This window comes from Rhinatrema bivittatum, chromosome 12 (assembly GCF_901001135.1).
Source record: "Rhinatrema bivittatum chromosome 12, aRhiBiv1.1, whole genome shotgun sequence".
Taxonomy (NCBI): Eukaryota; Metazoa; Chordata; class Amphibia; order Gymnophiona; family Rhinatrematidae; genus Rhinatrema; species Rhinatrema bivittatum.
In genome coordinates this window covers 7,270,910-7,379,104 of record NC_042626.1, presented here as the reverse complement: position 1 = coordinate 7,379,104, position 108,195 = coordinate 7,270,910, and the positions used below count along the sequence as shown (strand labels likewise).

The 108,195-nt window shown below is 47.2% G+C and overlaps 3 protein-coding genes across 14 annotated transcripts; 1 reads left to right on the top strand and 2 right to left on the bottom strand.

The window, feature by feature from the left end:
- Nucleotides 1–5,869: 5,869 nt before the first annotated feature.
- On the bottom strand, nucleotides 5,870–6,829 carry G0S2 (G0/G1 switch 2). Its single transcript, XM_029574090.1, has 2 exons — nucleotides 6,671–6,829; nucleotides 5,870–6,489 (listed from the first exon to the last, which is right to left on the bottom strand). The coding sequence occupies exons 1-2, from the start codon at nucleotides 6,722–6,724 to the stop codon at nucleotides 6,160–6,162; spliced, it is 384 nt and encodes a 127-aa protein (XP_029429950.1). The 5' UTR covers nucleotides 6,725–6,829; the 3' UTR covers nucleotides 5,870–6,159.
- A 142-nt stretch (nucleotides 6,830–6,971) lies between these two features.
- Nucleotides 6,972–77,533, top strand: LAMB3 (laminin subunit beta 3). Of its 8 annotated transcripts, none has more exons than XM_029574083.1 (24): nucleotides 6,972–7,029; nucleotides 10,486–10,699; nucleotides 28,143–28,206; nucleotides 28,946–29,100; nucleotides 50,280–50,394; nucleotides 52,627–52,700; nucleotides 53,323–53,505; nucleotides 54,197–54,260; nucleotides 54,528–54,721; nucleotides 55,017–55,137; nucleotides 57,894–58,082; nucleotides 58,692–58,847; nucleotides 60,630–60,826; nucleotides 62,515–62,611; nucleotides 63,268–63,637; nucleotides 64,060–64,220; nucleotides 65,882–66,087; nucleotides 66,707–66,910; nucleotides 68,337–68,481; nucleotides 71,421–71,628; nucleotides 72,556–72,697; nucleotides 73,759–73,935; nucleotides 74,497–74,650; nucleotides 75,548–77,533. In XM_029574083.1, exons 2-24 carry the CDS (start codon nucleotides 10,649–10,651, stop codon nucleotides 75,682–75,684), a joined length of 3,564 nt encoding a protein of 1,187 aa, XP_029429943.1. In that variant the 5' UTR covers nucleotides 6,972–7,029; nucleotides 10,486–10,648; the 3' UTR covers nucleotides 75,685–77,533. The 8 variants fall into 8 exon arrangements, with proteins under 8 accessions (XP_029429943.1, XP_029429936.1, XP_029429935.1 ...); XM_029574076.1 differs by lacking the exon at nucleotides 6,972–7,029 and adding an exon at nucleotides 7,418–8,225; XM_029574077.1 differs by lacking the exon at nucleotides 6,972–7,029 and adding an exon at nucleotides 7,420–8,225 and having other exon boundaries at nucleotides 10,486–10,613.
- CAMK1G (calcium/calmodulin dependent protein kinase IG) lies at nucleotides 28,197–105,284 on the bottom strand. 5 transcript variants are annotated; one of them, XM_029574089.1, is made up of 14 exons: nucleotides 105,170–105,284; nucleotides 104,356–104,566; nucleotides 97,299–97,416; nucleotides 87,070–87,198; nucleotides 86,360–86,434; nucleotides 85,481–85,619; nucleotides 84,616–84,739; nucleotides 84,312–84,387; nucleotides 82,645–82,757; nucleotides 82,379–82,457; nucleotides 81,136–81,223; nucleotides 79,799–80,580; nucleotides 78,627–78,727; nucleotides 28,197–28,426 (listed from the first exon to the last, which is right to left on the bottom strand). In XM_029574089.1, the coding sequence occupies exons 3-13, from the start codon at nucleotides 97,388–97,390 to the stop codon at nucleotides 78,646–78,648; spliced, it is 1,779 nt and encodes a 592-aa protein (XP_029429949.1). In that variant the 5' UTR covers nucleotides 97,391–97,416; nucleotides 104,356–104,566; nucleotides 105,170–105,284; the 3' UTR covers nucleotides 28,197–28,426; nucleotides 78,627–78,645. The 5 variants fall into 5 exon arrangements, with proteins under 5 accessions (XP_029429949.1, XP_029429944.1, XP_029429947.1 ...); XM_029574084.1 differs by lacking the exon at nucleotides 28,197–28,426 and having other exon boundaries at nucleotides 77,001–78,727; XM_029574087.1 differs by lacking the exons at nucleotides 28,197–28,426; nucleotides 105,170–105,284 and adding an exon at nucleotides 104,910–105,115 and having other exon boundaries at nucleotides 77,001–78,727.
- Nucleotides 105,285–108,195: the final 2,911 nt, after the last annotated feature.

Below are 108,195 nucleotides of genomic sequence, written 5' to 3'. Positions count from 1 at the left end.
TTAATTCCTCCCTCCCCATCCCGCACCACCATTGCTACCTTCCCGAAATACTAAAGGAATGTCATCTGCTTGCTTTGGACTTTCAACTCTTTCTTTCCAACGAGGCTGCAGAACTTGATCGTGGGTGAACTTTGATTGTATCGGAGATGGAAGAGCACGGACAGATAATTTGTCTGAGTGAAAGTTACGTTTGGGGGCCTGGTGCGCGTGAGGAATTCGTTGCAATCTGCGCCCTGCAGATAGGGCTTGTAAGAGACGAGGAAACTCGTTGCACAGGCTGATGGTCAGACTGGTATCCAGAGCACTGGAGTTGTAATACAGCAGCGTTTGAGAGCTTTCTTCCTAGTGAGGTTGCACTGTGAAGCTAAGCTTCGCTGAGCTCAGCTCGGATGGCAGTGTCGCTTCTTTAGAGTCGGATGAATCACTGAATAAAATCTTCTTTAATGGTTATTAGAGCCACTCATATCTGCCAGACCCGAGGAAGATCAAGAGCCCGACACTGCGTGCAGTGATTCAATCAGCATCAGGGGCACAGTGAATAGCAATTAAAAATCTTGTCTGGCAGTTTCTTATGTTCTTATGTAATGGTCAGCTGCAGACTGCTGTCCCATCATCAGTGTATCTAAATTAAACGATGACTTGCTGAAAAGCTGGTGCTGAATATACAGATGTCTTCCTAACGAGGCACATCTGGGGCTACCAGAGACCCCATGGCCCTATACTTTAAGCTAAGGTTTGTAATTGCTGTGCACTGTGCCCCTGATGCTGACTGAATCACTGCACGCGGTGTCAGGCTCTTGATCTTCCTCGGGTCTGGCAGATATGAGTGGCTCTAATAACCGTTAAAGAAGATTTTATTCAGTGATTCATCCGACTCTAAAGAAGCGACACTGCCACCCGAGCTGAGCTGAGCGAAGCTTTTACCTGCATACAAAAAAATTAAACATAAATAGGCAGACTATGATTATACATTTTTAAGCAACTTTTCCAAGTAGCTAATTTGCATACAGTATAATGCGGGATCCACATCAGATAGGATGAGCTGGCATACATTTATTTAAGTGGATTTCCATCCATTTCCTGTGGTGGTATTTTTTTCCGCTCTAAGCAGTTTCTTATTTTTGGACATTAAAATTGCACCAGGAAGGTGCCTTCCTATTTTGTGCTGCTCTATGTTCTGCAGTTTGATAAAAACAAAACAAGATTTTCCCCAGCCTTTCTGCACTGTCTTGGTTTTTTTTCCCCGTAGATCCCATGAGGCTGAGGCCAGGAAACAGTCACTGCTGATAAAGTAACGTTGCAGGCTGCACATGTAACAGGATCCCTTGGATTTGTGCTGTTACTCTTTTCTAAGACTGACACAATAAAATTCCTTTTTTTTTTTTCTGGCGGGCCCAAGCATTTTTCCCAGAGACTCATAATGGGAAATCATTTTAAACACATAGCACCCCTCTCCCCCTGCCCTGAAGTGAAGGTCATGCTGCCTCCTGGGTCTGCCTGTGACTGACTTTGGGATGCCGGAGTCATTCTTGGCAGAGGTGGAGCCCGTGCTGCCTGCTAACCTTCATATCGTTTGCTTTTTATACGGACGGAATTATTCCTTTCACAGTGAGCTTACACTTCGGCCTGCCTACACTTAGCAGGAGGCATTCGGTGAGGTGCAGCCAAAACCATCAAACCGTGAGTTAGGAACCGGAGAAGAGCAGGGGAGAGCTGCTGCTGGCCTCCCGCGACGCACATGCACGTTCCCCTGGGCAGTGACACACGTGTGCTAGGAGAACCTTCACAATCATCGACTTTGCACTTCCCTCCCCAGCAGCTGAGGTTCTGGGAAGAGAGCCCAGTCCTCATGGCGAGCTGGGTAGAATCAAATATTTGCATTTTCTTTTTACACCACATTGTGTGTTCTTTTTAACATTTAAAAGCAAATTAGAACACGGTAAAGGAAACTTGAAAATTCGTTTTCTAAGAATTAAACTATTTAAAGCAAGCTTTTGAAAAAAAAAAGCATTGGTTTTCATTTTAAAGCAGGGAAGATCTTGTCCGTGGCGTCCTGCCTGAGCGTGAGGTCTGCACGCTTTCCACACAACACGTACCAGCCCGTGCATCTACGTGCATACAAGGTCGCAATGCTGCTGCCCCTCTGCCCAGCATTCGGATGTCAGCCCTGAATTTGCAGGTAGCCCATGACCTAATGGCTATCATAGACCACAAAGAGATTTCCTCATAAGTCATCCCCATGACCTGATTATCGCTCCCACCGGAGGTCTGTGGCTTCTGTCAAAGCCTCACCAGCGGTCTGAGTTCTTGACGTCAACATGGATCATTTAGGCATAAGCAGCACCCAAAGAGAGGAAGGGGGCACCCAGATCCTTGTGCCGGTCATGGCTTTGGCACTGGCTTACACAGCAGTAGAATTTGTCCAGATACTTCCTGGAACCAGATCTCTCATCAAGTGAAGCACAGCTGACGAGAGCCCCTTAGTAAGAAACTGGTAGCCCGTCGCTGGTTCAGTGGAGGTGGCCCTGATATCAAGAGACACGACCACGTTGTGGAGATGGCCAAAGGGGTCTGGGTCTAATGGGAGAGAGTTTCTGACTGGGGAGGGGAGTCAAGCCCGCGCGGTTCGATTTTCTGAGCCGCAGGCGAGATGCAGTGAGGATGGAGTCTCCCTCAGCAGTGGCGTCCCACGGCTCGGTGAAAGCTGGTGCCACTTTCAGGCATGGCTGCTGCAGATAAAGACCCAAATGCTCTGTCCAGTCTGCCCAGCAGGTGGTCTGACTGGTAACTGCAGGGACAGTGATGGTGGGACGCTCTCTGCTGCTAACTTCAGATTTATCTGATGTATGCATTGGGCTGGGCCATTTCGATCTCACGGAGAAGCTGTGAGTTCTGTTAGGATTTCATCTTTTCTTTTAAAGATCCCGGTATCTCTACCTAATCCTGTCGGTATTTATAGCCATTCTACAAATGGCTTTCCCCTAAGCTTTTAAACCTTGAATCAGATTGTTTTCTCTGAAAAGGTCACCTTAAAAAAATCTAAATAGCGTGAGCTGTAGCCCCGTGAAGTCACCAAGCTTCCCAGCCAGCATTACAAAAGGCAGTGCAACTTCAGGTTAAAATAAGTACAACCTGATAGTAAAATGCTCACTTTCTAGTCAAAAAAAAGGTATTTCTGAAGAGCAAATTCATGTAGGAAATCCCCCTCCCTGGTCGTTCTGCCACCGTCTCCTAGAGGTTAACAACCCGCTCCCCATCTACTCTGGACAGGACAGGGCGATCGAGGCACAGGATACAAACCAGCAGGGGGAGCTGGCGGAGTGAATGATTGTAATGAGCTGATTCCTAAATCCATTCCCATTTGATTTGCATGAACCCTAGCAAAGTGAATTAATGCCATACCTGGGAAACATGAATGTATATAATATTAACAGCAGTATCCCACCTGAAATGCCCTACAGGATATGTGCAGAGGCAGCAGAGCGTGCTCCTGGTACCTGCATTCCTGATTAACATCTGATGCCCAGGCAGGGGGCGGTAGATATGCATTGCTAGGGGATATTCTGCCTGGAGGCAGAGATTGCACTAGAGGTCACTTCTACTCTGACTTTCTGTGATTCTAGACTAGGTCCTTTCACAGACTACAAAGCACTCTGACTCTACTGGGGCCCCCCGAGATGAGGGGAATAAAAAGGTTTGCTGGAAAGCAGAGAGACTCATTCTTCAGCGAACTCCGGACCCAAGCATTCTGAGGGGGTCTGGGTGAGCCAATAGTGCTGCAAAGAGACCTTCAGGTCAGCTTGGCTTTATGCTACAGTGCTCTGCTCCTGGGCATTGCCCACCTCTGAATTTCACAGGCTAGGGGCATGCCTCCATTTTGTGGCAAGGGATTTTGGGGATCGTGCAAAGGACATGTGCACAGACAGCCACCATGGGACAGGCCTACAGGTGCTTAATCTCCCTGCATAACTGTAGTGCTGACCATACTAGGGCTCAGCTTCTAAACTATGGGCATTCCCTTAGCCTGGAGCAGAGTCAAATTGGATTCCCTTGGGAACTAAAACAGCTTCCAGTCCGGCTCCAGTCATGAAAGATACTTGAGTTCATTCACTTCCTGCTGACTCCCTAGTGCTGTAAACAGATTCTCAAGCTGTCCAGAGAAAGAAAAAAAAGAACCAGGACTCTCATTTCAGCTACCCTGAGCACTGTCATTGTTTTGGAATTGCTCCATGGCCTCTGCTGTCACTGTGGGTGCCTTTGGTCCAATTGTACTGATTTGTGCACGGCTCAGAAACCTCTCTGTGGCTTTGGCAGAGTTGACAAGGTCCATCCTGTTGGCGTCACCCTGAAAAAGTTCTGAATAATTTCTAAGTGAAGTCTTGGCTTGCTTACAAGGAGGATGGGAGAAGTGCACTGGAATGCAGGCTCACTGCAAGCAAAAGCACATTTCCACAGCTCCCACTAGACAAGCTGCAGATGAGCCGGACCGCGGCAGGGACCCATCTCAGAAGCAGCTCCCTTTGGAAATGAGAGCCCTATGTGGCTAAATTGGCCTTTGCATTTCTGGGGATTATTTGCACTTACCCCCCCCTCCCCAGGCTTTCTGGTAAGACCATTTATAGGTCCTGATGCCTTGAACCCAATGATTGGACTCTCAGAAAGCCAATAAAAGGCTCCTGCAGGAGGTTTGTGCGTACAGTGCTTCCCAAACCAGACCCTTGGACCTCCCTGCTGGTCAGTTTTCAAGATATCTGTACTGAATATATTTATGAGGTCTATTTGCATACATCAATGTAGCTCTTAGATCCATTATATGCAAATAGACCGTAGAGATCTCCTGAAAAGCAGAGTGGATAGGGGCTCATGAGACTGCATTTTAGGTTGGGTTCCTAACGCCCATGGCAGCAGGGACCTGCTGAGCTTGTCCTGGCAGGGCAGGACTTAAGATTAGGGATTCCATAGCCAGAGGCCATGGGGCACTGAGTTCTTCCCTGAAACTCAGACAGCAGCAGGCAGGAAGCTCCGTTTCTTTGTTGCCTTCAGAATTGGGCATCCTAGGCACCACCTAAATCCAGCCCTGAGTTCTATGCATTTATGGCACAGGTTCCCACACCTGTCCTGGAGGACCCCCCAGCCAGTCAGGTTATCCACAATGTATATGCATGAGATAAAGTTTCATGCACTGCCTCCATAGCATGCAGATTTTATCCTCCAGGACAGGTGTGGGAATATCTTTAATTATAGAGCGCCAGTGCCACCAGCCATTTGATTGTTCAAGATTTCCCCACTGAATATTCATGAGATGGATTTGCATGCACTGCCTCCATTGCTTGCAAACGCACCTCATGCATATTTATCATGGGTACCCTGAAACCTTGATCGGCTTGCATCATTCAGGGACCACAATTGCCTACCCCTGACTTAGCCAAAAAGGCTGAAAAGAGATTGCTGGTCTGGCTCCCCGCCCCAGTAAAACCTGTTTTGCCTTGTGACTTGGTCTTCTGAAAGTTCCTCCCCTTCCACTCCTGCCTCAGTGCTTTCCTCATCTGTTTGTGTACAAAAAAGTCTTCCCTGCTGGGTACTGGCATGAATTATTCCACCTTACGTCCTCTTGGGCATCACTGCCCTTAACTCCGACAAAAAAAGCAAACAGCTGCTTTCCATCTTCTGCCTGCAGTAAAGGCGTTTTGTGAATAACCGAGTCGCCAGCAGGGGGCCCCACTGGTAGAGCATGGCCACCCTGTCACAATCGTACTTCAGCCCTGGCAGACCTATGTGGCAGCTGCCCTTTGATCTAGCATTGCCAGCATGGGCCTGAAACGCCAGCCTGATGATTGCATCTGATAACAGACATAAAATAAGCAAGAAATGCACATTAAATAAAATATTTATTTGGATGCAAAATATATGTATTTGTATGTGATAATAAAAAACCCCCCAACTTTTCTATCAGCTACTGCGTTTCATCTATTTTTGTACCGCAAAGGGTACATTAAAAAACCGGACTGGTACTGTTTACCTGCTGCACAGCAGCAATAATCGGTCCCCATTTCTATCTGGTCCAGGTCCATATATACAGTCATGGCCACTGCTTCTCTCTCAGTCTGTTCCAGCCAGCAAACAGTTCGGCAGTGGCTCTCCTGCAGGAGGCAGGGGCTCCTAGGAGGCATGGCCCCGCGTGGCCAAGCTGCGGGCCCCCAGAGCTTGGCCTTTGCTTTTCACCAGGCTCAGCATCTCCTGCTGCTGGAGGGGGTGCTCCTGCTCCGGGCTGGGAGATTGGTCCTCCTCTTCCTCCTGGGAGCTGAAGGGGCTGCAGACGCTCTCCACCAGGCCGATGACCACCCCGAAGAAAGCCAGCACGCTGCCCAGCAGGTACATCTTCACCATCTTCCTGTTGGGCTTCTGGCTCAGCATCTCTTTGGCGAAGGGGATCAGCTCGTGCATGGTCTCCATCCTGGAAAGCCGATCGGTTCTGCAGAGAGATGCACCCTGAAGGAAACGGAGAGGGGGGGAAAGCCCTTTACTCAGTTTGCTAGCACGTATGCAAAAGAAAGTAAACGCATATCTTTGCAACACGCATAGATTAGTGCAGTCAGCGAGCGTGCTGCTTTTTTTTTTCTCGGTTGCTGTGCATGGATTCGGTTTGAAATCTGACACTGAAGCCGCTTACCTTTACGACTGAGCAGCTGAAGGCTTGTGCACAGCTGGCAGGCTCCGCTCGCATCGTGCTGTGCCCGGGGCCAGCTGTGCCTTATAAATAGGCGGAGCGGGCGGCCCCGCCCCCGCCCCGTGACGTCACGCGCCTCCGGCAGGCTCAGGGGGGCCGTCCATGCTGCGAGCATGCGGCGGACACGCAGCCCGGCCCGGCCTCCTCCTATCCCAGACATGGGATCCCCCAGCTCGGAGCCTTCCCCCTATAGGCTGAGACGCTGCCCCCCCCCCCCCCCCGAGGAGGGGGCGCCAAGGAGCTCCCTCCCCGCTTTGGCCATTACGGACGGCCGAGCCCTCACGTAGAGCGCCTGCCCCCGGGTAGGGGACTTTGCAGGGTTTTTGGGAGGCAGAGGTTCTGGAGCACAATCAACAGCAGCGAGAATAAAGGCGGGGCCAGGCTTCCCGGGTCCTGTGCCTTGTAAAGGGGGGGTCTCAGGGTTCCGATCTGCCGGTAGAGGCTGGGGTTTGGTTTTTGCAGGACCCTCCTGAATTTTGCAGTTCAGTGAGGAATGTCCGGGGGCCTGGACCAGCCTTGTTTAACCCTTTCAAAACAACAAAAAGGGGGATCGTGGTCCTTACTCCTCTGCCGCAGCGGAGTTAGGCCTGTGAAGTGGAATAACCCCCCCCCCCCCCCTTTTAAGAAGGTGAACCTGCCCTTTCTCCATGTAACGCGACATTTCTGTTTGTAGTCTGGGAGGGCGTTTGCCATTGCCAGATAAGGGCAAGGGGAATTTCCGCCCGCTCGCCCCGACCAGGCCTGCAGCCGCCGCCGGTCCCTGCAAGATTGCATCAGCCGCAGTGCGATGAACCCATTCGCCTCTCCCAGGGACACACGAGCCACACGCCCGCCTTGCAAACAAACATTTCAGCTCTTATCATTATTAATTTGTCACCTGCCTCAAGATGTGGGCAATAAACATAAGCCACTAAAATACAAATAATTACAAAGCATATAAGCGAAGGACCTATGGCTCTTTATGTCCCCTGCTGAGGTTTATTGTTAATTAGAAATTGGAGTGTGGGCAATAGCAATGTTTCTGCATAAACTGACAAGGACGCATGAAAAACAGTTTGTGAGCCAGCATCGCCGCCTTAATAAGGGGGGTGGGGGATCGCCTGATGGCTCTGCAGAACATTTATTTCTCAAGGAAAGAGAGGAGCCTGAAATAAAGTTGCTGGCTCTATAGATTTCACACTATCCTGTGCCTGCCCAAGAAAAGGCGCGGTAACCACATCAATGGTTTCCTAAAACAGGAAGCCTCCGAGAAATAATTGCTGAGCTTCAAATAACAGGAGGAAGCCATGAGATGGTAGAAAGTCAAATCTTTCGGACTCGTCGGCTCCGTGCCTCGGGGCACTCTCGGATGATGACCTTTCCCCTGCATATCTGCCCGACCCGGAGCTATTCAGCCGCACGGAGCACAGCGCAATCCTGCAATATTGCCTGGCGCTGCTTTATGGACTGGAGGGCACGCGCTCCGCCCCGAGCCCCGCAGTCCCCTGAAGGGACAGAGGTGAGCAGTGCACATCCTGCACGTAGGGAGCGACTGCAGCCGAGGCTGCACACCAATTCCTAGACCAGGTGAAACAGAAAGCAAAATGGGCATAGCAGATGAGAGACACACAGCACTGAGTGATCACCAGCTAGAGAAGATGGATTTTATTAGTAGTTTTACTGCTGGAGCTAAAGCCTGTTCCTGGGATGTGAGGAATTAAATAATTCTCTTGCTGGGCTTGGGTACATGCATGGTAGGTACTAAAAGAATCTGAAAGGGTCCTGCATATGGTTTCAAAAGACACCCCCTTCTCCTCCCCAAGGAATTACTGGGTGCACTGGAGTCCCCAGGGCTCACCTATGTGGTTCCTGGTAGGTACAGCCCTGCCTGCAGGGCTGCAGGATACCAGTACCAAATTATCATCTGCCCACTTGGGTTTAGACCTAACACAGTTAATTCAGAACCAGGACAGGCCCTGTTCTTACATCACAGCAAGCAGGTAATCATGCTGACGGGATTGTGTGAGAATCAGCCTCTTATGATGAGTTCATGTAACAGTTCCTGCAAACACAAATGACCACAAATCCCGATAAGTGGAAGAGGAAGAGTCATTCTTTTTTCAGTGGCATGTTATGCTCGTGTTTCTAATTATTAAGGGAATAATTTTGGTTGCTGAGTAGCAGGTTCTAGAAGCAAAGCAATGAAGGATTCTGCTACAGCAGCCCAGGGATGTGGAATAAGGTAATGAGAGGCCTGATGTGGTTTGGGAGAGGGGTATTCCTTACCTGTAGACATGAACCTTTTCTGCTCCCTAGGGAATCCCCCAAGCAATCTGATGTGCACCTGTCAAAGCAAAAGCCAGAAGAGAAGATGGGAGAGGGGAAGGAAAAAGCTGCAGTAAGAAAGACGTAGTGACCTAGTGCAGTAGTGAAACCCATCCTATTCGAGGCGATACTAAGACATAATTATGTTGATCTGTAGCGTCTGAGAGTGGTTTCTAAATATTTCATATGCTCTGAAGCCTGAGTTTCCCAGGATTCGCCGGGCACAAGCCCTGTCAATGTCCAGCCAGTAAAGCAGAGGAAAAGTTATGATATCAAGGGGCAAGGGATCCGAAATAGAAGCAGGGGTAAACTGGCTGGGCAATATTATTTCATCAGTCCAAACCGATGTGCAACTCTGGCAGGCACCGAAGAAACAGAGACATCCTGCAGCAAGTTAGGCTCGACGGGAGCCTCGCAGCTGGAGGGTTTTTCCACTGCCCAAACACGAGACAGGACCGTACTTTTCCTCCCCAGTGCAGTGCTAAAATGAAACTGAATCCCCCCTGTGCTTCCCTGCACGGCTGCCAGTGCCGACCCGTTCCCTTTAGCTGTGATCTTGCTAGAAAACCTGTGGGTCCTTACTAATTAATGACCATAATAATTTATTTACAAAGCAGGAAAGTATACCGGAATGGATTGTCAGCTAGAAATAGCTGTGCGATTTGTTTTCTTTAGGCCCCCTAGCTCTTCTAGACGTTTCCATCAGGGAGCACCAGCATTGGTGCCCGTGGAGTCCCTGGCGTGTGATTTCTGTGGTCTTTGTCTCTTCCAAACGTGGATCAGCTCCTCTCAAGTGCCACGGCCAGGGGCTGGAGGCCACGTGGTCTCTGCTGAGGTAGTCACCCAGCGGCTAACAGCTTTGAGGGCCCCTCTGCTTCCCTCCACACCAGCCAATGATGTCACTGTCGCTTGTCTTCAGCTTAGAAAAGCAAGCTCCCACCTCTCACAAGAGACCTTCAGTGACTTTGCTACATTAGAGCCTGCTTTATAAGGGCTGACAACACCGTGAGGTTATGCATCATGACAAGCTGACGACCCAGTACAAGGCTCCCTTTCTGGAGGAACCACCCGGAACGCGGTTCCAGCAGTTTTAAGAGGCAGGGCTGGGATGTTTTGCTCCTGCAACTTTCCTCCAGGAAGTCTGCAGGGAAGAGAAGGAGAAGGGCTGAGCCTGGAGCAGATAGAGCAGAGAACAGCCACTCTGTTCCCTAATCCATCCCCTCCTCTCCTGCAGGCGGGCAGGGGGTGATCCTGAAACGGACGCAGCAGCGCAAAATACGGACAGGAAAAGGGGACTGAAGGAGCAGAAACGTGGACCTTGTGGGCAGTGGCAGTCCTGGCCTTCATGACTGGCACTACTGCTCACAAGTTTCCAGACCTGCGCTAATTTTCCATCTGTTACCCAGGGCTTACTTTCTGCTGAAATGACCCTTTTTCTACCACCTTTTTTCCAGAACCCATGGTGCTGGCCCAGGATCATTTCTGACTCCTAGGCCCCCAGACGAAGCAGAGCAGAGAAGCAGTGAAGCTGTTTACCCTGTGATAGAAACATCCCCATGGCTCTCAGCCCAGCCGAGGTGGGGTAAGTGCCTGTCAGCCCCGCTGCTTCTGCCGCCGATGGATGTGTCAGCTTCCCAAGCACAGGTGGGACGATGCCCGGGTAAGGAGGTGAGCCCTGGCCTCCATTCCTTCTCCTGCTCTCCCGTTTGTCTTTAATTTGAGCCCTGGCCAAATACAATCAGGTATGGTAAGTCCCTTCCCCAAAGAGCTTACAATCTATCTAATGTAATGGAAGGTAAAGCGACTTGCCCGGGGTCACAGGGAATGTCAGTAGAAGAGGAGTGGGATTTGAGCCCTGGTTTCTAGGCCACTTCTCCTCCTCGGATGAAAGCTCTGCAGGATATGTGCGGTGGCTGTAAGATGGGTAGGGTAGCTCGGCCTCCTCAGGACTACACTCACTTAAGCAGCTTATTGCAGGGAGAATCAGAACTGCAGTTCCCAGAATGCTTTGAGACAGACGTTCACCCCCGTCCCCGCCTCACACACAGACAGACTGGTGCTTTTCCTAGCTGTCATTCCTTGCTGGCGGATGGATCTAGTCTGGGACTTTTCTGCTAGTGACGTTTAAATACAGAAGATTCAGGAAACTTTCTAGGCCTGACCGTTCGTACGTGCATTGCCCAAGTAATACAAAAGTGGAAAAAAAAAGTACAGAATTAAAATAAGAAAGGCAGCTGCATTGTCTCAGCTCAGGATCCCACAGATTTAGCTGCTCTAGGCACCGTCTTTCCTCTTTCCCCCAGGATCAGATGGAGATTCTCCTGCTCAGTCTTTTGTGGGAAATCTTGGATTTTCTCCCTCAGCCCTGAGAAATGTGCCCTTCTTCTCTGTTTGTATTTTGCACAGCACAGGAGGAAATGCCTTCCTGAGAGCCTGATTTCTTGGGGGGATTCCAGCTCAGCCTTTGTCTGCACATTTTGTTTCTGATGTGTGGTTGCTTATTTGGGATTTTGGATGAAGTAGTTTGGCTGCTGTGTTCGTCCACTTGAATGCACAGAGATGATAGGTGAGCAAATGAAAACAATACATCTCTATATACAGTATGTATACGTATCACCATATACGTTTTTATTTCTTAACCTTTAGATTCTGTGTATTTGATATTTGGTGAGGACCTGTCTGTGTTTTGCAGGTTCCTGACAGCGGAATTCACTCATTCTGCCCCTTTTCCTGTCCTCCTGCAATACTGCACAGCCCCTTCCTTAATCTCCAGCTTGCTTACCTGTCCACTAAGCTTTCTTTATCATTGCCTTCAAGCTTTCCTGAATTCTTTTAACCCTTTTGTCCTCACCACCCCCACTGGCAGGCTGTGCCATGGATCCGTGGCTCCTTTACCCTTTCCTCCTGGCCTCACCCATTATGACAGTCGGGAGCCAAACCTCTCCTCGCTGCCTGTTTGTGGTGCTGTGGGGTAGAAGATAAACAATACAAGGTGAAAGATCCGCAGGCAAGGAACCTCACAATTTTAAAACATGCCTGGGTAGGAGGTCACAAGTGCAGATGTTCCAGTTTATAATACTCAGATTGAAACTGGACCAGGCTGTGACTCACAGACAATGGTGCAAGAGTTTGAAGGTAATGGCAAGGGCACAGATTTACACAAGAGAATAAAATGTACCAATGCAGTAGTAAAAAACAAAAAAAAAAGAAGATATATATATATATATAGAAATAACCTTTCACTTTAGCCCCACAGAGCTCGTGCTCCTGGTTTCATAACAAGTGCGGGGTTTACGCATTGTACAGAAATAGCCAAGCTTTCCTTATTAGGCTTAGAGGAAGTGGGGTTAGGGTAGGAAGCAGAACATTTCAATTCAGCGGCAATTTTACAGGAAACTCCTTCAACGTATCATGCAAATATTTCAAAATACAGAGGGGATGACATCTCCGAATAAGGCCAGCCAAGCTCTTGCCTGAATAATGGCCTTCGCTGTACTGCAGTGGTGTTCCCTTCATTCATAAAGACAGCTCCGTGATCTTATCTGGGGCACGTCATGTCCCAACTCCCCTCTCCGCCCCCCCCGGCAAGGGTTGGGTAGAGCTCTCTGGTACAATCCCATCTTTGATAGAAGAATTTCTAATAAGACAAAATCTGGACAGGACACCCGAGATCCTCTGCCTGTGAGAACCTTGCTTTACGGGTTCTGGCCGAGAACGTTACCAGTAAATTACTGAAGACCTTGGGAGCGCTGCGCTAGCGTAGGCCAGTCCTGGACAACCTTTGATTTCAACGGCTGATGACGCTGTGCGCTTTCCACCCTGATACCTTGGATCGTTTCCGGCCCCCGTATGTGCAGGATTGCTGGCTGGGCTCCTTTTCTGCTGATCCAGCCCTGGCTTTACCCTACTGCAAACATGGACTGCCCACCAGGCCCAAATTTAGGCAGAGGCAACTGCCCAGGGTGCCAAATGATGAAGGTAGCACGTATATGAGCCCAATCCGAGCCCGCGTCTGCTTGCTTTTAGGGTTGTGCGCCAGAGCTGCTGCTCTATGATCTCTGGGGGAAAGGTCCTGCCTATGGGCACCAAAATCCTAAATCCAGCACTGGGCCACAGCCAGTCAGGTTTTCAGGATATCCAGAATGAATATGCATGAGATAAATTTGCATGTACTCGTGGTCCCCAGGACAGGTTTGGGAAGCCCTGCACTAGCCCAGGCACCACTCAGAACATCCAGATGGCACTGTGGGGTGACCGTCCATTTCTAGGTCACCCTCGATCTGATCCCCAGACTGCTCTGGCACATGCACATCTGATCTCCTGCTCTTCCTTTCCAGAAATAAGTGTAGTCCGGCCTCCATGAACTGGTTTAGCCTTCCTCTTAAGCATTGAGAGTCGTAAATGGGATTCAGTTCAAACCAGCGATATAAATCATGAGAGGTCTAGAACGGGTAGATGTGAATCGGTTATTTACTCTTTCGGATAGTAGAAGGACTAGGGGGCACTCCATGAAGTTAGCATGGGGCACATTTAAAACTAATCGGAGAAAGTTCTTTTTTACTCAACGCACAATTAAACTCTGGAATTTGTTGCCAGAGGATGTGGTTAGTGCAGTTAGTGTAGCTGTGTTTAAAAAAGGATTGGATAAGTTCTTGGAGGAGAAGTCCATTACCTGCTATTAAGTTCACTTACAGAATAGCCACTGCCATTAGCAATGGTTACATGGAATAGACTTAGTTTTTGGGTACTTGCCAGGTTCTTATGGCTTGGATTGGCCACTGTTGGAAACAGGATGCTGGGCTTGATGGACCCTTGGTCTGACCCAGTATGGCATTTTCTTATGTTCTTAACCTCACCCTGTTAGGGCACCTGGAGCCCCCAGAGCTGAATTTTGGATGCAAATAAACATTTAACAATGGTGCTCCCAGATAAGCACAGCAGTGCTAGGCAGCGATCTGGCCAGTCCTTCAACCAGAGCACTTCAAACCGTCAATGCATGACACAGATCCCCAGAGGGGTTTACTTTGTTATCTTCTGCCATGCTCCAGCTCTCTGGCCGCATCCTGTGTGCCGGAACAGCCATTGACCATGTCACTGGCCTTGACGAGGCAAGGTGCCGCTCTCTTTACTCTGCCGCGATAAGAGCGTCTTCCATCAGTCGCTTTGAGTGCTCCTCCCCAAGGACTCATTCTGCAAACGTGGATGCACACCGTGTCCCAAAGGACCATTTTATTATGGGCGACATTCCGCCTCGTTAATGTTTAACAAGCCTTCTGTTTGCAAACATTTCACTTTTGGTAGTAAGCTGAACATGGTGGGGAAAAGGTCCCTTGTGATTACAGCTTTAGAAATGAATGAATTTCAGCAGCTGGAACAGCAAACGAGCACTACCTAGGATCCCTCGTGCAGGTGAACAGTCGGCTGCCTCTTCCCCCCCCCTCCCCCCCCCAAGATGGTGCTGAAGATGATGATGAAAGGCAAGTGCCTCATACAGCAGGGTAGCTGTCCCCCTACGTGCTTACCTGTTCTGCTGTTGGTAAATCCGTGGTTGCTGCTATCCCGGTGGATTCTCATGTATGGCCCAGTCTCCTGCGCTACATTTCCTTAGGAGGGTAAGATCCTTTTCCATAGGGTCACCTTGAAGAGTACTGGACAGCTCATCCACTCCCTCCCTTGTTTGGTTGTCTGGTGCACGCACCTTTGAAAATTCAATCCCATTGTGTTGCAAAGAGAAGCCGAGCGACTGAGGACATGTTCGGGGCTTCTGTGCCCTTCCTGCCTGACCCTGTGCCAGGACTGGCTCATTTTTGGAAATGCAAAAACGGGGCTGGTTTTATGACCTCTGGGAGAGAGGTTGGCCAGGTCCCTATAAGGCATGATATGACCGACATTCCTCCACCAAGATATTGTATTGTATCTGTGGCAGACTGAGGCTGGTCATCACCGGCACTTCGAGTTCCCTTTCTCCTGCTGCACAGGCAAAAGTCAGATTCCAATGGACTTTGGCTCCAATAAACTCCAATTCAGAGCTAAATAATCTGAGGATTTCTGTGCTAACATCAAAATTGCATAACAAATCGGACCATGCGGGTTATAGAGATACCTAACCACCACATCCTGTCCAACTAAAGTGGATTCGGGATATAGCAACCCATTAAAACATCTCCCTAAGTGATGAACTTTAAAGAGAAGGACTCAGAAAACTATTTTTTTCTGTTTCATATTTATTGGGTAGTATTTGAGGTGGTGACTATCATTTTCAAGGCATTTCTTTCAATGTGTCGTGCCATGTTTGATTGTCTCCTAATTCACGGTATAAAACTCCAGAAGGAACATCAGAAAATATTTCCTTCCAGAAAGGCTGATGAATGCATGGAAAGGAGAGTCAGCAGAGACGAAAACAGTAATGGAATTAAAAAAACACCTGGGATAAGCCAGAGGATCCTTAGCCACGCAGAAGTGATCAACCAGGGTCTGTGGCACTGCATCCGAAATTAAATTGGGCAGAGTGTACTCTCAGTGTATGGCGGCAGTCAAAAAAGCAAAAAGAATGTTAGGAATGATCCAAAAAGGAATGGAGAATAAAATAAAAAATATCCTACCTTTGCATCACTTATTGGTGTGACTGCACCTTGAGTGTTGTGTACAGATCTGGTAGCCTCATCAAAAAATTATATGGTTGCTTTGAGAAGAGACAGCTGAGAGAAGATATGATAGGGGTCTGTAAAATATTGAGTGGGATGGAACAGATAAACTGGTTCTCTTTCCAATAGTACCAGGACTAAGGGACACCCCATGAAGCTAATAGGTAGGACATTTAAAACAAATCAGAGAAGGAATTTTATCATCAGTGCACATTTAAACTGTGCAATTTGTTGCCAAAGGATGTGGTAAAATCAGTTGGTGTAGCTGGGTTTAGATGAGGTCCTGGAGGATAAGTCCATAAACCATTATTAGCCATGTAGACTTGGGGAAAGTCAAAGCTTATAGTAACATAGTATTATCGTCAGAAAAAGACCAAATGGTCCATCCAGTCTGCCCAGCAAGCTTCTTATGGCAGTAACTGCCACTCGGTGCAGGTTACCCTCATGTGTCTGCCAAGGGCAGTAACTGCCGCTCCGTGCAGGTTACCCCCGTGTGTCTGTTAAGGGCAGTAACTGCCGCTCCGTGCAGGTTACCCCCGTGTGTCTGTTAAGGGCAGTAACTGCCGCTCCGTGCAGGTTACCCCCGTGTGTCTGTTAAGGGCAGTAACTGCCGCTCCGTGCAGGTTACCCCCGTGTGTCTGTGAAGGGCAGTAACTGCCGCTCCGTGCAGGTTACCCCCGTGTGTCTGTGAAGGGCAGTAACTGCCGCTCCGTGCAGGTTACCCCCATGTGTCTGTGAAGGGCAGTAACTGCCGCTCCGTGCAGGTTACCCCCGTGGGTCTGTTAAGGGCAGTAACTGCCGCTCCGTGCAGGTTACCCCCGTGGGTCTGTTAAGGGCAGTAACTGCCGCTCCGTGCAGGTTACCCCCGTGGGTCTGTTAAGGGCAGTAACTGCCGCTCCGTGCAGGTTACCCCCGTGTGTCTGTGAAGGGCAGTAACTGCCGCTCCGTGCAGGTTACCCCCGTGTGTCTGTTAAGGGCAGTAACTGCCGCTCCGTGCAGGTTACCCCCATGTGTCTGTGAAGGGCAGTAACTGCCACTCCATGCAGGTTACCCCCATGTGTCTGTTAAGGGCAGTAACTGCCGCTCCGTGCAGGTTACCCCCATGTGTCTGTGAAGGGTAGTGACTGCCGCTCCGTGCAGGCTACCCCCATGTGTCTGTGAAGGGCAGTAACTGCCACTCCATGCAGGTTACCCCCATGTCTCTGTGAAGGGCAGTAACTGCCGCTCCGTGCAGGTTACCCCCGTGGGTCTGTTAAGGGCAGTAACTGCCGCTCCGTGCAGGTTACCCCCGTGGGTCTGTTAAGGGCAGTAACTGCCGCTCCGTGCTCTCATGTACTCTTTTCTTCATTGGCATCCTCAGGCCTTCAGGCAGCCACAGTGTTTATCCCATGCTCTTTTGAATTTGTGCACTGTTTTTGTGCTCACCACCTCCTCCAGAAGGGCGTTCCAGGCTTCCACTGCCTTTTCTGGAAAAAAAATATTTCCTTATGCTGGTTCTGAGTCTTCCTCCCTGGGTTTTCATTTTATGACCTCTAGTTCTACTGTTTCCTTTCCACAATGTCGCGCACAAAGATATTGAACAGAACCAATCTCTGTGGCACTCCACTTAACAAGGCTCTCTCTTCAGAGCAGCTCCTATTTACTATTACACCCTGTCTCCTACTGTTTGTAATCCACACCACCTCCTTGGCACTCACTCCCGAGCTTCTCATTTTATCCACAAGCCTCCTATGTGGGGCCGTATCGAAAGCTTTGCTGAAATCCAAGTAGATCACATTGAGCGCTCTTCCTTGATCCAGTTCTCTAGTCACCCAATCAAAAAAATCAATGGTGAATCCATGCTGCCTCAGGCCCAGCATCCTACCAGATTGTAGATCGTTCGCTATCCTTTCCTTCATCAGAGTTATCCCTGCTATGAGCAAGGAGAATTGGACCTTTGAGATCCTCCCAGGTATTTCTGACCTGGATTGGCCACTGTTGAAGACAGGATGAGGTTAATGGACCTTTGATCTGGCTTTGTATGACAATTCTTATGCTTTTATGTTCAGTACATAGGCCTTATGATCCTTAAGTGCTGTCATATTCTGTCCTGCTTGTCTCCCGTTGTCTCCCAGGGTGTTATTATTATTATTAGTGCTGATAATTAGCTGTCTCCCTTGAAATCACAGTACACAAGGATTAGTGTGTGAAGGAAGGCAGCAGCTGTCATTGCTGTCCCTGACTGCATCAATGTTGAATCTTGCATGATATCACCCAATCTGTTTTCTTTCTCTGTGGGCAGGTGCTGACATCCATTTCCAAACTCTGCTTTTTTTGCATCAATCATTGCACCAGAATTACTTGTCCTTGGCTTATCTTGTGCCTGACATTCGTACAAGTCTTCTCTAGCTCTGTGCAGAGGGGAATCACCTGCAATGCATCATGGGACCCTGAGGCTCTTGGAAACTAAGATGGCTGCCTCCTGCCTCTTATTTCATTGCTTTTGTCATAAATTTTCCCATAAGGGGAAATTTATATAAGGCCCCAAAAACTCATCTCTGTAAAAATACTTTAGAAATAACATATAGACAGTTTGCAATTAAGCTTCCCTTTATTATCAGATATGCAAACATATCTGACAGCCCAAAAATGAGGAAGCAAGTTAAGTGAGTTACATACGCAGGGAAAATTCCTACTTATATGCCTAAGAGTACTTTACACATCTTATTCACCTTATCCAATAGAAGGTGATAACAAGCATTTTGACCAATTATCTTTCTGTATCTATGCTGTGTGAAATTAATATTCTAATACCCATGCATGGTGCACGCATTGCATACATGATATAATGGTCAGCTAAAGCAGTAAACAACTTCTTCATCTAATCCTGGGAATGCTTCTGCTGCTAACCCATGTGTGGCAATGCTGAGCTACATCAAGTTTTCTGGCCTTAAGCAGTTACTGCCATATTGGTTAGCTTCTCTACGCAGCCTCTGCCACTTTGGCAGCTGCTGACAACACTAGAAAACCTTGCAAATCAGAACACTTTTTAAGTATGAGAACGTTTGCCGAATACAGAATAATCAGAATGGTGGCTGAGATCAGGTGCCTTGAACCTTCATTCACAACTACCTCAGATTTTATATCCCCTTCCAGTTTACTTCAGTCCAGTCATCACAGCGACAGCCTTCAGCTGGAGGCTTGCAGTCATGGGCCCTAATTCTGGCCACTAGGAGTCACTGTTGCACAATGATGGGAACGCCCTCTCACCCGGGGACTGCGAATGCTGCTTCTGCAACATCCCCAGCCAGGCTAAGGAGCAAAGTCCTGTCCTGGGAATCTAACGCAAGTCCTCCCGCTGAGTCACTGGGCTGGCCCAGGAGTGTCTGAAGTGCTTCTACACAATACATAGAAACATAGAAACATAGAAACATAGAAATGACGGCAGAAGAAGACCAACCGGTCCATCCAGTCTGCCCAGCAAGCTTCACACATTTGTTCTCATACTTAACTGTTTCTCTTGGCTCTTAGTAACCTTATGTTCTAATTCCCTTTTCACCCCCACCATTAATGTAGAGAGCAGTGCTGGAGCTGCTTCCAAGTGAAATATTAAGTTTGATTAGTTGGGTAAGCGGCAGCATAGCTCTCTGCCATGAAGCAGAGGGCAATGCTGGAAATGTGTGAAGTATCAGTTTTTCTTTTCCCCTGTCATTGAAACAAGGAGTCATGCCGGACATGCACCGAAAGTGAAGAATGCCTTGAAAGTCACATTAACTATCATCAAATATTGAAAAGCCTAATAATTGGTAATACCTATAAGCCCATGAACCCATCCCTGTTTTTTTTTCTTTTTTTCTTTTCTTTTTTTAATTGGGAGATGGATGCCCTTCATCCTTCTACTCTGTGAAGGTGGACACCTACCACCGGCCACTGGCATCCCGCTCCGTTAATGCCTCTGTGGCTACTGCCGCTCCATGCAGTGTTTTACTACCTGCTCTTTATATGCGTCCTCTAGAACTGATGGATCCCATCCCTGGGTTTTTTTATTATTTATTTAATTGGGAGATGACAGCCCTCCATCCTTCCGCTCCGTGAAGGTGGACACCTACCACTGGCCACTGGCATCCCGCTCCGTGAATGCCTCTGTGGCTACTGCCGCTCTGTGCAGTATTTTACTACCTGCTCTTTATATGGACACCTACCACTGGCCACTGGCATCCCGCTCCGTGAATGCCTCTGTGGCTACTGCCGCTCCGTGCAGTATTTTACTACCTGCTCTTTATATGTGTCCTCTAGACCTGATGGATCCCATCCCTGTTTTGTTTTTTGTTTTTGTTTTTTATTTAATTGGGAGATGACAGCCCTACATCCTTCCGCTCCATGAAGGTGGACACCTACCACTGGCCACTGGCATCCCGCTCCGTGAATGCCTCTGTGGCTACTGCCGCTCCGTGCAGTATTTTACTACCTGCTTTGTGGAAACGGGATGCGTGTTCCCGCTCAGTGTCATATCTGCCCTGCAGTCTGTTTGGGGGTCACAGCTGGTTATCATTTGGATATAGAAGAGAAGGTCACAGCTTCACCTTTTCGGTCCTCCTCCGCTGAATATCTCAAAGGACCTTCCAAACCTCATAATCTTATCTAGTGATAATGCAGGAGGTACTTTCATTGTTTGCCATTGGACCATAAACTATCAAAGCTGAGGACTCTTTAGTAAGTCAGTGAGGCTCCACTGGCACCGTATCAATGCAATCAGCCTATTAATAAGCAGCAGAACCACTGCCGATTAGTTAATTAGCAGTGTGAATAATTGCGGTGGATCAGTTTGGAGCAGGTCGGAGCACGCAGGATCTGATGAGCGGTGGTACCAGCACTGCCCGTCTGAGCGGTTTATCCTGTCACAGCATGCACGGATCTATAAAGCAGCTGGAGGGTGCAGCCCAAGGATTTCATCCCAGCTTCACAGCTCCCCAAGTGATTCATCACTTTTCTAGAAGGAGCGGTCATTAAACCCAGGTGAAGCGTGCTAGACCTGGACCCCAAACAGGCGGCACCCAGCCCTCGTCTTTTCTAGGGGCCTAGCTCTACCAGCCGTATTGGTCCTGGAGCCAACCCAGGGGTTTAGTGGAATGATTTCAGGAGCACTTAGGGTCCCTTCTTCAGAGGTCATGAGATCATGTTCGACATCATTCAGCATTGCCCAGGTAATGTCCAGTATCTACCTTTATAATGCCATTACTGAACCAAACCGTTTCCTGGCCTTCTTCCGCTCTCTACTAGGCTTGCTCCTAATTCCCCTATCTTTCTTGTCCAAAGCTGTTCTGTTTTTCTGTTTTTTGCATTTTGGAAAATAAGAAGTCGGTGGTTTTCTATTAGAGTCACACCATCTTGTTTCTTTTTAAATCACTTCCACAAAGGCTGTGCTGCATGCAGAATTCATACCTTGGGTATACTGCATCCGCGTGCTCCTTCCAGCAGCTTCTGGTTGCAAACTGTACAGCGATGCTCATTTACTTAGTGCCATAGAAAATCTGATTCCAGTAATGCTTTATTCTTTCCAGAAATAAAGCATTAATGTTCTGATGCCTTCCTTTATTTTACTGCCAATTAAATTAGTCAAACATCTGTTCCAGTTCCACCACGGATTTAGAAGTCAGAAACACTAATTCCTTATCTGCTTTCATTCAGGCCGATTCAGTAAAAGACGCGGGAGAACGGGCGAGCGCGATTCCGGGAGGAAGGATATGTTAATGAGGGCCTGTGGTAAAAAGAGGCGCTAGGGACACTAGCGCGTCCCTAGCGCCTTCTTTTTGACAGGAGCGGCGGCTGTCAGTGGGCTTAACAGCCGACGCTCAATTTTACCTGCGTCGGTTCTCGAGCCCGCTGACATCCACGGGTTCGGAAAACAGACGCCGGCATAATTGAGCGTCCGTCTTCCGACCCGCAGGCCGCAAGCCAATTTCAAATTTTATTTGTTTTTTAATTTTGGGGCCTCCGACTTAATATCGCCATGATATTAAGTCGGAGGGTGCACAGAAAAGCAGTTTTTACTGCTTTTCTGTGCACTTTCCCGGCGCCGGCAGAAATTAACGCCTACCTTTGGGTAGGCGCTAATTTCTGAAAGTAAAATGTGCGTCTTGGCTGCCCATTTTCATTACTGTATCGCGCGGGAATAACTAATAGGGCCATCAACATGCATTTGCATGTTGCAGGTGCTATTAGTTTCGGGGGGGCAGGGTTGGACACATGTTTACTGTATAAGCGGTAAAGCTAGCGCGTCCAAAACGCGGGCTGTATCGGCCTGAAGGTGAATTATCTGAAGATAAATAAGTGGTTACAGGGCTGTTTACATTGTGCTGAAAAGCACATACAGCAGCTGAGAGTGCAATGCTATACAATATTGTACCAGAGAAGGCTGTGTCCTTCAAAAGCACAAAGTCTAAATTACAACAGAAGCATAGTAGTACAGTAACTAGCAGCCAAGTCTACATCATGCCTCTTCAGTAATCCAAGTCTGAGAAGGAATATCCTGCACAGGTTCACACACACTCAGAATGCAGATCTAGCTTACGCATCTTCATGACAGATATTCTGAAAACCTGTGCCTCCAGGCCAGGGCTAAGTAATAACCGCTGATTTACTCTGTGTGCACTTCAGAAATGGGAATGCCCCTGCCCGTTAGTCAGCTGTGAGCTCTCTTCCTCAGAGTTAGCATGCTTGGCTTGGCCATGAGAAACCATGGCGCTCTTACATCTGGCCGGGGCAGATGTTCTCACCTTTGAATTGGGAAATCTTCCATGAGGTTGAAGCAGGCATTTGCAGCTCCTACTGAAGCCTTGAAGGCAATCATGTCAGTTGCAGAAAGAAATGTCCCCCTCCTCTAATTGAGGCCAGAGTGGCTGTGCTATTGCTTCCAGAGCATGAGATCAAATATGTGTTAAGGAAGCAGCCCAAGCCTTCACTTTCAGAGCTTCAGGTGGGCTATTGACAGTTTGTTTAGTTACGTGCGAGTGTGCTCTTGATCTGACTGATGCAGCCGTCATCCGGCACATTAATCCTCAGCTACCACTGATCAAACCATCGCCTCAGGCTGACCATTAGCCATTTGTAGGCATGAGCTCTTCCCACGCATCATTGCTAATGTCTGAGGAATTACACTTTCTACCCAGCTCCATAAAAAATGAGCTCATAGAAGGAAAAGCTACAAACCAACCAAGCAAAGAGCCTTGTGACGCCCCCTCAAGGAGAAATACTGCTGTTTGTAAGTGATCTTCTAAATCAGAAACCTGACCTGCGATGCAGTGAGAGCCGGGCCTTCCCTAGGCCCTCACATATGCACTATTAAGGGAGAACTGGCCTACTTTACTTCTTAATCCGTTCCCCACTACATAAGCAGCACTTAGCTGGAAAATCTAGCATGGATTTTTTAAACAATAACAGAGTTTCATCATCAGACCACAGAAACCACTGAATGTGTTTTGGTGCTGTACGGGATGGCGTTCCCACTTGGCTTCATGTCATAACATAGTAAGGACAGCAGAAAAAGACCAGATGGTCCATCAGGCCTGACCGGCAACTTTCTTGTGATAGTAAGTGTGGCTGTGTGCAGGCTACCCCCAAGCCTTATGTTAAGGGTAGCAATATTTATAACCTAAACCAAGCAGCTGTCAAACCTATTACAAAATAGTTTTTATAGGGTGAGCAGCCTTCGTGATAATTTGGACACTGCTGCTGCTTGAGCGTGCATTGCTTTTTGGACTTGGCTGTAGATGCAGTCCTGTGCTTTATTCCTTCTGTCTGTATATCGCTATCCCGGACTGTAAAAGTTGAGGCTTAGCATCGCCTGTCATCTCAATCTAAGTCTCCTTTTTTCCCTCTGTCCTCAAAGCAGAGAGCCATGTTGAAGTTGCATCACAAACATCAAAGCTAATTGGTTAAGGGTAGCAATCCCCGTGCCTTCTGTAAGGGTAGTAACTGCCACTCCATGCAGCTTACCCCCATGCCTTCTGTAAGGGTAGTAACTGCTGCTCTGTGCAGGTTACCACCATGTGTCTGCTAAGGGTAGTAACTGCTGCTCCGTGCAGGTTACCCCCATGCTTTCTGTTAAGGGCAGTAACTGCCTCTCCATGCAGGTTACCCCCCATGCTTCTGTTAAGGGTAATAACTGCCACTCCATGCAGGTTACCCCCATGTTTCTGTTAAGGGCAGTAACTGCCGCTCCGTGCAGGTTACCCCCATGTTTCTGTTAAGGGTAGTAACTGCCACTCCATGCAGGTTACCCCCATGTTTCTGTTAAGGGCAGTAACTGCCGCTCTGTGCAGGTTACCCCCATGTTTCTGTTAAGGGTAGTAACTGCCGCTCCGTGCAGGTTACCCCCATGTTTCTGTTAAGGGTAGTAACTGCCACTCCATGCAGGTTACCCCCATGTTTCTGTTAAGGGCAGTAACTGCCGCTCTGTGCAGGTTACCCCCATGTTTCTGTTAAGGGTAGTAACTGCCACTCCATGCAGGTTACCCCCATGTTTCTGTTAAGGGCAGTAACTGCCGCTCTGTGCAGGTTACCCCCATGTTTCTGTTAAGGGCAGTAACTGCCGCTCCGTGCAGGTTACCCCCGTGCCTTCTGTTAAGGGCAGTAACTGCTTCTCTGTGCAGTTTACCCACATGTTTCTGTTAAGGGTAGTAACTGCCACTCCATGCAGGTTACCCCCAAGCATCCAACCTCTAATGTTTAGGGATCCTCAGTGTTTATCCCCTGCCCTTTTGAATTAATTTACTGTTTTCTTCCTCCACACCTCTTCTGGAAGGTCATTCCATGCATCCACTACCCTGATGTGGTATTGAGTTATCCCCCCTGGAGTTTCATTTCGTGACCCCTACTTCTACTGTTTCCTTTCTGATGGAAAAGGTTTGTGCATCATTAGAACCTCTCAGGTGCCTGAAAGTCTGTATCATATCTCCCCTGCACCTCCTCTCTTCCAGGGTTCGCATATTTAGATCCTTCAGCTTTTCCTTATCAATCTTCTGATACAGACCCCCCAACATTTTGGTCTCCCCTCTCTGGACCGCCTCCATCCTGTCTCTGTCCCTTCGGAGATATGGTCTCCAGCACTGAACACAATTCTCCAGGTGAGGCCTCACCAAGGACCTGTACAAGGGGATTCTCATGATGAAGAGGCTGAGCCAGTCCTGACTTTGCCCCACTGCGTGCAGGGACATCCGTGGGATAAATCAGAAGTGCAAGTCCATGAAGGAAAGTGCAGCTTGGCAACCCCAGATGTGACTCAGCTCCTGGACAGGGACTTCTGGATTTTGGGGCCCCGCCGGCTGCGCTGTGATGCTTCTGAGGTGTGGACCACAGAGACCCCAGTGCCCTGGGAAAGCGAGGCGGCGAGTCCTCTTGCTGTTTCTTCATTTCTGTGGCTCAGTGTGTGTACCAGAAGCGGAAGAGGCTGCTGTAGACGCTGAGCCCAGGTCTGTGCCGCCGAGTGATTGAGGCAGCTCATTGGCCTCCATAAACGGCAATCTCCAATCATATTTCCAGGCCTTTTCTGGGGGGTTTTGACATGTTGGTACGAATCTCTCCAGACAAGTTGCAAACTGTTCAGATTGTGAGAAGTCTGTGCAAGGCAGACACACCCTGGGCCCGTCCCCTGCCGGATGAATAATATCTGTCTGTTTACATCAGAGGAAGTCCACCAGCCAGGACTCAGGATTTTCTGGCTTGGGAGAGGGGGGGGGGGGGGCTGTTCTTGCCAGCCAGGTGCTGCTTTTCAGTGCCATAATCCGCCACCACCTTACATCCGGGAGGATTCAGGTTTTCCTTCAGACCCTAAGCTGGACCCGGTAGGTTTGCCTGGCAATCGTTACCAAATTTCTCTTTCCTTGATTAAAGTCGCTGTGTGGAAAAAAAGCAGCGTTTGCATTTGTTGTACTGCGATTTCCCAATGGAACCTGCCCGGCTTTCTGTTGCGGAACTGCTTGTGTAAAAATGTGGCTACTGCAGAGGTGAAACAGAACCCAAAGTGCAGGCTGTGTTCTGAGTTTAGTGGAGGCTGTCAGAGAAGAGGACAATCTAATGAGATCACGATATCTGCTACCGTCATTGCGTTTTTATTCTCCAATAACCGTGCCTAAAGGGGCACAGTAACTAATAAATGGAACAGATATATACTAGGTGGTACATCAAAGCCAGGCATTGCACTTACGCAGCTGCTCTTCTCATGAGAGGAATGTTTTAAGCTGAGTGTAGGGTAGGTCTGGTGAACCTTCCAGTGCGTAGTTGTCAAATAAGTGAGAATTTGCATGGCAGTGAGGTGGTGGGCATTCATGCAAAAAACCCCTTCACTGTTCATTTTTTAAACATTGTTAATTTTTTAAAAGAACAGCTGAAATTTCTCTAATAATTGGATCGCTGTGAGTCTGCATGATAATTACATTTGTTTGGATTTTTTTGTTTTTTGCAGTTCTTCACAAGGTACGTTTTTGTCTAGGGTGCTGGACGGAGAACCCGATATTTTCTGTTCCTCCTGCTGATTGTTGGAGTGCCAGGGCCCTGGAAGCGGGTTAGAATGACTCATGCAGATATGCCTGGAAGGGATGTTTCCTGTGCTTGGGGTACGGTGTTTGGGTGGGTGCGTCTGAGGTTGGTGACACATTCCCTTATCATTATGACACTCAGGCTGACTATCCCAGGTAAGGCTGGGCTTAAAAAGTAGGAAGCGTGGGGTTTGCAGCCAGTAGACTCCAGGTGAGAATCCAGGCAGCCAGAGGAATAGAAAAGACGTCTTAACCCTGAGAAACAGGTATGAAGCTATGGAAGTGCTGAGAGTGTGCGCCTGTGTGTGGAGATGTAGGGGTGAGGTCTGTACAGAGCAGTAACTAGGGCTCCTTGCACTGGAGAAACACATGGAAGGCTTCCCGGGACCTTTCCAGCTTGCAGCTTCCCGTGATCTTGAGCCCTTGTTTCAGACTTACTCAAAACTTAGGCATTAGTGAAATTACTTTCACATTGCTTCCCCTTTTAGGCAAAGCTAGAGACTTGGCTTCAGCCACAGCAGATTTCAGATAAAATTTAGCACTAACTTGTGAAAATGCAGGTGGAGGCTGTGAAGGACGCCGGGGACTGTACAGTGCTGTGCCTGGAAGCCTCTGATGTTGTCACTTGACTTTATTGTCTGAGACAATATCAGAGGCTTCCAGGCACAACAGAAAAACAGTGTCCAGTATTCACATGGAAATACAAACTGGACAATATTCCTAGGATGAATAATCTTGTGATCCCCAAGAGATAGCAGGTATGGTAATCAGGTCTATCAAAATTAGATCCATGGTATTTTCAAAAGTCAAAAAGTAATTTCCCCAGTTTTGCTGCTGACCCTTTCTCGGTGACAATGCGAGGACAGTAAATATTCAGTTTCCACCGGGCTCCAGCCTGGTGACCCGGCTATTATTATTATTATTATTATTTAAAAAAGTGCAAAAAGCGGAATATAAAATCTAAATGATAATAAATAATTACCAGGGCCAGGTTAAGATTCCAGGTTACAGCACCCACTGGCAGGACGAGGAGAAGACTGGAGAGGTGGAGGAGGGTGGAAGAGTTGTCTTGGGTTTTGTGTGCCTTCAAACTTTGGCATCCTAGCCAAATATTGCCTCAGCCTAAATCCAGTGGCCATTGCATGAGAATGGGAATTTGATTTTTAAGGAGGCACAAGACCTGTGTTTAGCATACAGAAAAAGATGTTTCAAGCGACCACACATCAATAGCAACGTCCAAAGAATCCGAGGACATTGCCTGAGGAAAGGATCAATGAATCATCAATCAGCTGTTATTGGGATGAAAGCACTTGTTCGGTTTTCAGACTGTTTCCTTTCTTTTGGGATGAGGTTATCCCTGTTGCTGGCTTTCCAGGGAGCCCTTTGACGTTGTTAAATACAATCCACGAAGTGGAACAAATATTTCAGACCCCACCCGGATTCTCCCCAGTTCTGGTGGGTTCTGGGTGAAGTTATTTATTTGTTTATTTAACATTTTTATATACCATTTGTGGTTTAATGCTTGCCGGGATCTCCTGCTCTCGATCTGGTGAAACATTCACTTGACAACAATGTTCGTATGCACCCAGGAAAAAACAGAATAAGAAAAACATTTTCAGATTCACAAAGTCACTGTTATGAAAAAGTGTACGAGCAGCTGGGAAAATAACGCAAGTGGCTAAGCATACATCTGTTTGGGGTTTTTTTTATTTATTTTGTGTGAACTTCACTCAAGAAACCTCGTCCCTATGGATTTCATGACAATTTGGCACAATACAGAGTGGATTTCACAAACATGTTTTTTGACCTGCTACAGTATGCACAAACCTTCTTCATTCGCTTTGGCTTTGTTTGAGTTTATGCTCCAACCACACTGGGCCCTAGCTGCAGCCGTGGCTCACAGATCTTAGGATTTTTGTAATAAATGTATTTACGCTGCTCATTTTCTCTTAGGGAAGGAATCCCTGCATGGAAACCGCAGGCCTACGAGGAATGAGGCTGTTTATCATATTTCTGGGTAAGTGCTCTTCTTTCAAACTACTTACAAAGGTAACATTCCCAGCACTGATTTCTTCCAGGCCTTTCAGCTGTAGAACTGTCAGGGGTATGCAGACCAAAATATTTTGTGTTCGGTCATTTCGTACCAAATTTCCGGGTCATTTGAATTTTTCCCCAAATTTTCTTGTTGCTTTTTTTAGGTTTCGGAAGTGGTGTGCATTATTTCTAAATAGCGCAATCTAAAAACAATAGAAAGAAAACCACAACATTTGTTTTGTTTGAAAACGGCATGAAATGTCATAAACAATTATCTCTGTCATTTCAAACGAATGCACAACTCAATAACGGTTAGTTTTGTATAAAGCACTGTGCAAGGTAAAGGAAGATACATGAAAAGCAATTTAAAAAAACCAAAACATACATCAACCTAGGAACACAAAAAGCCATTAACACAAGTCATGGAAGCAGAAAAGAGAAAAGAAACAACACAACACACGCACACAAAAAAAAAAAGCTAGAAAGGATTCAACCAAAAAATGACGTCAAAGGGTAGGAAAGAGATACCATCCACACATTATCCATTTCACCAGCACCCACTGTCTCCCACTGTCTTGTGCACAGCTTTTAACATTTGACGCTTCGAGATAGATACGGTTGTAGTAGACACAATGATCAAAAGGAAATGATTGGGCGCATTGGCCTAGTGGTTACAAAGTGGCTACGTTATAGCTCTGAATTTTTAAAAAATTTTTTTTTAGCTTTGCCAAGCCTCCTGCAAGCCCAGAGAGACTGCTCCAGTGGGGCCTGCTATCCGCCCGTTGGCGATCTTCTCATAGGAAGAAGCAGTCACTTGAAGGCTTCATCCACCTGTGGGCTTACCAAGCCTGAGACCTTCTGCGCACCTTACGGCGAAGTAAGTGCCATGGACTCTAACTTTGGTGCATAGAATAACATCAGAGGCACACACAGCACTGGCCCTCGAAGGCCATGAGCAGGCCTAGTTTTCAGGATTTGCACAATGAATATGCCTCAGGCACACATCTTCTCTGAGAACCATAGCTTGGTTACCTGTAAATCCAGAGATGTCTGCACCTCAGCTCTGCATGATGCAGCCAAGCTTCCTAGATTCTTACCAGCACATCCCGTTCACACATGGGCTTCATTCAAGGGGGGGTTGTCGTCAAGATGTTCTCATTTAAAGGAATTATTTCTGTATCTGGGAGCCTGCTAGCACTCTGAGAAGATGTTTCTGTAATTGGCATGAGAATATTTTCTCCATTGTTGGGGATTTTTCTCATCTTTCATTCATTAAACTGTGCAAATCTCTTTCCATATTGACGTTCAACTTTCTGTAGATGTTATTCAGAAATTTTAAAACATAATAAGCAGAAGGATTTTGATTCCAAAATTGTGGGTCCCTGTTCAGCGGTACCTTCTAGATCTCTTGGGCTTTCGTGGCAGGAAGTTTGTCTTTTTTTAAGCAAACCCCTTTTGTTTCTTGAGAAATGTCTTACAAATATGGGTTGAAGGTCTTAGCTGGCCACAGAGGACGTTGGCCCTTTGCACAGAATTACACAGGCTGTCCGGGCTGCTGATGTGACTGAGGCAGAATCTTGTGACCCTCTGACAGCGTTTCCGGCCTCGACTGAGAGCGATGTCTTTAGCGGTGGCATCAGCCTACAGTACAAGTCCAGGATTCAAGTAATATATTTTTAGGGTTGTTGCTGGAAAAAAAGTGCTAGAGATCATCACAGCTGCATCGTACCTGGGCAGAAGGCATTGCCTTTCTTTTCAAATGAACTACTGCGGGAATATATAAAATCCTAGCCTGTTAATTATATTTGTGCATGTTCCGATTTCATGCCTAGGGTTAGCATTGTGGCACATTACTGCTATCAGGAAACCAAGAAGTGTGCCGCAAGAGTTAATCCTGCGCCTGGTAACTTATGCAAAGACCAAAATTTCACAGTTCCTAGTGTAAGTGCAGAAAATTGGATTCTCAGTAAATAGAAGTGCAAGAACCCCAATGATGTGAAGGTCCCCCGACACGAGACCGTGTTTCCCCAAAGCTGCATCGGTCGGAACAATTCTATGAAAATTAAAAAAGAGAAGTTTCAAAAAAATGTTTGGACAGACCAACAGAGTGGCTGTAGCAGAGGAGAAACACAACTATGCATCGCACATGTAGCAGTCGTATGAACAAGAAGCTTAAAATGCAGAGACCTGAGGTAAAAGAATAAAAACAACACAACATAGAAGGAGAGACAGAGAAGAGGCAATGTGCAAAATATACTTCAAAGAAATGTTTGGGATGTGTTACAAACCTGGTTCAGAAGTGTTACAGTCTACGGCTTCGGCACAACTTTTGGTCTTTGCCTAAGGATTAACTCTTTCCTTATGGTGTTAACGCACGCGATAACACGTTAATACTTGCGTTTACATCATAACGCACACGATAATTGTACTATTGCATGGTGCGAAAGCTAATTTTTGGAAGGGGTGGGATTAGAGAGAGGTTTGGGCAGGATTAATGAAAATGAGGGGCAATATCACGTGTAACTACACTTTTTTCCTGGCGTTAAGCTGTGCGATGTGCCCGAAACGGCCATAATGCAATTCATGATAAATTTTGCGAATTGCATTTTCTTATAGAGTCCATCAAGCTAGGGCGAGAGAAGAGAGTAGAAATGTCATCTTTGCGAGACTTTCTCACTCCAAATGACGTGAGACCTTCACCGAGGTGTATTGTGCTGTTCGTATGTCTCACTCTGCACGTTAAACTGGCCCCCAAAACCTAAACCATCCCCACCACCTCACCTTGAGCTATTTGCTGGCCCTGCTGTATTCATATAAATAGTCGAATACTGGGAAGGCCTCTCTCGCTCTCTGTGTGAAATATAAGTATTATGGGGCGGGGTAATTCTAAACGTTACCCTAAACACGCCCCTTTCTCATGGGTATTATAGCATTTTGATGAGTCTAGGGGTTAGTTAGAAACGGAGAGAGCACAACTGTTCAGCCAGACCCTCTGATTTTCAGCCCTTATGTGACTTGCTCCAGCTCACAGAGCTGGTTGATGCGTGGGATTGATAACTAATCAAACCAGCGCTGGCCCTAACTGAATTAATGTTCTAAAGACCGATTTTGTATTATTTTTTTATAGTCTGCCTTCATCCAGAAAGGAGCCCTTCGGAGGGGCTATTTACACGGGTCACCAATTGACCATGCCTTTCAGGTTCAGATCAGTTTTGCAATAGGCACAGAGGTTGCTCTGCCTCCCCTTTCTGCTGGCCTTGATCCACTGTCTGAGTTTTGTGCCAATTCAAAGTGTACCGAAGAGCACTGTTTTGCAATGCTGGAAGGATCTTGTCCTGGCCTACTTTCAATTCCAGCCCTTCCTCTGGGCCCAGTCTCCCAGAGCGATGGGGTTAGCGTTGGCTCACTGGCTGCCATGCAGGAGCGCCATACCTGATTCTGAATCGTGAGCCGGCCACTGATGGGCATCTTCATCCCTGCACAGTGCTGGGACCTACTGACCAGACTCGGGGCGTGCGTACCCAGTTCCAGGTGGAGTCTGTGACCCCTGGCCAGTAGTTGTTAGCGAAGTCAGGTGGTGTTATGATCCCACTTCAGTTGGGTCTGATTGACCTGGAAGCCCAATAGAGCAGGTGGAAGCTGCCAAGCCAGAAGAGAAAGTGACTTTGGACTTTGCAGTCTGGCACCGGACGGTTATGTCCAGCTGCACCCAGCCATGTGTCAGAGATGCTGGGGCAAGTTATATTACAATCTAAGTAGCTTGATGAGATCATATCTGTGATCTCCAGAGTAGATCAGCATTAAAGCACACCTGATGGATTATAATGTAATATAATAACGTGCAACGTCAAGAGATGAGGCCTACGGGATAAGGAACCATGAATACACCTAAATCCCCAGAATTAACACTATGAATCAGATTTAAGACCCCTTGTGGTGATGCCTCTTATCGCCCGAGCTTACGCCTTTCTGTAACATCTGGAAAGGAAACAGTTTCCTGGGATTACTTGTGCACAAGGTCCAGTGGAACATTTGCCCCACTGCTCACTGGGGTTTGCCACAGACCATGGAAATGGCTGAAATGGATCAGGTGCTGGTATCGACAGGGCCTGTTAGCAGTGCAGGCTGCTTTATCAGGAAGGGTCATTGGTTTGATATACTTTCATATTTTTCTGTATTTGATTGGAAGCTAAATGAGTCAAGTCCTCCTCATATATCCCTCTTGGGATTCTGATACTGAGTTTTGTATTATTTATAGGATTATGTAGAAGAGATTTTTAGAAATCTCTTCAATTTCTTGTATTTTGCTTTCTGATTTGTGAATTTAGGATCCTTTTAGAATTAGCTTAGGCTTCTGAAATGTGGATATCTGACTAATAGAAATGCTACTGACAATTTCCTCATTACACACAGGCTACAAATGGTAATGACTTTGTTAGTTTTGACCAGAGACACATTTAAATCCATGGGCTAGAGGTGAATCCTTAATTCCTAGAGGTGAGAGGCTCTGTATCCCTGCGCCCATCCCCTGATCCCTCCAGTCCTAGAGGTGACAGGCTCTGTATCCCTGCTCTCATCCCCTGATCCCTCCTGTCCTAGAGGGTGACAGGCTCTGTATCCCTGCGCCCATCCCCTGATCCCTCCAGTCCTAGAGGTGACAGGCTCTGTATCCCTGCTCTCATCCCCTGATCCCTCCTGTCCTAGAGGTGACAGGCTCTGTATCCCTGCTCCCATCCCCTGCTCCCTCCAGTCCTAGAGGTGACAGGCTCTGTATCCCTGCACCCATCCCCTGATCCCTCCAGTCCTAGAGGTGACAGGCTCTGTATCCCTGCTCCCATCCCCTGATCCCTCCAGTCCTAGAGGTGACAGGCTCTGTATCCCTATTCTCATCCCCTGAGCCCTCCAGTCCTAGAGGTGACAGGCTCTGTATCCCTGCTCCCTCCAGTCCTAGAGGTGACAGGCTCTGTATCCCTGCTCCCATCCCCTGATCCCTCCAGTGCTAGAGGTGACAGGCTCTGTATCCCTGCGCCCATCCCCTGATCCCTCCTGTCCTAGAGGTGACAGGCTCTGTATCCCTGCTCCCATCCCCTGATCCCTCCTGTCCTAGAGGTGACAGGCTCTGTATCCCTGCTCCCATCCCCTGATCCCTCCAGTCCTAGAGGTGACAGGCTCTGTATCCCTATTCTCATCCCCTGAGCCCTCCAGTCCTAGAGGTGACAGGCTCTGTATCCCTGCTCCCTCCAGTCCTAGAGGTGACAGGCTCTGTATCCCTGCTCCCATCCCCTGATCCCTCCAGTGCTAGAGGTGACAGGCTCTGTATCCCTGCGCCCATCCCCTGATCCCTCCTGTCCTAGAGGTGACAGGCTCTGTATCCCTGCTCCCATCCCCTGATCCCTCCTGTCCTAGAGGTGACAGGCTCTGTATCCCTGCTCCCATCCCCTGATCCCTCCAGTCCTAGAGGTGACAGGCTCTGTATCCCTGCTCCCATCCCCTGCTCCCTCCAGTCCTAGAGGTGACAGACTCTGTATCCCTGCTCCCATCCCCTGATCCCTCCAGTCCTAGAGGTGACAGGCTCTGTATCCCTGCTCCCATCCCCTGCTCCCTCCAGTCCTAGAGGTGACAGGCTCTGTATCCCTGCTCCCATCCCCTGATCCCTCCAGTCCTAGAGGTGACAGGCTCTGTATCCCTGCTCCCATCCCCTGATCCCTCCAGTCCTAGAGGTGACAGGCTCTGTATCCCTGCTCCCATCCCCTGATCCCTCCAGTCCTAGAGGTGACAGGCTCTGTATCCCTGCACCCGTCCCCTGATCCCTCCAGTCCTAGAGGTGACAGGCTCTGTATCCCTGCGCCCATCCCCTGAGCCCTCCAGTCCTAGAGGTGACAGGCTCTGTATCCCTGCTCCCATCCCCTGATCCCTCCAGTCCTAGAGGTGACAGGCTCTGTATCCCTGCTCCCATCCCCTGCTCCCTCCAGTCCTAGAGGTGACAGGCTCAGTATCCCTGCTCCCATCCCCTGATCCCTCCAGTCCTAGAGGTAACAGGCTCTGTATCCCTGCTCCCATCCCCTGATCCCTCCAGTCCTAGAGGTGACAGGCTCTGTATCCCTGCTCCCATCCCCTGCTCCCTCCAGTCCTAGAGGTGACAGGCTCTGTATCCCTGCTCCCATCCCTGATCCCTCCAGTCCTAGAAGTAACAGGCTCTATATCCCTGCTCCCATCCCCTGATTCCTCCAGTCCTAGAGGTGACAGGCTCTGTATCCCTGCACCCGTCCCCTGATCCCTCCTGTCCTAGAGGTGACAGGCTCTGTATCCCTGCTCCCATCCCCTGCTCCCTCCAGTCCTAGAGGTGACAGGCGCCAGATGTGCTGAGCAGTAGCTCCTGTTTAGCAGCTCAGGCTCTCAGGGCTCCAGAATAGTTTTTCTTCTTGGACAGATTTCTTTCTGTCTGTGGATCCTAGAGGCAGAATCCTGAACCTGCCTGGGTGTTGTTTTTCTGGGGATTTCTTGCTGATCTTATAGCTGGACCAGTACAGACTTGCTTGAGCTGCTGATGTTTGCAGACAGAAAGCACAGATTGGAGGCCGCTTGGTTATTCCTCAGGAAACTGCCGCTGGGATCGCAGAGGCCCCACCTCTCCAAGGAAAGCATCAAGGAGGCAGTTAGGGGGAGGGGGAAGAAGGGGTTGCAGACTGGGTGAACCCCAATCTCCGGTCTGCCAGAAGCATTGCTTTAGTGGCTGTGTAAGCTCGGCTGCATCCCCGCGTCTGTCAGTTTCGTAGACAGCAGTGACAGAGTCTGACTCGCAGGGCTAAACAGGAAGGAGAACGTTTTAGACCCCCTTTGTCTCCCCCCAGAATAGGGTCGGGAGCACAATGTGTTGTGTCGTGGTTTTGCTGACCAATTCCTGTAAGGTCGGGGCGGGGAACTTAAAGATAAAAGCAGCAGAGCCAGGTGAAACTGACAGCAGCGCCAGGCAGTGAGCCTGTTTGGTAAGAGCTTCATCAGCCGGCTCGGGCAGAAGCCGCCACGCTCGGGCAGAAGCCGCCACGCTCGGGCAGAAGCCGCCACGCACAGGTCCATCTTTGGATTCGTTCAGGGTGCGGAAGGGAATTCCAGAGGGTAGGTCCTCTCCCATTTAAGTGACAATTGGGCAGAGCAAAGAGAGACTGGGAAGCCGATCTGAGAGTTCACACTGGAAGGGGAAGGGGTTACGCGTTATGGTAGCAAGTTTCTATTGAATGCAGTGTTAGATGGGGAAGTACAGGTGTGATATGTTCACGACTATTTGTAGTGTATCAGTGCAGTATAAGGGATACCAGTAATCCAGGATGGAGATTATTGATTGCAGAACGGTCCTGAAAGTCGCCAGATCTAGCAGGGGCTTCAGATGGCGAAGGCCTTATACATCCTTACAGAAATCAGAGCTTTATTGCCGTTTGTATGGTGGGGTAAATCCTGGACTGGATCAATCTGTTCTAGGAAAAAAAAGCAGAGCCGGCTTGAGCCTAGGATTCCATTCTCTGGGTTGGGAGTTGCCAACTCCGGTCCTCAAGGCCTGATTTACATAACGACAATGCGTGAGATTGTATTTATTTATTAGATTTTACAAGGGAGGCAGTGCATGCAGCTCTATCTCCTACACATTCATTGTGGATATCCTGAAAACCAGGCCTGTTCATGGCTCTTGAGGAGCACAGTTGGCCAGCCCTGCTCTAGCCTCTCTTTCTAGGTGCAAGGATTCGTAGATACTCTGGTTTCCAGTGTGTGACCCAAAGACTTGAGGGGAACGGGTGTGCTTACAGCATAGGAAAGTACCAGTGGCTGCAAATGAGAATCCTAAAATACTTGACCCAGTCTGAAAAAGGAACTCGCCTGCTATTGTCCAGTCAGGTCAAAGAACCCATTCTGCTGGACAACAAGTCCCAAATGGCACATGAGTTAGTTAACCTTAAAGCAAGCTCCCCGTTCCTGCAGATGGCATTCGTTTTATGTTGCAGAGGAATCAGTACGGTCAGCACATCCCCTGCTGCCCTAGAGCTCAGGGCCAGTGCAAGGCAGGCACCCTGGTGAAACTTCAGCCATGCGCCCCTATCCTTCCTCTCTTCCCAGCCCCAAGACCCAGAGGGGTAGATATTCAAAGCTGGCCATGTTAGAACTCATCCGGCTAAGTTATGATGTATATTCACGGCACGGCAAAGCCGCCGAGTATATGTGCACACTTCGCCGGATAAGTCTACCCGGCAACTTAGATGTAAACTTATGTGGCTAACTCCGAATATTAATACAAGTTACACGGCTAACTCACTCTGCCCCCGATCCACCCAGTACACGCCTTCGTTTTGTGCCGCATCTGTCCCACTTCTCTGGCTAAATAGCCCAGAACGTGCTTTGAATATCGGACCCAGGGTGTGCTGATAAAGCAGTGGGGAGTGTTTTTGCTGGCTCTCGTTGCCACAGTGAGATCCTGGGAGCACGGCCACTGGTTTCAGCGCTGCCATGAAACCTGGCAGTGAAGCTGGGTTGTGGCACCGCTGAAAGTCGCCTCCATAGGAGAGATCCAGCCGAGCAAGGGAGATAGGGGAAGCGTCAGGGAGCACGCTGGCAAGCTACCACTGCTACAGCAAGGCTCGGGCCCCAGGTGATGCCACCTGGTCCAGTCTGCTGCTGCTGCTGCCACCTCCAAAGCTGATCTAGCTGACCACCTAGTCCTTCCCCTGGCCCTGGATATGTTGACATTACTGACGCAGTACAAAATGGCTGTTCCTAGCAGCAGAAGCGAACCCTGTGCCAAGTAAGCTAGCCTGGGACTCACTTGGATCTAAAAGCTATTGTCCAAGCAAGGCGCTTGCTGGACAGTAAGTTACCTTAATTCTGAGTACTGAACTTCCCTTAGGGGCAGTGTTGGGGACTGGGTCAAGTCCTAGTTTGTTGTAAATGAAGGGAGAAGACTCTAAGGACAAAATAACTATGCTAGAAGGTCATTTCTCGCTTTATCCCTGTAATAAAATATTGATGCAAATGAAAAAAGCTAAAACATGTTGTACCTTAGTCTACTTTTTACTCTTCAAATTATGTTTCGGAGCAGCTGCCAAGCCCTTTAGAATAATAACGATTCTGTCCAGCTGTGACTCCTGCCTAGCTCAGCAAATACTTAAGACACATCCTCACTGTCGGGAAAGAGGCACATGGCTTACGCCAACATTCAACACCATTTCAGACGTTCAGTTTGACCGGCCAACATAATATGCTGTTACTGTCCAGAAGAAAGCCTGTAACTCGCCAACGGCTGTGATTTTCCAGAGGCCTAACCTAGGTATACTGTTGAAATTAAAACATAACCGCTAAGAATGTGGGGAAGCAGGAGAGATTTTGGGAGGGTGAGAGGAGAGAGAACGGGTGCATTGAATTTAAAATAGTACTGGCGACCCCAAGAAACGGTAAATGCCTTTGCATTTCACACCCTTCAGTGGTAGGAGATAGGACCTACAGCCCAGGGTTAGGGCTATCTATTGCTTGGCCAGTAGGAGGCGTTTCTGTTGACTTGGTGGTTAAAGTGCTGTGTTCAGGCGACAAGGTTGCAGGTTCTAAGCTCAGCTGAGATAGATTTTCTCAGATCTAAAGATGTTAAAAAGGGTGTGTTTGTGTATGCATCCATTCTTGCATTTATACCCTTTCTCTGTGGTGCCATCTGACTCTGAGCATGCTCAGTGTGCACCCTCCTCTTGTGTTCCAGTTGTGCATGATGTCATCCAGATGAGAAGCTTATTGAGAAAGGGATGAGGATGGATGGAGAAATTAGGAGGGCGACAATGTGTTATGTGAGGACCATCTTAAAACCCCAGTGCCTTTTAAAAAACAAGATACAAAATATTTTACTTACCATTCCTGGCAAATACTTCTTGCCTTTAGAGTTTGGGAGACTTGAGCCCTAGGATTCTGACGTAGTTGGATTTTGATATTTGTGCTTTGTCTGAATCAGACTTGTTCACTTCATTGCTTTCCCCATTGGCAGCCACAGGTACATTGGCCTCCATAATTCTTGGCTGGGGACTGACGTATGTACCGTAAGTAACGTAATAAGGACAGTAGATGCAGCCGACCTGCCCGTTGGCCCAGCTCGGATACTGTCCAGCCCACATGTTCGCACGTGGCATGTCAGAGAGATTCTCCTGATTAAACAGGGCAAACTTTTCAGAGGAAAGAATACACGCAGATTATTTTAGCTAGGAAATTATTGTAATTCTTTAGAGGCAGCATGGCACAGATTTGGATTTAGGTGATGGGGAGATAGAGGCACCACAGACACCACAAAGATTCTCTCCCCTTTTGGCTGTTAATAAAAGGATGTAACACATTTCTCTGTGAATAATTTAACTGCTCTTTCTGACAAATCTCTAGCGAGGATTTGAATACCAAGTACACTTGTTTCAAGGTTACCCCCATTCTCTCGGGGGGTTCCGAGAATGCTCCCCAATAATAGGAACAACTAAAACTCATTCTGCTTACTGTAGAGCTTTTGGTACTATGGGTGAGACACGTGTTATCCCGCATTACTAGATTTGGCGGTGCGTTACAGGAATATACAGTAGATGTGGCTTGCTGGCCCCTGAAATCCCCGTTGTAAGGTCAGGAAAATATATGGTCCCACTGAACAGAAAGCAGATTGCGGTCTTGTAACTCTAAATTAGTCATTTTCAATTGTTGTAGGGCTCTGGCATGGTTAGCTGCCAGCTCTGTTGGGGGGGTCATGTAAAAAAAAAAGATAATTAACTGTTAAATTGTTTATCTGTTCAATGTAAACCGCCCATCGAGGCGATAGTTAATTTTTTTCCTTGTAAACCGGAGTGATATGTATATTATACAGGAACTTCCGGTATAGAAAAACCCAATAAATAAATAAATAAATAAGTCTGTGTGTGAGGGCAACTATGCCTGAGAGAGCAGGAATTGGCGGTGAACTGTTGCCCCATTGACTTCTACAGAAGTCAGCAGATGACCCTGGCTTGAAATGCTGAGTAAGGGTGCCAAGCTGGCAGACTGCTGAGTCAGTTACGTGACCATAGGAATACATTTATATATTTCTAATTCTCAGAAGGGCTTTTGATAACATTTCATGACAGTGGCCAGGGTAGCTTGCCATCTAAGGAGAGACGAAGAGCTTTACCACCTTTAAACTGATATCCAAGAGGCCTATTCAGCTATTCCTGATATGTGTTTCTAAATTGGTAACTAAAGATATTTAGATCATTTGTGCCAACCTATTAAGCTTTTGTGATAAAAATATCACATCTGTATCTAGTATAGGTCCTAAATAATCTGCAAGGTCAATAGATGAGTGAAATGTTATTCATAGTGTTGATGATACTGATCTTTGGGAGCATCATTTGACCGGGTAAAGATTATTTTAAATAGTCTTCAACCAGGGGCAGTGTAAGAGTATTTGGCGCCCTAGATGAACCTCCCCCCAGTTTACCTCCAGCACAGCGCTCCTTCCTACCAGTGGCAGTGGCTCCAGCACAGGGGCTCCCTTCTGTGGTGTATTGGCCTCTGGGCCTCTCATGCTGGTAGGATTTTGCCAACCCTAAATTTTGGCGCTCTAGGTGACCACCTGCTTTGCCTAATGAAAGCTCTGGCCCTGTCTTCAACTCAACTCAAAAAGAGGTCAGCTCTGCTAAAAGGGGGGTAGGCGTCCCCTTTCTGTAAGTAGCCTGGTTGTAGTTGCCAGGATTTTGAAAAATCTACAAGAGGGAAGTTTAAGAGAGAAATGAGTGCAACCTCTTCAGCCCCTCAGGAACAGTGCCACGATGATTGGAAAATGGGGAAAATGATGAGTTTCTTGGCCAAGAAGGGGGCCATTTGCATCTTAAATATAGTACAGGAAGTAAGAAGTGTATTGTGACGTTCGCAAGCGTTGTTGGAACCTGCAAGCTCAGTGCTCTTCAAGGCCAGAACTCCTTCTGCTTGCAGCACATTAATGCGACCCTTTCTAGGGCCTCGCTATACTATTACTGCGTTTCACAAAAGTGCTCCATTTTCATTTGCAAGCACCACTTCCTCCCTCCTCCCCCCCCCCCCCCCCCCCCCTTCTCCCTTTACATGTTGACATTCAAAGGCTTTTGGAGTTGGCTGGAGAAAACTCCAGATCTGAATGTTTCTCCCTCCCCCCCTTCCCCCCACTGACAGCTAAATTTTATCCAGGAGCTCACTCCCTGCACAAAACCTTGCAGAATAAAAAGAGGCAGCAGTAGGGGCATTCCAGGAGCGTGAGCGCTGATTTTCAACACTAAGCCAGATAGCTGGCTCAGAAAAATGCCTGTCTAAAGTTATCCGGATAATGTCATCCGCATAGCCTTATCCGGGCATATTCAGCAGAACAATGAATATCTCGTCAACTGTACCCAGATAACTTTCCTGCTGAATACTGACCTCACTGGTCAATGGCCAAGGTGATGATTTCTAGGAAGGAGACAGGAAAGTGGGAACAAGGCCATAGGTGCTGTTTATCACCTGGGATCCCCATCTCCTGTGCATAAGAAACCTCGTTCACAATAACTAGTGTGGTCATGAGTGCCAATCCCCCCAAAGAGGGAAGAGAACAGAATGGAACCAGATGAGGAATGATGTCTTGCAGGTGGGTCAAGCTTGTATGGTGACAGCTGGGAGAGATCCTTAGCTAAAACAGTGTAGACAGAAACTCGGTGGGCCAATCTATGTGCTTTCAACTACTATGTTACAGTGTTAATATGTAACTTCTCATAAAGCACCCACAAATGTTACATCCATTTTAGTTTTGGTTTTCCTTAATTAGGGGCACAGGCCTCCTCACCTCATACAGTGGAAGCTTCCACTTCTCCATTTCTTGCAGGCACTGACACTATCCAGGCTTGTGCATTCGTCACTTCTGTTTCAGCGGGTGTGCGCGTACCTCGCTGACTTTCTAGTACACGCGGAGAGTATGCGTGTATCTCATTATTACAAATTTTTATTTATTTACTTAGATTTATATTCTGCTTTCTGCACTTTTTTCAGTGCTTCAAAGTGGATTACATTCAGGTACTGTAAGTGTTTCCCTATCCCCAGAGGGCTTACAATCTAAGTTTGTACCTGAGGCAATAGAGGGTAAAGTGACTTGCGCAAGGTCACGTTTCCCGCGTGTACTAGAAAGTCAGTGAGGTAGGTGCGTATCTGCCGAAACGGATGTGACGAATGCACATCCCTAACACTATCCCACTGATTTTGCTCCCTTCAGACACCTCTGGCTAGATTTCTGCAAACTGATGTAACTTTGATACCCCCCAGGCAGGTACTAATTGTAAAAGCTGATGTTTAAATATAAAATAGCTGAGTTATGTTGTGGCCAAAGCGTAGAGGTGTGGCATATGATGATTCAGATCTTGGAACTATGTAATTAAAATCCAATTAGGGGCCACATGGAAACATGAAAACAGGGAACTCGCTGCTCGTCTTGTTCAGTGCTAGATTTAAAACAACAAAGATATCTGCCTGTAAAGGTTTGAGATGCTCCTTGGGTTCTGTGAAAGTCAAATTCCAGCATTAAACACCCCACAAGAAGAAAATACTTTGAAATAGAAAGCTGCTCTCTCCATGCTTTGGGACTTTATTCTAGATGCACAGCACTTTCTTGACCTTTGGCCTTTCCTTTCACACCTAAGAAGGGTTATGGGATCCCTGTTGGAGTGGAACTAGAAGGTTCTCTTTCATTACAAACTATTTCTTTTCTGGGCTGAATACTATTCCATTGTAGTAGGATTGTGTGATTTCTATTTCGGTTCCTATCCAGATGGCAGTGTCGTGCTGTCCGCTTTATAAGACAGCAGGGTGTTAAGAGCTTTCTATGTCAATGCAAACTATTACTCTTGCAAAGTGATTTTTCTTTCTTACAGGTCGCATGTGTTCTTTACAATTTACACATTTCTAATCTTAAAAGGGCAAGTGTGTAATCCCAGCACAGAAAGTCCCCTGCTAGCCCTTACTATGGGGTCGTCTTGTTTCATCCTCAGGAAGTAAAGTTCTAGGTGCCGCCATCTTTCTTCCATGCCTCGGCGATAAACTCTGGGAACAGAAGTTGGCAAGCAAAACAACCTTTAAAGAAATGCTCGTTAAACTTAGGGAGGGGACATTGTAGCTTTGGGAAAATGAATTATCTCCACACCCTTCATACAAATCTCATGATTTCAGGGTTCTTATACTTCCCTTCCCATAGCCCTTGTGATGGAAGTTTGTGTTAGGAAGGAGCTAAGCAATGGGACCAGGCAGGCAGGATACATCCGCGGGTACTTGGGGAAGTGCTGGCCGACCTTTTCCATGCTTCTTTAGAGTTAGGAAACCGGAGACAGGCGGAGATGTTTCTTCTTTACAAAAGTGGAAGGCGGGAGGAGACTGAGTAGTACAAACTAGTTAGTCTGTCCTCTGAGGTGAGTAAATCAGTGGAATCGCTGCTAAAAGAGAATCCATTGGCTTGCAGGATCTGAGGCAGCAAGCTTTTTACCAGAGCTAAGTCTTGTCAAACCAATCTAATCCATTTGTTTTGACTGCGTGACCAAAGATTTAGATGAAGGGAGAGCACTAGGTGTCGTGGACCTGCTTTTCAGCAAGGCCTTTGACACGGTTCTGCATCGGAGATTTATAAAGTGAGCACTCTATGGGCCTTAAAGTGAGGGACTGCATTAGAAACTGGTTGGGTGGGAGGCGACAGATGGTAGTGGTAAAGTGAGTTCATGCCAGGAAGGGAATTACCAGTGTTGCGCTGTTTAATACTTCGTAAGGGCTATTGGGAAAGGTTTGCTTTTTTTCTGTGGGTGACACCAAAGTCTTCACCAGAGTAGATAAACCCAAGGCAGGATCTAGTGAAGTTTGAGGAATGGTCTAGAGTTTGGTGTTAAGATTTGATGCTAACTAATTCAGGGTAATGTTTATGTGATCCAAATACCCAGGGGAGCAGTACAGCATGGGAAGTGCAGTTCTTCTGATCACAAGCCAGGAGCAGGATCTGGGGCGATGATCATCTCTGATGATCTTAAGGTGGCCAACAGGTAGATAGGGTGACCACATAAGTCAGAAGGATTTTGGGGTGCACAGGGATAGCCAGCAGGAAAGGGGAGTTATATTGCCTCACTATAAGTCTTTGGTGAGTCTTTATTTGGGGAACTGTGTTCAGTTCTGGAGCGTGCACCTTTAAAATGATGTAAACCAAATAGAATTGGTCCAGAGGGCGTTTACGATCTTCATAATAAAGCATATGAGGGCAGACGTAAAGATCTTATCTAATCGTGCATACTCCGGAGGAAAGGGGAGATAGAAAAGAAACCTGTAGATACCCCCAAGCAATAAATGCACAGGAGGCAACCCTCCTCTGACAGAAAGGAGGCTGCGGAATGAGGGATTGTGGGATAAGAGGGAAAGGGGGTAGATGGTGGCTGCGTGGAACGGCCTCCTGGAGATGAGGAGAGGATCAGAATTCAAGAAATCATGGGACAAGCTCCGAGGATTTCTGAGGGGGGTGGGGGGAGGGATCTTAAAGCTGAGCAGGAGATGTGGGGTCTTTATCTGCCGTCATGTTCTAAGTTTCATTCTGGGAATGGAGGAAAGCTGGTGCTGACCAGAAATTTGCTTCCAGGTACAAAACCAAATTCTTTTGCCAAAGAAACCAAGCACAAGAATATTACAGGAAACTGAAGAGCAATGCTGATTTGGGGGAGGGGTAGAGGGGTCCTCTGATTGAGGATAAGGACTGGATTAACATCTAAGATGTTGGTACATTAATTTGGGGCATTTTTTTAAATGTGTGCAAAGCGATTTTTTTGCAGTTCTAGCCCATTGCAACCAAACCTCTCCCTGCCCACCTGCGGATACCATTACTGTACTGAGTGACCTTGGGGTGTTCTCCCATCACGTGGGTAAATGTCCTTCGCTGATATTTAATTTTAGCCACATTCCGAAAGATGTGCTTTTCCAGTCTGCAATTTTATGTAATGCAGTCCCCAGGGTGGGTGCTGGACGTGCTCCCTCAGAGCCTCATGGATTTGGGCCAGAGTGGGCTGGATACTGGCTGGTGCCAAGCATGCAAGACCGCCCTGGGACCGCAGGAGGCGCAGAGATAACCTTTCTGCAGAGAGAGCTATGTTTAGCCATGGCAGGTGGCCTTAATCAGCAGAGGGCATTGTGGGAAGGGATAGCAGAGCATTACCAGCAATTTATGTCCCGAACCAAAGACGAGGAGCATTATTCTTTTAGACAATGCCTTCGGTGTACATAGCACTGTACAGTCACATTGCAATGAGAACCTTCAGTTTAGAAACTCTCGTGCAAACTTCATCCCTGACAATGGGAGTTGGGAGAGATCACACTATACAAACCTAAGGAAATGAGAGATTAAGGAAAGCACAGGAAGCTAAGGCATATCCCCTGCATTATCCGTAGAGCTCAAGGCACACAGGGCGTTGACTGGCGCAGGCTCACAGCCATCATTCGTGTTGCCACACTCCATCCACTTCAGGTGAACTCTGTAGCTGGAAGTTTTGCATGAGTGGCAAGAACCTGCTGCTTAACCAAGTGACAGCACGAAAGGAAAATCACTTTAAAAAAAATCTGATGCACAGAAGGGTGAACCGTGCACAGTTTCCCATCCACGCATTGCCTAAACGCCATGAAGGACTGGGATGCGTCCCTGTGCCGGGCTCTGTGGCCACTGCAGGTCTCGCCATCACTCTCCTGCTTCCTCTTCAGTTTGAGACCATGCGAGCACCCGCCATTTTATTTCATTCATCTGCAAGATGCAGTAAAGAGTGCTCCTGATTTCTGACCGGACACTAGCACAGAGCTGGGGCAGAGGGAAGGAGGAAAATCTGCTCTGTAGTCATTGACCAACTGATCTTCAGCCTTGCCTGCCAGTGCCTCTTATGGGACCACAGATCATCGTAATCCAGTTCTCTCTGTCTCCCCCAGTGTGATACACGACATCTTAAGGACTTACGATACAACCCCATCATTTCCATATTAATTTTGCCTCACTAACAAAGGCAAGAAGGTTGCCACATGCACCAGAGCCGTCCGAGTCCCATTTGCCTACTGGAGTCAGCACTTAATATTGAATGAAATAAAGAGGGAAGGGGATGAGCTGAAACCCTCTCTGTTCATTGGCTGCTCCCATCGAATTTGTGCTAGAACTGTGAGTGGATTGGCTGGAGATGGAGATATTCCATTTTCTCAATGGATTTAGTAGGTCTGGTGTCATGACGTGGAATGGCGAGTCCCTGGACCACTGTTACGTTTGTGCAAGAAAGGCCTTGACAGGTGGCAGCTGACACGCCACGGAACCAGGTCCTTCTGCCTAACCAGTCCCTCCCCTCCCCCTTTGAGTTGAGCCTGCAGGTTCTGGCCCGACTTTCCGGGTCCAGAACCAAGGCTGTAGTGACCTGGAAAGTGGCCCCCAGGATGGCCGAGCTGGGATCTAGGCAGGCGGAACTCAGGGCAAAGTTGAAGCCCAACCTGAGGCCAAGGCAGGCTGAGAGCGAGGCGTAGTCTGGTCCAATCTGAGGCCTAGGAAGGTAGCGAAGCACTGGGTAACCTGCATGGAATGGCAGTTACAACCCTGACAAAACCTGGGCAGGCTGAATGGGCCCTCTGTGTCTCTTCCTACTGTCCTTTGCTATGTTACTGTGTCACTGCAGCAACGTGTGAGAAACGGGATGTGCCCGCTACAACTAAGTGCAGATCCCGCAGATGAGAGAATAATTAGGTGGAGTAGGTGTCTCTCACCATGTCTTGCTGCGTACCTTCACGTGGTAACCCTGCTGCATAATATCTGCACTAAATCTCAGCCAGGCGGGTATTACTATTGAATTCACACCTTCTGCACGTCGCCACCACCAAGGCCAATGATGGTGGTGGCGACCGTGCTGAATGTTCAGAAGATAAAATCCCTGCTGCAGCTGGAGGCCATGGTGAGGCAGCAGGCGAGAAGCCACAGATTATCTACAATAAGAGCAGCCCTGAAGACAGACAGAAGATGAGGCACTGCTAGTTCCAGGCCAGAAATCCCATTTTTACACAAAGAGAGCCCGCCAAAAAAATGGAAGAAAGAGCAATGATATGAAAGGCAACAGATACCAATCTGACAGGCCAATTCTAAAGCGAGCCCGGAGATACACTGGAATTTTAAACCATGCGTACACCTGCATGCATACAATTTAAAATATACCTACACGCATAAGCATGCTCCTAATTTTAAGAGGTTACTCAAGCAGACCTACTTTGCATGTCTTCCATTGGACTTTGCCGGCTTTAACGCACGTATGTAAGCAGATTTTAAAACATGCTCGAGTGAGGGACATTCCCAGTTTTTTCAGTGAATCCATCACTTTGCCCAGTCTTCCTGACTCCCCTGGTTCTTCATCCTGCACATCTCCCATATGACTTGGACCCCTCACCCTGAAATGTAAGCAGTAGTAAAGTTACGCAGCTAACAAGCTGATGCGAGCTGCGGCCTTCGGTTTTAAAATACGGAGTTACGGGTGTCAGTGTTGGCCCCGTACCCAGAAAGACCATGCACACCCCTTTTCCACCCCCTTATTTTTGGCACGTGCCTGGGTACATTCATGCGTAATTTACGGCTTTTATAATCCGCATTGCTCACACGCGTACGTGGCCATTTGAGCGCAAGCAGCTCTTTTAAAATTGACCTATTAGATTTTTAATGGGCCAGATCATGTCACAGATATCCATGTCCACAGAGAGGAAGTGTAAATAAGCACGGCCTAGTCATGGGAAGCTGCTCTTACGCCTGCTATTCAAGTTGTGGAAACAAAATCACACTCACCCTATGTCTGCAGTTTTCGGGTGGGAGGATCTGGGTGAAGCGGTGGCAATTATTGACAAAGTCGTCATTCCAAGTACACGCACAGGTAGTTTGCTCTTCCATCATAAACTGAGGATTATTATACTCACAGGTTACAATAATTTGTTATGTAAAATCTATGGACCAAATTTTAAAATCGTTGCTCACGCTAAAAAGCACATATACGTGAATATGTGAGCCGCGTGCGAGCGACGTGTATTTTAAAAGGCGGAAGTTACGCGAGTATATACACATGCACAAGTGGCAGGAAAGGGGCGGAGTTGGGGGCAGGGCATGGGCGTTCTGGGGCGGCGCCAACTGTTACACACGCAACTCCGTATTTTAAAACTGGAGGCCACAGCGCGCAGCTGCTTGTTAGCCGCGTCCCTTTACTGCTGCTCCTGATGAGGAGCAGATCTGCAGATCTCAGCTTACACGACAGGGTGAGAGGTCCGGGTCAACTGGGGGGGACGTGCAGGATGAAGAACCAGAGGGGTCTGGACGACCTCGAGTTTCACTGAGCAAACTGGTGAACTAACTGGAAAAACTGGGACTGTCTCTCGCTCGAGCGTGTTTTAAAATCCGCTTACGTACGTGCGTTAAAGCCGGCAAAGTCCAATGAAAGATACGCAGAGTAGGTTTGCTCAAGTAACCTCTAAAAATTAGGAGCATGCTTACCCGCGGAAGGCATATTTTAAATTTATACGCACATATGATTTAAAATTCCAGCATGTCTCCACTCGTGCACCCATATGCACGAGTGCACACACACTCATTTGAAAGTTAGCCTGTGTGCGCATGCTTTATATAAAATAGATGCACAAACTACGTGCATCCCTGCATTAAAATAAATGCACACACACAGATGTGTATGCGCCTTCTTTTGGGGTGGAGATGCCGCAGTTTAGAAAACGCAGCCTTAGCTTCAGACGCACTGACTTACGTGCTGAGTGACTTATACACTCCCTGTGTACAGATATACAGAGACCCTCCCCCTCACTTTAATATGCAAATTAACCTTCCAGTGTAAATGTATTTTTTTGCTCTTTCCTTTACCATATGCGGACTAACGTGGGAGCCGTACTTGTTTGTTCAGTGGTCGCCCGTGCATATTAATTCGGGGCTGGGAGTGCAGTAACCGAATCTTGGGGAATGTTTCTCTGCTTCCCTGCAGGGGTGCGGACAGCTGGAAGGGGGAGGCTCTGCACAGCCAGGCTGACTTTCCACCTACTAACCTTTCACCCACTAAGCTTGTTTGCCCTTGCCTGGCGTAGGGAAGAATCTGGGGAAACCAGTGTGTGAATGATTGAACAAATAGCTTTCAGTTTACCCAGGAAAGAGAACCCTCTATTGATGGAGAAAGACCAGGCCCTGAAAGGAGGCCTCCCCCAGGGATAACCAAGACTCTTCCTAGCAAAACAAGGCAAGATCTGTGAATCGCATGAATGTAAGACACAGAGAGGAAGGGTTTTTTAGATCCGGTAACCCCCTCAAAAAAAAAAAATATATCCACCAGAAATATCCTTCTAATGCTCCCTGTGAATGTCCTGGCTGCTGGGTTGGGTTCTTACTTGTATCCTGGGCTTGTCAATAGTATAAAAGGTTATTAATGGTCTGGGAATAGCCAGGAACCCCCTAAGACGTTTCCTGCACCCCAAAAGTCACAAGGCCTGGGAAGGGGTTTAGGCTAGCGATGCTCTCCATGGCACCAGAGTGCTGTTGCCCCCTTAGTAATACTTTATTCTGTAGGCAGGGCCGTCACGTGGCCCGAGGGGCTTACGGCCGGTGATTGAGGCATAGGAGGCTCTCTGGGCAGGGGGTCACGACTCCTGGCCTGCAGCGTCAGCCCCATGCTACAGTACAAGAGCCCGGTTACAGCCAGTACAGGAATGTGTCCATTTATGAAAGCAGAGCACGTCCAGCTTCTGCAGCGTGAGCGTCATCCCAACAGAACGAGGCCTTCTGTGCAGGGAAGGGGGATCTGGGACCCTCCTGCCCCAACAGCTCCCAGCTTGTTTTTGCTGAAAGCTTGCACGTTTTCTGAATTTGAATGATCACTTTTTGTTTCGAGGGTGGTGCCTGCCTGCGCGTCTCACGCTTTCACTGCTTTAGCAGGGGTGGGAATGCACTTTACTCAGACTGCCCTTCTACCTAGTAACCTTTCACCTTTCAGATCTGCTCAGCCTTTCACCTCCAATCGGAAAAGTTTACTTTGATTTTTTTTTTCCCAGTTGATCTGTATTATTCCCAAACTGCCAGCAAAAGCCCTGTGCTTGAGGGAGTTATCGTAGTTTTAAGCCCAGGATTTGGCTGGATTTGTGTGATTAATAGATTTTAAAATTGGAGAAGTCAGCCATTTGGAACAGGTTGGTCTCCAAAAGTGAGTGAATTTGAAAATGGAACCAGCATGTCAGCTAACAAGCTGAGACAGTGAAAGGGCACTAACCAGAGAAGATTTCAGGAGCTTCATAGTGTGAAAGATTACAAAATAATATTATTTACATTTCCAATTCAGTTGTCTAACGTTCTGCTCATTCCTTATCACTGCAAGAATTGACCATGGCTCCATTAGATTACCTGGGGTAGAGGCTCGGATCTGTTGGTACAGACTCCTGTGGGGCTCCCTGCGATCCAGCCAGTCAGGTTGTTTGTAGAAGACCACAGGAGGGACTAATCCTTTTCAGGCTGGGAATCTCCTCTTTATTTTAACATCTGGCTGTGAAAGGAGTAGAGTTTTTACAAAGACTGGACAAGCTTCTGGAGAACAGGCCCAGCATAAGAACATAAGAACATGCCATACTAGGTCAGACCAAGGGTCCATCAAGCCCAGCATCCTGTTTCCAACAGTGGCCAATTCAGGCCATAAGAACCTGGCAAGTACCCAAACATTAAATTACCAAGCTACTAATGCTGGCGATAAGCATTGGCTATTCCCTGTTGATTAATAGCAGTTTATGGACTTCTCCGGGAACTTATCCAATCCATTAACAATTATTAGCCAGCTGAAAGTGAACAATGGATGTCCCCCTAAGGATCTGTAGGCTGCTTCTTCCAGGGCACCTGGACTTGTCATTGTGAGAGACAGAGATGCTGGGCTCGATGGACCATGGATCCAACTCAACATGCTGACTCCTTTTCTTCATAATGTCGATTCAGATCTTTTGCCATAGAATATTTGTCCTAACCTAAGGTTCTCTTCCTAGTGGCAAATGAAATGCTGCCGCTGCGACTCCAGGGAGCCTCTGACGCAGACGAGCCATCGGATCATGAACGTGCTCTCTCCCCTAGGACCACTGCGCTGGTGGCAGTCCCAGAATGGTGAGTTCCCTATGGCTTCAGGCCCAGAGAGAGTTGTATTTATTTTGTACCAAGTGTCAGCCCAGCACCACCTAAAATTATTCAAGGCATCAGCAGCCAACTGTAGACCCTAAAGGTTGTATCTTGAAACCCTCATTCCCCTTCCAAGGCGCTCATCTCTACCCGATCACTTTCCTGGGTTTCCCTTAGCGAAATTTTATAGCGTGCTCTTCCTTAGACACAGAACAGGGACAAAGAATTAAAAACAGGACCAGCAGCAATTGTTAGGGAAGATTATTTACTTATATTCTGACCTTCTGTAGCAGGAAAACAAACGGCCATACCATCCAACCTATCGTTTCCGAGCTCTTTTAAAGTTGTGTTTGGTATTTGAAGACTGGAGGGCTGCCAATGTAACATCAATTTTTAAAAAGGGATTAAGGGAGTGATCCAGGAAACTACAGACCAGTGAGTCTGACGTCTGTGCCAGGTAAAATGGTAGAAGCTATCATAAAGAGCAAAACTGCTGAACAGATAGGCATGGCTGAATGGCACAAAGCCAACATGGATTTAACCAAGGGAAGTCTTGCCTCTCAAATTTGCTACACTTTTTTTGAAGACATAAATAAACTTGTGGGTAAAGGTGAGCCAGTTTATGTAGTGTATCTGGATTTCCAGAAAGCATTTGACAAAGTCATTCACAAGAGACTTCTTAGGAAATTAAAATGTCATAGGATAGAGGGCAATGTCCTATTGTGGATTGCCATCTAGTTAAAAGACAGAAAACAGAGAATGGAGAAAGGTGAATAGAGGAGTGCCCCAAGGATCTGTTCTGGGACCACTGCTTTTTAATATATTTATAAATAACTGGAAATGGGAACAACAAGTGAGGAGATCAAATTTGCCAATGACACAAAATTATTTAAAGTTGTTAAATCACAAGAGGATTGTGAGAAATTGCAAGAGGACCTTGCAAAATTGGGAGACTGGGCATGCAAATGAAATTTAATGTGGACAAGTGCAAAGTGATGCACTTAGGGAGGAGAAACCAAAATTATAGCTACACAATGCAAGGTTTCACATTAGGAGTCATCACTCAGGAAAAGGATCTAGGTATCATCGTTGATAATACGTTGAAATCTTCTGCTAAGTGTGCAGCAGCGGCCAAGAAAGCAAACAGAATGCTAGGGATTATTAGGAAAGGAATGGAGAATAAAACCGAGAATATCCTAATGCCTCTGTATCCCTCCATGGTGTTACCCCATCTTGAGTATTGTGTGCAGTTCTGGTCACCACACAGCTCAAGAAAATATAGCAGAATTAGAAAAGGTACAGAGAAGGGTGACCAAGATGATAAATGGGATGGAACAATTTCCCTATGAAGAAAGGCAAAAGAAGTTAGGACTCTTCAGCTTGGAGAAGAGACGGCTGAGGGGAGATATGGTAAGAGGTCTATAAAATCATGAGTGGAATGGAATGAGTAAATTTTAATCAGTTGTTTACTCCTTAAAAGAGTACAAAGACCAGAGGGGACACAATGAAGTTACTGGGTAATACATTTAAAAATAAGAGAAAACAGTTTTTTACTCAACTCATAACTAAGCCCTGGAATTTGTTGCCAGAGGATGTGGTGAAAGCTGTTAGTGTAGCTGTGTTTAAAAATTGTTTGGACAAGCTCCTGGAGGGAAAAGTCCATTAACCATTATTAAGGTAGAGGGATAAGTAGTTTGGACTCTATCTACCCCCTGGGATCCTGCCAGGTACCACTGTTGGAAAGAGGACTGTGGGCCTGCTGGACCCTCGGTCTGACTCAGCATGACATGGAGAATGGTAACGTTGTGTTTCTAGCAGTGCGATGCTCTAAGTGGCGAGCACAGATAAGGCAGTGGAAGGAAACAGAAAATGAATAGCACAAGCAAGGGCGGTCTGAAGGGGTGCAAACTAGACAGGCCAGCTGGATCCATCTTTACAGGACACTGTAACCCGGTCCTGGTTTTGCCTCTTTTCATACTGCTGCTTCTTTTAGGGAAATCAGAAACCCCAGTCCATAAATAGCCAAGAATAAACCCAGGACTGGATCTGCCTGTCCTGTAAAATGTGGGGCCGGCCGGCAGCGCCAGGATAAGGAGATTAAATAGATACACAGGAACGCTTTGGAGGAGCACGGGGATGATGATGGGAAGGAGGAGAGAGATCTCTGGCCCAGGAGCCACATGCACTGCACGTCTGACACCTGTCTCTTTGTTTAATTAGATGTGGATCAGGTCTCTCTCCACTTTGACCTGGACAGGAAGTTTCAGCTCAGTGACCTCATGTTGGACTTCCGGGTAAGTAAGCTCGCCCCCTCGATGTTCCTTTCTGCTTGCAAACACTTTTTTTCTGGGTAGGTATGAGGAGGAGGAGGAAGGCTTTCATGTTCCCTAGGACCAACTTTTCTAGAGATGGGAGGAAGAAAGGAAACATCAAATGTCCACTAAAATATGGAAAAGTTGGAAATGTGGAGGATTCTGTCGGGAAATGTGACATCTCTAGTCCTGCAGGGATGCTCTGTCATTGTTGTTGTCTAGAATGCACACAAACTCTGCCTTATTTAGACAAGATTATCAATTGCCTTTATTTATATGCTTAAAGTTGAACTCAGTTTTGTTCTTTTACTATTTATTTAGATCAAGTGTTCTGATTTGTTCCAAGTAAACTGCCCCCGGCAGTAGTTCTTACTGTTATTTGTAAACCGGAGTGATATGTATTGTATACAGGAACTCCCGGTATATAAAAACTATAAATAAATAAATAAACCAAAAGACACAAAATGAAGTGAACCCAGTGAAACAAAGCTGAAGCAACGTGTTTTCTGGCACGCATACCCCTATGATCTTTACCATGGCAAGCGTCGGGATGTCCTGCACCGACGAGATCTTAGTTGCTAACATTTCCTGCCACCCCTCGCAGAGTCCAGTGCCTGCGGGAATGGTGATTGAGCGCTCCTCAGACTTCGGAAAGACGTGGAAGGTCTATCAGTTCCTCGCCCACAACTGCGCTGCCTCGTTCCCCCACGTCCGCAGGGGCCACCCCGAAAGACTGGAAGACGTGCGCTGTCAGGAACTGACGTCTGATCCCACACAGGGGGGCAAGGTACAGAGAAAGTGATGCATGTGCTGTAGAGTAAAACCCTGGCTATAGAAATAAGGGCAGTGGATTAAAAAGGAGACTCGCCATCTTGGTTACTCTAATCACTATCAGGGCAACAATCAACATTTTTTACATGGACAAGCTCGGGCTTACCTGCATAAAAATGGGGTCTGATTCCTGCCCGCTCCAGCCTCCCCCTGTGCACGTGGCTGATAGTGTGCGTGCCGGGTGATACCCATGACAGACATGGGCGAGGGTTAGGGTGGGACAGATGCAGAGAGCCGGGGTGTGTTACCCCTGTTTTATATCCCTTTCCCTCTCCCTCCCTTCGGGGATCCCCGAGTCTGGCCACCAGGTGTTGCTGTTGAGCAATGGCCAAGACTTCCCTGGCCTGGGGTCTCCCCAGCATGCCCTGGCTGGCTCAAGGAGTAGGCCCGCTCCGGGAATTGAAGTCCAGATATGTAACTGCCGTTGAACCACCAGAGTGGCCACAGAGAGGGATTTTATGACCCTAGAATATTTTGTACAGCACTGTGTACACGGGCGGTGCTATATAACTAATAAATGTTGCCCTGGAAGAATAAGAACATGATTTTGAAGTGCCAGACTGTGGTTTTAGTTTTTGTTGCCTAAATTCTGTTTCTTAAATTGTAACAGTTTTTTCCTTCTCTCTCCAATGTTTTCTTCCACTTAGATTCGATTCAGCCCCGTGGAGCTAGCATCGGGTGTAATTTCATCTCACAGCCAAAGAACGAACCGTAAGGCCATGTTTATATCCATCCATCTCCCTTGCAATCTGTCTGTTGGCCTATGCATGGACATCTGTCCATCTAATCCAGCTGATCTCTCCCATTGCCCACATTTTGTGTGGGCAATGCATGCAAACTCTCCTTTGGAATGCAGCCGGTTTGCTTCGGTGGAGCTTTTCCTCCTGTCCCTGGGGTGTTGTGCTGAGTTCCCGAGACTGGGCGAGTGTTCTAGCTCCTTTGCAGCCTGCCTACTGTTTTCTGTTCCTTGATTACCAGAACTGGGGGAATTCACAAACTTGAGAGTCAACTTCACCCAGCTGACACGACTCCCGGCCCGCAAATACCACACCCCGAGCGCCTTCTACGCCGTGTCGGAGCTGCACGTGCGGGGAAGCTGCCTCTGCTACGGCCATGCTGAGCGCTGCGTCCCTGGCAGCGGCCCCTCCGGAGACCCACACGCCAACGTACAGGTAACAGTAAGCCTGGGAGAGGAAGTGCTGTGAAACCTTTGATGAATTTTCCAGGCCACTCAGCTCCTTTTTTTGGCAGCAGTTAACATTAATTCACGAAGCTCAGAATTTAGGACATCAAACTCCCGTGGCTTTCTGTGTAAAGTGGTGGCACTTGTTTGTTGAAATGCGAGCTTAAAATCAGAGTTTCCCCTCTAGATCAGCGCATCCGGTTTATGTTGACAAATAAGGACGCTATCTCTGAGCCCTTCCCCCTGTTAAGATGCGAGTAAAACTTCTTCTGTCTGCCTTGCAGATTCACGAGGTCTGTGCTTGCCAGCACAACACCGAGGGACTGAACTGCGAGCGCTGTGCCGACTCCTACAACGATCTGCCCTGGAGGCCTGCGGATGACCAAAATCCGAATGCGTGCAAGAGTGAGTCCATTCTTTGCTTTGGCTCGCCTCGTCTCCTCCACCTTTTCTTCTCCCCTTCCCTTCTTCTTGTTCATTCTCTTCTCGTTTCTAAACATCATTTTTTCTTCCCCTTCTCCCAATTCTTATTCTCTTGCCTGTCAAAAAAACCCAGATTTCTCTGGAGCAGTAGAAATTTCAGATCAGTAAGACTTGCTTTTGCTGAAGGTTTTTTCCCTGTTGATTATTTTAGTGCAGGTCAGGCCCGTGTCCACCAAGTGCAATGTTGAGGTTTATAAAGAGTCTTAGGGCACCATCTAGAGGACAAATGTCAAACCTTCGGACACTGTATTTATTTATTTAGGTGTTTTATATACCCTCGTTCCAAGATAAGATCACAATGGTTTACAAAGTCAACATTCAAATTCTGGATCAGCACTAACAGCAAATACAGAATCTAGGTCCTATTCATGTGTAATCTCGTTTCTTACAGAAGTAATTACATATTCTAGTTATACACATCAGCAGCAAGTGTAAGTTAATTAAGGTGCTATGAAGGAGGATTGTAACCTATAACTATCATTTCATTATCCTACATGCTATACTCAGCACGATGTCTTTCTACACTTTATATCACTCATTCTTGGTCAAATTACAAGTATTATCCTAAGTTCTGACAGTGACAGTGACGCTATCTGCTTACTGACATTTTATGTTAGGATATAAGCTTTTCTAAAAAGCCATGGTTTCAGTTCCCGTTTGAAACTTATCAGTAGTGACTCTGGGAGAGAGTTTCATAACTTGGGGCCCGCTAAGGAAACCATGTGTTCTCTTATTTGCTTTAAGCGTGTGCTCCGTATTGTAGGCATTTTTAGAAGTCCTTTGTCTTGTGATGTTAGGGTTAAGAGTCACTCCTAACAGGCATGGGTTAATGTCGATATTAAAAATTAACATCAGTACTTTATAATGAATTCTGAATTGTATGGGAAGCCAGTGCAGTGCCATCAGCGAGGGGGGTGATATGGTCAAATTTCCTGGTCTCTAGTAGTGGTCTGGCTGAGGCGTTTTAGAGTAGTTGTAAAGGTGTTGTTAGGCCAGAGGCCAGGCCTAGTAACAGGGAGTTGCAGTAACCTGTGTTTGTAAGACAGTGCGGAAGTCCTGTATTGTTAGTAAAGGTGTCAGTCGATGTAAAATTCTAAGCTTGGTGTATCCTGTTTTAATTAATTTGTTTATATGCGTTTTCATTGACAAGTTCTCATTGATCTGTATTCCTAGGTCTCGTACTTGATCAGAGGGAGTAATGTTAAAAGTTACCTAAGGTCTAGGACTGGCGGTTTGATTATTGTGGAACTTCTCCTTAACCATACAATTTCAGGTTTTTTTTGTGTTTAGTGTTAATTTCAGCTGAGTTAGTCTTTGTTGTACTGCCTTCATGGATGTTGACAGAGTCGAGGTAACTTTTTCAAATGATTTCTCGAATGGGTTGTAGAATTGTATGTGGTCTGCACAGAGGAAGAATTTCATTCCTAGCTCTGCTAGTAATGCGCATGGTGGCAGCATGTGAATGTTGAATAGGGTCACCAAGAGTGCTGACCCCTGGTGGACACCTGATTTGATCGGGAAGGTGTCAGATAGGCGATTGTCCAGTTTGACTTGGAATTATCTGTTTGCTAGGAAGGACAAGAACCATTTGATAACAGCTCCATCTATTCCAATTTTTCTCAGCTGATGGTATAGTAGGATGAGGTCTACGGTGTCAAAGGCTGCTGTTAGGTCAGTGAGTCCATGCTATAGGATTCAACATTATCACACCCCTGAAGTGCAGGGTCAGTTAGGGAAATGAGCCATCTTTTCTGAAGCCGAATTGGTTCGGGTATAGAATATTATTGTCCTCTAGGAAGCTTTCTAGTTGTGATAACCCTGCTTTTTGTAGGATTTTGGTGATGAATGCCAGGTTGGATATCGGTCAATAATTGTCCCAGTCATCCCTTCTGCCAGATTTATGTTTTAGGATGGGTTTAATCACAGCTTGTTTGGCCTTATTGGGGACCAGTCCTTCTGATAGTGAATGGGTGATCCTGCTTGTGATTACGCTGTGTATTGTTTTCAGGGAACTTGCGGGGACTGGATCCAGTGGGTGAATAGCTGCTTTAATTTTTGTAATGATTTGGTTAGTTTCCAGTTTAGATACCGTGTCATATGACTTCCATTTTGCTTGCCCGGGTTTTTCTTCAGGTTCTTTTCTTCGTAAGCAGGTGGGGAATTGGGGTTTTAACTTGTTGATTTTATTTAACAAAGAAGTGGCGTATTCATTGCGGGAGTTCTTTGAAACTCCCGCAATGAATACGCAATGGTTATTCGAGATGGAGGATGATGGTCCTTGATTAAGTTTTTAACAGTTTTGAAGAGTAATTTGGAATTAAATATTACACCATGAATCTGTTTGGCCTATTAGTCGTTCTTTGTTCCTGCTTTTTGTTAAAAGGGATTTGTATATTTCTGCCATTGCTTTTCACATTTTCTCAGGGTTTGTTTAGTGAGTCTTAGCTCTTCACAATACCAGGGTTTCTTTCGTTTAGAGGTATTGCGTTCTTTCTGGAATGTTTTTTCCTGTACTGGGCATAGTTTATCAGCTATTTCATTGACGATTGTATCCCAGGAGTCAAATTCTGAGGTGGTGTCATCTTTTTTAAAATCTGTTATTTCAAATGGCCTCTTCAAGTAATTTCAGTTCTATCTGTTTCCTATATGTGAATGATGCACGTTTTGTCTCCTGCCAGGATGCAACTGTAATAATCACTCGGACAAGTGCCATTTCGACCCTGCTGTGTACCAGGCTAGTGGGGGCGTCAGCGGGGGTGTATGTGATGACTGTCGTGATGGTACAACAGGGAACAACTGCGAAAGATGCAAAACCAATTTCTTCCGCCACCCTCAACGGGATATCAGCCACCGGGACGCGTGTATATGTGAGTGTGATCATTTTCATATAGCACAAAGCACTGGGGAAGCCGGGAGGGATATGCATTTTCATACTCGGGAAACAAATTTATATATAGACTTGTTGCTTGTTTATTGGTATTAAGTCAACTCTTCTACAGAGCGCTTACAACAATTATTCAGCAAACGCTTGCCACAGGGATGACAGGAAGAAAGCAAATATAAAAACACAGGATTAAGCACTGGGGAGCTGTTCTGTACCTTCTTGGGGTTGCAGTTAGCAGAATGGAGGTTCGGTATGGGAGGAAAATGTCTGTTGTGCCGTGATGAATATGCAAACTTCAAACTGTCCTGGTTTGACGTTTGACTGCCTGTAGGATCCAGCTTGACTGCCTGGATCCTACAGGCAGTCAAGCTTTACGGCTATCAGCTGGGATAGATCCTTACCAGTCTGGTTGGTCAGAGTGCACGGGTTAGCTGGTCTACTATGTTACAATGCTGCTGTGCTGACACTGCATCAGGTCTCCAAGAAGAAGAGCACAGCCCCACAGCTGGACTGTCGTGATACCTCCGCCCGCCCCGCTTCCTCCACCGATGCTTTATAATGAACGTCTCGTGACCTGCCTTTCTCTCCTTAGCATGCGACTGTGATCCAGAAGGCAGCGTGGATAAGGGCAGCTGTGACCCCATGACTGGACGCTGCACGTGTAAGCAGAACGTGGCCGGGGAGCGTTGCCATCAGTGCAAGGCTGGCTTCTACCAACTGAGTGGGTCCAATCCCCTGGGCTGCAGAAGTAAGTGCCCAGCCCAGGGACAAGATGGGCTAGGAGGGGAGGCTTAGACCACTGGCAGATTGTCTGCAACCATAGGGGCCAGTTCCCTGGGCACTTGAGCACTCCCAATCTTAAGCAGATTTCTTCCCTGTGTCCAGGGAGGGTTCATTTATCTTGAGTTTAGCATCCACAGTTGTTGTGAAAAGTTGGCTCTGCTCCCGTGTCCGCAGCTCTTCATGGAACGATAATTTCAGTTTGTTGAATAAAGGGGGCCAATGCTGTTTTAGGGCACTTGAAAATGTAAAAATAAAGGTCAGCAAATGAGACGAAGGCAGGACCTTTTTAATTCACTAATGTAATAAGTTTGTGACGAGCTTGCGAGAGCTGTGGTTCCTTGCATTGCCCCGATAAAGGTATTAAGCTGGTCAGAGACAAAGGTCCCACCCACTGCTGGTTTGTTGGCCTCTTATTTCTTCAAATTTTACATTTTACCTTTACTAGAAAAGCACCAGCATGTGGGGGTGGAGACTGTCTTTACTCTGCTATAATTCTGTTCGTTACTAATATTTTCTTTTGTCAGAGTGCGCGCTGTAAAAACCCAACAGGTTGGATTTCTTACTACTTGAATAATTTCGTAACATGGTGCTTCATTTCCGCCTTGCTGTGGGGTCTCTCAAGGCGGACTTTAGTACACAACTTTTGGCACAAGAAGTGAGAAACCAATCTGTTTGCATGCAGCTGCTTCCCTGGGCTAAATAATCCGCAGTGCGCAGCCCTGCAGAGTTGCACACGCAAGTTTCCTAACGGCTCAGTTCTCCAGGAGAAAGCAATGCGTAATGTCCCGCGGGTAAAATGTATGCGCAAAACCGGGCCCTTGCCAGGGACTTGCATCCTGGATTGGCCGCTGTTGGAAACAGGACGCCGGACCCTCGGTCTGTCCCAGTGTGGCAGCTTCTTATGTTGTTATGTATCCGTGGCATCAATTTAGAAAGTTCACGTGAGTCCATATGAGAACTGTTCCCACCCGTTTTAGCAGCAGAAGTCGGTCACCCTGAATGTGGCTATAAAGCACAGGCTCCGCTTGCTTTAATGTTGATCGAGTGCTGCCTTGGAGGCACAGCTCAGCCTAAGAAGCAGTATTTAAATATTTAAATGAAATTAAACTTACAAGAGGCGTTGCTGAGGGCGGTGGATAGAACCAACCCACCAACGTTTTGTATTTTCAAAAGTAGGTGGGCGGCGGTGGTGGCCACAAAATGGAGATGCGAGGGTCCGCGGGGACCTCTCTTCATAGTGAAAGTGCAGGCGCGGGTTAACCGTGAAGGCGGGTGTAACGCACCCATGGACTCGGCAGCTCCGTGGCGCTGTGACTATTCCCTGAAAGACCTCTTTCACGTGGGCCACGTTTCTGCTGGCTCTGAACCTCAGTGCATGTTTTTGGGCAGCGCCGTGCATGCAGCCAGCCTACACGTGCTGAAGCCCCCAACTGAGCTATAGAAAAGATGCCCCTTAATGCTCGGCAGCGATGAGCAAACTGGGACTGGTGGAGATTTCTCATGGAAAACTGATTCGTCATTGATCTGTGCCTCTGAATTTGGGATAAAAAAAAAAAAAATGAAATGATTAGGGAATTGTCAGAAATAATTTGCCAGGGATGGAAACTCCAGCTTTCAGTCTTTAAGATGTGAGCGTTTCCTCCCGCCTTTGGCCGAGAGACGATAAGAGGAGGGGGCTGAGTTGGAGGTTCTCCAGTGTCTCTCCGCTCCACGATGGCCGTGAAATTCTCTCTTTCTCTTCTTCCAGACTGTGACTGTAACCCACTGGGCACCCGAAGTGACCAACCCTGCGATGGCGACTCGGGCCAGTGCTTCTGCCTCCCCAACGTCACTGGAGCCAAGTGCGATCAATGCAGCTCCAACCACTGGAATCTGGCGAGCGGCCGCGGCTGCCAGAAGTGTGAGTGTGACCCCCGCTACTCCTACAGCCCCCAGTGCAACCAGGTAAGGAAGAAACGGGGTATACTGTGCCGACTGGGCAATGCAGCTCCTGCAACGACAGAAGGCAAAGTCAACGTTTGCTTTTTGTCTGTCAAACCTTAAACTTTCTGAAAGTTGATTGAGCACCATTCGGGTACTTGGGATGAAACAGGGCTGGAGTCCCACATTACATTTACTGCCCGGCCGGCAACATCCGCCTTTAAAGGGCCCAGTGATACTACAGAAAGAGACTGGAGACAAGTCAGAGTTGGATCCCATGAGGCTGGGTGGGCTTCAGAGAGGAACGTCAGACTTTAGCACAATAAATAACAGAAAGCTAGGAAGAGCACTTAGAACAGCCATGAGGCTGCAGGGTATGAATGCTGAAGGCCTACTTAGATTAGCAGAGAGACACTCAAAGGCCTGCTTGTCAACAAGAAGCATGATAATGTTCCTGGATTTCCATCTCCAGGAGAGAAAGAGGGAGTGATGAATGTGTCATGGAGGGAACACAGAAATTCTGCGAGCTGTCCCAGCGAGAGCTCCTATGAGAAAAATCAGAACAAGAGGCATCTGGGTCATAGTTTTTATCACACTTGTGCACGATGGCACTGGCAGGGCCATTTAAAGAAGGCAGACTGTGAACAGTGGAAGGCTGGGGAGACAATTATCAAAGCAACTCACACGATAAAAAGCACGTGAGCCGTGCTAATCAGCTCTCGGCCTCACTGCGGCTCAGAGTCTGTGTGATTTTCCACAGTTTGTGCACTTTTAGCTGCACGTTTTGGTCAGAGGAGGGAAAGGCCACACATAAACGACATTTTCAAACCTACACCCGAACTTTTCCAGCAAAATTCTACCTGCACACAAAGCAAGTGCAAGTGCACTTGCTCGTTCACTATCAGAACCAGCCCAAAACCCATAGATAAAAAGTACAGGTGCTCGTTCACTATCAGAACCAGTGCAAAGTCTATGAGTGAAAAGTACACGGGCTCTTTCACTATCTGAACCAGTACAAAACCCAAAGATAAAAAGTACAGGTGCTCTTTCACTTTCTGAACTGGTGCAGAGCCCATGGGTAAATAGCACCCGCGCTCTTTCACTTTGAGAAGCCGTGCAAAGCCCCCAGGTAAAAAGCACCCGCGCTTTTTCACCGATCTTCATCAGCTACTTTCACTGTGCAGTTACTGAGAGCATCAAGCAGCTTTTAGTAAGTGAGGTCAATTGCTGATCCTGGAGGGATGATTTCTCTGTTTCTCATATCGTTGATGCTGGCTCAGACCTGAACTTTAGTGGGTCTCTTAATCTCTACTGTAGCCTCCCTCGTGAATCTTTTTTCTTCGCATCGTCTCGCACCTTGAAGGTCCAGGATTCTGTCTGCTGGCCTGGCTGTGAGATTTTGTCCTGGGGGCGGGTGGGTTAGCACCGTCGCATCTCTTCACTGCGGCGCAGAAGGAAGCAGGAGGTGCAGGAACGTGGGGGCTGCCATCACCGTGACGGCGTCTCTTTAAATGTCAGACGTACGGAGCTCATAAGGTCTTTGTGACAAAGAGAAACAGACCAGGTGTCGTCTGCTCATGCTGGCCAACCTGGGCCAGAGATCTTGAAACCTAGAAAAAGAATAATTGTTATGGAAGGCAGTGGAGCCAGTGGGATTTTTGTTTTCTCAGTTCGGTTCAGATATGGAGGTGTCAGTGTGTGTCCTTTTGCAGGTGACAGGACAGTGCTTGTGTCGGGAAGGCTTCGGGGGTCGGCTGTGTACGGAGTGTGCCGATAGATCCTATGGAAGTATCCAGACCGGATGCCGAGGTACGGAGTTGTCTTCTGCAGTGAGGCGTGCCGCTGGTTATTACCCACCCGGGCAGCAGGAAACCCGAGTCAGACATGTTGGGGTTCAGGCAGATGCCCCCCTTCAAGGAGCAGATCTGTCCCCCCCCGGGAGGTCATAGCCTGAGGCTGAGCAGCATGCCAGGACCCCAGCGTTGTCACTCACTCGGCGCCTGCTGTGAGTTATTGCTAGCTGGGGGGGGGGGGGGGGGATAGGAAGGAGGCTGCAATCTCTCTCTGTGACCTTCCTGCTCCCAGGTTCACATTTAAAACACGGCAGGGTCTTCACCTTGCATGACGCTCGTTCCGTAGGCCTCTTGTCTCTATGCTTGGCCTCCTGCACTGAACTCCTCCATCTCGGAGGGAATGTAACCTCGGATATCTGTTATTGGCACAACCTTATATGCTAATAAGATGCAAAGCAAGAGATGAAGGCGATGTGTGATATTTCAGGGGAGAAGCTTGCTGGGACCGTTTCAAGCTAGCATTCTCCATCCCCCCCATCCAGTGCATCTTAGGTATAAGCATGGCCTAATGTCGACACTCTTCCTCCCCAAAATAAAACAAAATAGAAGCAGATTTGTTTGCATTTATATATCCGTATGTTTAATTTGAAACCTCTTCCTCCTCCCCTGTAGCTTGCAGCTGCAACTTTCAGGGCACACAAGGTGCAGGCTGTGACAAGGCCACAGGCAGGTGCTTGTGCCTCCCCGGCTTCTCGGGCTCCCGCTGCGACGAGTGCCAGCGAGGGTACTGCGACGATTACCCCAGCTGCGTGGCCTGCCACCCCTGCTTCCAGTCCCACGACGCTGAGCTCAGCAGGTTCTCGTCTCAGCAGCGCGCCCTGCGGAACGCCAGCTCCGGCCTGGTGTGGCCGCTGGACACCAGCTATGGGCCCCGGGTCAAGGAAGCAGAAGCCAGGCTTCAGCAAATGCAAGCAATCGTCAGCAGCCCCCTGGTAACCGACGGCGAGCTGGAGAAAGCGAAGAACTCCCTGACAGCCATGAGGTAATCCAGGGCTATCATTAACTGAAGCCTGGCCGAGCCACCTCCACTTAAATAAGGACAATCACAAGGGCCAAAGTCCAAATACTACACAGTCTCCCTTTTTCTTCTCGCCCTCCTGCTCTCTCTCTCTCCTTCCCTTCTCTTCCCTCTGCCTCACTCTTTGTCCTCTGGATGTAACTTATCCTCATTCATTCAAACTTTGACTTCTTCTCTGCGTGGCTCCCGAGGGTCTCCCTCCCCTTCCAGTCCAAGTGCAAGCTGTTCTTCTATTAAGGTCCCTACCCCACCTAAGCCTCATCTCTGCTCAAGAAGCTGCTCAGCCCTCCGGTTACCACTGAGCCAAAGAAAACCCCAGGAGGGAAGCTGCTGATTAATTAACCCTTGCTATTACTCATTTGGTTCTCTTCTTTGCTGTTCACCAGAGCCACAGCCCAGCAAATCAGTCCTGACCTGCCCTTTGTGGAGGAAACTCAGACCTTGACAACTGATTTGGAGAGCCTTAACATGCAGCTGACCTCCATTACTATCCAGTACCAGGACAAGAAGGGTCAGTATGAGAACAGCACCATCGTGGACCCTTCAGGTGAGCCGGGCGTGGCTGCTTTCCACGCGCACCCTTTGGGAATCTCCTTTTTTATGTATTTATTTATAATTTTTATATACCGACATTCTTTATAATATACAAATCACACCGGTTTACATTAAAACAGGAGATGCAGGAAAAATGTTTCCTTTGTCTAATACATTGAACATTAACAGCAAAGAAATTGTGAACGAGGGATAACAACTAAGAAAAACGTGGAGAAAGGTAAACAAAAGAGGAAGAGACATAGAAGTTAAAAATGAAAAGGTGATCTTAAGGGGGGTCCTGAGGACCTCTGATGTCAGGAGGGAGCTGGCACCGGCACCACCTGGCACAGCTGGAAGGGCTGCGGACACTGGGCCGCTGTTTTCGGGTCACGGTTTGCTAGGGCGCCGTGGGGCTAGGAGACGGAGCTGAATTTTTGTCACGGTACCTGCTGTGTGCCAGGAAGTAGTGGACTGTCCCAAAAAAAAGGGAGGACGGGGGGAGGGTTCAGGAACATCTGTAAAGAACAGCAAAAAACCCCCCAAAAGACAACCCAACCCCAAAATAATCAAAGCTCAAAAATAAATCCCTATCCCGGGAAGCTGTGCATTTCACACTTAGGGCTGGAGGACCATTTCCTTTCTGTATTCAGAGCTTTCTTTACTGCACGAGAGGGAACTGTTGCCAGCTTGTCGGACGGCAGCCAACTACTGCAGAGCCTGAATTACTCCACAACGCCAACGGCGGGCACTGAGAGTGGGGGGAATTCGTGAACAATTTCTAATTAAGGCCTGTGAGTGACTGCGGGATGGTGCCGGTGGGACATTAGTGCTCTGGCTGATTACCCCTGCTCTGTAATGGCATTTCCTTCTCCTGCCCTGCGTGCATTCACCGGCCGCCTGCCACACATTGCCCCAGGGATTGTTCTTTGCTGTAGAAATAGAACGATTCTCTCCGTCTGGATCAATGAATATAGCAGCGGGGCCACTGAGAGATGAGCAGGAGCGTGGTGTCTGTTCCCCTCCTCAGAACCATTAGGAACGGATAAAGCCGGCTGCGGGGTTCCCAGGTCACCGCCGATCTGGGCCATCGAACTAATGGACTCCACGTTGTCTGGGCAGGCTGAAGCGGTTCTGGCTGTTCCACATGGCACCTACGGACCTTGTGATCTGTAGTGTGTGGTATAACCAGGACCAGCTCAGCCTGCCCATATAAAGCAGGGCCAGATGGTCAGAACTGAGAAACCCGAGTGTGGTCCATGTCTTCACCATTTCAAGGTCAAAAGGTTTAATTTCTACCTCCAGAGACCTTGTCAGATCTCCTCAAGAGTTGAGTGAAAGGTTATATTTCTGTAACAGAAACCCTAAATGTGATCTTTTACCCCACGACATCATCAAAATTAGTGATTATTTAGTGTATGCATAGGAATGTTTCAAGGTAAAATGTACCCTCTGGTGGCAGGAAAAACTAAAAAAAGATAAATATCTCTGGCTGCTTTGAGGCTTCCTGACCGTGCCTGAGTTGCTGGTTAAAGAACCACTTGTACTTGTAGGTTTGCTCAGTTACTGCAGGGGGACAATGCAGTGCAAGCCCAGGATGTGGTTTTCTGCTTTCCTGACGCTGCCAGTTGATGCCGACTGATTCACCGTTGTGTCTGGCTTGTTGCTTTTATAAAGGGGCCTTCAGAACGGTCAGCTCTGCCTACCAGACCTCCATGGACGCCAGCAGCCGTGCAGCCGGCACCTCCAGCTTGCTAGCCCAGTCCCAGGAAAGCCGCAGGGACATAAGAGAGATTGAGAATGAGATCAAAGGTGATCGAGGGAAACTTGAAGCCCTGCAGGGGGAGATGTCCTACCCCAGCCTGAACCCGACTATCAACAGGGTGAGCTCAACAGCTGACAAAAATGTACTCCTGCAGAGCTGAGTTTAATAGACATAGCTCAGTGTGGAAATGCACCAGTGGCTCCAGGTGTTTGGGGCTTGATCCAATCTTGGTTTTTACCCCATTGCATACAAGGAGTTTCTGTTCCATTTTCCTAGTGATTTCCCTAAAGGTGCTTGGGGGATTGACTTGTCGCTTATCAAACTTGTACTACTGTTTCAGTGACTTAAGGGGCAGCTGGTAAGAGCCTGTGATTGAAGAGCAGAAGGTGGACAGATGTCCTCTGCTGCTCTGGTCCATTAGCCCTGGTTTCCACCACTGGGATATAAGGCATTTAGTGCACTGAACAGGCTGCATTCACTGTAACTGTATTAAATGTTCAAGAGTTACGTCTTTGGAAAAACATTCTGCCTGCTTGAAACTACCTATCTTTTTGTAATTGCTTGTGCCCCTAGCAGATGTCATGCTTAAGCGGATTGGCTCTGATTAGCTTTCCAGCGTGGCACTTGTTTATGAAGGACTATTAAAAAAAAAAAAAAAGGCTGGCATTGCATTGATGAACACTGTGCTCATGGGGAGACTGCGTGGCTCAGCCCGTGCCTCTTTTCCCCCTGCCCAGGTCTGCGGCGGCGTCCGATCGGAGCCTTGCACGCCCCAGCACTGCAGCGGCATTCTGTGCCCGCTGGACAATGCCACAGAGTGTGGCATGGGCTCAGCCTGCAAGGGGACCTTCCCGCTGGCAAGAAACGCCCTCAGAACTGCCGAAAGGAGCGCCGGCCAGCTCAAGAACCTTAACGGCCAGTTCCAGCAAACCGCGCAGATGGTATGTATTTATTTATTTATTTAAATGATTTATATACCGGAGGTTCCTGTATAATATACATATCACCCCGGTTCACAAGGAACAGTAACTGTCGCTACATTTAGCGGTTTACATAGAACAGAATAAGAATAAAACAGGAGTTTTTACATTGCACAAAATAAAGTAAACAAGTTTTTTACATTGCACAAATTAATCGAAGTAGGTTACTTTTCTTCGTGTTCTTGGCTCTAGGGGAAAGCTTGTTTGAACAGCCAAGTCTTAAGTTTCCCTTTAAATGTAGAGTGGCATGGTTCCAGACGAAGGTCTGGAGGGAGCGAGTTCCAAAGTGAAGGGCCCGCTGTGGATAATGCACGTTTCCTCAGAACGGATTTCGCCGGTTGTGTGATTAGTCTGTTCTGATAGGCGCTTCTGGTTGGTTTCACGGATGTGTGAAGTTGAATTTGAAATGTTAGGTTGAGAGGTGCGATGTTGTGTAAGGCCTTATGTATCATCATTAAAGACTTGAACTGGATCCTGAATTTAATCGGAAGCCAGTGGAGATGGTGGAGGATTGGGGTGATATGATCTCTTTTTTTGGCATTTGATAAAATTCTTGCAGAGGCGTTGCATGGCCAACCCAGAGAGAGATGGGAGCGTGCCCCCGTGTGCTGTGAGGCAGCAGCTCCCGACTGTGCTCCTTGGGAATTAGCGTTCAGTGCAAGCAGGAAATGCAAATGCTTCTAACTTTGAAGAGAGCTTGGGAGAGGGGGAGCAGTAAAGTGAAGCGTAAAGCTGAAATCACAGCACTGCATGGCACCAGCGCCTACGCCTCAAACCCCTGCAAACATTTCATTTTCCTATTTCTCTTTGAATTCTAAATATTGTTTACATTCTTTCCTCGTGCCTCTGCTTCTAGCTCCACTTGCCAGAAAAACATTTCATAAAAAGCATTTCAGGCACTGAGCTCCTGCTGTACACAGTGATAAGGGCTAACTTCCTGCGAGTCCAGCCCTGCAAACACAGGATGGACGCTGATGACCCTTCCAGTCATACTGAGGGCATTTTGCCAGTACAAAGTCGGAGACGCATCAGCTCCTCACATTTTGTGCTATTATCTGGACTTCCTTATTGGCAGCGCATGCTGTAACGGTCTAATGGCAGATTAAGGGGTACTGTGGGGTGAAACAGAGCCACACACGTTTCATAATCTATAGGCAACGCCAGCTCCTTGTCAAATGCACCACCACAGCACAACTCATTAGCGGCGCTGCTTCTGACGACAGCGTTGTAGCGATCTCTGTGACCCGTCCTGACGGCCACAGGAAGTCGGCTGCGGCTCCTGAGCCTTGACGTGTGGGAGCCGAGGGAGAAAGTAGAGGGGTGGAGGACGTCCGAACTCTGTTGCCCGCCTACATTATTTTCTGTTTCCTTCGTGTTGGTCCTGCAGATCCGGGCAGCCGAGCAGACTGCAAAGCAGATCAAGGACAAGGCGCAGCTTCTAGTGGGCCAGGTGAGCAGTGCCAGGACCCAGATGGAGGAGGACATGCGGCGCACCAGGCAGTTCATCCAGAAGGTCAGAGACTTCCTGGCAGGTAAGGGGAGGCGAGCTGTCCGGCTGCAAGCTTGTGACGCTTCCTGACTCGCTGAGAGCGGAGGAGCGCGCCTCCGTCACCCCCCGAACCTCGCGGCCTTCTCCCTGCTTACAGTCCGGAAAATGTCGGCACATTTATGGACCTGACGGTTTATGGGTAGGGGACCTTCATTTTCAGTTTTTATTTTATTCTCCCTGGAATTAATCATTTATTATAACAAGAACAAAAAATGATATTTACCCACTGATTTCTCCCGTTTTGTCCTTGCAATAAACCCCGATGAATCCCCAGGAAAGAGACCACAGGAACAGAAACTGAAGGCTTCTAGCTAAGGGGGGGAAAGAAAGGAGAAGGAGCCCTGGGGTGGCTCTGCCTCGTGTGCATGTTCTCCGTTTCAGGCTGCAAAGCGTCCTCTGTACCCACTCCGGGACTTCATGGCGTGCGACTCGCTCAGACGCCCACTGCTGCTCTGCTCGTGGCCAAGTGACTCATAACTGTAGCAATTAATCCCACGCAGGGCAAACGTATCTTACGCACAATCTGGCTGCTTGCAGGTTCAGCTTTACAGAATGAGCAGCTCTGCAGAGATCCCAGCAGTTTGCCTGGGGGTAGCGTATGCGGCCCTCAGCCCCACCCAGATTTGCCTTCTGAGATAATGTTTGGAGCCAGTGGAGTTGTTTTACTTGGGTTCAGAGTTCACAACCTCCCCCCCAAGTCTTATCAGGAGGGCTGCAAGCCACTCTCTCCAGCTCCCATTAGGATGCATTTATGCAAATGAGGTAGCTAAGGGGCTGGGGAAAGGCCTTGGTATGACTGATTGCAGAAGGGCCTCCACATCCCCAGCCATTGGCTCTCAAGGTGGGGGGAGAAGGGTGCGAGTTAGTGTAGGAATATCCCATTATCAGGGCGGATGAAACTGGAAGGTAAGAACCGTTGAATGAGAAGTGGCTCCAGGACCGAGGATCTGCATGCACCTGCTTTAGGCAGAGGCGAGAGAAAAAAATGCACCTCCCTGCCCCCATGGGCGTCTTGCCTTGATGGCAGAACAGCCTTGCAGTGCGCACACACAGACAGAAAATCCCCGAGCCAGGGCTGGCACCTAAGAGGCCTGGCGGGCGCTCCCTGCAGCGTAAGCCTCGTGGCTTGTATTTCGTTTTAATTACGGATCAGGCTAATAAGGAATCATCCTGCCTAAGCAAACCAGCGTCAGCTTGCCAGTCTTGATACCGAAATGTCTGCATAATTCACGTCCTCTCTTGAAGGGCTTGTGGAGGTCCCAGGGTATGCATCTTTCCAGTGCTTGGTGGTCGCATGGCTACCTGCTGGAATGCTAGCCTTCATTGGATGGAATGGTTGCCATTTATCCACCTTCCTCATGATCGCACAGTTTAAGTGGGGAGAGTATGCAAGGTGCATGTGCCCAGGGCATCAGAGAATCAGACAGAAATGATCAGGCACATGTTGGCAGAGACCCGGGCAGACTTTGTTAGGGGCTGTGCTGCTGGCAGGCACCGTCTTGTAAGGAACGTGGAAGATTCATAAGACAGAACCGAGGATGAGAGCAAGGTCAGAAGGGAAATCAGTGGCCAGACGGTTATTTCACGTGATCAGACTGGGCACGTGCAGGAAAGTGTGCTGCATGCTGGGCAGTCAGTGGTGCGTAGGCGGCAGCTGGTCTGCTTGTTTGGGGCACTGGAGGGGGGGAGGGTCGGAGAGCAAAGGAGCCTTTCCCCACCGATCTCAGTCTGGAAAGGCTTCTGAGCAGAAAGGCTATACAGATTTAATCCGTAATCAGACTAAACCTGCCTATGGAAAGTGCAGAGGCCAAAGGGTTGGGAGGAGGAAGGGGGGAGGGGGCAGGCAAGTTCAGACAAGGTGGAAACCGTATGGAGATTATTTATGCACCTGGAAGCTTTTGAAACCCATTGTTGGAATCACTCAAGCAAATTGCAGTATCTGGAAATGACAAATAGGACCTGAACGCTTCTCAGAGGCGTGGAGAGAGCACCGCAACAGTAAGATCCATTAAAAAAAAAAAAACCCCAAAAAACCTGCCTCCATATTTTTAGGTTAATTTCATCCACTCATTTTATTTTGGCAGGATTTTGGTTACAAGAACAAAATGCCTTTGAAATGTAGGTTATGTGGAGCCCTGAATACAGAATATAATTTAATAGTAATTAATTCTGGGCTGTGTATGTTTTATTCTTGGCAATGTATTTTGTCCTCCACTGGGAGCAGGAAGGTGGGACTAACTAGTTCCAAAAGTTTATATTTTATTTTATTTATTTGTCAGGGTTTTTTATATCGGTGTTTGGAATATACTGTCACATCAGTTTACAGTTACATTGCATATAAAAAACAGTTCATAAAATAATAAAATAAAATTCAGTACAACTAAAAATTACAAATAACATTTGTGTTAAGAATTAGTTTAACATTAAACAATGAACAATACAATAAACGATAGTTGTCAAAACCAAAAATAAAACAGTCGTGTTTGTTTGTAAATGCATGCTGCAGTGATTAAAAATTCGATTAGCCTTTGCCGTCGTTAAAAGTTTGAATAAAAAGCCACCTTTTGAGCATTTCCCTTTTAAATTAAAAAAAAACCAGGCAGCACAGCTACTGTCAAGTCAGGGGGGGAGAATCGCACTCTGCTAGCCTGGTAATTACAGAGGGTTCATTGCTAAGGGTGGATGGCCAAGCCGGAACCTCCTGATCCAAGTCAGAAGGAGGCTGAGAGCTGCAAATCCCTCTCTCTATCGCTTTTCATGACCCCGAGTCCGTCAATCTCCTGAAGGTCACCAGAAAGTCCGAGAGGCTTCTGAAGACCATCGCCAGCAGAATGACCTCCTACTCCCAGTAACGGCTCCCATCTCTGCCTAATATTAGGACGTTTACTGACAGCACGCTTTTTTTTTTGTCTCTTTACCTAGACCCAGGGACTGACCCTGCCACGATCCAGCAAGTCAGCGAGCACGTCCTCTCCCTCCAACTGCCCGCCGACTCCGCCGCCATCCTGAGGAAGATGAACGAGATCCGAAGCATCGCGGCCAAATTGCCAAATGTCGATGCTGTGCTGTCCCAGACCAAACGGGACATTGCAAGAGCCAAGCAGCTTCAGAAGGAAGCAGAGGAGGCCAGGTAAGCGGGAAAGAAACGGCGAGCTGTAACCCTCGCCGCCAGGCCCGGTGGCGACGCGCGCCTGCCGCAGCTTATTCTGGTGCTGTTGTGAGGTCAGGTTAGCCGTGCTATAAACACAGGTTAACAGCTCTTTCTCTACGGGAGCGCAACGGCTTCAACAGGTTCTGTCTTACAATACAAGAACAGCAGTCCCTGAAAACCATCCCAGGATGGGAGAGCACCCTTAGCAAAGTTACCAGCTGAGCGTCTTCTGCAGGGAGAATCTCCCCCCATCCTCCAGAAATAGCAGCACTGTCCACTCTTTTTTTTCCACTTAAAAATGCTGGGACTTCAATGCCTTCCTCGGGAGTGCGCTACGATCTCTTTCCCCATCGCGAGAGCCTGCGGATGTTGGCAGGGTCAAGGTGCCGGGCTGAGGCCCAGTGGACCTTGCTGCCCACACCTCCCTCCGCCTCAGGGGGCTCATAACCCCAGCCAAGGTGAGGTGCAGGAGTAGGGCTGGGAATTCTGCCTCAATCCACGTGTTTGGTTGTTTTATTTTTAATTCTCGGAAGAAGCATCGCACAGACTGCAGGGTGGATATTCAGATATTACAGAACTGGATAAATCAGACTGAACCAGCTACGTGGCTCCCGCTGAATACCCGGCTAGTTAGCCACATAGTCAGTGGGCAGGCGTTGGGCACACCCGGGTGGTGCTACCTATCTGCTTAATTCAGCGACATTGAGCCTCATCCAGTTAAGTTAACTGCATGAGTTAGATGTGGCCCAAAGCAGATAGGGCTTATCCGGCTACGATGAATCCTTATCGGGGTAAATTCACTGGCATTGCTGTGCCGCTGAATATCCTGTGTAAGGTAGCCGGATATATTGTAATGTTGGCCTCTGTGTTTCTTTAATGAAAGCTTTCGTCTTCCTTTATTTCCAGGAACAAAGCAAACCTTGTGGAAGGAAATGTGGAGGACGTGGTTACAAACGTAAGACGGGCGAGAACGGCCCTTCAAGAGGCAGAGGACACCATAGGCGGCTCCAGCTACTCCATGCGATTGATAGAGGATCGCCTGGGGGAGGTGAGAAGGCTGCGGTGCTATGAAGGGGGAGGGGTGGGGTGGGTCCCTTCACCCTCCCTCTGGATTGGGGCTACTAAGAGGGTCATTATCAGAAGGCCAGTGTTTTACGTGCCTGTCCCATAGGCGGGGAAACCTACGCGCGCATGTCACGTTTACCCGCACGGAGCACAAACCTTCCCCAAAAATCTCGCTGTATAATGTAGCAGGTGTAATCGTGGCTTTTACCTGACCTCACAACCCTTTTCCTACCTTCTTACCAAGCCTGCCCAAAATCTGTTACGTGCTGGCCTCCCTCCTTGGCGTATTACCAAGCTTTAATGATCACGTACATCCACCACCGCTCAGGAAAAAACCCAACCTGCCCCTGCTCGCTGGTCATGGCCCCATGCAGTCCTACCACTGCGGTTTAGGATGGTCACCTAACCTTGGCCATTTATCCCAGAAAAGCGCACACCTCCTTATCGCATTCATTTATTATACTCGGGACTGGATTTTGAGAGCTATGCTCCCTCACGAGGCTGCAGTAAAAAGGTCTAACCCACACTTTATTCACCTTTATGTAAGTGGAGAAATGTGAAAACCACACTACGTTATTTTCACCAAAATTGCTACGAGCCTAGACTCAAGGCCGTCTAGAAACCAGCGAGTCGTAAAGGATTTTGGAGCCACCTCTCCAAAGAGAGAGTTATTTTTCATCTACCCTGAACATAGCACTTATCCCTGAAATGGCCAGAGACAAAATTTCCACTTTTCACCTCTTTGAAGCCTGCAAGCTCTCAGTGCAAGCCTCGGGCTGCAGTCCATACAATGCAGATTCTAGGGTGCAGCTGGGCCCCTGTGGTTAACAGCTTAGAAAACCGAATTGATTACATTTCAAGAATGATAGGATTGGGTGCTTTCCAGGTAGGCCTCCCACACTTCCCAAATTTAAAAAAAATATTTGTAAACTGGCCCAGCATTGCTTAACCTCAGCCTATTTAGTTTCAGGACAAATTCTGGAGCAGAACGCATCCTGTCTCCTCATTGCCTGAAGAAAATCTTTTTTTTTTTTCTCCTTTTAGATCCAGCAAGTGCTGACTCCATCTGAAAAGAGTCTGAAGGAAACCAGCGATCAGCTTCAGCGATTCAATCAAAAAGTCAGCCAGCTGGGCCAGAAATCCGAGCAGAACCGGCTGCAAGCAGGACAGGCGGGCGAAGCGGCCGGAGACGCCAGCGCAAACGCAGCAGCCGCCCAGCAGGTAACCGCTGCTGCCGTTCCTGGCATACCGGGCTGCGCGTACGCGCTCCCTCCCTCCGGGAAGGCCCCACCGATGTCACAGTCGGCAGATGCCGAAACAGCGGTTCCAGCCCCCGTGCCCGGTTACGTGCCCTGCACCGCTCAGGATGCATCCTAACTGGCAGCAGTAGGCGTAAACTGCTTTTCCACCGTAGAAGTAAAGACGAGACACAACTATAAACTGCTGCACTGCGAAAGAAAACCCACCCAAGTTTTAAAAACTTGTTTTAGGAAAATCTCCACAGAATAAGATTTTGCCAGTCTGTTCTTAGCAAGAGACACCTTGTCAACTAATTGCACATCAGTTCTTCCAGTTTAATGCCGATTCCACCTACAGTGGGACAGAGAGGGGGGTCTCCCCTTACTTACACCACGTGTCGGCTTTAGCTTGAGGTTTTCACAAGCCCCTTTCTTCAGTCAGGCCTTTTCTGGTGCTTGCCAGGGCGCCGCACAGGGTGGATTTGTTACGGCCCCTGCTTGCTTTGCTCGTGCCTGGAGCTGATGCATGCATTTCTGTCTGCAGGGCATGGAAGCGGTGAAACAGAAATACGCTCTTCTGAAAAGCAGGCTGGGCCAGACCTCCAACCTCGGCGCGCAGGGCGAGAAGGTGCAGACCCTGCAGAGAGAGGCAGAAAGTCTCTTCCAGGAGTCCCTGGGCATGATGAGCCGGATGGAAAGTAAGGGGGAAGAGAATGGGGGGAGGTTAATAATCAGTGTCACCTCCAGGGGCAAAACGCTGCTTCACTGCCCCGCCCTCCACACCGCTGAAAAATCCTGTGCGTTCTTCAACAACGCGCGGGCTTTTACCTGCACTGCTTCAAGGCATCCCAGGGTAGATGGGGGTGGGGAACAGCGCAGCTCATTTTATGTAACTGGATCTACCCACGTTACTTCTGATGGAAAAAAATCAGCCACAAGGGAAGCAGGGTCCTCGCCCCAAACTGTACTGGAGGTAGCGGGCAATGAGCACTTTTAAATAAATAAGTAAGTAAGTGCATGCGGGGAATTTTTCAGGGGATAATAATCCAAAGCAAAACCTGCCTGCAGTAGTTTCACTTTGATTATTGGTACAAACCATCCACGGGGCTTGCAACAGCACAGGAAGTTTGATTATTTACCTCTAAACCCCAAGCGCATGAGAGCAGGGTTTGTGGCCAGAGATGAAAGGCTGAATATTTCTGCCTCCGTGCACACAATCTGCCAAGAAAGGTAAGTTAAACCGTATGCGAGTTGTAATAAGGTTTGCCACCGACTGCTTCTACCTCTGGTGCCCCTTACTTCCTACTGTGCTCAGACTGGGAGAAAACAACATGGGCTACAGGGGGCCCAGAGGATGATTGTTCGGGGCGGTGCCCATGCAGGATGTGGCATTTGGAAGCTGCACCCCATGACAGATTGGGAGTGAGCTTGCGCTGGTGGGGACCCTTCCCCTTCCCGAGTTAGACCGAAAAGATACCAGATGGCTCCCTGCAAGGGGAGCTTCAGCAGCCAGGGCAAGCACTCAACCCCCCGCCCCGAATCTTTAACCCATCGTCTTCCTGCCTTCACTGATTGCTGTAAATTGTCTTCCTTAGCCATAGAAATGGAACTTCAGGAAGGCAGCCAGGCCCTGATCGTCAAAGCCGCCAGTCTGGCAGGGCTGGAAGAGCGCATCGCGGGCATTCGAAACGACATCAACGCGCGCGCAGCCTTCTTCGCACTGTGCAAGTGAAGGACCTCAGCCCATGAACTGTACACAGCCAGTTTTCAGTGCCCACCCAGCCCTGCTGCTGTCAGAAATCAGACAGGCACTGAAGCTCCTTCTCCCCCCAGGCCTCGCTGAAGCCCCTGCTCGTAGCAGGACATGGACTGTTCCACTATGGCTTGATGTCATAATAAATCCTAACATTTCTTTTTAAAGCACCGTTTTGTCATCTTGCTAGTAGCTGGGGCATCTCATTTTATGCCCAAACATTTCTCTCTGTACACACACACAAACCCCCCTTTAGAACTGATTTGTTTGTTTCCAGCACTGATCATGATTAGTTCGTGGTAAAAGTTACCGCATTCTGCTGCAGCGCAGAGATTGTTTGTTCATCTCAGCGTTTCCCAGACCCCTCCTGGGTTTCAGGCCTGCCCCCGGCTCTCTCTCTCCTGCACAATCACTGTGGGTAGGGCGGCCTCCGGGCCGCACAGCACCTTGTCCCTTATTTACTTTGGGATGGTTTGGATTCTTCTAATAAAGAAGTAGTTTCCCATCTAAGAGTCTTATTGTGGAGCGTGCGGTAAGAGTGCACCCGGGAAAAATGGTTTCCTGATTTTTTATTTATTTTTTACCTTTTCTTTCCTTTGATGTTTGTTTTATTTCTAATAAAAAAAAAACCAAAACCAAAAACCCTAAAATAAAAATCAAAAGTGAAAAGGGGGAAAAAAAATCCCAGAAAAGGAAAGGCATCCCCCCCCCCATTCCCCCCCCCCACCTCTTATCCCACCCATGGGGGTCCCTGAAGTCTGAGGCGCCAGCACTCCTGCCCCACCCCCTCTGAAAAGAGCATCAGCTGATGCCATTTTGAAAACAGGATGGGGGAGGGGTTGCGGGAGTGCTGCTGGGCCATTTTCAGTTCAGACCCCCCCCCCCACCCCATAGATGCAGTGGGGGGTGGAGGTTAATTTTAAATTTCGTTTTCTAAGAAAAGGTTTTTGACTGCACTTTCTCATTCTTGGAAAACGCATGCATAGCCTGGGGGATATTTTATTTTAGGATAGTGTAGGATTGCAGGGGGATGGGGCTCGTTTGGATATTTTTAAACAGTAGTAAGCATCCTAACCTTGCAACCCCCTCCCCCAAGAACATCAGACTATGTTTTGGCTTTTTGTGAGGGGCCTGCAGCCTTCTGCAAAGCCTCCCATCAGAGCAAGCAGCTTAGAAAAGGAAATCCATTTCTAACAAGTCTTTGGAAACAGAAGGATACGGTGTCACTTACTGTGAATCTGGCCAGAGGAAGAAGCCATTTCAGCCTTAAAACAATTCAGACAGATTGGGATAAATCACAAATAGGAAAACAATCTTTATTGGATACTGTTGTGGTTACAGTTGGGTTTTGGTTGTATTTTTTTCAAACTTAGAAGCAAGCAATTCTCACAGTTTACAGAGCCCGTTTAACATCTGTCCAGCTGCAAATGAGAAATAAAACTGCTGCGTACAGTTGACCAATACTGAATAGATGCAGGCAACCTCCAACCCCAAAATGTCAGCTGAGTAAGAGGCTGACCGAGTTTGAGCGGTGAGACTGGCCCTGGGAAACGGGCTCCATTGCAGGCTGCAGCACCTTTCACTGGACCAATGCATTAGAACCTCCTCTACATTCCTGTTGAGACTATACTGATCCTCCTCTCAAAAGCGCATGTACGGCAGCCGTGCCGGTCCAATCAAAAGGGATCACAGCCTGCAAAGAGTCCGTACCACATGTCTGAAAACACTTATTGTCAAGATCAAGCTCTTTTTGAGGGTGAAATACTGCACCTGTGTTTTGTATGATGTTACATGTTAAAATATTAAAAAATGTTATCTTAAAAAACCATGAGTTTGGTTATCTGAAATTGCTTCCTTCAGACAGTGGATTTTTCACTTCTGCAAAGCGTCTTTTGCAATTTAACTGGCAGATTAATCTCATGTACAGTTGCATTGTTAAAGAGCAATCTATGGCTTTGGTATAAATAGCACAGCATCTGACACTGAGATGTACAAAGAAATGAGCCCCACCTGTTATCTTACATATCTCCACATCAATGCTTCTTTTTTCATGGTTTACTCTTCAAAACCTATTTCATGGTGTTTGTTGAGGTAAAGGGCGTCCTTCACTCCGTCTACACTGTTTGCCTGACACTTCTATAATTCTGCTGGGAAAAACAAACAATGCCCCCCTCCCAATGGTGGTGGTCAAAGTTTTCAAGAAGCAACGTCAATAGGAGACTTCGCTCACTAGGGTAGCCGATGTTTGGCTCCAAAGTGTAGGAAAGCATCCAGTCCTGCTGTAAAAGTGACCATCGTCAAGACTCTTTATGAAGTGCTGCAAATTTCAGGGACATGTGGATAAGGAACAATTCTTCTTTTGGCAAGATACCCATTTGGTACGTGTCTTCCCAAACGGTACACCTTATAATGAGGTGGGTGGAGGCGAGGAGCTTCAGAAAATGGTTTTCTGCAGTGTCCTCCAATCTGGAGGGATTTTTCTTCTCGATACATTTTCCATGACGGAGCTGAACACACACATGAACGTTCAAGAATTACAGCTCCATCCACAGGCCGAAATCCCGCTCCCTCAGGACACGTACAGCTTTTCCAGGAGCCAAGCCAACGGGAACAGATTCCAGATCTTCTCCACTTTTTAAGTTAGTCCATAACTTGAGGGTGGACTCACGTTGAAGCCATATCACTATTGCTTTGACCATAGGATTGGGCCATTGCTCCGTCCATCACCGCTAAAAAGCACCAGGGACTCCCGCAGCCTGACGCTCTGGAAAATTTTGATGGGGACCCAATTCCTTGGTGGCAATCGTACATGGAGGAAAATGGGAGACGCACTAACATATCTTTGCTTGTCTCTTTAGTTACAAAATGCAAATATCTCCAAACAAAAGGTCTCTGGTTTCTCGTGTTTCCTGCGCACTTACCTGACCCCACTCTTGTGGGTCACATGACAGCACAAACTCCAGTCTGTCCACTTCCACAATGTGTGAGTTTACTGGCTTTCACAGAAGCCGATGGAAAATGTCTGGGGAGGAAATAAAATAAAATATACTGGGATACTATGTACAGCATGTTGTTGACACTAGTCTATCGGTGCATTTTTGGGTTTGTTAACCTGTCCAGTAAGAGATTTCCTGGCTGATTTTCAAAGGATTTAGCCTCCCTAATCAGCTCTTTTGAAAATGTGCCAGGGCTGAGAGCTGGTGGTTAGAGGGGCAGGCAAACAAAGTTTCATGCTCAGCACTGATTTTCAGCACCAGGCACCTAACTTAGGAGCCCAACTCTAGGCCAATGCCAGCATTACCAGGGGCCTTGAGGCCGATATTCAGTGCTATTTAAGACTGCTAATTTGACTGGGTGAGTGCCAATATTCAGAATTGTGCGGTTAAGTTAATCAGATACGTCAGACATGCCACAGAGCAGGTTTCACTTGTTCGCCTAAATAGTGCCGAATATAGGGATATTCAGACTGGGAGGTCGTGTTTGCCTGTGACCTTGAGGGGAGGGTAGGCCCTTGCGATTTGAAGTGATTTTTGTGTGGGGGGGGGGGCGGGCTGCAGTTTTTGAGTTTCTCTCAGGTCTGGCAGACAGTGCCAGGACTACACAAATGCTCTTAGCGGGAGTATTTCTTTTGTATTGATTACCAATCCCAGGCTTGAAAAACATATAGCCACGCCCAAAACCAGTGGTTTGCACTTACTGAATATCATGACCCGGCCTGAAAACTGTTCCCCTCACAGTGCCCAAGAAATTACACGGCGGGGCCCCCCCCCCGCCGTGTAATTTCTTGGGCATGGGGGGTGATGGCAGTGCACAACTCTCCTACTTTTAGCCATTCCTTTGAGCGTGTTCAGCTCGGGCAATTTTCAACTGTATGCATGCTATGTTGCTCACCCTCTCACTCCACTGCTCCCACAAAGAGCCGGGTGCAATTTACTCTGGAGAGCTCTCCCTTTTGAAAATCAGCTACAAATGCATTTATTAAAACTTGGGCTACTCACTATAGCCCCCATAGTACTCGGTGTTCACCAAGCACCACTGCACAGGTGTGGCGCAAGAAGGGTCACGTATTAGGCACACACTCGAGGGTACTTACTGCTTTTTGTTTGCTTTCTTGAGAAGCCCAGAGTCCGAGCAGTAAGCTGGTTTTCCCTTTTCACTTGGCGCACAGGGAATCCCGTTGGCTGTGCCTGGACCGACCGGTGCCTGGACCATTTCAATCTTGAGAAATCGATTATTAAGGCAACCTACAGGATTGCCTTTGGACGTTCCGCCATGGTCAGAGTTGTTCAGGGAAGAGCTTTTGAAGGCAGAGTTTTTGCTATTGTTAGAAGAGTCCTTCGATGCAGTGTTTTCAACCACTTGGACATCACCGGTTTTGCATGGCTTGACTTGTACAAGATTCTTTTGTATTTGATTATCTTGGTTTGCATGTGCAGGGATGGTCTGTAGACATTCAGCATTATTTGGGAAAGGACTCTTTTCCAGAGGCATGTTCTCAACTGTATAACTGAAGTCCGACTTGTTTGAGGTGAGATTTTCCTCCGTCAACTTGTGTTGAGCAGTGACCTTTGCAGAAGGATTGTTCTCAGCATGTGTCTTTTGCATAAACTTGTTTGGAGTAGAGGTTTTTTTTAAGCTGTTTTGGATACAGTTCGTGGGCAGAATCCCATTCACGGTTGCTTGAGTCAATCTGTTTTTTTCTTGACCGGACCTGTCCTCAGCAGCAGTGACTGGGGTGTTGAGATTTGTAGCTTCTGATACTTTGATTGTGGGGATCACCTCTCGATTAATTCTTGAATTTACTGCGTTCTTTTGATTGTTAATCATGTGTAGCTTCTTCATGTGGTAAACTACTGTGGCAGCATTGAATGCTTGCTGTGAAAAGAAATGCAACCTTTACATTGGCTAGAATTACAGTTCCCAAAAGGCAAGAGAAGTTTTCTTCTTATACTAAACTTTCGCTTGGTTCTCATGCTCCCTTATTAGGAAAACTAGAGATGTGCATTTGTTATATTCGTTTTGGTGGGTACGCTGTACCTTGCCAACTTTCTAGTACATGCAGGAAGAGTATGAGTGTAAAATACACGCATACTCTGTTTCCCATGTGTACTTAAAAAGTCGACGAGGTACCATGTACCACTGAATCGGAGGAAACAAATGCACATCCGTATAGGATACCAGTGGTAATGTGCACAATAAAGGGAATATATTTAAAGTGAACATTCTAGAACAATGAGAACATTGTTCTCATTGTTCTAGAATGAGAACATTGAGAACATTCTAGAGCAATGTTCTCAAAGTTTTGTACTTTAGTGTGGCTCTTCCATAACTCAGCAGAAAATCTTGGAATTGCAGGGAAGATGCCAAACAGCTGAAAAGTATCCTGTTTCTGATACATTTCTTTCAAAGGTTCATGGAATAGTAACGTACCCTCCATTTGCTCTTTGCAAAGTTTTTCTTCATCTGAATGCTGACAGATTGGTATATATCCCGGTGAAGGGCTGCGTTTCCGGCAATCCTAGAAAATATGAGAGAGAGAGACAAGAGGATGAATCGAAGATCACAATACTGGACAATCTAATAAGCAAACTCAAACAGATGTGGACAACTTGTGAAGAATCATAACGTCCTCTTGTCCATGTTTCTATTCACAAAGCCATGATATTTCTCTCATCATGTCTTACCATCGGGATCTCAGCAGCAGAGCAATGCAACGCTCAAGCAAGTTCATGATTGTTGAATTCATATGACAAACTTTTTCACAAAACTCCCTATAGAATCCTGATGTTGATTTCTCAAATGGTTGAAACTCCATCAAAGTTTGAGCAGATTTGCTCAATTTGCAGGGTCTGCTCTGGCCAGATTCGATGCACATTTTCACAAATCTGGAGGCATTACCACAGATTTACCAGGGGAAAACAATATGGACACTACATTCCCAGTGGACCAGAGGAAAATCCTCAAATTCTTTCAGACTTCAACAAGGCAAGGGCGTTTCCAGCCTAAACTTAGACTGAGAACTCCTTCTCTCCCAGAGACCTCCTGCATGGTGCTGCTCAGCACCAGGGCCAGCTTGTACTTATTCCCTCACTAGGTATCTTAAATAGTTACCTCCTAAGGTTCTGCATTCGTTACATCCATTTTGGCACGTACGTGTATACCTTGCTGACTTTGTAGTACATGCAGGAAAACTGAGTGCGTGCATATCTCATTATTAAAAATGCACACATACTCTCCATTTCCCACATGTACTAGAAAGTTGGTGAGGTACACGCATACCCGCCGAAACAGCTATAACGAATGCACAACCCTATTACCTCCTACATTCATGGGAAACTAATCTCCAACTACAACTTGGTTATCCATTCTATTGTTTTACATATGTAAATTAATAACCTATCCTTTCTCTTCCTTCTCATCCAAGTTCTTATCACCCTGTTATATGTAACTGCCTTTTCAGCACCTTTGTTATAGTTATGTTTACTATGCACCCCTGTTTTATGTGAACCAGCATGATGTGACTGCTGTCTCGAATGCCGGTATATAAAAATTTGAAATAAAATAAATAAATAAATGACCAACAAACCCTGTGTTTGAGTCATGTTGATGATGCCTGCTCCAATTAGCATTACATGCATATACTTAACAGCTCCGTGCATTCTTTGAGTCTTACCAAGGATGTCGTAGTGCCTTCTCACAGGTAAATCTCTCCTTTGGGTCCTTCTCAAGCAGAGTCCTGATAAAGTCCTTTGCTATGGACCAAAACAAAGAGAATAGACATTAATGCAGCTGCAACAATAAATTTCCAACTGCGATGCTTGCAACCAACTACTATTAAAACATGAAAACCAGGTCACGTGATGCAGTGAGACAAGGACGACGTGTTTCTTGAGGCTCTGGATGCACAGAGGGACAATGATACATGGTGTGTTCACTTACCCGAATGGGAAATATCATCCCAGAACGGAGATTCAAATTCATAGCAACCTTCTTTGATCTTCTCAAACAGCCTGGACTCTGTGTCTTCATAGAAAGGAGGGTAACCACACAGCCTGTACATAAGCAACAAGCAGTAAGCGGAGAACGAGCTCTGGTGATAAGGCTCAGTGCTATCCAGCAACGGCATGGATTTCCACAGGGCAACCTTCCGCACCCCCAGCAGTTTCAATGGAAAACAACATGGCCAGGCCTTTGTACAGCTGTGGCCCACAGCAGATGTTCGGCGGATGGAAAAGTATTTCTCTGTTATGCTGCTGCATATGTGGTCAGCAATGTTTCAAAGTACAGCTACACTCAGGTACTCATACAGAAACAAAAATAACGGCAGAAAAGGCACCAAACGGTCCATCCAGTCTGCCCAGCAAGCTTATGGTAGCATCCGCTGCAACATACAGGTTTCACCCATACTTAGTTTCCCAAACCGTTGGTTGCTGCCTGATTCCAATTCCCCGTTATCTCTTATCTCTTGCCGCTGAAGCAAAGAGCAATGTTGCAGTTACATCACAAGTATAAGGCTTATTGGCTAAGGGCAATAACAGCCACATCAGCGAGTTACCCCCATACTTATTTGTTTTCCCAGACTGTAAAATTCAATGTCCTTGTTGGCTGCTGTCTGAGTCCAATTCCCCTTCCCCCCCCCCCCCCCCCTATCGTTGAAGCAAAGAGCAATGTTGGAGTTACATCACAAGTATAAGGCTTATTGGCTAAGGGTAGTAACCTCCGCATCAGCAAGTTACCCCCATACTTATTTGTTTTCCCAGACTGTAAAATTCAATGTCCTTGTTGGCTGCTGTCTGAGTCCAATTCCCCCCCCCCCCCCCCTATCGTTGAAGCAGAGAGCAATGTTGGAGTTACATCACAAGTATAAGGCTTATTGGCTAAGGGTAGTAACCTCCGCATCAGCAAGTTACCCCCATACTTATTTGTTTTCCCAGACTGTAAAATTCAATGTCCTTGGCTGCTGTCTGAGTCCAATTCCCCTTTCCCCCCCTATCGTTAAAGCAGAGAGCAATGATGGAGTTGCATCAACAGTACGAAGGCTTATTGGTTAAGGGTAGTAACCGCCACACCAGCAAGTTACCCCCATGCACTCTTTTCCTCATTCCCATCCTCAAGCTTTTAGGGACCCATCCTCTAGCTTTTAGGCCCCTTTGAAATCTTTCACTGTTTTTGTCTTCACCACCTCCTCCAAAAGGGCATTCCAGGCATCCACCACCCTCTCCGAGAAGAAACATTTCCTGACATTGGTTCTGAGTCTTCCTCCCTGGAGTTTCATGTTGTGACCCCCTAGTTCTACTGATTTCTTTCCAATGGAAAAGGTTTGTCGATTGTGCGTCATTAAAACCTTTCAGGTATCTGAAGTCTGTATCCTATCTCCCCTGCACCTCCACTCCTTCAGGGTATATATATTTAGGTCCTTCAACTTGCAGAATATCCATAATGAATATGTGTGAGATAAATCTGCATACACTGGAGACACAGATTCTTTGTGGCAATCCTAAAAACCCAACTGGATGTGTGCTTCCCGGAGAGGGCTGGGAAACACTGATACAGAGTAGCACACAATTCAGAACTTTTGGATATGTTAAGTAGTTGTAGATACTCACAAGATGTAGGTAATAACGCCTATCGACCAGCAGTCCACTGCCTTACTGTAGGGCTTCTGGGCCAGCACCTCTGGAGCTGGAAAACAGGAAAGTAGATCTTAAAAATAGCAAAGAGGTAATATGAACTGACTTATGCACCCCTGTATTAAAGTGTGTTTCGGCAGAGTAGTTCCTGCTCCTACTTTTCTGTAGGTGCTATTGCAACCTATAAAACACCCCAGGTTCCTCCTGGACCAAGTCTAGATACTAGAACTCTGCATTATGCGGCACACGATATGTGAATGTACCTTAAGTGCCAACCTACCGACGTAGCCAGGAGTCCCACAGGCAGTAGACATGATTCCGTTGCCTTCTATTTTGGACAAGCCAAAATCAGTAATCATGATCTTTGAGTCCTCATCAGGGTTCAGGTAAAGCAGGTTCTCAGGCTGTGCCCATACAAGAAATGGTCACATGTTAAACACTGGGCGAGGATAACAGTAACTAAGCAATCGCTAATTCTACCTACAGGGTCTCCTTTCTCTGGGGTCCGCTGGTGAATACTGCAACGGAAGGACAGACTGAAGTGGCATTTCCAAGGGGTCTTGGGAGGAAGATAGCCACGTTTGGCTATGAGTTGCACCCCAACTGGTGGCCGATATAAAGAGCGCGACCTAATGCATTTGGAAGTAGCTTTGTCTTTCTGAACATTAACATGTGAATGAGATCCCGGCATGTTCACAAATGTCTGCTGTGGGCCTTGCTACCTGATGCTCTTTAAAAAACCAAATAAAACCCACAGACTTATTCCCACCATATTTTAAATTTAGGGTCAATCCAACAAAACCCGGACATCAAAGTCTTCCTGATGAATTCAATGAAAAAAAAAAAACCACATTACAGAAAACTTCTCTCTAGGGATGTGCTTTTTTTTTGTCTCAACGACATTTCAGTTTTGTTTTCAAAATAAACTTCATTCCTTTTATTTGGAAACATCTCCCTTGCAGACTAAACGGGCAGCAAGATTTAAAAAAAAAAAAAAATGATCTTTTGGGCTTGATCTTACACCTTCCCCCTTCCAGCTTGGTCCAAAGGGAGCAGGACTGAGTCCCAAACCGGCAGTCCTAAAAGTTATCCGGCTACGTCAGCTGGATAAATGGTCCTGGCCCGGAACCCTGCAGGTTCCCTACCTTTAAATCCCTGTGCACTATCCCATTATCGTGCAGATACTTCACTGCAGACAAGACCTGGTGTATCACAATGCTGCCATCTTTCTCAGTATAGACCCCACGCTCTAGGATCCGGTCAAACAGCTCGCCCCCAGAAACTCTGCAGGAGATTAGGCATGGAAGAGACAGAAGCAAAGAATTAGCTCAGGATTTAAATGTTGCTTCTCCTTCTGGCGTTCCAATGCCACAGCAAGTCTGTAAGCAAAGTACTAAACCCCATTCTGAAATTAAATTGCCGAGCACCTCTAAGTTTAATCAACAGAAGAAGCAGAATTTAAGACCCTTCTCTTACTGATTTTGGATTTAATTATTGAGCAGAAAAATGTATATTACATCGTTGGAAGGTTCTATCCCGTAGCCTCACTCGAGCATCTTAAATTAGATTTCATCATAAACTTGATTATCTAAACCATGATTATCATGCAGTAGTTAGGTTGAAAGAAGATCAGAAGAACATCAAATCCAACCGTCTTCAAATTGCCCAGCACCTAAGTCTTGACCTAAGCAAAGGCTCAAAACCCACCATGCCTCTGCAGCAGCGAGAAAAGATCCCTTTCAAGGTCTTAAAAATCCCAGCAGCAGCACTTTTCCCAGAATCTCACCCACCAAAATCTTTTCCCTCTTATTTAAAAAAAAAAAAAAAAAAAAAGCCTAATTTGAGATTCCATGAAAAACGCATCAGAGGTGCCCGAATTGGCTGCACTGCCCAGGGTTTGTTCCTTCATCCCTTCCACATCTACAGCCCGCTTTGGTCAGGCACAGGGGCTGCTCTCACCACACATCAGCCACACAAAGCCCTTTCCGAACCAGAGAAGAGAAGAATGGGAAATCAGTACTCACAGCTGCATGACCAGGTAAAAGTGAGTCGCGCTCTCGTAAACATCCTCCAGAGTCACGATGTTCTCATGCTTTATTCTACAAACCAAATCAAATCAGCAGCAAAATGTAGTCTTTTTTTTTTTTTTTTTATTCCTTTTGTCATGGAGTCTACAAGGCTGCATTGTTCCTCAGTTTGTAAAGGCAAAACACACGGAGTAGAAAAACGTGACAAAGGAGATTCGGTGTTTAGCGCGTTGCACGGATGAAGGTCACGGTCACCCCTTCCCCCAACACACAGAAAGCAAGCGAGTTCATCTAAACCCTTTCAGATGGCTCTCAGGATGAGGCTTCTTAAGCCTGTAAGAGAGACCACATTGGAATTGGGAGAATCCAATCGGGCACCTAGAGACGAATATGCATCAGAGGAAAATCTCCGAGCTGGCCCTACTGTTCTGTGCTTAAGACATAGCAATATTTGTGATTTATTGTGGCACTATCCATAGGTAGTAAAATAAAAACTAGGAGAATAATGCTATCCCACTTTTATCCTCGTAGGATGAGGAAGTCTGGGCTAATTAGAATGAGAGGGTCCCTGTTCAGGAATTTTCGAGACAGGGGGGAGATGAATTGTCTCACCAAGTGCCTCAACTTTGCAGGACTTCCAAAAGTCTGGCTGAGTCAGGATTTGGGTGAGAGGAGGAGAATGGGTAAATGAATATTCAGAGACTTACTTTTTCAGCACGGCGATCTCGTTTTCTAGGCTGATATCCCTCATATTCTGGGCCTTTTTAATGCACTTCAGTGCAAAATGTTTCCCTGTGGCCCTCTGCTTTACCAGGAACACTTCGGAAAAAGCACCTCTGTGGGGAGAAGCAGAGGTAAAGGTTACCGAGCTGCATGTCGTGAGGACTCCACGACTGCCTTCCTCCGTCCCAGGAGCATCACAGACCCTCCAGCAGGAAGGCAAGCAAGGCAGCAGCACTGCAGCGTAGGGAGGTGCTGCTCGGGCCGGGGTTAGTAGATGTCTCCCTGGCATCAGGTTAGGTTGGAGTCTTACGTTACTGCGTCTAGGGGCAGCACAAATCCAGGTGTAAGAGGGCAGAGACAGAATCCAGGCCAGGGTTTCTAATTCTCAAGTTTGGCCTGTTTCCTAGAGGTCACAATGATTGCAGACTGTCTTCCTTCAGGGGTAATTGTCCTTTATTATTTAGTCTGAAGACCAAGATAACCTGTGATTTGTGACAAAGCAGTTTCATTTATGGCTTAAAGCTGCTGAATAAACCCTATTTAGGCTGGTCACTGGGGGAGTCTGAGCTGTGCTTTTTCCCAGCAACCCCAGGCTCACAGTATTGCAAGACTAGCACCCAGATAACCCGGAGAAGATAAGAAGTGTCAGGCAACGATACCAGACTTAGGGTTTAGTTTTCCAAGAGATATGTCACCCGAAACATGGAATTCCCTATTTTATTTATTTATCAATCGCATTCCTGTTAAAAACTCCCAAAGTGATGAAGAATTGTAAAACAAAATAATACAAAATACAACATTAAAAGAATAAAATAAGACTTTTCTCTACCAATTACCGGTGATCATTATCTGAAGCCTAGCTGATCACTTAGATGCTGCTAACAAGCATTTTCTCAAGCTTTGAGACAGGATCACTTAATCTAATGGACATCGTGTATTCTCTCTCTTCTGAAAGCATTTCACATCACTTTCTGCTCTTATATCAAGGCAGGAGGGACCCTTGCACAAAGTTGGAAACAGAAGCTGAAAAACATTCACAAATGGCAGAGCTTTTTACATTGTGACCGCCGGTTTCTTCCTGCCTCCTGCCATGTCAGACTGACTTTCAAGGGTCAAACTCTTAAAGTTATTCCGCACCTCCACCGGCAACCAACGTAACTGTAGTAACAATGGCATTGCTGGCGTCCTTTCAGTCACAATCCGCGCGGCGACACGCCCTCCGTTTTTTATCTGACACAACAAAATGTTACTGCAGATCCACTAACGGTATCACTGTGTTAACACACACACACCGTGGATTTTCAAGAGAGACCCAGCCCCCTAATTATGGAGCAAGGTAGCTATATCACCAGAGGTGAAAAGGTCATCCTGCTGAGTGGCTAAATCCACTGGTCAGCTAAATTTAGTCATTCAAAAAGTGGGTGGTTCAGAAGGCATTCTCAGGGCAGGTTCCCAACACAGGGCTAGCTGGCTAAATTCAGCTGGCCGACCCTGGCCATGCTAGCTGGCTACATTTTGGGCAGTGGGATTTAGAAGAATTTTCAGCTGCAACAGACTGTGGTCAAAAACATGCTTAAGGTCACCGGCTCTGTTTTACCCACTGGCTGGGGGCCCACCTGACCCATTTTGTGCACGTGCTATCAATACTTAAAGACGCGGCCAGCTGCGTTATAGCTCCGGGGTTTCTAGACGTGCATCAGGCACACTAGAGAGACAAAAGAAGCCCACTTTAAAGAAATACATTTTCAATAAAATGAACTGTAATGCAAAAAACATATTTCAGCTCTGTTCTGTACTAATATCTCAGGACTTCACGGGTAAATGAAAATTTCTGCCACGAGCCGATTCCATGTTTTGATTTGTCAGGCCAGGCTGATCCAATCTCGGCTTTAACCCCTGCAGCCAGGAATTTGTGCTTCTGGATCAGTTTGTCCCGAGAACCCTGTTATTATATATAAATAATCTGCTATGAACTCTTGTGAGGGCCTTTTCTCTCTTTGCAGCAGATAATTTATCAGGCACATGGTGGGCCAGCTGATTGCAGCCGCTGCTGCTCGGGCTGTGTCTGCAGGCGGCTTCCAACGAGAGGCAGAAAGTGAAGGAGCACAATGCGAGCCCTAGTGACGCTCAAACACCGCGGTCCTTGCACAGCTACAGGGACCAAGACTGTGCCAACCTTTCTGTTTTCTTAATCTGCGGGCCTTGCACCGATTTTCATAGTGAAAATGGGCATCTAGCTTTGCGTTGCCTTGGGTAGAAAGTACGGGCCTGCTTTTTCTGCAGGTAACATTTTGTTGGAAAATGGCACGCAAAGGTTTGAAAGTACAAATGACACATGTACTTCCTCCCCCTGACCTCACTGTGCCCCGGGGGTCCCTTCCTCTCAGACGGTGAGCCGCATTGATGGAGGGCCCTTTAAACGCAGGTAAAAACGCCATTTACTCACACAAAGGGCTTGGATGTTTTCCTGCCTACCTTCAGTAAAAGGCCACGCATCGCCCATGACACGAGGATAAAACCAGGCGTACTGAACCGCTCCTTGAAGGTGGAAAGCATTTGACGGTCTAGTTGGATTGCCTTTGCCCTCCAGAATCCACACAACCGTGGTCCGACTCAATTTTCATTGAACTGCAACCTGCTCCACTCAAGGCTTTGAGCTCTTTGGTGCAGGGACTTCCCAATCTGGCGATTCACTTTGCAGCTCGCCACGTGCACCAGCAGCGTTATATCCAATAATTAATGCAGCGTTATATCCAATAATTAATGCAGTGGTGCTCAAACCGGTCCCAGGCCCCTCCTAGCCAGTCAGCTTTTCCTTACTGACTATACATGAGACAAATTTGCACACTTGGGTGGGGAAACGGGACCCAGAGGACCAGTTTGAGCATCACTGAATTAATCGATTGTGCCAATGACCGTTATCTACCACTTCAACAAAAACACTTGTCGGCTTATGCCTGTTGCCAAGGGCATTGTCACTTAAGCAAAAATGAAAATATGCCTTGGTTTTTAAACAACTGCATCAGTGTCAAGCTTCAGCGGACTTTTACCAACAATTAAATGTTTGTTCACTCTGACGGCTGATAGATTGTTTACTTTCCATCATCCAGTTTTCTACTGAAAATATTATTTCTACTTTTAAGTGCCAATGTTCCCTACTACCACAGCCTTAGATTTATTTCCAAACGGTGAACCGTGGGCGCTAGGTCCTTTACCCTATCACTTCACAATCACATGACAATCTTCCAGCTCTTATCACAACCTAACCTAGGTAATGATATCATAGGGTGGTAAGGAGGAGGAGGACTGGGCATCAGATTAAAGATGGGAATTTGTCTGCTAGCAAACCACAAGATAAGGAGTGATATCTGACAGGTGAAGGAGCTTCTACAACTGGCAGCTGAGATAAATCTTCAGTGGTGTGAGATGGATGGGTCAACAGGACTTTTATCTGCTGTCATCTACAATGTTACTAAGTTTAATATCCACTAATAACTCTTGTATTTGGGATGTTCTCCATTCACAGTTTCTTAAAAGTAGCTACAAACGCACCATCCATTGTTGCGGTCATGAGTGCAACCACGATAGTCAAATTATTCCCTCTGGCCTCAAGTGAACCAAGATTATGGATACTGTTATGGACAACACGTCTTACATCGCTATCCCCAACAAAACAGGGTTGATCAGAATTCAGGTGAAGACTGAGATTTATTGAGCAAAACAATGAAATCTCCCTAATTCACAAACCATAATGCATTCTTCCACAATGCTGTGACGTGCAATATATGTCCTGCCTTTCATCAATACTCTAGCCTTTATCTCACCCCGAACACTAAATGGCACCACTTAATTTCAATAAAGACTGTGGCAAGCTTACAGATGGAATATACTTCATTGGATGGGCCATGTAATTAATGCTTGTGAAAAGTGTTTGCAAGCATTAATAAAACCTTTCTAATGGTAATTAAAATTCCAGGGAAGATGGTCAAGAACTCAGAAGAGCCCTGGACAATGAAGGGAAATTATTTATAGTGCAACCAACACTCCAAGCTCATTAGCGATTATTGCTTAGGCGGCTCATCGCTTGGGCTCTGCCGGTGTCACTGACTGCCTCCTGACCCATGGCTTAACGGCTGAGGTTTGCAAGGGGCACGCACCTGATTGGCTGTGCCAAGATGCAATAAGTGGCAGTAAACAGAGATCAGTGCAAATGTGGGTTGCAGTTACATGATAAGACGATGTTGTCAGCATTAACACAGGTTACCACTACAGTATCAAAAAGGCAATATTTTCTCCTGGGGCAAAAGGCTACAGATTTTAGACATCATGAGATATTAAGTCCATTCAGCCAAACTACTATGAAATTAAGCGTGAAGAGCTGAAACCAAACATGTCACCGCCTTCTAAGGCGGTGACAAGAGCAAATCCCTGGAGCAGCTTTCATAGACTGTAAAGACTGCACTTGGAAAACACTTAATGGCTGGCCTGGTGGCTCCGTGGAAGTGCCGTGGATGGCCATGCAGAAAATGTGGGTTTGATTCCCAGGTCACGTTTTCTGCTTCTTGGGTCGGCTGGGGATGCTGCATTCACAATTTCTGGGGCGGAAAGAGAGAGAGCCCAGTCATCAGGGTCACCTGGGGCTTAGGGCCCGCCTAGCGTGTGGCCCCTGGCCGAGGGCTATCACTGTGATGGATTACGCTAGGAAAGGAGACCTGCTTTAGTGGTTACGGCAGAGGGCTAAGAGCCGGGGAAAGATCCCACGTCATTGGGATCTTGGGCAAGTCACGTTCTCTCTCATTGCCTTAGGTACCCACTTATAAGGTCATTTCAAAGGAGTTAAGTGTGGGGAAAGTAGCTCATATTGTAATCATTTCCAAAGTCCATTTGAAAAGTCTCTTAGAATGTAAACTCTTGGGGACAGGGACTTAATGTAGCTAAAATTTGACTACCTTGAGCATCATTTGGAAAGGTGGGATCAAAATCCCCAAAATATTCATAGACAAGTTAGAAAGAAATATAATTAGGGGGAATAAACCTGGTGGTGTTGGAACTGGAAGCCCAAAGGAGACTATTTTTATGCTAAAAAAAGATATTTTTTTCTTTTACTTTAGAGCTCAACTCCAAATCAGCTCGGTGCCTTTTCTAAGTGCCTATGGATTGGTAGAAACATAGAAATGTGACCACAGGAAAAGACCCTACGGTCTCCCTAGTCTACTCGTTGCAATTCTGGGTGCTCGATACATTTCAGCCCTAGGGACGCACAATTTGTCCCTAGCCCCTCATTTTTAATACGGCATCAGGCGCCCAGGGGATGTGGCTGTGCACGCGTTAGGAAAACGGCGCTCAATACAAGCGCCGTTTTATCGTGCTCAATACAAGCGCCGTTTTATCGTGCTCAATACAAGCACTTGTTTTATCGTGCTCAATACAAGCGCCGTTTTATCGTGCTCAATACAAGCACTTGTTTTATCGTGCTCAATACAAGCACTTGTTTTATCGTGCTCAATACAAGCGCCGTTTTATCGTGCTCAATACAAGCGCCGTTTTATCGTGCTCAATACAAGCACTTGTTTTATCGTGCTCAATACAAGCGCCGTTTTATCGTGCTCAATACAAGCGCCGTTTTATCGTGCTCAATACAAGCACTTGTTTTATCGTGCGTCTTATTGCACTGACCTCACAGTGAGGTTCAAAAGAGGACCGGGCAATGTCCCAAAGGAAAAAAAGTCCAGGACCAGTTCTTAGCCAGGCAGACCTGGGAAAGCCGGCGCCTATTCCTGGGAGTCAGGTACAAGAAACGGATCAGCTACTGGGGATCTGCCAGGTTCTTGTGTCCCGGACTGGCCAACTTCAGGGACAGGATGCTGGGCTCGATGGACCTTGATCTGACCTAGCATGGCACTTCCTGTGTTCTTATAATAAGGTGATAAGCGGTTACTCTTTAATTTTATATTTGGAATAGGTAAACTGTACATAGCAACCTGCTGGCACAAAGTAGGCTTTACCTCAGGACAGAGATGCAACCTTTCTTATATGACATTTAAGCCAGTTGCTCTTAGCTTGGGAAAGACCCGATGAGTGCTTGGATGAGAGAGACAACCCTAAGCAGAAGGCATGGGGGTAATCTGCATGGAGCGGCAGTCACATCCCTGACCGCCCAGTCTGCTCTTTATCTGCCGTAATTTACCGTGTTACACCTAGCTAACGCCCGGCAGAGACCAGCATGTCCAATGCGCTTTCTGGGAGGAAGGAGATACGCAGGACCAAGCTTTGGGGCACTACATTTTAACAGTTGATCTCTACTCTTAAACTAAAAAGCGAGCCAATGGTAGGAATCCTTGTACTACTCCTCCTTGCAGAGGGCAACTGAGAAGCAGGATACAGAAAGCTAAGGTTTTCTGCCTTTCCTCTCTCAGGGGCGGGCAGACTCTTAGTGGAGCGTAAACAAGAAGCTGCCCACGGGATCACGAGAGTGGGCTCTCTCTCTTGGAAGGCTGCTTTTGCTTTAAGCACGGGCCTTCTGCTGGCACCGTGACCGTATTACACATCAAGGCGAGCAACTTATCCAGGAGCTGTTACAGTATCTTAATCTGTTTTCAACTTTTCAGCCTTGAAAAACACGTAGGTGTGTTATTTTCTGTTCTATATAAATATGGATTTTTTTTCTAAAACAATTAAGCGCATTCTATTGACAGGAAAACAAAGCCAGAACCGATCGTCTGTAGTCAATGTGCAGCCAAAGAGCGACTGCCAGGACTCTGGTTAAGCGCAATCTCCTCACACAAGGCAGTGGACTTGGACCTTATTTCCAATGCCTATTCTTTTCTTATACAAAATAAAATGGGGGGCTTTATTTTTTTTCTCTGTTTCCGAGGGCGTGGGAGGGATGTAGGTGGGGGTTTGAATGGCTCCCTTGCACCCCGCCCTGCCTGGTAGAGATGACTTGCTGGCGGCCTCGTACAGCAGCCATGGATTCCCACGCTTTCCTTAGCAGCCTACACAAAGCTTTCTCCCGTGGAGCTCTCTGCCAATCGTGCTCTTTGTAGACGGAGAAACAAAAGCCATAAAAGCTGCCAAACATCCCCTCCCACGGTGGTGTGCTGTGCACAATTCGTGTAACTCGGCACAGAAAAGAAATACGTTTTTCCTCATTAGTGAGCCCAGCAATCACGGCCGTGCTTGTTACGGGCCCAGGTGCCCAGGGACTATTCTGGGCCGCAGGAAACAAAATGATTCCATTCTTCCTCCTTCCCCACCCCCTCCCGTAGGCGTATTAAAAGGAACGGTGGAGGTGACTGTAACCACGAATCTGCTGTGGGTAACCAACGGGTGCATTGGACTCCCCATGTATAAAACTTTCCCAGAGCTGCTGTTTCTGGCGATTCATACAAACTGCCGCCTGTCGCTCATTTAGAAGCTCCTTCTGGAAAGGCAGAGCGAGGGAGAGCTGCACAGGCAAGTCAGAGACTCTGGCCATCATCGCGGGAGTGACCGACAGCGGCGCTGCAGAGCCACTAAGAACTGGAAGTGCTGGCTTGGAGGAACGAGCCACTCCTCTGACGGACAAGCACTTGCACTTGTATACGCTCCTTTTCCTAAAAAAGGACTCCCAGCAGTTTTACCTCCTGAAGTACCTTAATGGTCCACAATGACTAATCCTCCACTGAGAACCTCCAGCTGTGAAAGCTTCCACCTCCCAGCCCCTTTACAGCAGTCCTGCAGCCCTTCATTAGAACTGGAGTGACTCATTTTCCCCTTCCAGTCAGAAACATCTCAAGCATAAAACTCATTCTACCAGGGAACATGTCTTTTTGTAACATTCTCTCTCTTTTATAAAGATAAATATATCTATAGATCGATATCTATCAATAGATACTGCACATTGGCTACAGGTGATCAGTTTTGGCTTTGTTTTCCTGTCAATAGAATGCGCTTAATTGTTTAAAAAAAAAAAAAATCCATACCTAGACGACTGCTCTAACCACCACACACACACACTCTCACTCACTCAAAGCCAGGACCATTCATGCCTGTCGAGTCTTACTGCTGCACTACACCCTAGATCCAGTGCAGGCAGACACCTTTTACATAAGAAATGTGCATTTCTAAAAAGGGTTTCAGGGGCAATCTGGGAAACTACAGACCAGTGAGCCCCACACTGGTGCTGAACAAAATGGTAGAAGATATTCCAAAGAACAAAATTATTTATTTAAAAAAAAAACCAAAACCACAATAAAAAAAAACATATTCACTCATCCATAGTCCAAGGTGGATCAAAGCAAAAACATTCATAATCCAGAAACAAATTAAAAACAATAAAACAGCAGCATAATAAAAACAGAATAGCCTGGATAGACACTGCCTGATGGGGCAGAGCCAGCATGGATTCAGCAAAGGGAATTTGTTTTAGAAATCTGTTTGATTTGAAGGGATTAACAAGGGTATGTTGGTAGATGAAGTGTATTTGGATTTTTAGAAAGCAGTTGACAAAGGTTTCTCATGAGATACTGGATGGCCTCGTGGGAAGGGGCTCATCACAGCTCCCTTTGTAGGAGGCAGGCTGATTTTTTTTTTTTTCATTTTGGGTTTTTTTTTACGTATTCTAATTTGCTTATCATCTTAATATTGTAATAAGGATAGAAGTTAGTTATTATATTGAGTTTCATGTTTATTTTTATCTGTATTGAACTTTTATTATTATGCTTATACACTCTGGGGCAGATTTAAAAACATACACGCGTGGCGTACATTTGTGCTCGCAACCCGGTGCGCAGATATGTATGCCCGATTTTATAACAGGGGTCGGCACACGCAAGGGGGTGCACACTAGTGCACCTTGTGTGCGCCAAGCCCTCGGGGAGACCAGCTGGCTTTCCCCATTCCCCCCTGCCCCCAGCCCTAAAAAAAAAAAAAAAAAAAAAAAAAAGCCCTGTACCTTTATTTCACAAGTTACGCCAAACTTGTGCACGCTGGCCAGCGCGCAATCTCCCGGCCCAGCAGCCTTGCAGGGACCTCTGGCCATGCCCTGCCCATTTTGTCAAGCCCCAGGGCTTACGCAAGTCCCAGGGCTTTACACGCGCCCCCAGGCCTTTTGAAAATAGGCCCCATGCGCGTAACCCTTTGAAAATCTGCCCCTTTGCTTTTATGTTTAATGTAAATGCTGTGAACCGATGTGACGGTTTTTTCCAAACACCGGTATAGGAAACCTTACAAATAAATCAATCAGTCTTATGTTTTGGACCCTCTGCCGAACGTATAAACATCCCAAGTTGTTGCACAGGTTTCATTCTGTGCAGCCTCCTTCCTGCTGAGGAACTGCACTTACATATGTGGGGGGACCTGCCCCCATTTCCCTGGAGCTGGTTTTATTGTGACACTAAGACCTTTGTTTGCTCTCAGGAAAGACAAGAATTTTTATAAATTAACCACTGCCAGCCGCCAGGTTTACTACTGTTCAGTTTTGGAACCTGTCGGAGAGAGGACGCTGGGCTTGATGGACCCATGACGACCGGGGGTGCCAAGTCATGTAATGCCTGCTGCTTTTATAAACTCTTCTGTATTCTGCTGCCATAGCTCAATGTACGATAAGATGGATGGTGAGAACAGAATGCCCTCCGTCTCCAGTACCCACAGATGTCCCAGTGAATGCCACCCTGACAGAGAGCTACGTGCAGGGGGCACTGTTTCAGCTGCTGCCAACTCACACTTGTTAGCTCTGAAGTGCTAGCGGAGAACATTGGAAAGTCAAACATTTGTACACAGAGTAGCATTTTATAGTGTTGGAGCGCACCAGTCAGGAAAGGGGATTCACTGAATATGAGTGGGAATAACAGAGCTGCTTCTGCATCAGCACAGACCAGCGTTTTCCTTTCCTGCAACCCTTCTTCCTCCTGGCAGAAGATTAGAAAGATTTTGGACTCATCAAAAGCACCAGTGAGCAGACGTTCAGCACACCCTGGACCAGATGAATGCGGAGCCTTTTTCTAAGGATGCTCCGCTTCGTTTGGTTTTATTAACTCCTCCACCAAAGAATTTGGCTGCTTTGCCTTGCTATTAGCTCAATATGACTTTAGGACCACAAACCTCAGAAGAACGGCTTTGCAAGGGCCGCGATGTTCCTGTGGTCATCTGCAAGCCCCAAGGTCTGGCTCTGGCCATGCAACTCAACAGCAAGATTTTCAGTTTGTTTTTTTGTTTTGTTTTTTCTACTTACGAGCCAAGCACCTCCATAAATACAAATGTGTCTCGAATGTTGCTCGTCTGTTTTTTCCAGGTGTTGCTCCCTTCATCTTCTTGACAGCCCATTTTCTCCAGAGCTGAGGTCGTGAATTCTGCAGGTGAGTGAGAGAGACAGAGACAAAAAACAAAAAAAAACCAAACTGTTTATTTCACAGGCTTGCCACTCTGTCAAAAGTTTCAAGAAACACCATGGATTAGAGATGGCCTACGGCTGCCAATTCTGGTTTTTTTTTTCATTCAGGAGTGGCTTATGAGCTCTGACAAAATCATTAGAATCAATGCAAAATAAAATGACTTCAAAATCCATAGAAAGAAGTGGAGGAGGAGATCTTCTGTGCTTTCTACAATTCAGGAATTTGTATATCTTGTTAACCTCCCTGGTTGAGCGACCACAATAAGGACTCACCATGAAAGTCAACAGGAAGCCAGGACTGCGTGGGGGCCACTTGCCAAGGGATGAATGGGAAAGGGGTGAAGACAGCCTCGTGCATCCCCCATCCCAGTAGCAGACACAGGCATGGGGGTGGGGAAAGCACATCACGCTTATTGCTCTTTCATTCTTAGCATTAGATCAGCACTGCAGGACGTAGGGCAGAGTGTACATTTTACCTAAGTGGCCCCCATAGTCCATGAATGAAGGCAGCTCAGTGGCCTGCTCCCCTGGAACAATTAATTGCCTGTGGCAGCGACAAGAATGAAAATTAGCAAAGGGCACAACCCCAGAGTTCCTGCCAGGCCCTGCCAAATGAAGGTTCAAAAGGGGGTTCTTAAACCACTAATATCTACATTAAGAAATATTACTGCTCACCATTCTGACTTCAAAAATATTTCACAGTATCCAGAAGGGAGAGTTTTACACATCTATCCGTTCTTCGTAATGAAAACTAAATTAAAGCGACAGCTTCATAAAGGGTTTTAAGAGTATTTGCCAATTCAGTATTATCTATTACCCTGATTTCTACAAGCCAGGGTTAGAAAATCCAATTTTGCAGGCTATGAAGAGCAGCGCCATTGACCCGACACAGTCCTAATGTCTCTGTAATAGGAAACACGGTCTGGGCTATTTTTTACATCTTCAGTGGTTAACTAGAGTAGACATGTCTGCGATTGGTTTTGCACTCAAACCAAGATAAGAAGCCGGGGGAAAGCTAAGATGGCAGCGTAATCCCCTCCCTTCTTTCTACCACCAAAAGCTCACCGCCGCCTCCTTCCTTGAGCCAGCCGCCTACTCTTGCACCAACGCATCACCACCGCCTGCTCTTGCACCAACGCATCACCGCCATCTCCTTTCTTGGGCCAGCCTCCTGCTCTTGCAGCAACGCACACCACCACCTCCTTCCTTGGGCCAGCTGCCTGCTCTTGCACCAACGCATCACCACCGCCTGCTCTTGCACCAGCGCATCACCGCCACCTTCTTCCTTGAGCCAGCCGCCTACTCTTGCACCAACGCATCACCACCGCCTGCTCTTGCACCAGCGCATCACCGCCACCTTCTTCCTTGAGCCAGCCGCCTACTCTTGCACCAACGCATCACCACCGCCTGCTCTTGCACCAACGCATCACCGCCGCCTCCTTCCTTGGGCCAGCCTCCTGCTCTTGCACCAACGCACACCACCACCTCCTTCCTTGGGCCAGCTGCCTGCTTTTGTAGCAACGCATTACCGCTGCCTCCTCTTGCACCAACGCATCACCGCGCGCCTCCTTCCTTGGGCCAGCTGCCTGCTCTTGCACCAACGCATCACCGCTGCCTCCTTCCTTGGGCCAGTCTCCTGCTCTTGCACCAACGCATCACCACCACCTCCTTCCTTGGGCCAGCTGCCTGCTCTTGTACCAACGCATTACCGCTGCCTCCTCTTGCACCAACGCATCACCGCCACCTCCTTCCTTGGGCCAGCCTCCTGCTCGTGCACCAATGCATCTTCGCCGCCTCCTTCCTTGGGCCAGCCTCCTGCTCGTGCACCAATGCATCTTCGCCGCCTCCTTCCTTGGGCCAGCCTCCTGCTCGTGCACCAATGCATCACCAGGAGTCACAGATGTGCTGATGTTTTGCATAAAGGTCAGCAGCGTCCATGCTTATAAGAATAACTGAACTCTTCTCGACCTGTACTACTTATTTCAGTTTAAATACTGTTGCATATTTTGGGAGTTTTGTGGCTACTTTTGCAATTTTGTGCTTGCTTTTCACTATAGAGAGAAAGTGCACAGCTATTTTTGAGTGTTTTTGCTATTCACTTTTTCTGTACACACAAATCGCATGCAATTAATTTTAATTTTCTTTCCCATTAGAAGCTCATTCTTTTCCCACAGATAAGATGCCTTCTCCCCACATTCCACCCCCAAGCTTTTTGACAATTATTTGTCCTCAATACAGAGGTAAACCTTTATTTCAGTTTTGCTGCAGCTGTTAACCAGAGGAGAGAGTGAGAGCAGAGACAAGCCTAGCAGACCTCTTACTGGATCACAAGGCCGGTTCCTTATTTTAGTAATTTTGGGGGAGAGACAAGACCACCATGTGGGAACGAGGGAGCCTTCCTCACCATGTTCTCTTCAGGAGCTCATCTCCGTCCTTTCTGGGTTTTAGATAAAATTAAATCGCTGCTACACTCCAGCTTCAGCTAACCCCATTGCTTTTTTCTAGGGAGAGGGGGGAATACAGGAATTTTGTTTTCCCATTTCATTGGTGGGGATTGCTCCGTTCCTTTTTTTTTTTTTTTTAAATTACTTCATTTCATCCTTGTGTTTTAGTGTACGTACCAAATGGTTTTAACACGTACTAAAAAAAAAAAAAAAAAGAAAGTGAAACAATTACATTTGTTTTTTCTTTTGTTTTGAAAGAGAGACGCAAGATGAGCGATATCATCTTTCCCGCGTCGTGTTTAAACAAAAGTGCAGAGGCACAGCGAGGGTCTCTGGTGCCCGGGGGCCGATTTATTTATTAAAGTTTTGTATTCCGCAACTTCCTATCAACCACCAGCGCATCACTACATGGCACCACCGCGTGAGGGCTCTTCAATGGGAGGGACGGGAACCCCGCCAACGCATTGCCACATGGCACTGCCAGTGTTAACTTTTCTTCAGCCCTGTGCGATCAATTACTGGCCTGGCCCCTCCTCATTCTGGGTTTTTTTTTTTTTTTTACATTTAATTTTTATTCTTTTACTAATCAGGGTTAGTGCAAGGGTATTAGGCACCCCCTAAGTGAATCTTACAGCTTTGTGCCCAGCCTGGTTTGATCAGAGACCTCGATTTAACATTTTTCATCTCTTTAGAAGGCGACGTTCAAAGAGCCTGTATAGGTACAAAATAACTCATATTTCCAGCAGGCCTACTTGTAGTTAATTTTTAAAAGAAAAAAACGAACTATTTTCTCTTTATTTAATTTTATTTATTTAAAATCTTTTCTATACCATCGTTAAGCTAGATGTCGTCACAACGGTTCACAATAAGGCACATAACTTCATGTTGCTTAAATGTATTAAATTATATCAACCAAACAGGTGCCATGAAAATACTGTAACATAGTATCATATTAAATATTAATTGTTGGTGTTGGGTGTGGTAGGTCATGTCCAATTTTATCTGTATCCGCTATAAGATAAAATAATATTTAAATCTAGTCCTTTGTTGTTGAAAGAAAAATAAAATACACACAATTTGAGTAAGATGGTGTGTGTGAGTTCTACTGACCGCGTCCTACACTTCCCTGGATTCTACTCTCCATTCTTAGTGTTTGGGTACTTGCCAGGTTCTTGTGGCCTGGTTTTGGCCTCTGTTGGAAACAGGATGCTGGGCTTGATGGACCCTTGGTCTGACCCAGCATGGCTATTTCTTATGTTCTTATTCTCTCTGTGGTATGCTTGCTTAAATAGCCAGGTTTTTAAACTTTTTCTGAATGTTTTGATGTCTCTTTGCAATCTGATTTCTAAAGGCACAGTATTCCATATTATAGGTCCCTATCACTTACTTGTGTCAGCCTTGCTGTTTTTACCGAGGGAAAAGTTAGCAGTGCTAAGCCGCTGTAAAATATCTGCACTTTGCTGCTGTCGTCTGTCTGTCTGATACAGCTGAAAATCCAATGTGTGTGCGAGTGGGATTAGGATATACAAAGAAACACACAAAGTGATGAATCACGGAGCTCGGGCTGGGACATTCCTCAATGCCTAAAACACCACAAAGAAGTTGTCGTTCCCCATCCACAACTAGGTCTGGTTTTCAGGATCTCCGTACTGCATATGCATGAGACAGATTTGATTGCGTTTGGTCCATGAGCTAGGTCCATTTGCATAGTTGAATTATACTGTGAAAGAGACTTCTCTGGGCAGCCATGCGGCTCCAAGTTGAGACGCACTCCACTAAAAAGTCAAGATAAATGGCGTTTTGACTCCCCTTCTCTCATCGTGTGTTCCCTTCAAACAATGAAGCCAGCTGCTCAGTAAATTAGAAGATGGTGACCTTAGGGGACCGTAACACGGGTTAAATGATCTCGTCTGCTCTGGAGTAGCAGGGAGTATTGGAAGAGAGGAATATTTATAGCCCTGTCCTGTACAAATGCCACCAAAATTAACCGCACCATGGTACTAGCAGTTTCTCACCGTATTCAGCTTAATGGTAACTCCTGCATGGCACGGTCCCTAGGGCAGGCCCTGTTCTCACTATTACACCTCCATACTAGGAAGGCTAATCTCACTCTTGGCATCAGAAGCCTCATTCTGCGCAACACAGGAGAGAGGAGAGCAAATGCTTGAGGGGTTAAGGAAGCCGCACATTGATTGAAACCATTTGGAAAGAGAAGAAACACAAGACACTGCACCTATAAATAAAGGCAAGCAACAGATGATACCCCAACGAGTTCAAATAGCTGCCATGGCAACTAATGCATCGCCCTGAAATGCCTGGATTAGCACAGAAGCAATAAAACCCAACATGAATTCGGCTAGCACCAGGAAGTCACGTGGCCCGGCGACACAAACACTCCATTCCCATCTGATAAAAGGTTCCCACGTGCCCAGCGTGCTCAGCGATGGACAGCTAGGGCGCAGAGCACAACAGCTCCCCCCACCCCCTCCAGCACAGGATGCCACCCAGCTGGGGGAGAGGGCAGGCCGAGTGTGCCTCAAGCCACGGTGCACATTCACTACTACAGGATAGAAGACACAGCCAAACATTTACTATTAGCAAGAGAACGATGAGGCTTCCAATGCATTTAACCGTGATGCAGTTTCATGGGTCCACAGGCCCTCCCCTGCCCAGCACTGGTGTCCTCACTGACCTTGGGAATGAGGTTAAGTAACATTGTAATAGAAAGTGGCACACAATACTCTCCTGGCATGCAGAAACAAAGCACTATGCAGGGGTGTTAATATTATGAGGTCAGAAACTATTAATTCAAGTTGATTCCTCGTTATCAACAAGCCTTAGCTACAAGAAACCTGAAATTTTGTTTCTCTCCCCACCTCACAAAAGTAATTCTTCGGCAGTAGGAGATCTCGCAGTCAGGTTGTGCAGTAAATATTCCCCACAGTAGCCACTGGTTATGCAGAGGAATCACTGTTTTTGGTCCCTAGGGGGTGGGCTGCTGCCCTTACAGACTGGCTGGAATAGGAAACACGTCCGCATCCCTTTATGGTGCCCAACAGTAAAAATAATCAATAAGGATTCATCTCTGATAATTATAAGGGATATTGATATGAGTCAAGATACCTTGCTAGTTCAAATACTTGCCACGGTAACCAATGCATCACCTTGAAATATCTGGATTAGCACAGAAGCAATAAAATCCAACAAGAATGCAGCTAGCACCAGGAAATCACATGACGTAGTCTGTAAATCAACAAGGATTCATCTCTGATAAGCAGAAGAGATAGCCACTCATTGCACCCATAAATATTATTATAATTATAGCACCAGTGTGAGGAACTGCATCCATGCTGCCACGATGGGTAACTTAGCCTGTTGGGCCCACTACAAGAACGTATAACCGGACCCACCCATGTAAAGTGGCCATCTCCCAAATTTCTTTTCATATTTAAGGGTAGGCCTATGGGATTGACAACTGTAGCCGTACTTTTAATTATAATTGCGAATGTGATCCATATTGAGACTATCTTAGGAAAAAGCAGAATATCAAAGGTCTATAAATTTTAGAAAGTCCATGCAGAGTCTCTTCTAATACTTAAAGGAAGGAAGGAGTGGAGGGAGGTGAGTGAGTGAGAGAGGCGGCCCCTGGGGTGGAAAAATGACTGAAATTCAAACACGTGGCAGCAGTGGACCAAAAGCCAGGAAGCGTGCCACCTTCCTCCTTCTATCTGAGCTGGGCTGGGAGAGAGGCCTAGGCATTAGAGAGGAGGGGACGGAGGAGCGGGGAAACTGGCTGCTACAGTTTTCCTATCTATGGGTCTGATCTGCATTAATTCATTAATTAACTGGCGGAGACTCCTTCACTACAGCAACTCTTTTGGCTCGGCTGAAAGCCATGGCAAGGATTTGGGACAGCTGGGGGGCCACAGTGTCACTCCCACACCCTTCACCATCCTTCACCAGTCTCAGGCACTGCGGAGAGCTGAGCCACAAGTGGCCTGCAGCTTCCTCCATCCTGGCTCCACAGCCTCTCCAACCCTGGCTGGCCGGCAGAGCAGGAACCGGACTGAGCACCAGGGCACTGCAGGCCGCTCCCAATACGGTTTCAAATTATTAATCAGAATACTTTAACATATTGCTTAAAACTGTCAATGTGAATTTGGACAGCTAATCTCATCTACCATCTTAGCATCCCTCTGGAGGACTATCATGCATGTGCGGTTTATATGGCTCTGTCCACATGTGGTGAGGCACAAGCAAACAGATGTTCTTGAGGCCAGCAAAATGCACGGACCCAGTTTCCTCCAGGACTTCTATGTCACACCACAAGGAAACGTTAGCAAGACCAAAAGCAAACAAGCTTCTGGTCCTTTCCAGAACCCTCATAAGGCTGGAGAGATTTCAGGTGCAGAGGGGAACGGGGATAGTTTTCCAAAGACAACATAAAAACAGACCTTGGTGAGAAGCGGCAGCGTGGGGTGAAGGAGGCAAGGCCAGAGTCAGCACAGGCTAGGGTGAGGCCACAGAGTTATTCTGGGGGTCCGAGTGACACTTAACAGCAGCCCCTAGAAAAGATCTTCAACAGAACCAGAACCAGCAGGTCCGAATGCGCAGGTGCTCGCCAGTCTTCCTGAAGATGGAGAGAGAGGATGCATCCTCTAGGCCCTGTAAAGAAAGAGAAATGTTACTTTAGACACCTTCTAGGGACAGCCTGAACTGGCTGGGGCTGGAGAGCAGAAAAACAATTCCAACTTCCCCTATGTTTACGAATTCTTCAGGAATGTGCGGGCCAGGCTGCCACTTACAGACTGGATCCTCCGGGATTATCCCTCCACCCAGCTTATTAGGCAATTCAGCCTGGACAGCAGGTGTATGTGCCCGAGACAAAACCCAAAACAAGCTCAGCCACCCCGGAAGGGACAGATCAGTATTTCTGGCTGCAGCACGTGCCCCCGAAGTGCCGATTCTCTCTCCCGATACAATGGACCCAAAACGCCGGAATCGGTACCGACTGAATAGGTGCTTGCTCCGGGCGAGACCCGCAAAGCGCCTGGACGCAGCCTTGTGCCGTTCCCAAGCTCCTAAGTAACCCTGCAGGCTCGGAGCACAAGGAAGTCCGATCCATCCGCTTCGGAAACACCTGAAGGGGGGCAGCTTGCTTTTGTTTTTTGCAAATTTGAGCCGGGGCTCCAGAAAGCGCTTTCCTAAAGTGAGCTCGTGCCCTTGGCAGGTGCACAAGAGAACATTCCTTTGTATTATTTTTCTTACCAAGGGCTGCTCCCCCCCCCCCCGTCCCTCCGGCTCCGCTCCGAGAAGTCTGCGAGGCTCAGAGGCGCGCCCGGCGCTAACAATGAACTGCATTAAAGGGGAGGCACGAGGCACATTACTGTCGGCGGACAGGACGGGGACAGCTGTTAAAGGGCGGGAAGTTGACATCCCCAGCCCCGTTGCAGGATCAGTCACTGCCATCTCTTTTCTTCTTTCAAACGGTGATAACTCCGCCCCGCCCCCCACGGGTGAGGACATGAGAATTACCATGCTGGGGTCAGGCTAAGGTCCAGTCTGGGCCACAAGTGCCGGACAGATCCCATAAAGTCGATCCAATTCCTGTTACTCACTCCCAGGGACAGCAATAGCTTGCCCTAGTCTGCCTGGCTAATAATGTTTAACCTCTTGTAAACTCCACTGTACAACTTCTCTTTGCCAGGTTCCACAACTTGATTGTGCCTGGAGGGAAAAATTATTTCCTACGATCTGTTTTGAATCTGCTGGTTGTGAGTTTTATTTATTTACCTACTCATGATTTTATAAACTTCTATCATATTCCCCTCTCAGTCATCTCTTTACCAAGATGAAGAGTCCTAGTCTACAAAGACAGGACAGAGCAGAACCCTCTGACCAGACATAAGAGCATAAGAAGTTGCCATATTGGGTCAAACAGAGGGTCCATGAAGCCCAGCATCCTCTTTCCAACACTGCCCAATCCAGGTTACAAGTACCTGGCAAGTACCCAAACATTAAATAAATCCCAGGCTACTGATGCCAGTAATAGTAGTGGCTATTTCCTCAGTCAACTAATAGCAGTTAATGAACTTCTCCAAAACGTTTTTAAACCCAGCTACACTAACTGCACTAACCACATTCTCTGGCAACAAATTCCAGAGCTTAATTGTGCGCTGAGTGAAAAATAATTTTCTCTGATTTATTTTAAATGAGCTACTTGCTAACTTCATGGAGTGCCCCCTAGTCCTATTATCTGAGAGAGTAAATAACCGATTTATATTAACTTGTTCTAGACTTCTCATGATCTTAAAGACCTCTATCATATCCCCCCTCAGCCGTCTCTTCTCCAAGCTGAACAGCCCTAACCTCTTCAGCCTTTCCTCATAGGGGAGCTGTTCTATCCCCTTTATCATTTTGGTAGCCCTTCTCTGTACCTTCTCCATCGCAATTATATCTTTTTTGAGATGCGGAGACCAGAATTGTACACAGTATTCAAGGTGCGGTCTCACCATGGAGCGATACAGAGGCATTATGACATTTTCCATTTTATTCACCATTCCCTTCCTAATAATTCCTAACATTGGGGCCGATGCAATAAAAAGCACGGAAAGTGGGCACTGAAAAGTCAGTTCCCGCAAGGGGGGGGGGCGCCATCTAATACGCAAATTAGGGATTTGCGCTAGCAAGGCGGTGCTAGGGTCGCTTGCGCGACCTTAGCACCTCCTTGCTAACGCGACCCCGCCGCGACTGCCGATTGCGAAAACCGACGCCGGTAAACTCGGCATTGGTTTTCATAACCGGCCGTCTGCCAGTAATGAAAACAGATGCCAATAAACGTTTACCGGCGTTTACCGATTAACACTCTAGGCAGGTGTTAATATCTGAGAGCTAAATGTGCGTCTGAGACGCACACTTGTTTTTTTGGAATGCGAAGTGAATGAGTAATAGCCTCATTCACATGCATTTGCATGTGATGAGCATTATTGCATTCACTTCGGTCAGACGTGCGTTAAATAGGCGCTAATCCCCCTCGGCTGAACGCACTGTATTGCATCGGCTCCATTCTGTCTGCTTCTTTGACCACCGCAGCTCACTGCCATTAATATGTTTTCTAGACAAGAGGAGAAATGGAGCTATTCATGAAGGGCACCCCCCTATCAATTTATCGCTTTACTTGTTAGAGACAGCATAAATTGTTCAGAGTAAAAAACCTGATATTCCTATTCTCCATGCATTTCAGTGGCCTTGCTGGGATTGACTTCAAATTTACAGGTTCCATTGCTTTGGTTCCAAGTGTGTCCCTTAATGCTGCGACTAATGTAACAGCAGTCCCCATTTTCCTTGCCCACTGGTGAGTGACCGGCTCTAGAATTAAACCCACAGAAAAGTACACGAGGCCGATGTAATAAGGTGCACTGAAGCTGCTGCGGGTTTGTACGCACCTTTCTTCCGGGCCGATACAGTACAGTGCGCTCTGTACTGTATCGGTACAGAGCGCACTGTTAGCCCGTGTTTGGATGTGCGTTTTCGACGCGCTAGCTTTACCTCTTATACAGTAAGGGGTAATAGCGCATCGAAAATGCACGTCCAACCCCCCGAAACTAATAGCGCCCGCAACATGCAAATGCATGTTGCGGGCGCTATTATTTATTTATTTATTTAGCATTTTTCTATACCGACTTTCCAATAACAAAATTATTGATCAATTCGGTTTACATTTTAAACAATAACAACAATGACAAGTAAATGTCTTACAATGAACAGGTCGAATTAACTTGGATTAAGATATATGGGGGTAATAACATAATTAACATGAGCGGTGCCTAATATAGGCTAGAGGCTGGGTTTTAATGATAGCTATTAGTTATTCCCGCGCGATCCTGAAAGCAAAATGTGCAGCCAAGCCACACATTTAACTTTCAGAAATTAACGCCTGCCCAAAGGTAGGCGTTAATTTCTGCTGGCACCGGGAAAGTGCACAGAAAAGCAGAAAAAACTGCTTTTCTGTACACCCTCCGACTTAATATAATTGCGATATTAAGTCGGAGGCCCCAAAATTTAAAAAAAATCAAAAATTAAAAAAAACAACTTTAAATCAGCCGGCGGCCCGCGGGTCGGAAGACGGACGCTCAATTATGCCTGTGTCCATTTCCGAACCCCTAGCTGTCAGCGGGCTCGAGAACTGATGCCGGCAAAATTGAGTGTCAGCTGTCAAACCCACTGACAGCTGCTGCCCCTGTCAAAAAGGAGGCGCTAGGGACACGCTAGTGTCCCTAGCGCCTCTTTTTACC

What these genes read in the sequence shown, in the direction of transcription:
- G0S2 (XM_029574090.1), bottom strand. Translation starts at nt 6,724, where the DNA reads ATGCGAGCGGAGCCTGCCAGCTGTGCACAAGCCTTCAGCTGCTCAGTC. An exon ending in TCAGCTGCTCAGTCGTAAAG is followed by an intron (nt 6,490 to 6,670) that starts GTAAGCGGCTTC and finishes CGTTTCCTTCAG; the next exon opens with GGTGCATCTCTCTGCAGAAC.
- LAMB3 (XM_029574075.1), top strand. Translation starts at nt 8,019, where the DNA reads ATGGTAGAAAGTCAAATCTTTCGGACTCGTCGGCTCCGTGCCTCGGGG. An exon ending in TCACAGCCAAAGAACGAACC is followed by an intron (nt 54,261 to 54,527) that starts GTAAGGCCATGT and finishes CTTGATTACCAG; the next exon opens with AACTGGGGGAATTCACAAAC. An exon ending in CACCATCGTGGACCCTTCAG is followed by an intron (nt 64,221 to 65,881) that starts GTGAGCCGGGCG and finishes GCTTTTATAAAG; the next exon opens with GGGCCTTCAGAACGGTCAGC.
- CAMK1G (XM_029574089.1), bottom strand. Translation starts at nt 97,390, where the DNA reads ATGGGCTGTCAAGAAGATGAAGGGAGCAACACCTGGAAAAAACAGACG. An exon ending in GAGATCGCCGTGCTGAAAAA is followed by an intron (nt 86,435 to 87,069) that starts GTAAGTCTCTGA and finishes TTTGGTTTGTAG; the next exon opens with AATAAAGCATGAGAACATCG. An exon ending in AAGGCACTACGACATCCTTG is followed by an intron (nt 81,224 to 82,378) that starts GTAAGACTCAAA and finishes CATATTTTCTAG; the next exon opens with GATTGCCGGAAACGCAGCCC.